The following is a 144,179-nucleotide window of genomic DNA, read 5'->3' as shown; positions in this document are numbered from 1 at the left end:
AAAACCCAAAATAATTCGAGTGATTAAGAATGGGCATTTTATTACTCTATTTCCTAACCTCCCTCCCATCTGTGCCTGGATTATGACATTCCATCATTTAACTCTTACAGTGCCCAGGATTTTACTGTTCTGCACAGGATACGTATGTACCTTTGTGTCATCAATATAACATAGCATCTTTATTGGATTTTCTCCTTTGTCCCAGACCATCCCACTATCAGCACTTAATGGCTAAATGAGACCATGTCTAGTTTTTTGACCTCGTGTTTGAGGGGCATGGTTCATCCTCACTTCAGTTATATTTACTGTTTGGTGTTGAGTTCGTCAGTCACTTTATGTAATCTATCCTACTGTCTTTTTGTCCGCCGTGGTTATATCACGGCGCCTGCAGTGGAGAAGACTGCGCCGCACTGTTGTTGTTACAATTGCTCGCCCTTGTATGAAGACAAGCGAATCCGAGACTAACATAAAGCAATCTAGGTCAGATTCCGGTGCTTGTACCAATTTATTCGGAAGATCCACTGGCAATTCGACCTTTAAAATTCTGAGAACATACCGCTTAGAAATAGGATCGTCCCAGTATCTAATATTGCTTATACATTTTTTCGAAATTCTTGCAGTAGCTACACTGTTTGCTGTTGAAGGGCTCTGGATTAAATAGCTGACACCAAAGTCTTTCTTGCGCAGACCCAGATCAATATTTTGCTGATAGTGCCCACTCAAGTTGAACATAATCCTGGAAACTCTCAGTTGTCTTACTGGCCCAAAGGGCGGCTAGCCCCTGAATAAAACCTGTGATGTACTGAATTCTTTGTTTCTCAGTCATCAAGCTAAGTATTACATTTTTAAAAGCCTTAATTATCACAATAGGTTGTATACGTTTTTATCAGGAATGAATTCTTGAAAGTGCCTATGTTTAAGTAGGATTTCGTCCAGTAGGAAGGATGACAATTGTGACACTGCCCTGTATCATACAACACATGGTCAGTTGACATGTCACTGTGATTCACTTCATTCCCACACTGCGACACAAGTCACAGGACTAATATTTCTGTCTGCTCTAACAATATTGAGTGTTGGACCATTGACACATTGCTTAACCTTTGCCAAGTCTTGCTGAATTTCTTTAACTTGTGATGGGACATTCTTTCGCCACTGTGGAAAACCTTTGTTCATGTAGTAGCACACTTCCACTGTGTACTGTCCATAGGAGCAGTATTTGCACTTATAGGAGGAGTTATTCAACTGTTTTAACTCTCTGTTAACAACTTCTCCTAGACTACTTCCTTGTTGTAATATCTCATTAACAGATTTGTGAACTACCTGCACCAGTTCAGAATGCAAACATTCATTTACAAATTTATCTTTATTATCAAGTCACTCAGAATAGTTTTTGTCAAAGTTAACTACTTGTGCACGTAATTGCGATTTAATGTTTGCTGTCGTTCTGTAATAAAATTTTCTACTTTAAGATCTAACTAACATATAAATTCTGCAATAATTGTGTGCTCATCAGACAAGTGTCTCCTTTTCTTAGGTAAATCTTTGTTTGCATCCTTAAATGCAGCAAGTTCAGTATTTATGATAGCCTGTTGGAATGACAAATTTGTAACATTACTTGTGAGGAAATTACACTGAAACATTAACTTTGATATTTCCATAGTGAGATTCGTTGTTTGAGCACAAATTTCGCTATGAAACTCATAGAGTTTTGCATAAATTTCAGATGATAATTTTGCAAACATTTCATCACTTTTCATTGACAATTGATTTGACAATTCATTATGTTTGGTAGATACTCTAGATGCTAATTTACTTGACAGCTGATTGGACTGTTTTGAGATTTTATTTATTACCTCCACTAAACTGTGAAGCAGTGTAGTTTTTGGATCTTGTACTTAGCTATTGGTTGGATTAGTCATAGTATTAACTATAGGATTTATTGTACGACTAACTACTTCGCTTTCGGCTCCTCATGAATCAGTTTCTGGTGCTGAAGTGTTCATACCATCTACGACAGAGACATCAAATTAGTTCTCATCAGCGCTAAAGCCATTATTATGTTGTGTTGCTAACATCATTGTGCCATGTCTTACTCTCTTTACCATAACAGTACTGTAGGACGGAATTCATTTGTAATTCAAATAAACTCATCATCGAAGTAATTAATTATATTGAGCAAAAATGTTCTTGCAATACAATACGGAAAAACTGAAACAGTGAAACAGCGCTGTGCTATTATGTGTTCCTGCGACATGAATTCGGCAATCTCATGCAGGAAATTGCCTGCGGATTTAGAACTCGTTACTATGAAATTTATTAATTGTACTATGATAAACAGATCTACTGAACGGGTACTGACTGCAGCTGAATCCACTGTACACAGAATCTGTTTTATTAGACTATATCATCCTTACCGGTTTTTGTACATTGAGTGCAGTCAGATATTCTTTTGATATTATCGTTTTTCTTGTTTCTCCAATAAAACATATTTGTCATTATTAATCTTCTGTTCATCTTTATAAGTTGTATCTACTTGTCACCATATTATCAGTTCTTTTCAGTGTTATATTGGTCACTTAGACATGAAATGAAGACAGAAAAATTACAACAATGTAGTACCCTTTAATATACCCATAATAATCGTATAGTAAATACATGATCCTGCCTGAAGGAAACCAGTGTGACATTTCCCCTAAATAGTGCTTGTAGTCAGAATGAGGATGGAATACTACGAGGGCAGTTCAATAAGTAATGCAACACATTTTTTTTCTCGGCAAATTTTGGTTGAAAAAACCGGAAATTTCTTGTGGAATATTTTCAAACGTTCCCGCTTCGTCTCGTATAGTTTTATTGACTTCCGACAGGTGGCAGCGCCGTACGGAGCTGTTAAAATGGCGTCTGTAACGGATGTGCGTTGCAAACAACGGGCAGTGATCGAGTTTCTTTTGGCGGAAAACCAGGGCATCTCAGATATTCATAGGCGCTTGCAGAATGTCTACGGTGATCTGGCAGTGGACAAAAGCACGGTGAGTCGTTGGGCAAAGCGTGTGTCATCATCGCCGCAAGGTCAAGCAAGACTGTCTGATCTCCCGCGTGCGGGCCGGCCGTGCACAGCTGTGACTCCTGCAATGGCGGAGCGTGCGAACACACTCGTTCGAGATGATCGACGGATCACCATCAAACAACTCAGTGCTCAACTTGACATCTCTGTTGGTAGTGCTGTCACAATTGTTCACCAGTTGGGATATTCAAAGGTTTGTTCCCGCTGGGTCCCTCGTTGTCTAACCAAACACCATAAAGAGCAAAGGAGAACCATCTGTGCGGAATTGCTGAGGGTGACAATTTCTTGTCAAAGATTGTTACAGGCGATGAAACATGGGTTCATCACTTCGAACCTGAAACAAAACGGCAATCAATGGAGTGGCGCCACACCCACTCCCCTACCAAGAAAAAGTTTAAAGCCATACCCTCAGCCGGTAAAGTCACGGTTACAGTCTTCTGGGACGCTGAATGGGTTATTCTGTTCGATGTCCTTCCCCATGGTCAAACGATCAACTCTGAAGTGTATTGTGCTACTCTTCAGAAATTGAAGAAACGACTTCAGCGTGTTCGTAGGCACAAAAATCAGAACGAACTTCTCCTTCTTCATGACAATGCAAGACCTCACACAAGTCTTCGCACCCGAGAGGAGCTCACAAAACTTCAGTGGACTGTTCTTCCTCATGCACCCTACAGCCCCGATCTCGCACCGTCGGATTTCCATATGTTTGGCCCAATGAAGGACGCAATCCGTGGGACGCACTACGCGGATGATGAAGAAGTTATTGATGCAGTACGACGTTGGCTCCGACATCGACCAGTGGAATGGTACCGCGCAGGCATACAGGCCCTCATTTCAAGGTGGCGTAAGGCCATAGCATTGAATGGAGATTACGTTGAAAAATAGTGTTGTGTAGCTAAAAGATTGAGGAATAACCTGGTGTATTTCAATGCTGAATAAAACAACCCCTGTTTCAGAAAAAAAATGTGTTGCATTACTTATTGAACTGCCCTCGTACATTGAATACTAATTGTTCTGAGATGGAAAAATCACAAAGCTGCAGCGGTAGTGAAGATGATTTTGTTTAGTTTCCAATTAAGATATGATTTGAACAAACTCCCACTGTAGCTGATTCTTCCTGTTGTGATGAAACAAGCCACAGAGACTGCTGTAGAAGTGATAAGCTGGGTGACTGGCGACTGTGTTAAAATACACTACAGTGTGGTGACATATATCGCAGTGCACAGGACGAGTAATCTGATTTCGTATAATAACCAGTTCAGACTGCAGGTTCTAAGAGAAAGGATGCAAATATGCATATTCAAGCACACTGATCGTGTATAGTCGACACATCACTGAGCTTACGCTTCCCAGCGGAATTAGGTTCCTGAAACATATGAGAAACTTGCACAGATAATACGTAGTGATACTTAAGGTACAAATCAATAAACAGTAAGCCTATTTAACTCAGTACCAAGATTATTATTCATAGTAAACTTAGACATAAATATGGCGTTTTTTATGTATCTAGACACAAGAATGACTGGGAGATAAGTAGTAGTCTAAGGAACTTCCCTTGCTTTATATACAAGAAGGACGAAATTAATCCATCTACTCTAATAAATGCGGGTTCTTAACAAAGGGGGCATTGTTCTTGAACCAGTCAGTTGCCCTAGCCCATGTTTATTTATGACTTAATTAATGGGCAATTACTGTCATGATAATGGCATTTAATGTTCATTAACTGTCAAGATAATTACTGTAATTTATGGGAAAGATGGGACCTTGTATGGGACTTGGGTTCATGTTTACATAGTTGTCCAAATGCTTCTAGCGTAAAGTGATAACTATCAGTTTAATGATGGTAATTTATGACCCAAAAATGGCGTCCCACCACTACTGGAGTGCGCTCATGCCTCTCCCTCCACGCCCCCACTATGCTCCTGTAGGAGTCAGAATGTCCAACTGGTACCCCTACTGTTTTCAGGATGTTTCTGGTAGGTTCTTGGACACATCAGCAGACGCAGTGACATAAAAATCAATTGTAAGACAGGTTTTTTAAGTAATTTTACAATCCAGACAGCGTCATCCGTTGGCAGCTAAGGCCTGGGTGTGGAACCTCACGTCCATCTGCTGTTGTGGTCCTCTGGCTGAAGCTTTGAGAGGATGCAGGAGGGCTCAGTCCCTCCAGTGCCTTCTCTCGCCTGACCACACAGTATTGTGAGGTTGTTGAACGCCGTGAAACCTGACGCTATTTCCCTACTGGACACTGCATGTTGCTGTGTTGTTGGTTGCCGTGATGATCGACGCTACTACACAACAGGTGACTGCACTGTCGCGTCATCATGCTGTTGGGCGAGCCTGACCCGTCCTTCGGCAAGCTCGTGGTGGGTCAGAAGTTGCGACATTAGACCAGCTCATGCCCCAGCTTGGTGTCATGGTCAAAGTCTCCTGAGTGGCTCATAGGCGACAATTAGCGTTCTGGTGTCAAACATAGCTCCTGACATCTCAGTGAGATGCAGTAACCCTCACCCAACAGTGTAGTGGAGATGTACAGAAGAACTGGAACAATCTTGTGCAAACTGTTACCAAATACACTACTGGCCATTAAAATTGCTACACCACGAAGATGACGTGCTACAGACGCGAAATTTAACCGACAGGAAGAAAATGCTGTGATATGCAAATCATTAGCTTTTCAGAGCATTCGCGCAAGGGTGGCGCCGATGGCGACACCTACAACGTGCTGACATGACGATTTCTCATACACAAACAGCAGTTGATCGGCGTTGCCTGGTGAAACGTTGTTGTGATGCCTCGTGTAAGGACGAGAAATGCGTATCATCACGTTTCCAACTTTGATCAAGGTCGGATTGTAGCCTATTGCGATTGTGGTTTATCGTATCGCGACATTGCTGCTCACGTTGGTTGAGATCCAATGACTGTTAGCAGAATATGGGATCGGTGGGTTCAGTAGGGTAATACGGAACGCCGTGTTGGATTCCAACGGCCTCGCAACACTAGCAGTCGAGATTACAGGCATCTTATCCGCATGGCTGTAACGAATCGTGCACCCATGTCTCGATCCCTGAGTCAACAGATGGGGACGTTTGCAAGACAACAACCATCTGCACGAACAATTCGACGACATTTGCAGCAGCATGGACTATCAACTCGGAGACCATGGCTGCGGTTACCCTTGACGCTGCATCACAGACAGCAGTGCCTGCGATGGTGTACTCAACGACGAACCTGGGTGCACGAATGGCAAAACGTCAGTTTTTCGGATGAATCCAGGTTCTGTTTACAGCATCATGATGGTCGCATCCGTGTTTGGCGACATCGCGGCGAACGCACATCGGAAGCGCGTATTCGTCATTGACGGCACTTTGAACAGTGGACGTTACATTTCAGATGTGTTGCGACCCATGGCTCTACCCTTCATTCGATTCCTGAGAAACCATACATTTCAGCAGGATAATGCACGACCGCATGTTGCAAGTCCTGTACGGGCCTTTCTTGATACAGAAAATGTTCGACTGCTGCCCTGGCCAGCACATTCTCCAGAACTCTCACCAATTGAAAACATCTGGTCAATGGTGACCGAGCAACTGACTCGTCACAATACGCCAGTCACTACTCTTGATGAAATGTGGTATTGTGTTGAAGCTGCATGGGCGGTTGTACCTGTACACGCAATCCAAGCTCTATTTGACTCAATGCCCAGGCGTATCAAGGCCGTTATTACGGCCAGAGGTGGTTGTTCTGGGTACTGATTTCTCAGGATCTATGCACCCAAATTTCGTGAAAATGTATTCATATGTCAGTTCTATTATAATATATTTGTCCAATGAATACCCGTTTATCATCTGCATTTCTTCTTGGTGTAGCAATTTTAATGGCCAGTAGTGTAGTAATCAGAGAATCGACTGTAAATGAGGCGAATGCCATCAGTCCTAGTCATAGAGTGACTACTGGCCTATCGACTGTCGTATTTATTATGGATAGGGAACAGGTTTTGCTATGAGATGCAATTCATAATGACCATCCTCCTTTATGCCTAGTTTCAGCAGTCTCTCCTTCCACTACATTTGCTTAATGATTCGTTGTGGTATGTTAGCCCTCTTGAGAAACCTCAGTGAGTGAAACTGTGAAGTGAATCACCCTTCTTGTATAACGTTATGGAGGTGCAACGAGGCTCGACTAGCTCTGCCTCTGTCGAACACCTCCTGCTAAATCACTCACAGTCCCACATTGCCCTGCTGAACTTGCTGTTTCTGCTAGCCTGTTCGCCAAGGATGTTCACTTACGAAACATGCTGCAACTTGACACACTGACCCCGCTCCAGGTGTAATGCTCAGTCAAAGAACTTAGAAATTTTCTGTGTTCCTAAACTGCACTCTTCTACTGTGGAGGACCCTCTTCCTCTTTATAAAATTCTTCCAAAATTCTGTTTATTCCTGTAGTCTATCATAACATCTAATTAAAACAGTAATTCTACTTACTAACCTGTAACTAGTATTTATACTATTTACACAGCTTAATCTTTTTTATGTTAATCCATTATACAGGAATCTCATGAATCGGCCTTTCATTTGCATTCCTGATTCTTGCGTAAATAAATACTACCAACACGGTAATGCTGGTGGTTGATATACCAATCGTTATAGTGTTCCATTTATGTCGTCCACAATACTCCTCTGCATATTGTAACATGCAACTCATTGACACTTGTCCTCTTTCCGATTCGATCAGGTCGTCAATTGATTTTAACAATGTTGAACATAAAGTGCTGTTCACATAGTTTAGATTTCGTGTAGGTACTATGTTGAAAAGTGTTTCTGGGCAGTACAATATTGGTCATATGTCTGTAATTTTAGTGGTTCTGATAATCGTGACATCTTGTACCGTTAATCAGTTGTCCACTCCCCAACAACTCCCAGGTTTGTAGACCTGTAAAAGTTCCATTCACGTAACAATTTATTGCCATTGTTTCAGGTGAAAACACTGAATAGATCCAATTACTCCTTAATCTCTGAAAATGTGACTCATGTATTGATACTACTTTTTTGCACTCTGTTGCTTGAATCTGATCCAAGAACAACTAAATCTCACATCATCACTAAGTACTACTTGTGCTGGACAAACAGTAACTAATTCCGTAATACACTTGCTGAAATCTGATGCTGACTTGACAACATGGGTATCCCTCTTTTCCGAAACAAATTATATATATATATATATATATATATATATATATATATATATATATATATATATATATATATATATACGAGGTGTGGCTAGAAAAAAACCGGACTAGTACTGGTGAAACAATAAAACGAATGCAATAAGGCTGAAAGTCGCGTGGCCTGTCACGTGACTCTCGCTCCGCCTACTGCTCGAGTTTCATCTGCCTCCTGCACTCAGTCTGCCCGTGGCGTCTGTTTTAAGTAGTTGACGTTTTGTCTGTGCGTCGGAAAATGTTGAGTGTACAGAAAGAACAGCGTGTTAACATCAAATTTTGTTTCAAACTAGGAAAATCTGCAAGTGAAACGTTTGTAATGTTACAACAAGTGTACGGCGATGATTGTTTATCGCGAACACAAGTGTTTGAGTGGTTTAAACGATTTAAAGATGGCCGCGAAGACACCAGTGATGACACTCGCACTGGCAGACCATTGTCAGCGAAAACTGATGCAAACATTGAAAAAATCGGTAAACTTGTTCGACAAGATCGCCGTTTAACAATCAGAGCAGTGTCTGAGTTAACAGTTGACAAGGAAAGTGTTAGGCAGATTCTTCATGAAAGTTTCAACATGAACAAAGTGTGTTCAAAAATGGTTCCAAAGTGTCTCACAATTGAACAGAAGGAACGCCGAAGAATGATTTGTTCTGACATCCTGGAAACTCCTGTTAACTCTGTGACTTGGTTGGAACATCTGGAGCCAACCTTACTTGTCAAAATAAGGTAGATGCAAATTCCATAAATTGAAAACTGGAAGAGAATGGGGGGAGGGGGGTACTCTAACATAACAGGGGCACTTGTCCTAAGTATTGTGAGCAAACGTATTACCACCCCCACATATGTTTCAAAGTGACTCCAACGAGAAAATTTCTGCTAATACAACAGTTTTTAGCGAGAGACGTTCAGCAGCAGAAGATCCGTCTTTTGTTTTCTCGATAAATATATTATGGTGGGATAGTAAAGAAAGACAGTATCACAGTGTGCTGAAGATCTATATATTACTGGTTGAAGATTTAATGGAGAAGCTGTTAAAGACAAGGAAATGGGGGAAAAGATTTGTCATCCATGGAGGAGCCCATGTATATTGAGGGTGGTTGATGCCCACATACTATTAAACTGCACCTTGAAAGTGTCGAATAAAAAATAAATGGTTTTTTAATACATCTTCTTTTCATATAAGATGTGCGACATATGTATCACAGCCAGTTTGTAATGAGGGGGCCACCACGTTTTCTCTATTTGCATCTATCACACTGACTGTCCTAAACTGGCAGCGTGTGTGTAGACACTTTAAATTAGAAGCATATCACACAATGAGGGACAGCCTTCCTCCATGAATTTTGTGCATCTACAACTCTATGGACAGACTAAATTTACGTTGCCGACTCGTAGATAAAATCCCGTGAACGAGATTATGGAACTACTCTGCTGATCAAAAATTTTGACTGACACTGTTTCTGCGGGCCGTTCACGAATGATACTATCCGCAGACGAAAAATGGTATATGCTTGACGACTCGTAGGAACGATACTCTATTATCTGATTGCTACGATTATGAAACTTAAAGCGAGGGGAAGTCATCTGTGGAGCGTGACTTCATGTGTAATACATTCATCATCATTTTTTTCGTTAAAAAAAAAAACAGGCACATAACTTTGGAGTAGCAGCGGCCTTGCCGCAGTGGCTACACCGGTTCCCGTCAGATCACCGAAGTTAAGCGCTGTCTGGCGTGGTCGGCACTTGGATGGGTGACCATCCAGGCCGCCATGCGCTGTTGCCATTTTTCGGTGTGCACTCAGCCTCGTGATGCCAATTGAGGAGCTACTCGACCGAATAGTAGCGGCTTCGGTCAAGAATACCATCGTAACGACCGGTAGAGCGGTGTGCTGACCACACGCCCCTCCTATCCGCATCCTCCACTGAAGATGACACGGCGGTCGGATGGTCCCGATGGGCCACTTGTGGCCTGAAGGCGGAGTACATACCTTTGGAAATATATACAAGCTTTGTGTCACGAAGAACTGATGTTGTATTCAGCGTAAATGATACACAAATGCACTGTTAAGATGTTTGTTGTGCACAACTGCAATGACAGTACAGATGACTTAACAAAGCCTGCTGTACATGTCTTGTCAGCATGATGAAACATTCATAAAAGCTCATCTATGGAAAAAGGAGACACGTTACGTAAAAAAATTTCTTAGAGCGTGTGCACGTAATTAAGACTGGCCATGCCGTGCAGCGGCCACGCGTGGGGGCAGAGGCAACCGGAATGTGCTATGGTAGAGGCATGTGCATGCGCTGGACTGGTTGCTGCATGGTGGAAGTGTTCGAGCTTTTTTTTTTCACAAACTAACAGGGACCAGGAGGGACGCAAATTCGTGCATGGCGTCTGCTCCATTACATATGGCTCCTATCGTCATTCGTAATTTTTCTTTTTTTTTCTTTTTTTTAATTGTGATAAGTATAGAGAGGTCTCGGTCATATACACTGATGGGATGGACGCTGCGCTGTCGCCTTCGCTTATCTTCCCGAGGCGCTGGGCGGCTGTGTGGGATGGCGGAAGGAGAGGGGGGGGGGGGGGAGGGGGAGTGGAGAGCCCAGCTGCCAGTCAAAGCTCGAGCTCTGTACTCTTATGCCCGTTTTAAACGATGAACGAACTTGTAACCGACTGACAACCAGTTTGCGTGAATGGCGGCCGTCTATCGTGTGGACGGGCTCACTATTATGTTCCCGTTAGTAGCGACGCGCGATCATTCTAGGCATAAAGGAACAGGGCCAGTTCTGAAATCGGTACTAGTGGCCGCACTCCGCATGTCCGAGCTAGTACCTGTCCCTGTTGTCACGCCTCTGCTGAACGCTGAGTCTGCACCATATTGCTTTCTGCTTACCGTATGTTGAGTTTTGTTTCTGCATATGGTCGTTTCGTTATCACAAGGAACTTTCTGAGCAAGTGAGGATAGTACACCTTTCGTAAATACACTACTGGCCATTAAAACTGCTACACCAAGAAGAAATGCAGATGATAAACGGATATTCATTGGACAAATATATTACACTACAACTGACATGTGATTACATTTTCACGCAATTAGGATGCATAGATCCTGAGAAATCACTACCCAGAACAACCACCTCTGGCCGCAATAACGGCCTTGATACACCTGGCCATTGAGTCAAACAGAGCTTGCATGGCGTGTACAGCTATAGGTGCCCATGCAGCTTCAACACGATGCCACAGTTCATCAAGAGTAGTGACTGGCGTATTGTGACGAGCCAGTTGCTCGGCCACCATTAACCAGACGTTTTCAATTGGAGAGAGATCTGGAGAATGGGCTGGCCAGGGCAACAGTCGAACATTTTCTGTATTCAGAAAGGCCCGTACAGGACCTGCAACATGCGGTCGTGCATTATCCTGCTGAAATGTAGGGTTTCGCAGGCATCGAATGAAGGGTGGAGCCGCGGGTCGTAACACATCTGAAACGTAACGTCCACTGTTCAAAGTGCCGTCAATGCGAACAAGAGGTGACCGAGACGATGTCGCCAAACACGGATGCGACCATCATGATGCTGTAAACAGAACCTGGATTCATCCGAAAAAATGACGTTTTTCTATTAGTGCACCCAGGTTCGTCGTTGAGTACACCATCGCAGGCGCTCCTCTCTGTGATGCAGCGTCAAGGGTAACAGCGGCCATGGTCTCCGAGCTGAGTGTCCGTGAAGCTGCAAGCGTCGTCGAACTGTTCGTGCAGATAGTTGTTGTCTTGCAAACGTCCCCATCTGTTGACTCAGGGATCGAGACATGGGTGCACGATCCGTTACAGCCATGCGGATAAGATGCCTGTAATCTCGACTGCTAGTGTTGCGAGGCCGTTGGGACCCAGCACGGCGTTCCGTATTACCCTCCTGAACCCACCGATTCCATATTCTGCTAACAGTCATTGGATCTCGACCAACGTGAGCAGCAATGTCGCGATACGATAAACCACAATCGCAATAGGCTACAATCCGACCTTTATCAAAGTGGGAAACGTGATGATACGCATTTCTCCTCCTTACACGAGGCATCACAACAACGTTTCACCAGGCAACGCCGGTCAACTGCTGTTTGTGTATGAAAAATCGGTTGGAAACTTTCCTCATGCCAGCACGTTGTAGGTGTCGCCACCGGCGCCAACCTTGTGTGAATGCTCTGAAAAGCTAATAATTTGCATATCACAGCATCTTCTTGCTGTCGGTTAAATTTCGCGTCTGTAGCACGTCATCTTCGTTTTGTTAGCAATTTTAATGGCCAGTAGTGTATTTTCACGGAAACTTTTTTTTTTTTGTTATTTTAAAACCTGTACAAATCAGGTAGGCTGGCAGCGGCACACTACGCCGCCCTTCAGCCATAGCGTTTACAATAGTATAAGAACGGAGAATGATAATGAACAAAGTGACGGGCAAAAGAGAGAGGTCACAGAGGCACAAAAAACACGGAGTCGTTCACACGTGACGATAACAACACGGAAAACACGTTGGCACGGCGCACAGAACACTGATGAATCCGACGGCACAAGTGAACGTAGTAGTGGGACGGCGGACACCAAAAACACTAAACGACGTCACACACACGAGACACAGAAGGCGATGATCTCCGGCGCGCGAATGTTCACTATGCGTGTGCGAGTCCGGGGACCTGCCAAGAGAGGAGGAGGAGGAAGGGGAGTGGGAGAGCGAGAGGGGAGAACAGAGATGCCATGGGCAAAGGAGAGAGAGGGGGAGGGAGGAAGGGGGAGGGGAAGCCCGGGGGAGAGGGGAGGAGGGAGGGGGGAAAGGAAAGAGAAGGGAAGGGAAAGGAGGGAGGGAGGGTGCCTAAAGGAAAGGACACAGGAGGTGGGGGGGGAGGATCAAAGTTGAGAGGAGGGGTAGATAGAGGGGAGGAGGACATCATCAGGGAGGGGGAGCTGGCGGAAGCCACCTTGGGAGAGGGTAAGGAGGGTGGAGAGATGGAGACCAGGTGGGACGTGGGCATACAGGCGCGGCAGCGGGCGGGGGTGGGAGAGGATCGGGGAGACGAGCAGGTGAGGAGGATCGAGTTTACGGGAGGTGTACAGGATCCGTATCCTTTCAAGGAAAAGGAGGAGGTGGGGGAAGGGGAGGAGATCGTACAGGATCCGCGTAGGGGAGGAGAGACGGATGCGATAGGCGAGGCGGAGAGCATGGCGTTCAAGGATTTGGAGGGATTTATAAAAGGAAGGGGGGGGGCGGAGATCCAAGCCGGATGGGCATAACAAAGGATAGGGCGGATGAGGGATTGATAAGTGTGGAGGATGGTGGAGGGGTCCAGACCCCACGTGCGGCCGGAGAGGAGCTTGAGGAGACTGAGTCGGGAGCGTGCCTTGGCTTGGATTGTCCGGAGGTGGGGAGTGTGACGCTAGTAGTGGTACGCTGTGTTTACGTTTATCATTTCAACACGCCGCGACAAGATCTTGTACGAGTTTAAAATTCGGGCCTAGTACGCACTGTCCTGTCCTAGTACGCTTGGAGCGCTTCGGTAGACTATAATATTTCTTGAACACTTCCGTTCATTGTGTAAAAAGGTCTTTCCTGTTCCGTTTATCCACATGCACTAATACTGGCAGCAGGCGGGCCTCGACAAGCACTGCAGTGGCGCGGCTCTTGTTAGTCGTTACGTAGCTGTAGTGTACGGACGGACCGGCAGAGGTCCTGTCGCGTGCTTTTCTCTTGTCGTTTAGAGGATTACGGACAGGACCCTCCAAAATCTAGGTATTTTGACGATGTAACGCGCCAATTGGACAGAATTTGGCTCGATATTTCTCAGCAGGATATCTAGCAACTCTATCAATAAATGCTATGCCGAATAACTGCTTGGACGAGCCAGAGCGGGCTCTAGTCAATAGATTTTCTCAGATTGTGAAGCTCTTTCTGTTGAATAAATTATCCAGCTTTTCTAAAACAAGGGTCATTTGTTTGTCCGTGCATGTACATCCCATTTAGCAATTTCCGTCCTATTCGGATAATTCCTTCATGGAGCATCGTTTTTTTGTCTTCTTCTTCTTAGAGTGTAATACACTGAAGGGCCACAGAAGCTGATACACCTGCCTAATATCGTGTAAGGTTCCTGCGAGCGCGCAGAAATGCCGCAACACGACGTGGCATGGACTTAGCAAATGTCTGAAGTGGCGCTAGAGAGAAATGACACCATGAATCCTGCAGGGCTGTTCATAAATCCGCAAGAGTACGAGGGGTTGGAGATCTCTTCTGAACAGCACGTTGGATGACATCCCAGATATGCTCAATAATGATCATGTCTGAGGAGTTTGGTGGCCAGCGCGACTGTTTAAACTCAGAAGAGCGTTCGTGAAGGAACTCTGTAGCAATTTTGACGTGTGGGGTGTCGCACTGTCCTGCTGGAATTGCACAAGTCCGTCGGAATGCACAACAGACATGAATGGATGCAGGTTATCAGACAGGATGCTTACGTACGTGTCGTACCTAGACGTGAGGTCCCATATCGTTCCAACTGCACACGCCCCACACCATGGTTCAAATGGTTCAAATGGCTCTGAGCACTATGAGACTTAACTTCTGAGGTCATCAGTCCCCTAGAACTTAGAACTACTTAAACCTAACTAACCTAAGGACTTCACACACATCCATGCCCGAGGCAGGATTCGAACCTGCCACCGTAACGGTCGCGCGGTTCCAGACTGTAGCGCCTAGAACCGCTCGGCCACCCCGGCCGGCCAAGATCCATAGTTTCATGAGGTTGTCTCCATAACCACACACGTCCATTCGCTCGATACAACCTAAAAGCAAACTCGTCCGACGAGGTAACATGTTCTAGCCATCAACAGACCAATGTCGATGTTGACTGACACAGGCGAGGCGTAAAGCTTTCTGTTGTGCAGCCATCAACGGCATACGATTGGGCCTTCGAAAGCCCACATCGATGATGTATCGTCGAATTTTTCACACACTGACACTTGTTGATCGCCCAGCTTTGAAACCTGCAGCAATTTTCGGAAGTGTTGCACTTCTGTCTCGATGAACGATTTTCTTCAGTCGTCTTTGGTCCCGTTCTTGCAGGATCTTTTTCCGGCCGCAGCGATGTCGGAGATTTGATGTTTTACCGGTTTTCTCATATTCACGGTACACACGTGACATGGTCTTACGGGAAAATCCCCACTTCGTCGCTACCCTGGAGATGCTGTGCCCCGTCGCTAGTGCGCCCATTGTAATACCACGTTCAAACTCACTTAGATCTTGATAACCAACCATTGTAGCAACAGTAACCGATCTAACAACTGCAGCATACAATTGTTGTCTCGTACAGCCAATGCCGACCGCAGCGCCTCATTACGCCTCTTTACATGTCTCTGTATTTGAATACGTGTGCCTATACAAGTTTCTTTTGCGCTTCAGTGTATGGCCGGCCGCGGTGGTCTCACGGTTCTTTCCACGAACAATACGAGACTGGAATAGAAGAGAGGACCGTTTGTGGTACTCAAAGTACCCTCCGCCACACACCGTCAGGTGACTTGCGGAGTATGGATGTAGATGTACATGTAGATGTAGACATTCAGTAAGTACTGCATCTCTTTCCAGTCAGTACAAACTTTAATTTTATTAATGTATTATATACCTAATATGTTTTAGAACAGTTAGTTTAATTCTGAAGACGACGCTCATAGTAGCGACGAAACCTGGTCAATTTTGACTTAATATTTGTGACCGAGGGCTTATTTGTTTCTAAGACATTCAGGAGCTTAGGTCTTGACTTCCACTGATCCAAACGTGCTGTTTTTCTTCTCCGAATTCTCTGAAGATCAAGTCGGCTGTTCACAAGATATCACTAGGAGAAACGGCAACGCTCAGTGCGAACGTATGACCCCACCCCCACCTCCACCCCCCACCACCCTTCTCTTACCCCATCAAAATTTTCCCCCAAAAATTGATTGACCTTATAGTTCATCTCACTGGCGTGCCAAGATCTCGCCATATTAATCTGCAGGTGGACGTTTGTGCGAATTCAGTCTCTGGTTGCATACCAATAACTTGTATTTACGACTAAGTTCAACTCAGCCAGAAAATTTTCTAAGCCTCCTACGCAGGCCGAAATGGCCGAGCGGTTCTAGGCGCTACAGTCTGGAACCGCGCGACTGCTACGGTCGCAGGTTCGAATCCTGCCTCGGGCATGGATGTGTGTGATGTCCTTAGGTTAGTTAGGTTTAAGTAGTTCTAAGTTCTAGGGGACTGATGACCATAGATGTTAAGTCCCATAGTGCTCAGAGCCATTTGAGCTTCAGTGTATGTATGTGAGTGAAGCGTTATCGGTAAGAGACAACGACTTCACCCAATCCGCTCCTCCTTTTCTACTAGTGTGTAATATCGCTGTGTAACCAGTCACCAAATCTCTAAGTTCTTTTTATTATTTAAGACAGCTTTAAGAGGCTTACGTCCATCATTAGAGGGCATTTCCTGTCTACAGTTCAGTTGCATTTCTGCTAGGAAACCAATGTTGTCGAAATAACTCATCGCATCTTCGTTGTACACTTGCCTCGAGAGCACCGAATTTGGATTTAACACGTTCACTATTAACAAACTTCAGTACCTCTGATCAAGTTTCTAAAGAGTGGACTTGTTTCTGTGTTGCTGCTCCTGGAGCAATGCACGTGAACTTAGCTCCGGAACTGCCAGCTGATAATAAAGCAAAGTCTCCGAAGGTCGTCGTAAATCAAAACCGGCTTTAAATCAAGTGAATGGATGGGACGTGTTTTTATTTATATTTTACACAGATAGCCAGAGTTAACAGCTTACCAAATATGTGTAACGTATGTGTGAAATGCGTAAGACTTTCAGCGTTGCTGTAGAATACAGTTCTCGCTGGCGACCGCTACCGCTCTTGGGGGAAAACGGGACAAAATCAATACGGGAACAGGTTCCAGGGGAGTTGAGGCCCGCCGCCGAAGTTACGCAACGGCAGCTGACGTGAAGTGCCTGCGAGGAGACGGCGGGATTCGGCCACTTCCCCGTTCCGGTTCGGTTGCTTGCACTCGGGACCGGCTCTCTGAGGTTGCACAGCCCGCCCAATGCTATATGACACAACAACACAGTGCCTCGTGATTTTACAGTCAGTTGATTCCGTAATTTTAAAGTAATTTACTCTAAATATACGTATTTTATCAACTAAGACGGTATTCACCATTTAAGTTTGTAAGTTTAGAACATGTTTTTTGCTCGAGTATCATGTCGTTTTTGGAAACCCAGAATCTACTATGTAGGAATCAACATGGATTCCGGAAACAGCGATCGTGTGAGACCCAACTCGCGTTATTTGTTCATGAGACCCAGAAAATATTAGATACAGGCTCCCAGGTAGATGCTATTTTTCTTGACTTCCGGAAGGCGTTCGATACAGTTCCGCACTGTCGCCTGATAAACAAAGTAAGAGCCTACGGAATATCAGACCAGCTGTGTGGCTGGATTGAAGAGTTTTTAGCAAACAGAACACAGCATGTTGTTATCAATGGAGAGACGTCTACAGACGTTAAGGTAACCTCTGGCGTGCCACAGGGGAGTGTTATGGGACCATTGCTTTTCACAATATATATAAATGACCTAGTAGATAGTGTCGGAAGTTCCATGCGGCTTTTCGCGGATGATGCTGTAGTATACAGAGAAGTTGCAGCATTAGAAAATTGTAGCGAAATGCAGGAAGATCTGCAGCGGATAGGCACTTGGTGCAGGGAGTGGCAACTGTCCCTTAACATAGACAAATGTAATGTATTGCGAATACATAGAAAGAAGGATCCTTTATTGTATGATTATATCATAGCGGAACAAACACTGGTAGCAGTTACTTCTGTAAAATATCTGGGAGTATGCGTGCGGAACGATTTGAAGTGGAATGATAATATAAAATTAATTGTTGGTAAGGCGGGTACCAGGTTGAGATTCATTGGGAGAGTGCTTAGAAAATGTAGTCCATCAACAAAGGAGGTGGCTTACAAAACACTCGTTCGACCTATACTTGAGTATTGCTCATCAGTGTGGGATCCGTACCAGATCGGGTTGACGGAGGAGATAAAGAAGATCCAAAGAAGAGCGGCGCGTTTCGTCACAGGGTTATTTGGTAACCGTGATAGCGTTACGGAGATGTTTAATAAACTCAAGTGGCAGACTCTGCAAGAGAGGCGCTCTGCATCGCGGTGTAGCTTGCTCGCCAGGTTTCGAGAGGGTGCGTTTCTGGATGAGGTATCGAGTATGTTGCTTCCCCCTACTTATACCTCCCGAGGAGATCACGAATGTAAAATTAGAGAGATTAGAGCGCGCACGGAGGCTTTCAGACAGTCGTTCTTCCCGCGAACCATACGCGACTGGAACAGGAAAGGGAGGTAATGACAGTGGCACGTAAAGTGCCCTCCGCCACACACCGTTGGGTGGCTTGCGGAGTATGAATGTAGATGTAGAATATGATTATGATAATACTACTGAAAAATACAGGGTGACAATTATTGAGCTACATGAAAAAGAGTAAATTAGTTACAAACTACGGCGCGCACACACTTTATTCAACAACGTCACTACAGATATTCAGATTTAGGTTGTGACATGTTCGATATGTCTACGATAATGTGGCGCAGAGGAATAGTGAAATGCTGCATCACCCGCTGAAGTGCGAGGACATCGATGCTGTCGATGACCTCCTGAATGGCCGTTTTCAGCTTAGCAATGGTTTTGGTGCTATTGCTGTACACCTTGTCTTTAATATAGCCCCATAAAAAGGAATCGCATGTGTTCAGATCCGGAGAATATGGCGGCCCATGCCAGTGGCCTCTGGGTACCCCAGAGCCAGAATGTGGTCCCCAAAGTGCTCTCCTCCAGTCGTGAAACACTGCCCTGGTCCGATGGAGTCGAGCTCCGTCTTGCATGAACCACATCTTGTCGAAATCATGGTCACTTTGGATAATGGGGATGAAATCATCTCCCAAAACCTTCACGTACCGTTCGATATTCTCCGTGCCATCAAGGAATTTCGCACCGATTATTCCGTGACTGGACATTGCACTCAACACAGTCACCCATAGAGAGTGAAGAGACTTCTCGATCGCGAAATGTGGATTCTCAGTCCCCCAAATGCGCCAATTCTGCTTATTGACGAACCCGTCCAAACGAAAGTGAGCTTCGTCGCTAAACCAAACCACTATTATGCCCCACGGCCAACCGTGGAGTTTCAACGTCCTAACGTAAACCGTGCAGAAGTTATGACGATTTTATTTCACATAGTTCAATAGTTGTCACCCTGTAATATTGCAAAAACTTTGAAGTAGAAACGCTGGCTTTATTTAAAAAAATGGAGAAATGGGTAATGTAGACAATTTTAAACCAATTTCTAGGCCATCGGTGTTTCCTAAAGTGTATACAAGGCATTTCAAATCAAAAAATTTGCTGTCAAATGTACATTTTGATTTTAGAAGTGGTTTAACAACTGAAAATGCTATATTCTCTTTTCTCTGTGAGACTATAGGCTGATTAAATAAAACGTTGCGAACGCCAGGCGTCTTCTTTGATTTAATTAAGGCGTTTAATTGTGTCGATCTTTGATTTAATTAAGGCGTCTGATTGTGTCGATCGCAAAATATTGGACCATTATGGAGTAAGGGAAATAGCTCACAGTTGGTTCATCTCTTACTTTAAGAACAGACAGCCGATGCTAATTCTTCGCAATATTGAGAATGGCTACGACGTGCAGTACCACTGGGTCACAGTTAAATTGGGGTACCAAATGAGATACCTTCCAGTACTACAGGTGATTCTAAAATATTTCTGTTTGCTGATGACACCAGCTTGGTAGAGAAGGATGTTGTGTGCAATACTGACAAGGTATCAAATACTGCACTTCAAGACATAGCCTAAGTTCGTGTGCTTAAAATGCCCCACACCTATTCTGAAGGCAATATATACGCTACCTCCAATTCATTCTGACGTAAAAGCGCCAGCAAAGAGCTTCTTATCACCGATACGCAAGACAGTGCTGGAGCTGGAAGTTTTTAGTTTTGATCGTATTTCTGGAGATACGTAAGTGTAATCCAGTCATGTTTCTGTTGATACCACCGGAGAGATCCTTAAATAAAAAATCCAACGACATAATATTTTGCGAAAAAATAAAAAGTTTCTTAAATTAACGTTTTCTTTTTCATCTGAGTTTACGAACTGATCCATGGAATAATTGCCGACCGAAGTGAGCCCAATACTGCCTGTTGGCAATATTACGAGGGTTCATATTGTAGTTCAAATGCTTACTTACACTCACTTTTTCAATTGTTATGATTCGGTTTTAACTGACACTCATCCTTATTAAGTTTAATCGAACAGTAAGGCTTCTAATGTCCAGAAAGATATGGGGAAATGACAGACACAGTCCACTTAAAATCTTCGATGTGTATTTCGTGCTGTTCGGAATGAAGGAACCAGAACGCTCAAAGTTCAGAAAACGTTTGCAATATCCTGACCACCTATTCGGGACTACATGATGAGAAGTAACATTGGAGACAGAAAGTGTTAATTACTAAATCAGGGTCCCGGCGGAGGTTCGAGTCCTCCCTCGGGCATGGGTGTGTGCGTTTGTCCTTAGGATAACTTAGATTAAGTAGTGTGTAAGCTTAGGCACTGCAGTTAAGTCCCATAAGATTCCACACACATTTCAACATTTTTTACTAAATCAGTTAGTTACAAAAATCAGTTTTATGTTATTCGGAATTAGATAAAGCAGATGGCTTCCAACTATGAACGATCTTTCCTGTCAATTCTCTACAAGAAACGACAGTTTCTAGTCCAACGGAACTGTCTTCTTCACTTTTAAAGCAGAATCCAATGTCGCCAGTCACTACTCCTCAGAGAGGTCAGCAACTGGAAGCAGTTAATTCCATAAATTATCTGGGAGTACGCATTAGGAGTGATTTGAAATGGAATGACCATATAAAATTAATCGTCGGTAAAGCATGCCAGACTGAGATTTTTTGGAAGAATCCTAAGGAAATGCAATCCGAAAACAAAGGAAGTAGGTTACAGTACACTTGTTCGCCCACTGCTTGAATATTGCTCACTGGTGTGGGATCCGTACCAGATAGGGTTGATAGAAGAGATAGAAAAGAGCCAACGGAGAGCAGAACGCTTCGTTACAAGATCATTTAGTAATCGCGAAAGCGTTACGGAGATGATAAATAAACTCCAGTGGAAGACTCTGCAAGAGACGCTCAGTAGCTCGGTACGGGCTTTTGTTGAACTTTCGAGGACATACCTTCACCGAGGAGTCATGAAATGGCTCTGAGCACTATGGGACTTAACATCTACGGTCATCAGTCCCCTAGAACTTAGAACTACTTAAAACTAACTAACCTAAGGACATCACACAACACCCAGTCATCACGAGGCAGAGAAAATCCCTGACCCCGCCGGGAATCGAACCCGGGAACCCGGGCGCGGGAAGCGAGAACACTACCGCACGACCACGAGCTGCGGACCCCGAGGAGTGAAGCAGTATATTGCTCCCTCCTACGTATACCTCTCGAAGAGAACATGAGGATAAAATCAGAGAGATTAGAGCCCACACAGAAGCATACCGACAATCTTTATTTCCACGAACAATACGAGACTGGAATAGAAGGGAGGACCGTTTGTGGTACTCAAAGTACCCTCCGCTACACACCGTCAGGTGACTTGCGGAGTATGGATGTAGATGTACATGTAGATGTAGACATTCAGTAAGTACTGCATCTCTTTCCAGTCAGTACAAACTTTAATTTTATTAATGTATTATATACCTAATATGTTTTAGAACAGTTAGTTTAATTCTGAAGACGACGCTCATAGTAGCGACGAAACCTGGTCAATTTTGACTTAATATTTGTGACCGAGGGCTTATTTGTTTCTAAGACATTCAGGAGCTTAGGTCTTGACTTCCACTGATCCAAACGTGCTGTTTTTCTTCTCCGATTTCTCTGAAGATCAAGTCGGCTGTTCACAAGATATCACTAGGAGAAACGGCAACGCTCAGTGCGAACGTATGACCCCACCCCCACCTCCACCCCCCACCACCCTTCTCTTACCCCATCAAAATTTTCCCCAAAAAAATATGAACATAACGAAAGGATCTCCTCTTGGACCCAATGCAAGATTTTACGGACTAGGATGGATCCAGAGGAGTCTGTTCATAAGTGGATGAAGCATTTGGCTTCTCATGTGAGACCTTTGTCGAGGAACTGTAAGAATATGGATCGCGATGTTAACTAGAGGTACTCAAAGCGGCCCTCTTCATCTGACGTAATTAATCGCAACCCTCTAAAATAGTGAATAAGGTAGTCGTTATGTGTTAAATTAATCAAGTATCACAACACAGTTTATTAAAATGCAAGTGTACGATAAATCATCTGACACAGATTGACAAATATAAACTAATACCTTGCTTAGTATGGTAAAGGTTCTGGGGGTCAGCTTGTAATAAACGCGTATCTGTATAAAACAATTCATGAATTCATACCATGATTTCCGAAATGTTAGTATTAAAAGGAAGATAGCATTAAGGAAGCGTATACGTTTGCAACCGTGGCTGTGGTTGTAAGTGTATTGATCGTAAAATCCGCAAGTCAGTCTTCAGAATGAAGCTTGAAATTACTGAAACTGATTAAAAATGATTTGATTGACCTTATAGTTCATCTCACTGTCGTGCCGAGATCTCGCCATATTAATCTGCAGGTGGACGTTTGTGCGAATTCAGTCTCTGGTTGCATACCAATAACTTGTATTTACGACTAAGTTCAACTCAGCCAGAAAATTTTCTAAGCCTCCTACGCAGACCGGAATGGCCGAGCGGTTCTAGGCGCTACAGTCTGGAACCGCGCGACCGCTACGGTCGCAGGTTCGAATCCTGCCTCGGGCATGGATGTGTGTGATGTCCTTAGGTTAGTTAGGTTTAATTAGTTCTAAGTTCTAGGCGACTGACGACGTCAGAAGTTAAGTCCCATAGTGCTCAGAGCCATTTGAACTATTTTTAAGCCCCATACTCATTGGTTCAAAGAGTTGCCTGGCTGCAGAGACGCTCGGCTGATGAAGTGATGTTGTACCTTCTGCTTCCTAAAAGGCAGACTTGTGTTTCCGCGTTTTTCGTTCGTCACATCATTTACACTGAAGAACCAAGAAACTGGTATACCCATGCGTATTCAAATACAGAGATACCTAAAAACGCATAATACGGCGCTACGGTCTGCAACGCCGATAAAAGACAAGTGTCTGGCGCAGTTTGATCGGTTACTGCTGCTTCAATAGCAGGCTATCTGGATACATCATCCATCGACGCTACAGAGCGTCGAAGTTACAGACGCCAGCGCCTGCCTCTAGGACACCCCTCCAGCAGCAAACGTGACTTTGTGCGGTGACGGACAGAAGGCGAAACGTCTCGAAGTGCTGTTTGTTGTTCAGTGGTTGTGACTGATTGCCGCGATAGCCACTGGAGAAGATGGAACCAGCTGCCGCGTAGACAGGCCTTGTCTCCTACAAATGTGATGCTCTGTTGCCTTGGTGGACGACGTTTTTGACGCGGTTTTGCATCTCCAGTTTATTTTTCTCCTGTATACCGAAAAACACTGGAGGTTTAGAGGGCCTCAGGAGAAAAATAAACAGCCGATGGAAACCCGTGTCCAAAATTGTCATCCACCAAGGCAACAGAGCATCGCATTTGTAGGAGACGAGGCCTGCCTACAACGCAACTAGCTCTATCTTCTCCATTGCTGGTCGTGGCAATCAGTCTCAATCAGGAGCGGAAAAGATGGAGCTAGTTGCGTTGTAGGCAGGCCTCGTGTCCTACAAATGTGATGACCTGTTGCCTTGGTGGATAACATTGCGAGACGTCCGCCTTCGGTCCGTCAGTGTACAAAGTCACGTTTGCTGCTGTTGGGGTGGCCTAGTGTCAGGCGCTAGCAACCACAACTTCGACGCTCTGTAGCGTTGTTGGATGACATTTCCGGACGTGGTTTCTTATCCTCGATTTGTTTCTCAGACACGCTCTAGAACCCTTCCAAGTGTCAAAACATTTCTGGTAAACCATGTAGACTACAAGAAAACTTTCAGTTGGGTAGTCGACCTGTTTTATGATTATTTTTGAAAGGCGAGATACTAGATGCACTTAATACAACCAAATAACTTTACAAGAAAAGTGAGGATGATCTTTGTAGTGATCTTCAAGCGATCTCGACGGGTTAAACGCAAACCTACTTTTGAGGGTTTGAGATGTGCAGTAGACGAAAGGGCTGTTCTTGGGTGTAATGGGGACACCTTTCGGGAAGGCATACTGCATCAACCTTTTTTTTTTTTTCTTTTTTTTGCTGGGTGCTGGAACTGCCCATTCTGCAACTCGCTAAGGGCTATTCAAGGAAGTGACAAAGGGGAGACAGGATGCTCTATATTCTGTAATGGGTCACATCTCCCAAGACTGTAAAACGATGCCATAACTGCCGCCACGAAAGGAAAACGGAATAACTTCCCGTGAACGACCTGAAAACCACAAAATCTAGTGTTTACTAAAGCCACGGCGTACCACACAAACTACAGTTGGTAAAGCTACGTCTGCAGTTGAGTAGAATCAGAAAACAGCACTTCTAGAAATAAGCGAGAATTCTGAAATCAATAAAAATTCTACCAGAAATTCCAGGAGGAGGAAAGGTAGGTACGAGTTTACTTTTTCCATAGATCCTCTGAACGATTCTTTTATCGAAGTCATGTTGAACTAATTAGTTTACAGGATACCTATACAAGATTAGTGTTACCATTAACGAACATAATATATTTTAATCCTACTCATGCAACTACACCTAAAAACAGCAATTTTACGGTCTACCAGTTTTTAAATAAAAATTCGTCCCTGGAATAGGAGCTGCCCAGGAGAAATGATTTTATGTTATTTTGGAATTTGATTTCCTACCTGTCAGAGATTTTGTATCAAAAATTTTTTTCCTGTGTGTGGAACTGCTTTCTGAGCCACTGAGAACTTCAGTAATGGGTAATAAATGTCATTTTTCCCTCTAGTGTTGTAGATATGGATATTACTATTCTTCTAAAATTATGATGGATTATTTACGACGAATTTCATTTGCGAATATATGTAGTGTGACGGTGCAGTTAAAATACCTAACTACAGGAAGAGATGCGTATATGACGAACGCGGATGATCATCTGCTCGCTTTTGTACAATCAAGACTGACTTTCTAAGAGACGAGTTAGCCCAGAAAATTATTCCCTAAGGCGTTATTGAGTAGAAATATGGAAAACATACCAGTAGTTGGAGTCGTTTTTTTCCAACACTAGCAGTTAAAACAAGAGTTGTAACTGTAGTAGGCAGAACCACTTCCCTCTACTAGGATTTATTGTGAAACTAGTATCATCTGCAAAAGCACCAGTCTCCTTGATGAATTTTGAGTGACGTGGTTGACATATACAGAGCGGTTGAGCTGCCCCTACCGCTGTCGCTTTATGCAACCAGCAATGTTATAGCTGCCCTCCATAAACCACACGTGAGATTTTCATACTCTGTCGCTCTTTACACGCGAACTATTAGACCAACAGAGAAATGAACAGGATCTTTTTGTAGGAAATTTCAGGTAGTTATATTTTGTTCTGGGGTAGGTTTTCGCTAGAACTCGTAGTTTTCGAGTTATTAAAGAAGAACATGCAAAAGTGACTTTCAAAGGCACCCCCACCCTGCTGGTAAAGATTTCTAGTGTGATGTCCATGGCACTCCCTCCTACCACTGAACAAGTATTTGCGACTGCACGAAATATTTCCCACATTCGAACTTTTTTGGTCTTCATTGACTGGCCTTATTACGCCACCGGCTTAGTCTAGCACTTACAATTGTAAAATTGGCATTTACGTAAATATTAAATAACAGTTTCATTAACGTTAACAACATAAAGTAAACAATTACATCGTTTTATTCGTCAGGCGTCCTGGCTGCGAAACTGCTGTGCTTGTAGGGCTAACTTTGGATCGAAGCAAAATAATAAGTTTCAGCATAAGACAGAATTCGTTTTTTCTTCCATTACTCTCACGTGCATGCTTAAATTAATAATGTTAATGAATTAGCCCAGTCAACAGACACCAAAAAAGATCGAATATCGGGGCTCTCTGGTGTAGTCGGAAATTTTTGTACAGTGGCAGGACGGAGTGCCATTAACAACATACCCGAAATCGTAACTGGTTGGAGATGAGTGTGTGGTGGAAGTGCGCTTAAAGTTAACTTTTGCACGTTTGTCTCGAAAACAGTGGCCTCCACAGGGAACATATCCCAGTACAGAAATTAACTATATTTAATTTCCTAATTGTGAACTGAATTTTTAATCATGTATTGTTCATAGTTAACCCTGTGCATAGTGGGTATCATTGAATAACACCTCCTAACTTGTTAGGAATTGATTGTAGAATTGCATATGGAAATAGGAAGTATCATTCTGGTTGAATGTGAAGTGATGTTACTAGATTGTGCTCATTTTATTCTGTAGGGCGACTAGCTTGTGCGTAGAGAGCAAGAGAATACGGAAATCTCACACGTGGGTTATGAAGGGCTTGTATAACATTGTGGGTTGCATAAAACAACAGTGGTATGGGGAGCTGAATCACCCTGTATATGGAACAAGATTGGACCCAAAATTGAAGCTTGTGGAACGTTTGTGATTTCTTCCCGGTCCTTTGAATTATCCAGAACATATTTCTTGCTTTCTTTTCGTTCAGTATGATTCAAATTAGTTGTGCATAAAGCCATCAATTCAATAAAATTTAAGATTTTTTTTTAAAGAAAAGAGTGCCGGTGGTGATTCGTTGACCACTGGCGCGTTTTCACCTTGCATCTAGCCTACGAACCAGTGTCCCCGCCCCCTCCCCCCCCCCCCCGCCCTTGCTGCCGCCTTTGTTCAGTATACCGCTTTGTCCTAGGTGTACGACGCCTTCTCGGAGACACTGTACAAACTGATAATGATGATGTATGCTAATGGAAGTGGCGAAATAATGTTGGCTGCTACTGGCTGGCCCACCAGGCGAAGCGAAAGGCAGCTGTCGATTTGCACACAGGGCAGCCAGTAGACGCGGGCAGCTGGGCGGAAGGCAGGGGCGCCACCCTGGCGGCGGCGGGCGGCGCCACCGGCTAGCAGGGAGGGGAGTGCGCCCTCGACGCAGGCCGCCGATTGGCTAGGGGGCGTGGCCCGAGGTCGCGGGGATGTCCCCGCGCGCGCCGGCAGCGCGCAGTAGCGAGCGACGCGCAGAGCGGCGCAGTTGACACGGCGGCGACACGGCGGCGGCACTGCGTGCGTGCGTGCGTGCGTGCAAGACAGAGTGCGTGAGCTGCGAGCGGCAGAGCGCGTGCTGCGTGCGTGAGGAGGAGGAGCAGCAGCAGCAGGGGGAGCCGCGAGCGACGCCGACGCGCCGCGCCGCCGGGACCGACGCGTACACACAGCGGGTTCCACCTCAGCTAAGATGGTCATCCTGTGAGTACCGACCGGAGCGCTTTCACTTTCCACTTAACCTGCCCGCCAGTGCCGACGTAAACACTCCGCCCCGATCGGTAGCATTCCTCGCGCCGCGGTTGCCTCAAACCATTACGGTGACTGATGCTTATCAAAAGACGACACCAGTCGAGGGATGTGACGTCATTGGGTGGCGTGTACTGTGCCGTAAACAGAACCCGAACGAGTTCAGAGGTGCAGCGATTATGCCGTCAAAGCCGGGAGTGGACGGGGGCGATAATTGCCTTATCGGTGTTCGAGGAACATGACGCCATCGAAACTAAGCGCTCTCTTCAACTCCTGCAAGGGTAGCGCGTCTATAAAAACATACAGAATGTATCTTAAAGATCAGTTCATTCCAAGTGCGTTCGTAAATTATGCCACTTGTTGCCCTGTCCTGATAACAACACTACAGTGGAAGAAATTATTTCGGAGAAAAGTCACATTTCGTACCATCTTGATGGTGCGCCGGCCATAAGTGCAACAGTATTGCGCAGTTGGAGAAACAGAGAAGAAACTTTGGCCAACTGTCATGTACCATCACAGCTGTATATTTGTTGTGAAATGTTAGTGCAGACTTATACAGTAGAGTTTCGTCTTACAGCACATACACGTTGCCAAGTTTTCGTAGCTGTTTACGGACTTTCCCGTTCAGGACGAGCAAGCGAGCGTTGAAATAGGATCGACTATAGAATATAGATTGTAGACTAACCCGCTTTAAGAAAGTGTAGTTACTTTTACTACGTACTTAACCGTGACTTACCCAACACATCTGCCCCCTACACATTTAGATGTTTCATACTCTTCCTGCGCTACTTGTCAATTTTTGGTCTGATATTTACGTGATCTATACCACTGTGGCGTTCTGTAATTTGTCTGAGGTGCTATTTTCTGTCTATAATGTTGTCTCGACGGGCAAATTCGTCTTCTTTCAAGAAGCATTGTAAGAATTAATACTGCCACCGATAGTGTCGTGCGTTAATCTTTGCCTGCCAGCGAATAGCTTACATTTCAGAGTAAGTCGACGAAATTGGTGCTTTACAAGTTTCTGAGCTAGCAACGGATTTAGTGTTGTCATTTTCCTCCCAAGTGTGATTCCCCCCCAATTTTATTTAATCACATCGGAAAAGATACCAATGTTGCCTCTCTGTATACTCGTAGGTAAGTGGCTGTTAATACTGATAAGGTTTTTTTTTACGATTGCGTCAATTTTTGATTGGTCTTAAATTTTTTGTGAGACTATTTTTTTTATTCTTTGACGGCGTGTGGCGTGTTCCGTTGACGGTTTTGGTTGGAGTCTCGCCACCGATAAAGGCAACTGGGGTAATTGTCCAGATATTGTGCAAGGAAATGACAACACTAGCTCGTGTGTAAACAGTTGGAAATTGTGGTAAAACGTATCAGATTCATATGTCATAACAATGCCCAGTGACCGTGTGTTTCGTAGTTACAGTACTTATGTAAAAATGTTGCAATAGTGAGTGCCCAGCTGCAACATCAAGATGAAGAAACTGAAGACAACGTAATGAAAACGTATGGAAATATTGCATGAAATGTCTTCTTGTGAATCTCTTGTGCATCTTCTTGTGAATCTCACCCACCGTTCGCAACAGGGACCAGCAAAAGGGGAAGTGACAGGTGGTTCACAAAATATCGTCTTGCTGACTGCAGATGCACATGTATTCACTTAATGCGTGGTCGCGACAGACTGCCTACAGGCAGTGAGGTTTTAAGACTTGGTGTTCGTGGCGAACGCTGCACATTGTCGAGCCGCTGGGTTTGGGGGTCGGGCGCAGCGGGTGCAGTGCCTCTGGCGGTCCGTGGCAGTGAAGGGGCGTTGCTGGCTCGCGTTTAAAAGCCCGCAGCCGGCCTCGAGGCGGGCAGACCGGAGTGCCTTGAAGGCGGGCCACGCGGGACTGGGTCGGTCTTCTCCTCTCCTCTCGTCCTATGTGGCGAGCACGGCCTGGTTGGTCCCCCCACAAATATCGCCGTGTGTTTACATCCCGCGTCTCTGGAGAACGCGACTGTCGCAGCAGCTCGGACACGTGCCTTAGCTAGTTACCGGCCGTGCTCCTACCTGACAGTGGTTTTTGGGAGGCTCTTGTAGAAGGTCGTGCATAACAGACCGGTAACATATATTAGCACGCGCAGTTCATTGACAGTGGCGTAAACTTGCCGGTGGCGAGCTATTCACACAGCCGCGACTCCAGCGCAAAAATCCCTGTATTCGATATATATTTTTACTCCAAAATTCTTTGGCAGATCTAAAAACACAAATAGACAAAAAATGTAGCTGAGTCCTCTATCTCCTTCATTAAGGGGATACGGAATCGGATTTTGGGTTAAAAAATCGAATTTTTTTTATTGGCGTATTATATTCTGCCATGTTTCCTCTTTAAAATGACGTATCATACATAGCTCTACTACAATTATAACTATTTTATTTTTATATATTTGTGAGATCGGGTATTGCGCTTTAGTTATACACGTCTCTCGTGGCTGACCATGAACTTTTTGGCAGTACCTTTAAAGTGACATGAATTCAAATATCCCGGTTTCCAGCGACTATTTATACACTAGTTGCCCGAAAATGTTTCTCTCTGGTTTCCTCAAGTTACTCTTTGACTTTGTGGCGGGACTGTTTTGTAAACAGTGTGATATAAGAAAGTAGTTGTTGTTGAGTTATTTCGTATTTAGTGCTTCATTTTTCGCAGTGAAAATGCCTACAGCTAAAGCAAAAGTATTTAAAAAGCGTGTGAACTGGCAAAAGAAAAGAAATAATGATTCATTAGCAAAGCAAAGCAGTTCATCATCATCACAGTTGGAAAATGTGAATCCACTTATTACTGATTTGCCGAACGAACTTACACCAAATGAAAACAGTGCTTCTCATAAAAAACTAAGAGATTTGGAAGAGAAATATAATTTACTTGATAGAGGGAATGAAGTTTTTGAACTCATTGATACGAATATATTGTGTGAAGCTCCTGAAAACAGTTTGTGCTGCAAAAAATGTCATGGAAACGTTTCTCTGAAAGTAGAATCCCATGTTGGCCTGGCTGCCCAGTTTAATTTAATATGCAGTGTTTGTAAATACAGCTGTAAGTTTCCAAGTTCGGTTTCAGTAACTGTAAATAATGGATACAAGAAAACTGAACTTTATAGTGTAAATATTAGGTTAGTTTATGGATTGCGAGCAATTGGTAAGGGCAAAGCAGCTGGTGATATGCTATGTGGTGTTCTAAATCTTCCAAGTGCACCTTCAAAGTTTGAAGCTTACAATTATGTACTAGGATCTGCAGTTGAAGATGTAGCACAGAAGTCAATGCAGGTTGCTGTGGAAGAAGCAGTGGAAGAAAATGACGGCAGTCGTGACCTCACAGTGGCGTTTGATGGCACGTGGCAGAAAAGGGGCCACACCTCCAACAATGGTGTTGTAACAGCAACTAGTGTTGATACTGGCAAGGTTATTGATGTTGCAATAATGTCTAAATACTGTAGGTGCACAGGCAGGCTGAAAAATGAACACAGTGATGACTGTATTGCTAATTATTATGGTAGTAGTGGTGGCATGGAGGTTGCTGGGGTGAAGAAAATTTTTCATCGCTCTTCACAGTGGTATAATGTTCGCTATGTCAAATATCTGGGAGATGGTGACTCTAAAGCATTCAAAGAAGTTTTGGAAAGCAAACCATATGGGAACAGTGTAAATATAAGCAAACTTGAATGTATAGGACATGTGCAGAAGAGAATGGGTGCCAGGCTGAGAAGGTTAAAATCAGTTATGAAAGGGAAAAAACTAGATGATGGGAAAACCTTGGATGGCAGAGGAAGATTGACTGATTCCATAATAGACCACATTCAGAACTGCTATGGCCTTGCAATCAGGCAAAATACAGGCAATCTTGAAGAAATGAGGAGAGCTATATGGGCTTTATATCTCCACACCGCATCCACGGATGAGCATCCACAACATGGTTTGTGCCCGAAAGGTGAAAACAGCTGGTGTAAATACAATAGGGGACTAACAACAGGAGAGAAATACATTCACCACCACAGTCTACCATCAGCCATCATGGCAGAAATAAAGCCCATTTACAGAGATCTGGCTGACAGAAGTCTTCTGATGAAATGTCTTCACGGAAAAACGCAGAACCCCAACGAGTGCTTGAATAGTGTGATATGGCATCGTCTCCCAAAAACAGTGTTTGTCGGAATTAATACACTACATTTTGGTGTGTATGATGCTGTGGCAACCTTCAATCTTGGAAATATAACTAAATGCCAGGTCCTTCAAAAGTTGGGTATGTGTGTTGGTTCCCGTACGGTACGTGCTATGTTCTTTTTAGATCAGCACAGACTAAGGCATGCTGATAATATAATCAAGACATTAGTGAAAAAAGCAAGACAGGTGCAGAGGGGTGCCAAAAGAAGACTTGAAGATGATTATGAAGACTGTGAAGGGGGTATTAGCTACGGACCAGGAATGTTTTAATCTTCTTTCTCCGTTTCCCGTAAGTTTACTTTTTACTTCATCTAGGAACATTATCTCAGGTACTGGTCAACCTAGAAGTCTGAAATTTTTATGACGTAGTGACATAGGTCCCTATTACATACTGAAACAACGATTTTTTAATTACTTGATTTACAAAAGACTTAGGGGTGATAGTCTAGTAAAAAGCGATGGAAAAAATTTTCTTAAAAATAAATGTACAATATCTCTGTAAGAAAATACTTTGACAATAAACTGTTGTTTCAGTATTGTTGTAACATATGAATGCACATACAGTAAAATTTTTACCTCTCTGTCTCCAGTAGTTTGTGAGAAAATGTTCCCTATAGTAGGCATATATTAACATTGCGGGGATAGGTGATTCCGTATCCCCTTAATAAAGTTCTGAAAAGCTGTGGTTACTACAAACGAGTCCAAAGTTATCTGAACAGAAGTCGTCCTTTAACACTTCAAGTGCCGCCCAGGATCAACGAAAAATGTCGATTTGCTTCCCGTTACAAGAAAAACAGTTTTTCATACGGAATTTTACGTGGCTGTTCAAGAGAACGGTCCCACATTAATCTAGCGCGATATCCGGTTTAGATACCTGCTAATCTTTGTTAGACACGTCTTCGTTGCCCTGCCTTGCGTGTGACGCTGGCCGGTGCTGTCTTCTACCGCAATGGAGCAGCACTGCTCTGTCTCTGCTGGAGACCTTGCCTTTTACTATCTTGTTAACAACATATCTCCAAACCGAATATGGCATTAGACTAATCTGGCGTTACTGTATCGGATGCGCACGTAAAATTCCTCTTAAAAATTAGTTTTCTTTGTAAATGGAAATAAACAGACGCTTTTAGTTGACACTGGACGACACATGGAACATGCAATAGGTAGTATTTGTTTGGGCTGACTCCAGCTACACGTTGCAAAAACGAAGCTGCTAATATCTGCCGAAACAACTGAGAAAATACGCATGGCGACTCTCAGGTGGGGGACCCAGAATGTGTGGTGGCCATACACAGATGGGTGTTATGTGACACAGATTTCTAAACCGCACTGTATTTATGAACGAAGTGAGTTCAGCGTTTATAGACACCATCTTGACAGTAAAATGAACATTATTCTGCAGAAAATCCTGAAACTAAATCACTTGTGCCCCTTGTATTTACAATATTTGCATTCTTGTGAAGCAAAGAACCATGGTTTCCTAGCAAATTTGTTTACGCCAGTTGTGCCTGTCACAATATATCTTGAGAGGAATTGCACAAATGTATTTTTCTTATTTTTTTCCTACCAATTTGTTGCATATACATGTAAATCACGCTAAGCGGGGAGCCCAGTTACAAATTATTAACAGTTCTGTATCTGACAGAGACACGCCCCCCCCCCTAAAAAAAACCACATAAATTCTGCGACCGAGTCATAGCGCTATTGAAATGATAACAAACATGAACAGGTAATTCCTTACGCTATCGGAATGAATTACACCATGTTCCATTTTCATTGTTATCTTAAATCGCTTTATCGACTATTGAGATATTATTTTCGACTAGGACATTTCTCAATTCTTTCTCGTCATACTGTCTCAATAGTAACATAGATATCCATACACTAACATAAAACTATTCCATGTGGGCATTTGTAATCCATGCTGAATGACATTTTTAGAGAAAAATCGAACAGTTGATTATGTGGGACCGGCTCGGCATCCTCCTCCGTCATTAAAAATAGTGTAAATGTGTATTCTTATAGTATAGACGCCAGTTCAAATAGCTCTGAGCACTATGGGACTTAACATCTCAGGTCATCAGTCCCCTAGAACTTAGAACTACTTAAACCTAACTAACCTAAGGACATCACACACACCCATGCCCGATAATGGATTCGAACCTGCGACCGTAGCAGCAGCACGTTTCCGGACTGAAGCGCCTAGAACCGCACGGCCACAGTGGCCGGCTATAGACGGCAGTAACCTCGAACTTTTAGCCGATAACACCATCATTTACCACACTGAGCCCTGTCCTATAAACTGTAGTAATATCAGTCAGATCTCGACAAAATACTGAACTGGCCCCAATACTGGCAAATACTTAAAAAAAAAAAAAAGAACGAGCAGCTGTGCGCATCACGAGAAGTAAAAATGTGCTATCCGAACGTACTAGAGGATTTATTAGTTTTCGAATCAGTCATGTCCCAAAAATGTCTGACGAAAACAATATGTGATGGTGTTGAGGGAAATGGTCAAGTCTGTGAGCAAGTATTGGTAGAATGACGGGAAACTTCTGTTTGGTTTCCAACATATGTGCGATCGCTTACAAAATACTTGCGCAATCCTTACTGCAGTATTTCTCAACTGTGTGATTTTCATATCCCTTTGGAGATATTAATGAAACCATATCAAAATCCATGTAGTAGTTCCTTAGAGCGATTTGCCGGCCGGTGTGGCCGAGCGGTTCTAGGCACTACAGTCTGGAACCGCGCGACCGCTACGGTCGCAGGTTCGAATCCTGCCTCGGGCATGGATGTGTGTGATGTCCTTAGGTTAGTTAGGTTTAAGTAGTTCTAAGTTCTAGGGGACTGATGACCTGAGATGGTAAGTCCCATAGTACTCAGAGCCATTTGAACCAAGTTCCTTAGATTTGCCAACAACGTACATACAGAAAAACAGGACAGCGACTTTATTTTATGTGTATATACGTTGTACGCTGAAACGACTTGTGCGTCACCTATTAGAAACATTCAAGGGCGTGGGCACAACAGCTCAGCAAACATCCGTCGTTGTTGGTTGCAAGCTACAGGAGGACATACAAGACAAACAAAGAAACATTCATACAAATATACAGGGTGTTACAATAAGGTAGGGCCAAACTTTTAGGAAACATTCCTCACACACAAAGGAAGAAAGTATGTTATGTGGACACGTGTTCCGAAACGCTTACTTTCCATGTTAGAGTTGATTTTATTACTTCTCTTCAAATCACATTAATCATGGAATGGAAACACACAGCAACAGAACGTACCAGCGTGACTTCAAACACTTTGTTACAGGAAATGTTAAAAATGTCCTCCGTTAGCGAGGACACATGCATCCACCCTCCGTCGCATGGAATCCCTGATGCGCTGATGCAGCCCTGGAGAATGGCGTATTGTATCACAGCCGTCCACAATACGAGCACGAAGAGTCTCTACATTTGGTACCGGGGTTGCGTAGACAAGAGCTTTCAAATGCCCCCATAAATGAAATCAAGAGGGTTGAGGTCAGGAGAACGTGGAGGCCATGGAATTGGTCCGCCTCTACCAATCCATCGGTCACCGAATCTGTTGTTGAGAAGCGTACGAACACTTCGACTGCAATGCGCAGGAGCTCCATCGTGCATGAACCACATGTTGTGTCGTACTTGTAAAGGCACATGTTCTAGCAGCACAGGTAGAGTATCCCGTATGAAATCATGATAACGTGCTCCATTGAGCGTAGGTGGAAGAACATACTGACGAAACTAAAATGAGCTCTAACATGGAAATTAAGCGTTTCCGGACACGTCCACATAACATATTTTCTTTATTTGTGTGTGAGGAATGTTTCCTGAAAGTTTAGCCGTGCGTTTTTGTAACACCCTGTATACAGGGTGTTACAGGTAAAGTGAAGATATTTTTATTGGTGATTGAGGACAGTGTACTGGAAAACATTACATCAGTATTTACTTCATTTTCAGATTAATAATTATAGCTATTAGTAGTAGTACGTTTTCAGGTTGGTTAGTACCTCCAAGTACATGCGGAAAGAGCAGGTCAGGTGTTGAAGTATGGACGCAAAACGGTTAGTCTATACAGACAGGCGTAGTCTACTTCGCGGTGCAGCTACGACCTTGGAAAAAAACATCAGATAGTGAATGATGTGATGTTTTTGCGGGAAGATTGTTAGACACAGAGAAGAAACAATTAACGCACTGCAGGGGGTCCGATGATCACAACGCAGTGTAAGGTCTATATATTAATAAACTTGTACAACTGAAAAAGCACTACGCCAAACATTTAAGTACGAGTTGCAGAGCAATCACGCAGATGTCAGCTAACAGGGGACAGGGAGAGTTTAGAGACAGGGCGAAGCAAAAGGCCGCAGATTTGTATGACTGGCGAAGGAATGTAATGGAAGACCTTGTAGAAACCTGCTTACTAGATACCAAACACCGGGTTTGGGGATGGTGTCTGCGAATATATCTCATCTCCCTACATATCATTTCCATAGAGATAGTGAAGATGTAAAATGGTTCAAATGGCTCTGAGCACTATGGGACTTAACATCTGAGGTCATCAGTCCCCTAGAACTAACTAACCTAAGGACGACACACACACCCATGCCCCAGGCAGGAGTCGAACCTGCGACCGTAGCTGTCGCGCGGTTCCAGACTGAGCGCCTAGAACCGCTCGGCCACTCCGGACTGCCAGTGAAGATGTAGCTAGACTAATAACAGCATACGCGGACCCAATACCACACACTTTGTAGCAAGTACAGACGTAGATACGGAGCTTAGGGCGTTGGGGATTGGTCGCAGCGCTAGTAGCATGGCGACAAGTGTGCGCCCCGCTAGGCTACACACGAGAGCCCCGGGAGTCGCGTGCCGGCCGGGACTGGTTATCCTTGCTGTGAGTCACCGCGTGGACTGCCTGGCGCTACAGACGGACTCGTCCACCCGCCGAGCTTTACGGCGCTGGCGCTTCACCGTCACTGCCGCCGCTCCACTGCTCTGCGGGCAACTGGCCCAGCAGCGCGGGGCTGCTACAAGAGCCTGGCCGTCCACTGGGTAGCTCCCATGTCACAAGGTGTGGGCACCAGCAGCGCCATCCCCCAGGGCTCAGTGCTTGGCCCAGCATTCTCGACAACATATATAAACCATGCAAATATCTGGAAGCTGGTTCAGCATAGTGAGAATTCTCCAAGAGGCAGAACACCATGTCGCAAGGGAAGGGAATAAGCTGTCATGTCCCTTAGAGCACAATGCTTGGCGCATTCTCCGAACCTTCAGCCCCACAAACCAACCAACCAGCGCTCTCCACAACATATGTAAACCGTAAAATATCTGGAATCTGGTCTAGCATAGCGAGGCTACTACAATATAGAGATCATACTTTATGTAGCTCCCATCTCACAAGACGTGGGCATCAGCTTCGGCGCAATGTAGGGCTCGATTCTTAGCCCAGCCTTCTCTCCTCAACACACATAAACTGTATATCTGGAATCTAATTCATCATATCGTGGCATCTTCAAGGGGCAGGCCACCCAGTATGTGGCTCCCATGTGACAATTGGTGGGCATCATCTGCAGTGTTCCTCAGGGCTCAGTATCTCTCCCAGCATGCTCTACAACATACACAAATCATACAGATACAAATCATACACATATCTGGAAGCTGGTCCAGCATAGCGAAGGTGCTCCAAGAGACAGGCCATCCGGTGTGTACCTTCAGCGTCACAAAAGGTAGTCCTCAGCTGTCACGTGCCTCAGGGATCAATAACTGGCCCAGAATGCTACCCAACATACACAAATCATACAAATACCTGGAAACTGCTCCAGGGCCACACACTCAGTGCCCCTTATATTTTTTGTTAAATAAACTAAACCGCTGTTAACACGGTATTACTACACTAAAAAGTACTACTGCTTAAGCACTGACTGATATTTAGTTAAACTTCGAGGTGGCCTCATTGGCAGAGGTAAAAGAACCGATATGTGAGAGAAAAAACTTCCAGCACCGCCTAAGAATCGAGCCCCAGAGCTTTGTGTTTGTCATACCCGAGTCAGAAATCACATATGGGTGATATCTCTAAAATAGAAATCAACTAAGTATTTGTATCATACATAAACAAAATAAAAATTGCCTGAAAAATATTTCATGCACCTTAAGGTAGGCAACACAACGTACATCATCCACAATCTGCAATGCATGATGTAGGTTCGGTTGCCCCCTTAAGGCGCATGAAATATTTTCTGTGTCAGCTTTATTTTACCCACTCTGTAGATGTAAAACTCGAACACAAACGAAATATATTTTCACTGCGAACCAGTGTATCTGTCCAGTCACATGCAACTAACTAGTTACGCTCGCATTTAATGTGTGTCCTTCCTCGTGACAGGACTGCCCTCGATTTTGGAAGGGACACAGTGCTCAGACAAACGTGCACTTTTTACCAAGTACAGGAGACAACAGATAATTCATGTTTACATCTGCACTGCACAAATAACACATTGGTTGGGCCTTCAGATTTTGTTTCCAGTAGACTGGTTCGAAATTTCCTGCGATTTAACCGTATGCGCGGAGTCGTCGTTCTTGTCTGCTGGCGTCTTTTCCCATTGGAAAACCACTGATATGACGACACTTGTGCTTGCTTCTGCCCGTCATGTGCTTCTTTCATATCATATGACTGTCTTTTCCCTTGTCTTGTTCATGAAAGTCAGCATAGCATGGTCAGGAAGTGTATTACTTCAATTCCGCCTAAGCTATTTCACCTTTTGGCTAAACCGTCCGCTGTGCAAAAAGATGTCAATGAGATTCCGTACCAGGGAAAAAAAAAGTATCACATTGCCCTACTTGTTCAGGGAAACTTGGAAACGATTCCTGTTGAAGAAAATAGTCGTCTAGCGTGTCACCCTTCTGTGTAGAAAATCCACTATTCTTGTTTATGAGCTGAGTTGTTCTTTGAAACGCCTGCCCACGCTACTCGGGAACAAACTGTAAGATGCTTCTACAGACGGCTGTTTCGTCGTAGTAGGGAGAAGAGATTGGTCACACCGTTGGTATTCCCACAGGGCGTTGATCTGAGGTCTCCTGCTGCCAAGGGCACGCCGAGAAGTCGAACTCCACCACTCCTGCTGGTGGTAAGCCCATACTTCTCGGGGGAACAGTTGGCCATCTCTCCACTCCACTTTGCGTCACTTTGTCGCAGCAACTCTTTATGGTGCCCCTGGGGCAGCGCAGGGCTCGTAATGCATAAGTTCTGCATTTCTGAGTCAACGTTAACAGAATGATGGTACACGTGTGTTCTAGTAATAAAGTATGGTACACAAATCAAAAAAAGTTTTGCATCACCTCCGTTCCGAGAGTTCCGGACTGTACAACAAATTTATTGGTCATGAAAACGTGTTGTACCACCACACAGCAAGACCTTCAGAGGTGGTGACACAGATTGCTGTACACACCGGTACCACTTACACCCAGTAGCACGTCCTCTTGCATTCATGCATGCCTGTATTCGTCGTGGCATACTATCCACAAGTTCATCAAGGCACTGTTGGTCCAGATTGTCCCACTCCTCAACGGCGATCGGCGTGGGTCTCTCAGAGTGGTTGGTGGGTCACATCGTCCATAAACATCCCTTTTCAGTCTATCACAGCCATGTTCGATAGGGTTCATCTCTGGAGAACATGCTGACCACTCTAGTCGAGCGATGTCGTTATCCTGAAGGAAGTCATTCACAAGATGTGCACGAAGGGGGCGCGAATTGTCATTTATGAAGACGAATGCCTCGCCAATATGCTGCCCATATGGTTGCACTATCGGTCGGAGGATGGCATTCACGTATCGTACAGCCGTTACCTGCGCCTTCCATGACCACCAGCGGCCTACGTCGGCCCCACATAATGCCACCCCAAAACAGCAGGGATCCTCTACCTCGCCGCACTCGCTCGACAATGTGTCTGAGGCGTTCAGTCTCACCAGGTTGCTTCCAAACAGGTCTCCGACGATTGTCTGGTTGAAGGCATATGCGACACTCATCGGTAAAGAGAACGTGATTCCAATCCTGAGCGGTCCAGTCTGCATGTTGTTGGGCCCATCTGTACCGCGCTGCGTGGTGTCGTGGTTACAAAGATGGACCTCACCATGGATGTCGGGAGTGAAGTAGTGCATCATGCAGCCTATTGCGCACGGTTTGAGTCATAACACAACACAGGTAAAAGTAACAAAAACAAGACGCGTAGTTAGCTTATTGACACATTTCCTGCCTCGTTAGCGGTTAATTGCCATAGACGTTGAATTAATGGATTTATTTCTCAATTTATAATCTCTTCGACTGCACTAATTGTCAAATACAGACTAAATTAAAACAAGAGTAACGAAATCTCGTCTACAGCATTTAATGCAACAGAAAAGATACTTCATAAATTTCCAATGTTTGGGCCGTGATTGCTATTTGAAATACATTCTGAGTAGAAGATCTGCCTTGATTCAACCTTATGATTTCTTTATTAGAGAGAAAGCAAGCTGATTAGTGTGCAGTGCGTCTAATGATGAAACCGCATACAGGGAAATCTGTTTTACGTAATAAGCAAAACGCGAGGCTTATCAAGACAGATTTCTCACTCCAAGAATGGTTTCAGCATATGCTTTATTTTTTTTTGGAGCTACCGTAATAAATTATTTTGTATCTCACAACAGACAATACTCTTCTCAATACTTGAACTTACAGTTTTTCGCTTGGTTGCTGTTACATAAAGCAGCTAAGTGATTCATGCTCACTCGTTGACAAATATCATATTCTCCCACTTCCCTTCGTGCATTACTTTTGATGCAATTCGTGAATCCCTACCCGCGCTAGATTACTAGCTGTTATTATCTGTTTACCCTCTTTAAGTATATGCGTCTCTGTTATTCTCTGATAACATCCTTACCGTAGTCGGCTTGACCCAAACACTTTCCCATAGCTAAGAAGTTGGCAGAATGTATGACAGGTCGTACCTGACACAAAATACTCGGGTTTCAGATCTGAATTTTCTCATTTTTCGCACCGTGTTCTCCCCAAATATGATGAGCAATGTTGACGCAGATCACATGAAATGGCGGCCGCGGTGGCCGTGCGGTTCTAGGCGCTCCAGTCCGGAACCGCGCTGCTGCTACGGTCGCAGGTTCGAATCCTGCCTCGGACATGGGTGTGTGTGATGTCCTTAGGTTAGTTAGGTTTAAGTAGTTCTAAGTTTTAGGGGACTGAGGACCACAGCAGTTGATGGTTCTGAGCACTATGGGACTCAACTGCTGAGGTCATTAGTCCCCTAGAACTTAGAACTAGTTAAACCTAACTAACCTAAGACATCACAAACATCCATGCCCGAGGCAGGATTCGAACCTGCGACCGTAGCGGTCTTGCGGTTCCAGACTGCAGCGCCTTTAACCGCACGGCCACTTCGGCCGGCCCACAGCAGTTGAGTCCCATAGTGCTCAGAGCCATTTGAACCATCACATGAAATGTGTTATTCAGCCTACAAGCGACGAGTTTTACAGACGGAAATCGTCAAAGACCTCATTATCATTTTACGTCACGTTGTTCTATTTTTTTTCTCGTGATCCCTACTCATTCTGATGTGTTTCTTTTCCAAAGTTTGTATAAGTTCTTTTTTCACTCATTATTTCTAGAATGGCTGAATCCTGCCCGTTGTAGTCAGTTACCGTGATCTCAAGTGTCCGTTTAAAATCATCCGGTGATAGGGTTCAAATGGTTCAAATGGCTCTGAGCACTATGCGACTTAACTTCTGAGGTTCCAGACTGTAGCGCCTAGAAACGCACGGCCACTCCGGCCGGCCTCCGGTGATAGGGAAAAAAATTTCTCCTCGTACTGTAAGCTCTGTTTTGTAACAGAATTACTTGCTGCTTAACTTTTTACTTTGCTACTTTTTGGTAAACAGAGGTCACAGCCTTCCATCACAGCGTTCCATCTCTATAATAAAGGAGCATACAGGAAGTTACATGTGTTATTTGATGGGATCGATGTTTCCCGCAGCTATTTAGCTAAAATATCTAACTGTCACACTCGACTGGACATTGTCATTTAGGAACTGCCCGAACCTGTCAAAGAAGTTCGGCTCAAAGAGTAAATCTCTTTCATAAAGCAGTCAGAAATAGCTGGAGAGAAAATGCAGGTAAGCTAAGTGATGCTGCAATTTGACTTAAGTATGCAGCACTGAATATTGTGCGGAATAGATGTAGGCTTGAATGAGATCATGAAGACCATTACTGCCACTGTCAGACTGACACCAGTTAAATGATTGCTGTTATATCCAGTGTTGCTGCTCAGGACCATAAAAAGGCGCAGTTTACAAGAATGCAGAGTTCCGTCACAGCTCGCTTCTGAGCAGCGCTTTCTGGAATCCACCAGCAGCACGCCTAAAGTCAGAGAAACACTTTTGGTTGAGCTTCCAATCACAGACATCACGGAGATGTGGAAAGAACGCTCGTATAGACGTACGCCCCATATCGCCTACTTAATTCAAAAACCCGAATGACGAAAGTTCCAGGGTTTGATCTTCCCTCTCGCGAATGGCCGAAACTCAGCCGCATACGAAAGGGAGAAAAAAGTCTTGAAGAAGTGGGGTTATTGTGAAAATGCCGCTTGTGACGATGGTACGGAGGGACAGACAATATTTTGGAGAACTGCCCACTGCGTAATTTTAAAGAAGGTCCGAAGGATTTGATGTCGACATCAGTGGGTGGTATTCGCAGTTCCTGGTTTATGCCACTGTCTCCACACGTCACCACTGGAGTATGGTCCGAAGATGATCAACATCGGGTCGAAATCGGTCACCGCTTGTGGATAAAAGTGTGTTTTTACATATATAATTTTTGCAGCACCGCGGTTCCCAGAACTCCTGAAGATAGACGTTGACTGTGGATATTGTATCACAGACAGTCCCTTTACCATGGATGTCACTAAACCCGCTCAAAGATGTAAACAACCATGCATGAGCAGCGCCTATCAGACGGAGGGGGGGCCAACAGCCGATAAGTTCTAGTCATTCCACCGGGAAGGAGGTACACGGCTCGTGTTGTCTGTAGTTCAACCATGCCTAGACGGGCAATACCGCGGTTCGATCGCGTCCGCATAGTTACTTTGCGCCAGGAAGGTCTCTCAACAAGGGAAGTGTCCAGGTGTCTCGGAGTGAACCAAAGCAATGTTGTTCGGACATGGAGGAGATACAGAGAGACAGGAATCGTCGATGACATGCTTCGTTCAGGCCGCGCAAGGGCTAATACTGCAATGGATGACCGCTACTTACCGATTATGGCTCGGAGGAAAGCGGAAAGCAACGCCATCATGTTGAATAATAATTTCATGCAGCCACACGGTTTCCATAATTTGTTTCGTTCAGCACATATCTTGTGTTTTCCGCTTGTGACAATTTTTTTCTTAAATATGTAGAGATAAAACACTGCGGTTGCAGTAATAATTGCAGTGTTGTGCGTGAGTCTGGTGTCCACCTGGAACAGTTCTTGGTTGTCATAAAACATGTTGTGTCGAGCTCTATTAATAGTTCTGGAGATACTTTCACAGCACAGATGGTACAACAATAAAATGAAGTCAACAGTGAGGAAGGACGAAGCCACTGCTTCAAAGTACGAAGTGAAGAAAACCGACGATCGCTTTAAAGATAAGCATCTCTCTTTTAAGTGTGTTGCGTTCTTTAATGCGCGCTACACAAAAACAAATTACTTACTTAACCACAAGGATAATGCGCGAAAGGCTTTCCCGACGCTCGAAATTACTTGTTTCGATAGTACTAGTTTAATCAGTGTATTGGCGTACAGTTTAATGACGCTGTTCATTCGATAACCACCGTTATTATGTGGCATTAGTCTTCACCTATCCAGCAATTAACACTCTGAATGGTCACGGACATCCCTGGTGTTCGCTTTCGGCATCAAACAAAAAAGATTACTAACTGCCGCTCCGACGAGCCTCAAGTGACGTGTTCATCGTGAGGCGAGAGGCTGGCTGTAGCACAGAGCGGTGGCTCTCCCACTGTGGAAGCGACACAAAATAAAACAGCACGCTATCCGATGATACACAGCGAATAGTGAATGCTTCGAACAGGCCAGTGATGGACCAATTGTGAAGTTAGCCTCAGTACACCGAGACAGTCGAGGTATCGGACTGGAGAAGGAGCAGGGTTCGATTCCCGGGCGACCATTCCGATTTAAATTTCCCGCGGTTGAGCAAATGATTTTTAAGAAAAGGAGGGATTGTTTTCTTCAACACGAACTCCTGTCTTCACCAGTGTTATTCAGTAGATTTCTAGAGTTACGATGTGCGTTACAGAAATGAATTTTTGTTCTTTGTTCGCCCGAACTACGCTAAGTGAGGTGGCCTCGCGTTTGGAGGATTCCAGTTCAAATTCCTCTAGCCCTCCATGTTTAGCTTTCCCGTGGTTTCCGTAAAATGCTGAGATGATTCCCTTAAAAGGGACAGGTCTGCTTTCATTCCCCACACTCACCAATCCGAGCTTGTTCTTCAGCTCTACTTACTTCTAAAATTATAATAATTTTAATAATTTAATATTAATAAACTGGTGGTATCAGAATTAAAAATTATTGTATCAAAGTTTGAATGTATCTAATGACAACGTGAAAAACAGTGCGTACAAAGAACTAACAGCATTGATATTAGCGTTGCTATAGCAGCTGCTCTTGCTGATAGTAATAGCGATAGTAGCAGATGCAAAATGAATTTATACGTGACATTTTCTGACATAATGAGTTCTGAGGCAGAGAAATTTAGGTAGACTTCATCAGCTACGGACTTCGAGAATGAGAAGGGTCTTGGTCGGAAAGAAGGATGATAGTTGTAATGGGGTAGAGTGTACGCACAGAACAAAGACAGAACTCACTGTTCCACGATATGAGAAGGGGCAGCATCAGTCGTAAATTTTTAATCTGTTTATTGCAGATCGATTTCAGCTACTGTGTAGCTATCTTCAGTGCATTATATCCAAGTCACGATGACTTATCGTAAATACAATACCACATTAAAGACAACGGACTTCAATTTCACTCTCCTCGTCCTTAACACTCTCGTCTGGACAACAGAACAGAAACACTCGTTCCCATCCGAGCATAATGCTTTTCTCGTCGCACTCCATAGGCAGTAGTTTAATTGATTTTGGTTATCTGTAATCTCAAGAGGTACCGTATGGTATTATACTTACGATAATACACCGAAGATAGCTTCCCAGTAGCTGAAATAGATCTACAGAAAAGAGATTAAAAATTTATGACCGATGCTGCCATCCCTCCTATCGTGGACCTCATTAATACAGTCGTGGAGCACGCTGTTCCTGATGGAAACAAACATAAACACATTATTGTGTCCGCCAACGGTAGCTGAGTGGAAGGCGGCACGGTAATTCAGCGTGTTCGGTCAGATGTTTTGCTGCCCTGTGTAATAAATAAACTGAGTTAATGGATCCACGACGAGCTTCACCGGGTGTCTTGCGGTGTCCGCAACTAGCAGATAAAACGAACGAAAACGAAAAAAAAATGAGTTTTAAAAAAAAAGTGGTCAGCGTGACAGACTGTCAATCCTAAGGGCCCGGGTTCGATTCCCGGCTGGGTCGGAGATTTTCTCCGCTCAGGGACTGGGTGTTGTGTTGTCCTTATCATCATCATTTCATCCCCATCGACGCGCAAGTTGCCCAAGTGGCGTCAAATCGAAAGACTTGCACCCGGCGAACGGTCTACCCGACGGGAGGCCCTAGTCACACGACATTTACATTATTGTTGTTTTGCTAGATATATCAACAACCGTCTTTGGGAACTGGAGTTGTTACCTGGTTATCTGATATAGGAAGGGGGTTCCTGCTGCTGCTGGTGGTGTATGATAGAACGGTGTTTGCTCTGATGGGAACGACTGTTTCTGCTCTGTTGTCCAGACGAGAGTTTTAAGGTCGAGGAGAGATGCAGGAACGGTGTATGTTAATGACAGAGGAGACAGGGTGTATGGAAATCTCTCTGCTTGGCTGCATCTAGCCGCGGTAGCGGTGCGTGGAAATGTGATCAAAAAGTCAATTATCACAGTGAGGACTTCTGAGAAATACCTAGCAGGATAACATCACTGAAAGCAATAATTTAAAATACAAGCGTTCGTACAATTGACTTTCTTACTTCTAAAGACATCGTCGTCGTTCCTTTCTTCCACCCCTTGGTTATTAAACTATCGAATTACGTTAAGAGTAAATTGTGACTATGTAGCATACCTGTGTTTGGTATCAGCACTTCATTTCCAATATACGCGTGCCCCTGTTAATATTTTTTGTAACCTTTTCCCCGTATATTCTCGTACGAAGACCACAATATTCGTCTTTAGTTAGTGTATGAGAGAACTTTAATATTACTTATAACCTCTGCTTTTTTATTGTTACTGCAATCTTTTGTCCGATGACTGATTTGATGCCGGCCTCGACATGAGTCTATCCCTATCACAGAAACAATAGAAATCATAGAACAAAATCTCTCATCCCACAGCAACCTCACCACAGACGCAATAAAAGAAATAACAGATATGCTCAGACTGACAACTGAACAAAACTACTTTCAGTTTGAGGAAGAGTATTATCTACAAACTGATGGACTGCCCATGGGATCCCCAATATCAGGAACACTAGCAAACATTTTCATCAGTCACCTTGAAAATCAGATATTTGATAAGATAACCACAAATGAACGTTTCAAAATCATATATTGGTACAGATACGTGGATGACATTATTTGTCTGGTAGACGAGCCAAGTGAAAAAATAGATGAACTCCATTCAGAAATAAACAAAGCTCATAAGAACATAAAATTCACACTTGAAAAAGAAAAAGAAAATCAAATAAATTTTCTTGACATTACAATTAAAAAAGAAAATGGAAAACATACATTTAACATATTTAGAAAACCAACAGCCACGGACACAATAATACATTCCACATCCAACCACCCCCAAAGCCAGAAACTTGCAGCGCTAAGACACATGTTACATAGATTAAACAGAATCCCACTCAGCAAGAGAAACTATGAACAAGAAATGAACACGATCATACAAATAGCTAGGAACAACGGATATGACACACATGTGGTACACAGGCTCAATCAAAAAATAAAAACACAAATAAAAAACAAACACAACATTTCCACAATACAAAAGAATTCACAAGCTGAAAACTTACAAACACACTCAACAAACACACACAATGACAACACCACACAGAAAAGAACCAGATGGTACACTGTGGTGTCACCGCTAGACACCACACTTGCTAGGTGGTAACTTAAATCGGCCGCGGTCCTGTAGTACATGTCGGACCCGCGTGTCGCCACTGTGTACTCACAATCCTAGCGCCACCACATGGCAGGTCACAAGACACGGACTTGACCTCGCCCCAGTTGTACGGACGACATAGCTTGCGACAAGACGTATCACGTCTTCCTCTCATTTGCCGAGAGACAGATTAAATAGCCTTCAGCTAGTCCATCGCTACTACCTAGCAAGGCGCCATGTGTATCATTGCTAATTGCTTACTACTATGCAAGAGATGTATTTCAACAAGAACAAGACTACATTAAAGTTAAGTATATTAAAATCTCTCTTCTTTTCTTTATAGTTTTCATCCAGTCTCCTGTTTCAGAATTTACGCCTGTCTGCGTTAGTTTCGCGTGCACCTAGCCACTCATTGTGTCGAGACCTTAGGGAATCGACACAACAATATTTTGGCGACGAGGATGGGATTCGAACCCACGCGTGCAAAGCACATTGGATTAGGTTTGCAGGCGTTTCCTAGCTCCCCTCGGACCGAATGGCCGGGTGCGGGTGGCACAGCCTCGCCTGTTGTTAGGCTCCCCACCTCATCGCATACGTCAACATGGGGTCCTCCCCACGGCGGGCGGAAGCCTTATCTCACGACCGTTCGCCGATTTGCGGGGGAGGAATGTGGTGTCACCGCTAGACACCACACTTGCTAGGTGGTAACTTAAATCGGCCGCGGTCCTGTAGTACATGTCGGACCCGCGTGTCGCCACTGTGTACTCGCAATCCTAGCGCCACCACATGGCAGGTCACAAGACACGGACTTGACCTCGCCCCAGTTGTACGGACGACATAGCTTGCGACAAGACGTATCACGTCTTCCTCTCATTTGCCGAGAGACAGATTAAATAGCCTTCAGCTAGTCCATCGCTACTACCTAGCAAGGCGCCATGTGTATCATTGCTAATTGCTTACTACTATGCAAGAGATGTATTTCAACAAGAACAAGACTACATTAAAGTTAAGTATATTAAAATCTCTCTTCTTTTCTTTATAGTTTTCATCCAGTCTCCTGTTTCAGAATTTACGCCTGTCTGCGTTAGTTTCGCGTGCACCTAGCCACTCATTGTGTCGAGACCTTAGGGAATCGACACAACATACACCATGACCTACACACATAAACTAACACACAGAGTTGCAAACATCCTGAAGAGACAGGGCTTCAAAATAGCATATAAGCCTGGGCAAACCCTTCAATCACACCTAAGCCAGCCAACTACCAAGAGGGACAAATTCCAACAATCAGGAATATATAAACTTGAGTGTCAAAGTTGTGATGCAGTATACATAGGCATGACATGCAGGAATTTTGAAACAAGATACAAAGAACATATCAGATGTTGGAAGTATGAAACAAACCATTCCACATTTGCAGAGCATTTAAAACACTACAACCATCATCCTACAAACATGGAACAAGAAATGAAAATAATGAGAATAAGCAACCATGACAAACATCTTATACAAATGCAAGAAAACTTCCACATCCAGAAAGCCATAGCAGAAAACAAACATGTGATAAATGAACAAACACACATCAACACAGGCTCCCTACTACACTTAATAAAGGAAATGATAACATAATATATATAACACCATAATACACACAAACACACACACACACACACACAGACACACACAGACACGCACACATACACAGCCCCCTCAAAAAAAAAAAAAAAAAAAAATTACATAACACCAAAATACAGACAAGACACACACACAGCACAAAAAAATATATATTACACCAAAACACGCACACACACATACATAGGACAAAAACAAAAATAAATAAATAAATACAATTAAATTAAATTAAATTAAATTAATACGACACCAAAACACACACACACACACACACACACACACACACACACGCACACACAAATGCATACACGAACAGACCACAGATACTTCAACAGTTACACTCATAAGTTTGGCAGTAATATTCGATCTTTGGCAAAAACATTTGACAGTCGGCAACAGAAACCAAAACATTGCATTAAAACAAGTGCTCAGTGCATAGTGCTGTGGAATGCGGAAAAAACAGCAAATTGGCGCTCATAGGAAGAAGAACAACTCCAAAAATGCAACAGGAGCGTAATATGTAAGAAACTGTCTACGCAACCTGTAAGTACACTTCAAAACATTACAACTTAATAGGAAATACCAACCACACAGAACTGTTTATAACCTATAGGCACAGTGACAAAAATGTAAATAAAATAGCTAACATATGTACATATTCCAGGCCACTGATGATGCCTTGCAGAAAATAAAGGCGAAACGCGTATGGCACTAAAATTGTGTTTTATTCAGTTGCTGTCAGACGGTCCATAAGTGAAAATTATCAATATACCGTAGTATCCTGAGAATGTCTGTTCATATCTGTACAATTACCGCAGTCTGCTTACACCTGAACCAGTTAGGTGTAGTCAGGCGTTGATCTCCGTCTACAATTTTTACCTCCCATTCGTCACTCCAGTAGCAAATTAATTGTTCCTCGAGACGTGTGCTATTAACCGATTCCATCTTCTAGTCAGGCCATAAAGCTCTTGTCACCGCGATTCTATTCACTAATTCATTATTTATCCAATACACCTATTAAATCTTCAGCCTTCTTCTGTAGCACCACACGTCACCAGCTTCTACTGTCTTTTTGTCTGTGCTTTCAGAGCCCGCGTTCCACTGCTGTATGAGGAACGTTTCAGACAAATCTTTTAACAAAAAAGCTTCGTAACACTTTAAATTTCATGTCAAAAATTGTATCATTTAGAAAAGCTGCCTTCCCATGCAATTCTGCACTTTCTTTCGACTCTACTTCTACCATCGTGATTTATTTTGTTGTCCAAATAGTAAAACTCATGTACTACCACAAGCGTCTCATTTACTAATCTAATTCCCTCAGCAATGTCCGATTTAATTCCACTGCATTCCATTACCCTTGTTTTACTTTTGTGGACGTGGATCCTGTAATCAATCACTTTTCAACACGCTGTTCATTCTGTTCAGCTGCTCTTCCAAGTCCTTTGTAGTCTTTGACTGAATTACAATGTCATCGCATTTTTTTTTTCCTCTCCAAATTTCTCGTTGGTTTCCTTCACAGTTTGCTCATTGTGTCGAGTGACTAACATCGGGGATGTGCTAGAAACCTGCTCCACTCCATTCTCAACAACAGTTTCCCTTCCCCATCATTGCAGTCTTATAACGGCAGTTTTATTTGTGTACAAGTTGTAAATAAACTTCCGATCCTATAGATATCTTAAAAGTACAATCAACTAATAATAGTACGGACAGGTGCGTATATGAAGTGATTCTTCCCAAGCTGCATTCATGAACTGACCTGAAAAGAACGTATGGTTTTCCTCGAAGGCTAGTGTTCATCAGAGACAAGGCTATAGTCAGCAGTGCCCCAGGAAAGTGTGATAGGATCGCTGTTGTGTTTTGTATACTCGTACATAAATGATCTGGCGGACAGAGAGGGCAGCAATCTGCATTTGTTTGCTGATCATGCTGTGGTGTTCGGAAATGTTTTCAAGTCGATTGACTGTAGAAGGATACAAGATGGTTTATACGAAATTTCTGGTTGATGTGATGAATGGCTAGCTCGAAATGTAGAAAAATGTAAATTAATGATGATGAGCATAAAAAACAAACCAATAACATTCGAGTACAGCATTAGCAGTATCCTGCTTGACACAGTCACGTCGTTTAAATATCTGAGCGTAACATTGCAAAGCGATATGGAATGGAACGAGTATGTCTCCATTAGGGTAGGGTCGACTTCGGCTTTTGGGAGAATTTTGGTTCAGAATGGTTAAAATGGCTCTGGGCACTATGGGACTTAACTGCTGAGGTCATCAGTCCCCTAGAGCTACTTAAACCTAACTAACCTAAGGACATCACACACATCCATGCCCGAGGCAGGATCCGAACCTGCGACCGTAGCGGTCGCGCAGTTCCAGACTGTAACGCCTGGAACCGCTCCGCCACTCCGGCGGGCAGAATTTTGGTGAAGTGTGGTTCATCTGTGAAGGAGACCGCATGTAGGAGGCTAGTGCGACCTATTCTTGAGTACAGCTCGAGTGCTTACGATCCGCACCAGTTCGGATCAAAGGAACACATCGAAGCAATTCTGAAGCTTGCTTTTGTATTTGTTAGCGGTAGGTTCGAACAACACCCAAGTATTAGAGAGATCCTTCGGAAACTAAAATAGGAATTGCTGGAGTGAAGGCGACGTTCTTTTCGCGGAACCCTATCGAGAAAATTTAGAGAACCGGCTTTTGAAGCTGACTGCAGAATAAATTTCACGTAAGGACCACGAAGTTAAGACAAATTAGGTCATATAGACGGTCGCGTTTTCCTCGTTGTATTTGCAAGTGGAACAGGAAGGGAAATGACCGGTAGTGGCACACGGTACCTTCCACCACGAACCGTAGAGTGGCGTTAGAAGTGTGAATATGTCTATGTAGATGCAGAAAACATCCCCCTTGTCACGATGTACTGGTTCGCAGACCCTACAATATAGAATTGTGGTGGAAATAAACGCCAAATATCAGATAACCACTGCAGGTGTGAACGCACGGCGCGGGTGACAATGAGAAGCAGCGTTCTCGCTGTCAGAGTCGTGCGAGGGGTGGAAAGAGTGATAGGGCAGCCATTTCACGCGAAGCGGCTTTCGACACCCGATAGAAGACCGGCGGCTGGAAAAAGCGCCCTGGGGAAACGAAGGGGCCGGCTATCCCTTCCACGCGCTTCCGCTTCAACCCCCTTCCCCGGCGGGCCGCCACCGCGATTGGCTTCGCCGGACCCACCCTTCCGGCGGCGTCGCCCAATAGCGTGCCGCCGAACTCTTGGCCGCGTTTTGCCATTGGCGAGCTCCAGATTCGGCCGCGGAAGTGGCGCGGGCGCGCGCCGCCGCCGCCGCCGCCGTTGCGCTGCGAGGCAGATGCGGGCACGCAGTAACGCACGCGCTAGCGAGCGCACCGGTGACCGCCCGGTCGCCTCGGACTCGTCCCACTCCTGAAGACGCGTTGGCCAGCGGGTGCGGAAACGACGCCGAGAGGAGAGGACAGGAGTGGCCCTTGATGCATGCACCTGCAGCCGCTGGATGCGGACCCCAGGTACGGTTCCCGCAGCCGTCTGCACCGCTGACCATCAGTGCCACACCCCTGCCCCTGTCACGCTGCACAGTGGAATACAGTGAACAACAGTGTATAACTTTTTATACGAAAATACCTAAGGCGAAAAATCGCTTAACACGAGGTTATCCTGGGTCCCGACAAAATACGGCAAGCTTATTGAACGGTTTACGAATTTTTCAGCCCAGATATTGTTGTTGTTGTTGTGGTCTTCAGTCCTGAGACTGGTTTGATGCAGCTCTCCATGCTACCCTATCCTGTGCAAGCTTCTTCATCTCCCAGTACTTACTCCAACCCACATCCTTCTGAATCTGCTTAGTGTAGATATTACTGAAAAGAAAAAAATGCCTGTTATAATTAGGACGAACTATTAACGACACACCCCCAATTCTTTAAATAATCGAATTCGACGTATAAAACGACGTCAAAGAACTTACTACATTCCAAATAAGTTATTGTGTTAAACTTTTGACATTAAACTAGTAAAACCTATATCGTTGATGATGCAAAACCCTAATTATCTTCGTATTATTAGTTTCGGATTATTCACCCACAGACACGCCAAAGCCAAGGATATAGATTGTATTTAATGTCTGTTGCACGTCGCAAGTGCTCTAATTATCAAACGCTGAATGAGTAGAGTCAGTTTTAAGAAAAGCTGGTTTTTCACGCAGCCCAAATTTTATGACACCATATATCCTAAACTACGTGTCTTACAGTACTGTACTTTTGCATGTACATGCTTGTGGCATGTGTAGATACCGTTCGCAAAATGTGTTGCGAATAGAATTAGCAGTAATGCAGTAATAAATTCAAAAATAATGCGTGATGCTGGAGTTTTACTGCATGAACAGAGAAAATAAACGATAAACTTTTTTTTCCTTTCATTATTCATATTCGCCGCCAAATAGTTTCGAAAAGGTTTGAAATTATCTGCAAAATTTTGCTTAAAGTCGCCAAGAGCTCTCTTTCTCAAATATTATATGTATTTGCTCTGGGTAATTTGTGCACCATGAGTTAGGTTGCCTCTTTTTCTAATTTTAATACTTGAGTTTTTTTGATAATCCCTTAACGTACTATAATACAGTGTGGTTATGATTAAACTTTCGCTTCTTGAGCCAGTATACACGGAAAACTATTGACTGTATGTGTACCATACTTTATAGGAACTATGTCCAGATTGTGTGCTGCAGGATTTGCAGTGTGTTAGAGTCGTGACTTTCCGTTAGACGCCGAAACTCGCTATGGCGATGCAGGATTGAAACACAAGCATCAGAGTGCATTACAGTTGCAGACAGTCAACGTAGGTGACCAACACGTTATTCGTAAAGGTGATTTATCAAAATAATAGTAATAGTGCTGGTGCACTTCGCGAATATTGACGCATTAAAGAAAAGCCGAGAGGTCCTCTTTCGGCGCCGGTGTTGAAGAACAGGATTCGAAAAGTAGAACTGACCAGCGATTTGGAAATTGCTCCTGGGAGAAGCCGAGGGTCCACTTCCCCCACAAATTGTTGAGGAGTTACTGTCGCCATGGCTGATAATGCTGGACGCAATGTGTGGTCTTCAAACAGTGCACGAGTTGTGTCACGACAGCTGAACATTTCATTGTCCACCGTTGTTTGGGACAGCAGTAGAGCAATCTCTAGAGCGGTTCCAGTCTGTCGTGGATACAGGTCGTCATCACGTTGATCAATGTTTGTAACCTGAAACGTAAACATGGTACACAATTAACAAACGTCACCCTGCCATTCTGAACTTAAAATGTGCATATCCTTACAAATGTTTCCACAATATTTCCTTGTCGTACGATCACTCGTTTGTCGTGGGGGTCCTTTCAAGTAGCGAAGGTTTAACTGTAACGATCCTGCACCTCTTAATGAGTAGATACGACAGCATTTTAAATTTTTGTTGCCTATGGAAGCCGTCAGAAGGAGGGCTTGTAACTGGGATCGAGTGACGAGGTGACGTTTTAGCACTTTGTAGTACAGGCTAGATATTTTCGTTTAGAATACGCTATTACGCATGTGACTTATGTTTTACAGCTGGAAGACGATGTGGGCGCCAATACCGATCCCTGAAATACTTTTACGTTGTTAATTTCGGGTAAACGTGGGGACTCTACAAATGGTTCAAATCGCTCTGAGCACTATGGGACTTAACAGCTGAGGTCATCAGTCCCCTAGAACTTAGAACTACTTAAACCTAACTAACCTAAGGACATCACACACAAGCATGCCCGAGGCAGGATTCGAACCTGCGACCGTAGCGGTCACGCGGTTCCGGATTGAAGCGCCTAGAACCGCTCGGCCACCGCGGCCGGCGGTGTTTTCCCTTAGTAATTCTTGCTCGGCGTTGATACGAAATGAAAGCACACTAGTAAACACTGCCCGGAGGAAAGCATTGTTCATGATACTTTTCCAGCAGCCGGCAGATCTCAATAACACCGCAGCTCCTAAACTGGGTGATTGTCAATGAATGTTAACCTATACCATGTTGCTTCTTGATACTGAAGCTGCAGACAATTGACATGTGCTACAAAGACGAGAGACTCTACACTTGTAACAGGTCCACGGCCGATTTCTTATGTATATGTGTGTTTAGTCTTTTCCCAACTGATTTAAAGCGGACAGCAAAGAAAATTATTTGACTTTTCTTCCTGAAATGTTTCCCTTAGTAATTCTTGCTCGGCGTTGATACGAAATGAAAGCACACTAGTAAACACTGCCCGGAGGAAAGCATTGTTCATGATACTTTTCCAGCAGCCGGCAGATCTCAATAACACCGCAGCTCCTAAACTGGGTGATTGTCAATGAATGTTAACCTATACCATGTTGCTTCTTGATACTGAAGCTGCAGACAATTGACATGTGCTACAAAGACGAGAGACAAACGCAAACGTGTTGTTCTGAAAATCGGAAAGCGGAAGTTGTGGAAAAATTAGATAAAGGCACATCTCCAGCAAATATTTCCCGGTATTAGGGGATAGCAATACAAACAGTGAGAGACTTAAAAGGAAAATAAAGGAAAACCGCTAAATTTTACAACCAGAGCTGACAGCCAAGACCCGATGATCACGCTAAATTAGATGAAGCACTGCATTTGTGGTTCCGGCAGAAAAGAGGAGAAAGAGTGCCCGTAAGAGGTCACATGTTAATAGAGAAAGAAAGGGAGTTCCGTATAGCTCTGACGACTGAAGGAAACATTTAACGCTTCTTCAGGACGGCTGACTCAATTTAAATATCGATACGGGATTCGTCGTAACAAAGACGCGGATGATGCTTTTTGCAATGAATTCTTTAGTTCCATCGAACAGAGCAATTTTCTCCCAGGACAGATTTACAACGCTGATGAAACTGCCTCATGCTGGAAGGACATGCTCACACGAACTTCAGCCTCTCCGACCGAAGCACATACTAACTTTCCGTTATCAGTCCGGTCTCGCGTCCGCACTAGCCCTTATAATCGGTAGCTTGCTATACTAAGAGAAGTGCGATCAGTAGTGCGCATCGTCTAAGAATGTTCACTTTAAGTTTCTCCATCCCGCATTTGGCGGGAATCTGGAACTGGCTAATCATTGCCGTACAGAGTGTTGTCGTAAACACCAGATATTTGCTGTTGCTCCTCTTTTCTTTCGTGGTATTCAGATAACAAAACATTTGTGTTATACTCAAAATCATTAGCTGTGAAGTCAACATGGTACCGCTTCCGTGTCGACTTCGTAGTAGTCGTCTGTCATGTGGTAAGATCTAACGATGCGTTTGTCAAGTAATGCGGTTTGGGCAGAGGTACTCAGAACTGCGGTGGTTCATTCAGAAGTGCCTACCATCGGATAGCAACGGACAGGGAAGGCATCAAAAGCATTTGCAGTAACGAGAATATGCCCATACATTCCTAATGTTTATTCGGCAGAGGATGTTGCTCCTCCACTTGTAATGGCAGGAGACGGAACTACAGTTCGCATCATCGAGTATAATAACACGACAGGAGCAGATAGTAGCCCAGCGGAGGAAACCCAGCCAGGAACTTCTGCAGGGGTGCTAGCATTAGTACGTGGCAAAGAACGTGGTGAGCACAAAAATACAGTTGCTGTCCATGCACCAGCACGGCTTTAGAAAGCATCGCTCCTGCGAAACGCAACTCGCCCTTTTTTCACATGATTTCTTGCGAACCATGGATGAAGGGTATCAGACGGATGCCATATTTCTTGACTTCCGGAAAGCGTTTGACTCGGTGCCCCACTGCGGACTCCTAACTAAGGTACGAGCATATGGGATTGGTTCCCAAGTATGTGAGTGGCTCGAAGATTTCTTAAGTAATAGAACCCAGTACGTTGTCCTCGATGGTGAGTGTTCATCGGAGGTGAGGGTATCATCTGGAGTGCCCCAGGGAAGTGTGGTAGGTCCGCTGTTGTTTTATATCTACACAAATGATCTTTTGGATAGGGTGGATAGCAATGTGCGGCTATTTGCTGATGATGCTGTGGTGTACGGGAAGGAGTCGTCGTTGAGTGACTGTAGGAGGGTACAAGATGACTTGGACAGGATTTGTGATTGGTGTAAAGAATGGCAGCTAACTCTAAATATAGATAAATGTAAATTAATGCAGATGAATAGGAAAAAGAATCCTGTAATGTTTGAATACTCAATTAGTAGTGTAGCGCGTGACACAGTCACGTCGATTAAATATTAGGGCGTAACATTGCAGAGCGATATGAAGTGGGACAAGCATGTAATGGCAGTTGTGGGGAAGGGGGATAGTCGTCTTCGGTTCATTGGTAGAATTTTGGGAAAATGTGGTTCATCTGTAAAGGAGACTGATTATAAAACACTAATACGACCTATTCTTGAGTACTGCTCGAGCGTTTGGGATCCCTATCAGGTCGGATTGAGGGAGGTCATAGAAGCAATTCAGAGGCGGGCTACTAGATTTGTTGCTGGTAGGTTTGATCATCACGCGAGTGTTACGGAAATGCTTCAGGAACTCGGGTGGGAGTCTCTAGAGGAAAGGAGGCGTTCTTTTCGTGAATCGTTACTGAGGAAATTTAGAGAACCAGCATTTGAGGCTGACTGCAGTACAGTTTTACTGCCGCCAAATTACATTTCGCGGAAAGACCACAAAGATAAGATAAGAGAGATTAGGGCTCGTACAGACGCATATAGGCAGTAATTTTTCCCTCGTTCCGTTTGGGGGTGGAACAGGGAGAGAAGATGCTAGTTGTGGTACGAGGTACCCTCCGCCACGCACCGTATAGTGGATTGCGGAGTATGTATGTAGATGTACAGTGAAAAACATTTAACACCGACGGCACCGAAATATCTTTTCTGGTAAAAGAATTTTATGTTGAAAAAGCATGCTTACAGAGAACTGTATTCTAGATTTGCTCAAATCTTATAACATTACAGTAATTCAAATTCCTGTCAGAATTTACTCTTATAGCTACATACTGTACCGAAGCTTATACACAGAATATTATGGTTTTTAGGGAAAACATGTGTACTGTTTTTATGGTGTCTTTTTTAGCGTCAAATTTCCGACAAATTTTTCGCTATCGTTCACCGTTTCATTTATTTCGCGACTCGAATGTGCACCTAAATGCCACACACTTTTCGTCATGTTCCACATTTATGATTAGTGTGCATGCTAACTGAAATACTGGAAAACTCGTCGTCTACATCGACGCGATCTTTCCAGCTTTCAACGATCTGTAAAACGTCCTCGTCTGCGATAATCGGAGCTGGAAAGACGTAAGCAATTTTTTTAGTGGTACTGTAAGAGAATGTAATAACGAAGAAACTGTCCCGATTTCTCTGACATTTCGCGTAATAAATGAATTTCCAGTTCCTGTATTTAAAAAAATCGAAAATACGAGAACTACTTTGACACAAAATTGATTGACCTAGACACACATTTCACCGATTTCAATATCCATCGCTGAATTCGTAATCCGACTAAAGTATTTCTTGATATTGGAAGTACCCAGAAACGAATGTTTCCATAACAACAGTAACGACCTGTATTTACTTTGTGGGATGTAACGAAAAAACAAATAAATTTGAGTGATATCGCAACTGCAGAAAACGTACATTTTTTTGCCGATGAAGTGAAGTATTTTCGTGTTAGACAAGTATTGTTTCGTGCAAAAAGAGAAAAACTATGTAATTAGGTAAAGGGGTTTCTGGTAAGTGTACGCAGTTAAGGAGAAACTTCTGACATCTACTTAACCTTTTATTGCATTCTAATTATTAATTTAGCAATCTCTCATCTAAGCTCCTACACACTAATCACTATAAAACTGAATCCACTCTTACTCTTTAGACAGACACAATAAGAGCGATAATGCATAAGCGTCAACTGTGTACTTTTACTCTCACTGGCAGATAAGAACACTCGTTCAGTAGGGCAAGAGTTGACACACGGAATCTTTCAGCAGTAGCCCCAGAGACAACGCCGTAGATTTTCATAATCCGTCCAGTCCTGACGTCACCATTCCTTACATTTATCTCACTGTATACAGTCACCATCAAAATCACATACATGCCCTAGGAAAATGCATTTATTTTTCGAATAAGTTTTCTGAGGAGCTAAGAGTAAATTTCCTTTTTGCAGAACGAGGTTTATTCTGTTCTATAACCCACTGGTTTATTTTTCCCTCTTACATTCGCGTATGATTCTCCTCCTTATTCTTTTGTATCTGTTCAGGTATATTCTTCATGATGAGATGATTTACAACTTTTCGGTCTTCCGCTTCCTTCTGTCAACTGTCAGTTTTTGGAAACGGGCATTTCAGAAATGGGCGTGTGCGCTTTCACGCTTGTGAAAGCCATATTTCGCGTCCCTTTCTCTGCTGCGACGAAAGGATTGTATACTGCGTCATGACGTGTGGATCATGGCACATAAGCCGCTCACAATCGAGACTTGCTTTTTGACGATATCGCCGTCAGCCTACGTAGGAACAGTGAGGGTGCTATGGAGACTGTACACAGCACATAAAACTGCCGGGTTGCTTTGGAACTTTCTGATGATGTTCAAAATATGAACGAATTCCGTAATCGACAGTAACATAAAACATTACAGTGAAGGGAATCTCCATCCACAGAGGAAAATTTTGAGCTTGGGGAGAGGTGGAAGTCTTGTGGAGCGAAATCAGTGGAATAAGGCGGGTTTGGTAACAATTCGTATTTTAGTTCAAGCAATTTTTTTAAATTTTTTTTTCATGGCAACGACACATGTGTGAGCGCGCGCGTTGTCTTACTGAAAAATGATTTTCTTCCTTGCCAAACCTGACCATTTTTGTCGTACCTGTAGATGTAATTGGTCCAGGAAGGTAGCGTAGTATTGTCCCGTAGTTGTCTGACTGGTGGGAAAGTAATCCATCTGCAGAATCCCTCTCGCATCCCAGAAAATAGACGCCATGACTTCCCGTGTTTCCCTTGCTTTCTTTGCTAGTGTGGGGATCAACATGTTTCCAGTGATCTGACGGTTGTTTTGCCTCTGAGGTATATCAGTGGAACCAAGTTTCGTCTTAGGTCACAAAGAGGCGCAAAAAATCCTATTGGTTGCTCTGCAAACGGGTGAAACATTGTTCGGACATTTCCAGTCTAAAGCGTTTCTACTCCTACGTTAAGCGCCGCGACACCCGTCTACCAGATACTTTTCTCGTATCCAGTACCACGGTTAAAATATGACACGCCCTTTCCCATGACAACCCTATAGCTTCAACAGTTTCTCGTACTTTCAGAAGGCGATCCTTCACGACCATTTCATGCACTTTTGCAATAATTCCTGAGGTAGTAGTAGCACATCTTGGCCGACCATCAAAGCTGTCCCGATCACATTTAAACTCGTTTGTCCATTTGCAAACACCTGAATATGAGGGAGAGGAGTTGCAGTGCGTTGTTTTCATACCTTTCTCCACAAAGTACTTAATCACTGCTCGAATCTCGATTTTTCTATCTTCATAAATCATTACACGGGAATAACAACAGAGACGCCCGTACCACAGATCTCTACGCAGAGCACTAACAAGTCACGTGTTTACTTATTAAGGACGACGTGTTATCAGACGGGAACCTCATTGTGCTAGTGCTGACATCTGGTGGTCATTCCGTGAACTTTTCAAACTTACTATGTGGAAAAATAGAAGACCGTTCCCGTGAATCGAAGCCGGGACCTAAACGCCAGCCGCCAGAGACGAGCCCTGCATGGTCCAGTCGTTTTACGCTTGAAGGCCTATGACCGTATCCTTGGTAATGCAGCAGCAATTCTTGAGGGTTTTTTTTAAAAAAAAAAAAAAGATCGTTAGTTTCCAATTACGGTTCCCTTCGATCTTGTACGGCACGAGGCTTAATCTAATTTCGCGGCAGATTAGCATATTTCGCAAGCGATCAATTTTTGTGCCTTTCGCTGCTCCACCTGTCCTTGTCGCCGAAAACATGTTTGGAAAGTGATTGTGGTCGGTGGCCAGCGAAGCAAAACGAGCAAAGACAAAACCCTGCCTGCATCTGATCTTAAAATGCCGATCGCATACCGTAGCACTGACATTGCGCCGTTAACACACAAACCGAGAGATTAGCGCGAGTTTTGCTTTAGGGCTTTAGGAGACTCGAAAGCTGGACCGATTAGGAGGAAACCCGTGCAGAGAAAACGCGACCAAGCGGACAGCTTGGAAAGAGTTATTCCGGAATATTATGTCACACGACACTGATGAAGAGAATGTGGAATACGTGCCGGATTATGGGCTATTTTAAAGCTGAAAATCGCAGTGGCAATATGAAGAACTTCAAAAGTTGCCAAGTTTGGTACGATGCCGCCACGCAATAACTCAGAATATACATCGCCGTTCGCACAGTGTCCTGGCTTAGGAGACTGATGTGATCTGATTATTTTACACAAAAATGCAAAAAAAAAAGAAACCGTCAGAGAGACTGGCAGCAAGCAGCAACTGGGTATTGCATTTACTAAGGGAAGTATCCAATCTCTAACAGCTGACAACCGCATAAAAGCGATTTCAAACTACTTAAACTAACGAAACTTAACTCTTTACAGAAGTACAGCTCGCCAAAGAAGCAATACGCAATTACGACCAGCAGATTCACAAAGATCGTAAATGTGTCATTATTTCGCAAAACGCTAAACATTTACTTCAAGCAGTGCTAGCATATGTTGACACACGCAATACCTACAGAATTATATTCCGAAAATAGAACTTGCTTCGTTGTCATACGTACCTCTCTTGTTCCTCGTAGCGGTGCAATAGTGATATTTCTCTGAAGTGATTAAAATACAGCAACAATGGAAAAGCGCGCACACTTGACACGGATGGCACGCGGACATGCTGGATCAGTTGCGCAGCCTCCCCGCCCCAGTAGTTCAGTAACAAAAAAACATAATGATCACATCCTCCAGATCTTTTCCATGAGCTGTTCCATCAGCTTGCGTTATAATCACTTCATTGAAATTCCCCGTTCGATGTCGTGTAAGGGAGGAGCGTACCACAACACAGTAACTTCAATTTCTGGGGACCATGTCTCTGTAAGTACTCTAACTGTTAACATACGCTCACAGTGTTTCAAACGTATGTTTAGCTCTTTGCTAAATAAAGCACTCTGTCTTCAGGCCACAAGTGGTCCATCGGGACCATCCGACCGCCGTGTCAGCCTCAGATGAGGATAGCAGGAGTGTGGGGTCAGCACACCGCTCTCCCAGTAGTTATGATGGTATTCTTGACCGAAGCCGCTACTATTCGGTCGAGTAGCTCCTCAATTAGCATCACGAGGCTGAGTCCCCCACGAGAAATGGCAACAGCACGTGGCGGCCTGGATGGTCACCCATCCAGGTGCCGGCCACGCCCGACAGCTCTTAAGTTCGGTGATCTCACGGGAACCTGTGTATCCACTACGCCGAGGCCGTTGCTCTTTTTTTGCTAAATAGCACATAGTTTATGGCTTTCGTGAATCTGGTGGTCATGATTGTATTGTTTCTTCAACGCCATGTTCTTTGGCAACACTCAGACATAAACTGTACACAAATGCAGAATTTCTCAGGTAAATGACCATGATGTTTGTTATAACAGACAGGTCTCCATACTTAAAAATAATGTTTATTCGGTTTTATCCCTTATAGCTAGAGATGCTTTCCCCGTGAGACTAATTACAAATGAGGGGACGCTATCGACTTTTTTTCGAGGCAAGAGATAGTCCTAGGGAATACCCATAGTAATACCGTCCTGGCAGCATGTCATTCTCAATGGCTAGAAGACTTCAGACGTAAAAGGAAATGTTATACGACCGTTATTTACCCATCTAAGTGCTAGCCCAGCCCGACAGCGCTTAACTTACCTGATCTGACGGGAACCGGTGTTAGCACTGCGGCAAGGCCGTTGACGTATAGAGTAGACAACATCGGAAGTTCCATGCAGCTTTTCGCGGATGATGCTGTAGTATACAGACAAGAGATCAGACAGACCGATTACTGTGTGCAGAACAGTCACTGGAAGCAATTATTTCTATAAAATATCTTGGAGTATGCGTGCGGGGCGATTTAAAGTGCAATTACCACATAAAACTAACCGCAGAAAAGACTAATGCCAGACTGAGATTCACTGGAGGAATCCTCAGAAAATGTAGTCGATCAACAAACGAGGTAGCTTACAAAACCCTCGTTAGACCAGTACTTGGATACTGCTTGGCAGTATGGGACCCGTAGTGGATGGGATAGATAGAGAAGGTCTAGAGAAGAGCAGCGCATTTTGTTACAGGTTCTTTTAGTAAGCACAAAAACGTCACAGAGACGATCAAGCAGTTCCAGTGGCAGATGCTGCAAGAGAGGTGATCTCCATAGAAAACTGGTCTACTGTTACGGTTCCGAGAGCGTACGTTTCTTGATATGTCAACAAACACAATGCTTCCCCCTGCGTGTATCTAGCAGAATGACCACGAAGATAAAATTAGTGACATTCGAATCCACACGAAGACTTACCGCCAATCGTTCTTCCCGCGAGCCAATCGAGACTGAAATAGGAAAGGGGAGAAATATCAGCGGTACACAAAATACCCTCTGCCACGCACCGCAAGGTAGCTTGCGGAGAATAGATGTAAATGTAAACTACAACAACGCGAGGCGATAAATGAGATACGAGTTTTTGTCGAGTACCAGCTGAGTACCTAAATGCTGTGTCTAGGTAAGAAGTTTAAGTGGAATCGCCGTTGCTTCTACTAAACGCGCGTGCGACGCAGTAAAGTAAACAAGAATGTATTTTCGTCGCGTTGAAGATTCAGAGAACGGAATGTCATCTGGTGTGCATTAACAATGTCGATTTCAAGGGCGTGCCTCTTCCTGCCAAAACGCGACGACGGGGGAACAATGGCGTTGCAAAACTCCTCGAAATACGGCCCCGAATCTCTAAGAAGCGGAGCCAGTCGATCCAGCTGCTGATATCCAGAAGGACAGCACGGAGTTTGCTCGCAGGCGCGCGAACCGAACCAATACGACGTAGGCCTACCTGTCGCTCCACTGCCGGCGTCCCATTCCTAGTGCAGTGCAGCCATGAAGCTAATTCTAAGCGAGGGGACAGTTCTACGAGATTCCGAGTAACCGCACGGTACTGATTAATACATTTCGATAAACAAGCGCTAGCTTTCCCGAATGCAATGTTTTATACGACTCGGCAGTTTCCTTATCTCGCTTCTTTGATCTTAGCCACCCGTCTCTATTCCCACCAGTCTATTCCTGACATAGGCGACCCTCGCCGTCGAACATGGAGAGTGCTTGTAACTAGTGCCGCCGGAACGCCACCGTCTTCGTATAATAAAGCTGCCTCCACTCTATTTGCTGCTGAGCTGTATGGTGCTGTTATAGCGTCAACGTGTAGGGGCATGTAGAGGGTCTGTGTAAGGGAGATGAAATTGCAGGCAGTATTATAGAAATGGAAGAGGTCGTAGATGAAGATCAAATGGAAGACATGGTACTGCAAGGACAATTTGGCAGAGCACTGAAAGATTCAAGTCGAAACAAGGCCCAGGAGTAGACGGCATTCCGTCAGACCTGCTGATAGCCTTGGGAGAACCAGCCATGACAAAACCTTCCATCTGGTGCGCAAGATGTATGAGACAGGCGAAATACCTTCAGACTTCAAGATGAATATAATAACTGCAGTTCCCAAGAAAGCTGATGCTGACAGGCGTGGATATTACCGAAATATCATTTTAATGTCATGGCAGCGAAATACTAAATATACTAAAAACATTTACAGAAGAGTGGAAAAATACTAAAAAAATTTACAGAAGAGTGGAAAAACTAGTAGAAGCCGACTTCGGGGAAGATCAGTTTGGATTCAGGAGAAAAGTAGGAACACGTGACCCTACGACTTACCTTAGAAGACAGGTTAAGGAAAGGCAAACCTACGCTTATACCATTTGTAGACTTAGAGAAAGCTTTCGACATTGTCGACTGGAATACTCTCTTTGAAAATCTGAAGGTAGCAGTGATAAAATACAGGGAACAAAAATCAGACCGCAGTTATAAGAGTCGAGGGGCATGAAAAGGAAGCAATAATTGAGAAGGGAGTGACACAGGGTTGTATCCTATCACCAATGTTATTCAATTTGTACATTGAGCAAGCGGCGAAGAAAACAAAAATTCAGAGAAGGAATTAAAAGTCAGAGAGAAGAAATAAAAACAGTGATTTTCCGAAGACGTTTTGATTTTGTCAGAGACAGCAAAGTACTTGGTAGAGCAGACCACCACCTCTGAAGGTCTCGTTGTATTGTGGTACAAGCAATGTGTGCTTTTCATGAGCAACAAAAAGGGTGGAAATGATGTTTATGTTGACCTCTATTCAAATTTTATGTACAGGTTCCGGAACTCTCGGAACCTAGGTGATGCAAAACTTTCCTTGACGTATTTTTATATGTAGGCTTACTGACTTTTAAAAAAAGTGTTCAGCTGGATAATATAACAACAGAGGATTGTAGATCATAGCGTAGATTACATACTGAATTGTACAAGCAGAAACAGCATCAACAAGAAGACGCAGCTGCTAACATTGAAATACATCACTTTAAAGGCAGGGAAACAGCATGTAAAAACTTTTTTTAGCGTTGCGATCTATGGCTCTGTGACGTAAAGGGTAGCTGAAGCAGACCGTAAACGACTACACACTTTTTATCATGGGGTTGGAGAAGAGTCCTAAAGATTTTGTGGACAGAGAGACCGACCAGCAACAACAAGGCAGAAAAAAGATTTTCAAGGAACGGAGGTACCTATGGGTTGGACATCTGTGCATACCTATGCGTTACCCCCTTGAGTTGTGAAATTAATAGAAGGAAAAATTCCTGGAAAGAATGCAAGATGAAGTCCAAGACTTCAGTTCATCAGATAGTGAAAATACTACCTGAAATTGGCAACATATTGGGAGCTGAAAAGAAGTACAGAAGATAGGTAACGGAAACTGCTGACAACCAGCCTACGGATTGAAAACAAAAGAAGAAGAAGAAGACACTTTCTCATACATTCACAGCAGCAATAGTCTACATGCAGCGCTGTCACTACACGATCAGAAGCACACAACACGCCGTGCTACTTTACGCTTCTGGCGGCTGAAATTGCTTTTGTTCGCAGTATGTGATACAGCGGTTTTCACCATGGAAGTGCGCTGGAAGTGATGGTGCTAGGCCCGCAGCTAGAGACACGATTCCGCTGTCAACAGCGCCTGTGGACTTACGTGCGGTCTGACACCAAAACGAGCCGACTGCTCGGTCACCTTGACAGTGGGGACTGGTTTTCAGGAGTAAACCGTATTAAATTAGTTTTTGCTGTGGTGAAGGTATAAAAAATATTGTTGACCGGTGCGGGAGCAGGGGACTGTCTGTAATTACGGATCAGCCTTAACGGTGAGGGCATTTACGTCCCAAACCGGGCGTCCGTGCGCGCAAGGTCTGCTCCGCGGGCGGCCGTGGCTTTGCTGTGCGAATTTCCTCCCGAGCAGCGCACGGCTGAGGAAGACGCGCGGATCGTTACTCTGAGCACACTTTTCCGTGCTAAAGGCCAAACGCGTCACGCGTAAAACTCATTCGTCGCCAAAGTCAGCTGTAATTATTACATTCTGCAAATAATGATGGAACATTACCGCATCACCCGTGTGCGCAGGTCGTTAGAGAAATATGTACAACGTTGGGCGTCCTCCAAAGGATCGTTTTAGAACCACTCATATTCGCAAGGAACTCATTTGGCCTTTCCAAGCGAGCGGCACAGACATGCTATTGGCTGATGCATAGCTACTCGAGAACGTTTGCAAAACGAGCAACTGTGCGCCTCGAATGCATCCAAAGGCGAAATAATGGGTCTTGTTCAAGGCTAAGAAAAACTACAGTTTTTATTTGCAACATAAGCAGTCTGCTCGTGAATTTGGCTGCGCCAATTAGATAAAAAGAAATCGTGCAAGGCGATTCAGAGCGCAATAGATACGTCAAATCCGCAGAAAATGTAACATGTGGCTGTTTATGGAGAGATTTTGATGGATGCTACAGATCAGAAGAAGGCACCTGTCCTGCTAAACGAGTCGCAAGTCAGAAAATAGTGCGACAAGTCGGCCAGCTGCAATATGTTTTAGCGCCTGTACCGTTCCATGTATTTGGTATTTGGCTACCTGGCAATCACTATAATAAAAGCGAGGATGACTTTAACTACTGCTTTAACTACTAACCAGCTACAGAAAAATTTAACATTTACTAGCCTAAATAATACTGAACATATAACATCTCATGATGAGAAAAGGTGTTACCTAAAACCCCAAAATGATCAATTCAGTTCCACAAGAAGCAGGGAAGCCTAAAATGCATAAATTTTCGCTGTTAAGGGACGTATCACAACTCCAAAGATTAACACCAGATGGAAAAAATTTTAAAATGCGGTGATTTATTTGTTCTATCACCAACAACTGCCATTCATCTGTGAAACTCTGCATTTATGTACAACCGATGTTTGAACTTTTACGACTCTAAAGACTTACAGAAACGCATGTCACTCAAGAGATAATTTCGTGTAACAAACAACTATCACGAACAGATCTGTCCGCCCCTGGTACCTGAGTGGTCAGCCTGGGTTCGATTCCCAGGTGGGTGTTGTGTTGTCCTTATCATCATCATTTCATCCCCATCGACACGCAAGTCGCCGAAGTGGCGTCAACTCGAAAGACTTGCCACCAGGCGAACGGTCTTCCCGACGGGAGGCCCTAGCCACACGGCACTTACATTTTACCAAGAGATCTCCAAGTCATAAATGAGGTAATGTTTGACAAAGAGCTAAACATTTGCTTGAAACAATACATATTAACACTTGCCTACAAGAGATATTCCCTACGTTGTATGATCTTCCGTAGTTCCTCGTCGAAGTGTAAAGGAGTATCAGTGATGTCATTAAAACGCAGCGGAATGGGCAAGATCGTGACAAAGGCGATCCCCGTCGTTTTTGGCATTGTCTTAAGGCAGTGCCGATACATCGAAAATGACTTAGCATGTCCAAAAGTAGTGCTTGTAAAGAATGACATTTTCACTCTACAGCGGAGTGTGCGCAGATATGAAACTTCCTGGCAGATTAAAACTGTGTGCCGGACCGAGACTCGAACTCGGGACCTTTGCCTTTCGCGGGCAAGTGCTCTACCAACTGATCTACCCAAGCACGACTCACGCTCCGTCCTCACAGCTTTCATTCCGCCAGTATCAAAATGGTTCAAATGGCTCTGAGCACTATGGGACTTAACATCTGTGGTCATCAGTCCCCTAGAACTTAGAACTACTTAAACCTAACTAACCTAAGGACATCACACACATCCATGCCCGAGGCAGGATTCGAACCTGCGACCGTAGCAGTCGCGCGGTCGCCAGTATCGCAGGAGAGCTTCTATGAAGATTGGAAGGTAGGAGACGAGGTACTGGCCGAATTAAAGCTGTGAGGACGGGGCGTGAGTCGTGCTTGGGTAGATCAGTTGGTAGAGCACTTGCCCGCGAAAGGCAAAGGTCCCGAGTACGAGTCTCGGTCCGGCACACAGTTTTAATCTGCCAGGAAGTTTCAGTCCTTGTAAAGTTTACATACTGTTCCATGCCGCTCTCTCCTTATCACTTCGCGGAAACAGGTAAAACAATTAACAAGCGAAAGCTCCATGTAGGAAAGAACACCACAGTCGAATCAAATTATCGAGTCGCCTGTCCCATAGCAGTGTCAGTAGAAGGAGCAGAAGTGGTGATTGGTACTTGAAGAATCCTCAGGAAGTGTGATTCACTCAAGGAGGAGGTGGTTTAGAAAACCGTTGCGAGACAGATATTCAAGTTGTTTTCTCCCGTCTGGCATTCTCTCCACGTAGTTCTCATAAAGGAAATAAATAAAATCAAAAGACGAGCTGCGCCTTTCCTCACGGACTTATTTAGTAAACTATCACGGAAATGTTCATCCAGCTCCAATGGCAGACGCCACGAGTAGTAGTTCTAAGTTCTAGGGGACTGATGACCTCAGATGTTAAGTCCCATAGTGCTCAGAGCCACTTTTTATAAGGTAGTGTGTAACTCGCGAAAAGACCATGAGCGTTAAAAAAGAAAAGAAAAAAAAATACGCATGCGGAAGCTTATCATTAGTCATTCTTCCAGCACACCGTTCGCGACTGGAACTGGAAAGAGCGGAAGTGGCAGCGATGCAGGAAATTGCCTGCACCACACGTTGTAGGAGGATTTGCAAGTATAAATCGTAAACTTTCGCGCTCAAGCAGAAGTCATTGCGTATGAGAGTACGTGGGAGTATAATGTGTGGCGTGTAATCACCCGAGCGGCGAGAAAAGAAAACAAGCGCCGGCAGAGAGAAGTGTACTGGATGCGCGGGCCAGCAGGCGCAGCGCGGCGTCCTTGGCGACGGAAGGAAAACCGCCGCGGCGCGGCGCGCTGGACTCCAGCCGCTACCGCTTGAAGGAGGAGGAGGAGGGAGAGGAAGAGAGGAGCAGCCAGCGGGAAGTGTGCCAGCCGGCCGCAGCGCGTGCCCGGCGGGCGGCGAGTGGCGCGCGCCGCGTTGCGTAACGCTGCCATAGTAACTGTTCATTCAGCAGCTCCTGGACCGGTTCCAGCCCAGCCGTCAATGGAGGCTGAGCGCCGCGTCTGCAGGCGCCCCTCGAGGCGGGCACCGCGCAGCACGCGCCGCAACGCTTGGTTGCCTGCCGTGCAGGCGCAACAGTTTACAATACACCTTCCCTGGGATACACATCTCGCGACAGGTATCGGATGGACGCTCTCAATCTTACTCCGTCCTCTGCCTCTTCCTCAGTGTTGTTGCGGTCTTCAGTGAAAAGACTGGTTTGATCCAGTTCTCCACGCTAGACTACTTTTAACCGACGATGCACACAGAGGGGTGTTCTAATTTCAACGTTTGTATCCGTGGCAACGTAGCTCCCAAACGAAAGATCACATTTTAATACAGTTCTTTTTTATTTGAAAGCTGGTTTAATCGGGACGGTTATTAGCTGTGTGCCATGAGAGCCTGTTCAGCCATTTAAATTTCACGAATTAAATTATGTAAAAATGTTTTCCGCTGACGCGCTCTCTTGATGTAAACTACGTAATACTTAAGAGCTACCTAGCACTGGACTGTGGAGATCTAATAAAAGTATTAGAGAACATATGTGCATCTCTTACGGTCGAACATCAATGATGATTTTTGGCTTTAGAAGTCGCCTGTTCCAGCACCTTCAAAGCAGAAAAAAAAAAAAATGGCTCTGAGCACTATGGGACTTAACAGCTATGGTCATCAGTCCCCTAGAACTTAGAACTACTTAAACCTAACTAACCTAAGGACAGCACACAACACCCAGCCATCACGAGGCAGAGAAAATCCCTGACCCCGCCGGGAATCGAACCCGGGAACCCGGGCGTGGGAAGCGAGAACGCTACCGCACGACCACGAGATGCGGGCTTCAAAGCAGAAAAAAGGGTGATCGTGACTCAAGTGTAAAAGATAAACATATGCTTTCGCAGACCTCTTCGCAGTTATTTTTGAGGTCTACAATTGACTACTAAATAAAATTATTTTGCCCCAATAGTTAAGCAGCCTATTGCAAGAGAGCCAATAGCAGCCCACTTTCTTCCGACCTGATTTCGAACAATCGCCACTGCTTATTGCTTATGTTGCCTAAATTAGCTAAATATATACTAAAACATAGTCAATGAATATATGTGTGAATTAAAAAAGGAAACACGTAAATCGCATAAGTGAAAAAGATCTTCGTCGCAATCTCGTGTTCCGCCCCGGGAAGTATTTGTGTGGATGTGGGGATAGAGTGTCGATCGTACCATGTCTGCTAGTAAAATATGAAGTTTAAAAGCATCAAATACACTTGAATTAAAATTTGCGCGGGATTAGCCGAGCGGTCTAGGGCGCTGCAGTCATCGACTGTGCGGCTGGTCCCGGTGGAGGTTCGAGTCCTTTCTCGGGCATGGGTGTGTGTGTTTGTCTTTAGGATAATTTAGGTTAAGTAATGTGTAAGCTTAGGGACTGATGACCTAAACAAGTCCCATAAGATTTCACACACATTTGAACAGCTGAACAATTAAAATTTTAGGAAGAACGACACAAAAAAACTCTAGAAAGTAAGAAAATAATACGTATTGCCCCTTGAAGTTTAATATAAAAAAAATGGTTCAAATGGCTCTGAGCACTATGGGACTTAACATCTGAGGTCATGAGTCCCCTAGAACTTAGAACTACTTAAACCTAACTAACCTAAGGACATCACACACATCCATGCCCGAGGCAGGATTCGAACCTGCGACCGTAGCAGTCGCGCGGTTCCGGACTGAAGCGCCTAGAACCGCTCGGCCACCGCGGCCGGCTGTTTAATATAAGCAGTAATTTATTGACCCAAGCGTAGTCGTGTCGGCAGACCGATAAGTAAATAAAACATAAACAAAATACATACAAATAGTAAAAAAGATGAAGTTTAAACACAAGTCAGCTACCTAGGCAATGAACGTAAATATCAAAGCAATAATATCATATTCTTGAGCCCAAGTCTTAATTAATTTGCTCCGAAAAATTCGCATTACAGACATGGCCGTCAACGTCGCCTGCCGTCACACTACTGCACGTTCCGGTCGCCGAATCTGGCCATTTCACGGCCCGCGTGCCGCATACCGCGCACCGCGCGACTCGCGACTCGCGCGTCAGTCAGTACGCTGTCATCAAACCACTGCAGGACGTAGGTGTCGTGAGACAGAATAATGCATTAAGCTAAGTTCGTACGTAATTATGTAAAATATGATACAAAATAAATAGGTAACTCTGTTCTTTGTCAGTGTTAGGTAGATCAAAGGCAGACTGCTTTTCATATTTTTATTTTATAAGTAATTATAACTTCACTAGCTATTTTGAGGCGCCGATGTAGGACGCACAAGCATCGAAGAGATGACGGCAAACAAATGGTTCAAATGGCTCTCAGGTCATCATCCCCTAGACTTAAAACGACTTAAACCTAACTAACCTAAGGACATCACACACATCCATGCCCGAGGCAGGATTCGAACCTGCGACAGAAGCGGTCGCGCGGTTCCAGATGACGGCAAACAGAAGAGACTTATAGCCAGCAATAGTGAAGGTATTCTTTTCTAAGAATGATGCCTGGTGTTAACATATTTTTATTTTTTATTTACTTAGGGCCCCCCTCCCCCCCCCCCACCCCCGCTGCTTATACGAAACTTAAAGGGGCAACACCTTTTTTTTACTTTTTAAAGGCTTTTTGTGTCAGGTGTTTATTTTATTCAATTTTTAATTTATGTTTGTGTACAAGACTCTTCTTCTCTGGATAATTACTACAACCGGGATCCACTAGAACCTGCGGAATTACTTAAAACGCGATACTGCGCCAGTAGACCGACCATGCCGTTACCAAATGGAGATAAGAATTTTTAAGTAACGATCAAGTGTTGATGTCATTAATAGCACAAAAACATCAGCAGAACAAGCTAACAAGACCTCCGAGGGAATAGGAAATTTAGGTGCCAGGAATGTTCTTGTTACTAGTGCCTTCAGACAAGTTAAAAACTAAAAAATTTTGGGCCGTAGAGGAAAAATAGGAATTTCAAACAGGGCTGTCAATTTAACACTTAGACACTCCACACATATGTACGTATGACTCAATTTTAATACCCTGCCTCGTTTTCGAGACTGTATGTGACGACTAAGCTCAGTACCTGTAGAGATTTTGATATGGCGTTCACTGATACATAGACTGATTCAGAAGAAAGCTTTGTGTACAGAACTTTTCAGCGCTGCGCAGCACAAGCCGCCCAGCCGTGGATACATGCTGCTGCCGGTGCAGGTCGCTAGTGTATGAGTCAAAATAAGATTCTCATGACACTTTCGATATCTTCCATACTACCGCGTTCCTACTAACGCTTGACCTCAGGCTATGCTAAGTTCAGTCTGTCACTGCAACTCAAAACATAATTCTCCACACTCGCATCTCCACTATACATACACAGGTCTGGTGAAAAACTTAATCTAACCTACACTCCACAAGGAATACACGACATAATGTTATCCAAATATGCACCCGAAATTTAGAATTAAAACAACCAAACGAAATATCCCAGACGTCACATGCTTACCATATGACGTCACACTTCGAAGAATACACCCATAGCCTGCGCTGTTCATTAGACGTGAATTAGCTTACTGTAGTCCAGCATTGGTCTAGTCCCGCTACTTGTTTTACTCCACACCTCCCCACCATCACGCACACACTTGTGTCGCAGCAACAGATCACTTCTGTTATTCAAGTTGTGCCATAGTTTTATTTTCTTCGTAATTCGATTTGGCATCAGTTATCCAATCTACACGTCCTCAGTATTCCTCTGTGGCACCATATTTCATAAGCTTCTACTCTTTTTCTTGTCCGAACTGTTCGTAGTCCACATTTCTGACCCATACATGTTCAAGACCACACGCCAGGAAAATATCTTCGGAAAAGACTTCCTGACACTTACATTGTTGTTCTATGTTACAGTTTTCTCCAGACACACTTTTCTTGCTATTACCCTCTGAATTTCCTAATCTAATTCCCTCACAATCCAGAGATTTTTTTTCTGTTAATGTCCTCCTCAGTACTTTCGACCAGCAGATGTATGTGTGTACGAATGTATTAAACCGGGGACCTAGAAACGACGGAGAGGCTTCGTCCCGCCGTAGCCCCACAACAGGCCTCAGCAGTCCACCCACCCCACCGCCGCCCCACACCGAACCCAGAGTTATTGTGCGGTTCGGCCCGCAGTGGACCCCCACCCCAGGAACTTCTCATACGAGAAGAGTGTAACGCCAAATGTCTGAGTAGTAGAATAATTACGTTGTACGCATGCATGGAAACGGTCTTTGCGCAGCAATCGCCGACACAGTGTAACTGAGGCGGAATAAGGGGAACCAGCCCGCACTCGCCGGGGTAGATGGAAAACCGCCTTAAAAACCATCCACAGGCTGGCCGGCACACCGGGAACTCTAATCTGCTGGGCGGATTCGTGCCGGGGACCGGCACGCTTTCCCGCCCGGGAAGCAGCGCGTCAGACCGCGCGGCTGGCCGGGCGGGCCGACCAGCAGATCCTCAAACAGGGTCTGTTTCACCTCCGTAATACTTTATCCAAGAGGATGCCACCGTCATTAAATCAATCAGTAGAGCTCCACATCCTCGGGGGTTTCGCCTCGCCTTCAGCCGTTCGCAGTATCAACGTACTCAGGCCTCGTAGGCTAACGTTACAAGGCATATCAGCCATTCATCCAGACTAATGCCCCTGCAGCTACTGAAAAGGCCGATGCTCCTCTTCAGGAACCATATGTTGCTCGGACCTCTCTGCAGATAACCCTCCGATACGGCTGTGTCGTTTTTTTTTTTTTTTTCCACAAAAGTTGGTGTAAAATGTTTCGCTGACCCCTGAGTAGCAGCAAGTGGTTGACTTCGTGGCACGCACATTTGCCATCTGCAGCGCAAAGAAGCTAACCAGCGGCTGAGCGGCGGGCGACAGCTTCCCACCACGGTACGAATAGATGCGCAGCCGAGCGGAACCCGATCCAGAGCGGCCCTCTGGACGCGACGGCGGGTCACGTACTCCCACGCGCTCGTCCTTTGTTTCGCCACATCGCCGCCTGTCGAGGCGTCAGCGCCGAAGGGTGTTGGGTGTCGGGCCGCTACAAAAGATGGCCGGGACACTCGAGAAACCATGTTAGAACACAAAGGGCAGCCTAGAGGAGGGAACAAGCACCCACTTCCTGTATCATGTGAGCGACGTTCTCCTCCAGCGGTTCCCTCGAGACCAGCCCGTTTAACAGATACCAATCAGTTTAAAACTTACCGCGTATTACCGAGAGATGCAGGGTAGAGCTGCTCCCGAGTGGAACCGATACTGCCATGTTCTGTGCTATCCAGGGTGTCCCAGAAGGAGTGGTCAAATTCAAGGATATCGCAGGAACGTTCATTTGAAGCAAAAAGCTTCAAATGGACATATGCCTGTGAAACACGTCTAACGTACATTCTCATTTATTTACTGTATAATCCAATACATTGTCAGATTTACTTACAACAGCTAGTAAACATTACAACATCCCTTTTACAAAGTATGAATTGAAAAATAAGTATTTTTAACACATTCACACTACAGCTTTTATGCGGTTCACAATAAATGTTCGAATATTCCACGGTCAAATTCAGTGCTTTTTTGCACTCTTGGGAGATCATGTTCCTATACGTTCAGATGAAAAACAGGAACTTGGAAGAATACCTGTTTCACGCAACGTGCTGAAAACTTTGGTAAGTGCTCTACGATGGGGGATTCGACATGTCGGAAAGCGCCAACGATATTCTTCAGTAGCAGGAGCACTACCATCGCAGAAGCCCGAAACATATACCTATCCTGCACAATTGTCATTAGTGTAGGTGTATGGCATTTTATCCAGTGCGAGTACAAACGCAGTTAACGAACACTTCTCTCTGATACACTCTCAGTCCCTCACACTATTTGGCTCACAACACACCAAGGACAACTGTGCGTTCAACAGGTTACTTTCGTGGCAGAAAGACGTCCCGAGCGAAGGGGCTGAAAACACGGAAGGTTGGGCAAGAAAAGAACGTCAAAGAGGTTGGTTGGGTAAGGCACATACGTCCGCGCTACTAGCCCGAAAACAAATGTACATTAAATATTTTAAAATGAACTTAAACTGTCTCTATCGCAACGGTTTCGCTCAGTTAAGGACCACCTTCAAACATCATACCATGTTGGTAGGCTTGGTGGTGAACGGAGCAGGTGTTACGAACTCCACGAACGTCAACTGCAGTCCGTAACGCCTGCTCCAGCGACACCGTTGATTTTCGTTTTAAAGTACTGAGAAAATGTTCTCAAAAACTACTTATACATTAAATATGTTCTATCTCGGAAATCATTTGGAATAGGGCACATGTCCATGTGAAGTTTTTTGCTTCAAATGAGCGTTTCTGTCATATATTTTAATATTGATCATTTCTCCTTGGATACCCTGCACATATTCACGCAGAATTAACTGCAATCTACCCTGCACTTGTTCACTCAGAGTTAACTGCAATCAGACGAGAGAATCGACTTGTTACACCAGAAACACGGGTGGCTATTCCCATTCTCGTATGCTTGTTACCAACTTACCTCTTCCTTCATATTGTTAAAAGGAATTAAATATAGTTCTTCAGTAATAGTGGTTATTTCAACTTTTTGAGCAACTTTATGGACCTTAAACAGTCGTACTCTTTCCAACAATCACATTCTCCGTTTAGCCACATAGATCGACTCATTACATAAAAGTTCGAATTATGAAATTTATATATTGCGTTAACTCACAAGAAACTGCGTAGGAGCGGAGATCTTCCTTGATCAGCAGTCACATTTTCGAAAGTTGCTTATTGATGACAGTAAATACTCAGAGGGTCCATATATATAATTTAAATTACACACATTATTACAAAAGTAACATGTATTAATTATTGCAAAATTGACGTGTGCTAGTTACAAAGTCTATAAAACAGCTGTGATACTTCTTCCACATATGAAATAGCTCCCTTAAGTGAATCTAGTTCTTATACAGAAGAAATACCATCCTGAACAGTTTCGGGAACATCTTTCGCACTCCGATGTTATTACTTCAAAAATACGGTTCTGGATGCATTCAACAGCTTCTCTAGGTGATGGAAATCGTTTGGCAAAAGGAAACAAAAATAAGTGGTCGGGATACAAATCAGGTGAATATTGGCAATGAGACGTTAACCCCATGGTTTTCTCCGTCAACTAATCAAGCGTTTGACGAGCTGTATAACAGATGGCATTGTCATCATGAAGAATGTTGCGACGTCGTGTCCTGTTTTTCCTGATGTAATGAATGATTTTGGACAAAGAAATTGTTGTATATCGTTGAGCAATAGCTGTTCTTCGATCTTCTGTTGCAACGATCGCGGCAAGTCCAGCGCACTTTTCGGTTCATCTGGGAACACCCATACTGTTTATTTCTGTTCAGTGTCCGGCTCATTCAAATTTTAAGACGTTGTATACGGATTTTAAGTTTTCTCGGTCGAATTTTTTCTGCATTTCCTTACACTTAGCAAGCTCGTTTCCGAGCTTCGGTCAAGTTGTGAGCAATCTTTGGGGAGCAGACAGATCATTTTCGCAGATGGCTGTTCATGCATTTTCTACAGTGCCGTAGTGTTCTGTAAGCCTAAGGACGACACTCTCACCGTAAGTAAGTCACGTGCTGATCCACTTCAATCACAGCGTGGACGACGTTCTCTCTCTCTCACACACACACTTTTTTTTTTTTAGCAACGATCAATTTTGATTGAATTCCTCTGAGGATTGGGTGCTTGGTGCAGCATTTGACCGTTGACCCGGACCCGGAATGTAAACAGATTTAACCTACTGCGCATTAACAGGCAGAGAGACTCACTTTCGTATGATCACACGATTACAGAACACTCACTGGAAACGGTCGCATCCACAAAATATCTAGAAGTATGAGTTCGGAGCGATGTAAAGTGGAAGTGCCACATAAAATTTATCGCAGGTGAGGCAGATGCTAGAAAGATTCGTCGGAAGAATCTTCAGGAAATGTGGTTCAGTCACAAAGGAGGCAGCTTATAAAGTCCTAGTTCGACCAGCGCTATAGTATTGCTCGTTATATTGGAATTCGTACCATAGAGGATTGATAGAGAAGATCCAAAGAAGAGCAGCACGTTTTGTTACAGGCTCATTCAGTAGGCGGGAAAGTGTCACGGAGATGCTCAACCAACTTCTGTAGCAGACGCTGCAAGAGAGGCGTTCTCCATCACGTTACACCCTGCAGCTAAAATTCAGAGGACGTACGTTCCTAGACGAGTCAACCAATATGTAGCTTCCTCCTAAAGTATATCTAACAAAAAAGACCATCAAACTAATATTAGAGAAATTCTACCCGACAGGGAGGCTTACCAACGACCGTTATTCCCGCGTTCCATTCGCTGATGTATCAGGAAAAAGTGGGAGTGATCCGATACACAAAGTACCCTCCGCTACACATCCAAGGTAGTTTGCGGTTTGTAGATGTAGATGTAGAATTGTTGCTGATGGAAGCATGACCATGACGAAATTCTGTAAACCAATTACAGTGTTTCCTGGAGTTGATTGGTTGCCAGAACTTGGACGAATGTTGGGTTCTCTCTTTTGCAATTCAATTTCCTGGTCTGCTGCATTAACCCAATATGCTATTATCGATTTGCTCGGTAACAGAATGTTTGCCAATATCACAAACGTTCGAAATATTTCTTTAACACCTTACATAAATCAAAGTCAGGGAACCTTAATACTATTGTTGTTAGTGGTTGGTAACTAACTTTCTCGTTTATCGTCGATGTAAATGTATCACAAAATTTTATTCGAATTATACACACCAGTGATATTACTAGATCGAGCGGCAACAATACTTCAGTTGGCAGCGCTCTTGTTCTTAAAATACCACGCCAGCGATTCTCATCTGACTTTATTTTTCAGTACGTAACAATTTTTTAAAATGCAAACCCCTCTACCTCAAAATGCACCTTGACATTTTTTCACAGAACTTGATACGGATATTCAACCGAAAGTTATTCTGCTGTTACAACGCATAGTAAGTTTGGAGGTTCTCTACCAGAGATCAATTTTTACGGATGATATGTTGCATTTAATTAACGTACATTTTATATTTGGAAAATTTAGTTCAGTGTTTTAATACTTAATGTTACAAAGGCTCATATTGAAATTATCTTTTTATTTCATACCAAACTATCAGAGTGAGCTAGAAAGATAACTAACAGTTCACATTGCTTAAAAAATACGGGACAAAAATGTTCATTATTGCCATATGCGGGGCCTTGTAGTTTTCAACATCCGGTCGTTCGCGAAATGGAAACCACAGTGAGAATCAAAAACGTTTTATTTGCAACATTTAGCTATAACTTCCTGCTACTTCTCTTCATAATCGCCGCTTCTACTTAGACATGACGCCTGTGATTTCAGCCAATATTTCCTACGCTGGTCTGCAACTCGTTGTGTACGCCGAAATTTCGTCCTCATAGCCAGTGGTTCATGTGAGCGAAGAGATGGAAATCAGAGGGATTCAAATCTGGACTGTGTGGTGGGTGGTGGAATACTTCCCGTCGAAGACGTTGCAGAAGCATCTTCGTTGCACATGCAGTGTGTTGCCAAGAATTGTCATGGAGAAGGGAACACGTCACAGTTATGCGGGCAGCATGAAATCAGGCGAAACCCCTCAACAGGCACTTCACACTTGCCAGAAGACACTGTTTTACAGGCACCTTTACGTGCTCACTGCGCGCTCGGAACTGAAAAGTGCGCCAAGGACACTACCCAAAACATCTGACAGAAGCTTCAGTGGATTTTCGATGTGGTTTGAACTTTGCAACTGATTGTAAGTTGAAAAAAATACTAATTGTATCTACTAGAAATTCAACTTCTCTGCTTCAAATGAAATGCTTATTTATTACTTGATTCACCCACTGTAGATGTAGATGTAAACAAATGACTAGGCCAATTTCTGAGCTGTCATTGTTTTAAGAATAACAAATGATGAACTGTAAAGCAATAGTAACATCACATCTGAATAACCTCATCTAATGGTCGTTCCGAAAAACTTGAAAAGAGATAGTCGTATTACATGTGTACGCTTTTCCATAGTCGCAATATTTCCACCGCCCAACTCAGCAGCGCATTAAAGTTAATCTCTTCTTCACTTGTAGACTCAGTGATGGAAGATACCGGCTCCGCGACGAGTATAAATCTCTTAACGGACCAAGAACGCCGAGGCAGAATGTTGTTGAGACGCTGTTGCAGTTTCCAACTGGAATACGGCGCAAGTGGCTCTAAGCCGCCGTTTACCTGTTCCGCCAGCCCCTAATTACACGGCTGGTTTCTTGCTGCAGCTCCCGTTACGCCGTTTAAGGCACCCGCCGCTTAGCTCGGCGTTATTTATAACCCGCGCAGCACTCTGTTACTTGTGTTTTCCATCGGTCAGCACAGAAAGAATTGCAAATGTCCGCGGTCAGCACTCCGCGGAGTTGAATTTACTCGGACTCTGCGTGTAATGTGACTCTGATGGCTTGTCCACGACACAGAGGTACACAGAATGCCGCGCCGGGGCAAGTTCTCTTCCAATGACACTCAACATGCCCCGCACGTGGGAGCTCCATTACTGCAGAAACAGCAAAAGGTATCTCCACTGAGCAAATAATGTGCAGTAAACAGTAGTTGCTGTGGACGTCTCCATTTTAACACGAGATACGAGAATACGAAAACTGACACGAATCGACGGTTAAATTACTGGAACATTTAAGCAGCGCGACATTGCTAGCTAATAAATAGAACCAAACACAGCACGTGTGTTGCATCGTAATGTTGAAAGAGCCGGGATACCGAATGGTGAAACACGGTGACTTAAACTGCCACACGACCCACTTACGCCCTCGCGTTTGCACAATAATTTCTTCGCATTCTTACCCGGTTGTTGCTACAGGTGATATAGCCTACCTTCCGTTAACTACTACTTTTCATCCCATTTGGCGTCGCAGCCTACCATCCCCTCTTGAAATAATAAATCCCACGCAATTTGCGTATTCCGGTACCAACTCTCACTAATAAATTTTATCATACAATACAGACGAAATGTATTCTACCTTGCCTAGCTCCTCTTTATTCATATTTTACCCATGCCTATAGCTTTTTACGTCTTTCTCTATCACAGAAATTCTGGCTCTACTACGATTCACACATCCCGTATTACTCCGGCGTCTCTTCTAACTGTCGTTGTTTCGTCTCAGCCTCTGTTTTCATCGTTACGTTACGTATTTGTCCGTAGTTGTCAAATCCTTGAACAGGAGCGAGTGACTGAGGAAAATGTGTACATACTCGTCTCGGAATACCAGATCATTGAAAACTTTGTATCTCATCTCTGTCGATTTCTTTCCTACACATTGGAGAACTGAGTACTGTTTTCGTTCGATTTTTTTTTTTTTCGTTTAAGTCTCGTACTTCTCGTCCTTAGAATCCTAATCTCTTCTCTCTCTTCGATAGGTAACTTTGTTATATTTGCCTACTCTAGACTATCATGAATGTCTTTGAACTAATTCTCTTTAAAATGTCATATTTCAAAACCTTCAAGAGCTGCTGATGAAATGAACATTTATTAACTGCTGGCTTTGATGAATGTATCATACAATTATTTACTTTAGCTTGTCTCGTAACGTTTTACTGTGGCGTCGAAACCAAAAAGAAGGATTTTTTAGCTCCACAGAAACTGTCGTCAGTAACAAAACGCAGTGATATATTTAAACATTGTTCTCACTGTCAAAATCATCCTCTAATGTGGAGCAAACTCTGCACACTCCGTAACATAATTTTATAGCTCTAATGACGATCGTTGGACTGAAGCAGGTAGCTGATCAAGGTTTATTTAGGATTTAAAAAGTAATCAAACTGCTATTTGGTCTACTAATATTCGTTTAGTCGTAAAGGTTTCGGCGTATCGAGTCCAGAGTCAGGAAAGAACTGGTTGGCGTCCGCAGGAAACATTAGTGTACAGGAAACGGAATGCTAGAAACAAAGATACTATCAACACACACAGAATCTTTATTCATGCGATTAGTTGAGAAATGTATAATCTTGCGTCATCACTAGAGTTATGCACCAACGTTGTTAAATCACAGTGTTAAATTACGGTTTACGAGCTGGATTGTGCCAAAGACATTACGTAACGAAAACACACAATATTAAAATATATAAGTTGTAATGAAAAACTAAGTAGGGTGTAATGACGATTCTATAGTGGTACAGATTTGTGGGATGTGTGTGATCATTGGGACTGAATTCTGGGAGCGTATGGTTTGATGGATCAAGTTAACCTTAAGAGTGAAATTGTGATCAGCTGTAACTGATCATTTAGAACCAGGTAGGGATTTGAACTAAGTCGTTGCTCATCTCTAGTGTTTCTAATAGGTTAAATTTTCTTCTGTTTGTTGACTATTTGCAGCACTTCTGTGCTGATGTTGTATCTGTGACCTTCCTCCTGCACATGTTCAACAAAAGTACTGCTCAGCCAGTCTCCTTGCTGTAGGTTATTCCATCAGCAGTTCTCGGTGTATTTGAAATGTGATTATTTTCAAATATTTACTAGCTCTGCGGCACCACCTGCTCAAAACCATGGGTCTCGGTTTTGTCTTTCCGAAAGTCGCTGAGCTGTTGTTTCAATAGCCGCGGTCTGGTTTCTAATAATCTCGATATGAGACGGAGAAAGGCATTTCTCCTTCTGCGCATTGTATCTACTCTTCATTCATTTTATTAGGTATCAATCTCCGTCAACTGAAAATAAAAGCTGCTGTATCCAGCCATGTTTATTATTGCATTGTGTATTGTGTGTATTGAACCGGGGACCTACAAACGACGGAGAGGCTTCGTCCCGACGTAGCCCTCAGTGGCTCGCAACCTCAAAACAGGCCAAGCAGTCCACCCACCCACCCCACCGCCGCCCCACACCGAACCCAGGAGTATTGTGCGGTTCGGCCCCCAGCAATCGCCGACATAGTGTAACTGAGGCGGAATGAGGGGAACAAGCCCGCATTCGCCGAGGCAGATGGAAAACCACCTTAAAAACCATCCACAGGCTGGCCCGTACACCGGACCCCGACACTAATCCGCCGGGCGGACTCGTGCCGGCGACCGGTACGCCTTCCCGCTCGGGAAGCAGCGTGTTAGACTGCACGGCTAGCCAGGCGGTCATGTTTATTATACTCTCCGCTACATTTTTCGATTCGAAGGATGAAACCCAGGTCTGTCTCGCCCCCTCCCTTCCCCTCACACCATCTCAGACATCAGTTGCCTTCCCGCGGACTCATAGTAAGACCTGTAAAAATTTTCACTTGGCGCTCAAGCGGCCACTTGTTTGCTTTTGCCTTGAACCTGTCCCTACTTCACCTCCGTTAGGTGGACTTGTGTCAGTAGCGCATGGCTGTATTGTATGTACGACTTTTGTGTAACCTGTGGTACTGTCTCCTCTTGCAGTCGTGTTTACGTCACATACGCACTCTGCATTCTGAGTTAAACAAAGGTGTTTGCAATGCAGTTTGTGTGTAGTCCAGAGACAGTTTATCCATTTGGCGCATGCCGCAGGCCCCGTGCGCTGGAGAGTTCCGCAGTCCCGCTGTCCAGTTTTGTGCAGTAAAATTAATCTCTAGCAGTTTTGGACTGAAAATAGTAATACTGTTTAGAATTATAAACGCATGCTTGTACAGCACAGGCAATAACAAATCATTGACGCAACATTTTATATATGAGGAGCGGTCAAATGAAAACGAGACATAGGGCAAAAAAGTAAGTTAACAGTTCATTATTTCAAAAGTAATCGCCATTACTGTTAATGAATTTATCCCTTTGTGAGACAAGATGGTCAATGCTTTGATGGGAAAATGTTTGGGGTTCCCTAGTGAACAATGATTCCACCCAGGCGTGCTCCTCTCCGTTCGAAGAAATTCAAAGGAGACGAATGTTTTTCTTCGGGGCTCCAAAATTACGAAAATGTCATGGGGAGAGATTGGGACTGTATGGAGGATTTGTAAGGACTTCCCATCGAAACTTCTGCAGCGTACTCGAGAAACCTTGGCAACTTGTGGCAGGGCGCACATATCCGTGAAGGACTTGTGACCGTCTTGTGTCACAGTGGGACAAATTTATTAACATTTATGGCGATTACTTTTGAAATAACCAACTGTTTACTTACTTTTCTCCCCCTCTGTCTCGACTGCACGTGTCTCGTTTTCATTTCAATGTTCCTTATATTTTCGAACATTTGAGAACTGGCTCAATAGTTCACATAATTTGTGCTGCAATATTTGCTCAAAAAATCATTTTCTGATAATACGGTACCCTCTCCCTGAATGACTTTGGTCGCCAAGCCAAACAGTCGGACAACCAGAATTCGTTTTAATTAAGATTTCAAATTCATAGAACATAGTAGGTACTCCCATGAGTTTCTAACACATCATCTGTTTCTCCCTCTTGGCTTTTATTTCTTCTTATTGTTATTTTATTGCTATTTGGTAGAGTATTTATAATTGTCCCACAGGCTTCGTTAAATTTTATGATCTTGCTACCGATTTCATGCTCGAAATTGCGTCCTGTGTAACAGCTAAGATTCTGAAAGTAGGTTACTCCTTCCAGTATTACATTATTTATTGTAATTATAGATCTCATATGGCATTTTCCTTGGAAAATCCTAATGGAATATCCTAATGGAAAAACTGGTAGAAGCCGACCTCGGGGAACATCAGTTTGGATTCCGTAGAAATGCTGGAACACGTGAGCCAATACTGACCCTACGACTTATCTTAGAAGAAAGATTAAGGAAAGGCGAGCCTACGTTTCTAGCATTTGTAGACTTAGAGAAAGCTTTTGAAAATGTTGACTGGAATACTCTCTTCCAAACTCTGAAGGTGGCAGGGGTGAAATACAGGGAGCGAAAGGCTATTTACAATTTGTACAGAAACCAGATGGCAGTTATAAGAGTCGAGGGACACGAAAGGGAAGCAGTGGTTGGGAAGCGGGTGAGACAGGGCTGTACTGTCTCCCCGGTGCTATTCAATCTGTATATTGAGCAAGCAGTAAAGGAAACAAAAGAAAACTTCGGAGTAGGTATTAAAATCCATCGAGAAGAAATAAAAACTTTGAGGTTCACCGATGACATGGTAATTCTGTCAGAGACACCAAAGGACTTGGAAGAGCAGTTGAATGGAATGGACAGTGTCTTGAAAGGAGGATATAAGATGAACATCAACAAAAGCAAAACGAGGATAATGGAATGTAGTCGAATTAAGTCGGGTGATGCTGCGGGAATTAGATTAGGAGATGAGACTCTTAAAGTAGTAAATGAGTTTTGCTATTTGGGGAGCAAAATAACTAATGATGGTCGAAGTAGAGAGAATATAAAATTTAGACTGGCAATGGCAAGGAAAGCGTTTCTGAAGAATAGAAATTTATTAACATCAAGTATTGATTTAAGTGTCAGGAAGTCATTCCTGAAAGTATTTGTATGGAGTGTAGCCATGTATGGAAGTGAAACATGGACGGTAAATAGTTTGGACAAGAAGAGAATAGAAGCTTTCGAAATGTGGTGCTACAGAAGAATGGTGAAGATTAGATGGGTAGATCACATAACTAATGAGGAGGTATTGAACAGAATTGGGGAGAAGAGGAGTTTGTGGCACAACTTGACTAGAAGAAGGGATCGGTTGGTTGGACATGTTCTGAGGCATCAAGGGATCACCAATTTAGTACTGGAGGGCAGCATGGAGGGTGAAAATCGTAGAGGGAGACCAAGAGATGAATACACTAAGCAACGGACGTAGGCTGCAGTAGGTACTGGGAGATAAAGAGGCTTGCCCAGGATAGAGTAGCATGGGGAGCTGCATCAAACCAGTCTCTGGACTGAAGACCACAACAACAACATACTAATCTTTGTTTTATTAGTGGAAATGTTCGTCTTACAATTAAAAGCCAGTAAACTAAGATGATAAACGGTTCTTTGAAAATTATCTTCATTCTCTTGGATTATTACTTGGTCATCTCCGCATAGTAGAGTATAAAAACATTTCTCTTTGTTGGTATGTATGCTGTAGGTGATAATTTGTCCCCGAGTCCTGACTGAGTCATCTATGTCAATGTTGAAACGAGTTGGAGAAAGGCCACATCCTTATCTAATTCCCTGTGTTACTGTTATTTGTTTTGAGAAGTTTCATCTATCTTCGATAATAGTTTTGTCTCTTTGTAAATAGCTTTTACAGAATTTCTTCGATAATCTGGTACACTAGGTGTCTGTTGACTACTTAACAACACGGTTTTCCTTAATGGGAGTACCGCGACCCTTTTGTAGCCTGTTACGACGTTGTCAGGTGAGCCGCTGTGGTGACCCTGCCCGCCCCTGTGTTGCAGGAGCCGCCGGGCGGGCGGTTCCCCGCCGGCCATGAGCGTGCCCGGCGCCGGGCACTGCCGCCTGACGACGCAGACGTCGACGCCGTCGCGCCATCACGCCGACTGGGACATCAACGACACCAGCATCCCCAGGGTGCGTACCTCGACTCTCCTCTGCTGCTCTGCTCACGCTGTGAGTTACAGGTGCTTCAGATCACACTGCCCGGCCGGCAGACGTTAACCTTTCTGGGTCCACGTTTGGCCTAACAGAGTGAAGTTCGATGAGTCTCTTTTCAATCGGGTCCACAGTTACCTAGCATTTCTAAAATGGCTCCATGCCGCTTACAACAGTTCGATTTTCGTACATTTACGCATTACTGCACAGTTCACGCCTTAGACCGTTTTCAAGCACCATTCGTTAGTTGTTTGGCCATCAAAAATCTCCGATGGCAAATATTGACATAATGGTCAATTGTCCATCCAGTCCATGTTGTACAGGCTGAGCAAAATAAACATGGTCTGGAAAATACTGTACTAGTATTTCCTCCACTGTAATATAGGCTACCCAACTTACATCATCTGCTCCAGTTCCGCAAGATGTAAGTTTGGCTGCCTATCTTGAGGTGCAAGAAATATTGTCTAAGCTAATTTTATTTTGCCCAGCCTGTATATGAAGTGCGCCTCGTAGCCTAATACTTATGAGTGCAGATCCCACACGTATAATTAAAACGCCATTGGTATGTTGACACGTCATGACATTAAAATCATATATAATAGAAAATGCATTATCAGACTCGAGGTACAGGTCGTGGCCCTCGCCTCGCACGGACGGGGCTGAGCTGTTAACGGTACAAAGCTTCCCGCTCTTCAGGTTAATCGTTTTAAAATACGAGTACCGATATAACACGATTAAAAATATGAAACATTTACGCAAGCTTTTAGAATAACTGAAAAACGTCATTTCTGTTTACGATATATTAAATATTGTCTTTTGAAGCGATACTAAAAAGTAAAAATATGTCGCTAGAAGGGGGACGATGCTGAGAAGAAGCGCTATACATCCACTGTGAAGGACTTGGACAGCGGAAGGAGACCTGAGAGAGAATTAGGAGTGAAAAGGGTAGGTATGAGCATAAACAAAGGCGTCCTCCGGGTTGTGAAAGTGGCGATGATGGTAGCTTTGGGTAGTAGTGGGGGGAGGGGGTTATAGATGTAGGAACAGAAGTGGAGTAGGGAACCCTAGCGTCAGGCAGGCTATGCTATGAAGAGGAAAATAAACATGGGAAGCTAGAAAAGGAGGTAGGCGTGATATAGTCTAGGGTAGGAAGGAGATGGATGGATAAAATTACAAGTTTTATTAAAAGAGGGAGTTGATACGGAGCGTGTTGTAGATGCAGGTTTGCAGTATATTTTTTATTCGTTGCAGTTCCTTCACAAGGTAGAGGGGCGTGTCAGCTGATAAAACCGCTCTTCAGTGAAATATTTCACATATCTAAGAGTTTTAGTTATTTAAAAAGATTAATTAATACTGTTGTAAAATATACACTTCTGAAGATATTTATTAATTTTTTTTAAAAAGTTGGATGAATTTACGCAACAGTCAGAACATAATCAAAGATCGGAATGGTGATGTTGCTACGACATAATGACTATGCTGGTGGTGCAAAAAAATGATCATGTTCATGATGGAGATCGAAAGACGAGCACTACAATAGGGCTCTGTAGAATTGCAGCAAGCAACTAACAGCTTTTGAAGGAGAGGGCACGTGGACGAGGGTCAAAACGGAAGGACCGGGTGAGATGGAGGGTTGTTGACAGGGATGCAACGAAGGGTACATCACGGCATAGATTTCATCGTGGGTGGGGGGAGGGACTGAAGTTTTGGAAGGTGAGGATGGAAGATGGGATAAGGTTGTAGAGGCACAGCGGGGTACCTGAATTGGTGGTTAGTGTGGTTAGTGGATAGGACTGTTTGTGTGATAAATATATTTGGTCGGAAGTTGGTCCGAAAAGGGAAGAACGTGTGGGAAACCTACGACTGGGTATACGATTCTGGAAGATTGGTGGGCGCAAAGGGGCGAGGCAGATTACATGTCTTTCTAGGATTTCAAGGGATTCATAGAATTTAGGATAGGTGAAGATCCAAGCATCAAGTTGGGATGTGGCAAGAGGTGTTAGTAAATAGCGATAATGGTAGAAGAAGGTAGATTCGAGGTGCGGCATTTGAGTAGTTTCAGTTGGTTTTAGGTTCGTGTCGAGTGGTAATTACCTGTGACTTCCACAAAAATTTCCTGTCGAGGGTTAGCCCTAAATACCTTACTGTGTCAGTGAGAGGAATGAACTGGTTGAAGATAGACAGGGTTAGCACTATCTAAGGTGACAAAAGTCATGGGATACCTCCTACTGTTGTATCAAAACGTCTGCAGTACCTTGTGGACAGCTTTGATCCATGACTTTGTGGGGTCTGCGCCACACTCGAACCATACCATCAGCTCTTACCAACTGCAATCGGAACTGATCTGACCAGGTCACAGTTTTCCAGTCTTCTAGGATCCAACCGACTTGGTCACGAGCCCAGTAGATGTACTGCAGACGATGAGGTGCTTGCAGGACAGGCACTCGGGTTGGTCGTCTGCTGCCGTAGCCCATTAACGCCGAATTTCGCCGCAGTTTCCTAACAGATACGTTCGTCGTACGTCCCATATGGATTTCTGTTGTTATTTCACGTGGTGTTGCTTGTCTGTTAGCACTGGAAACTTCATGCAAACGCCTTGCTGACGGTCAGTGAGTGAAGACCGTAGCCACGGCGTTGTCCGCGGTGAGACGTAATGCCTGGAAAGTTGTACTCTCGGCACACTCTTGACACTGTGGTTCTCGGAATACTGAATTCCCTAACGATTTCCGAAGTGGAAATGGCGCGTTCAAAGACTCTTAACTCACGTCGTGCGGCCATAATCACGTCGGAAACCTTTTCACATGATCCATCTGAGTACAAATGACAGTCAGCCAATGCACTGCCCTTTTATACGTTCTGTAAGCGATACTACCGCCGTCAGTACATATGCGTATCGCTATCGCATGACTTTTGTCACCTCGCTGTATACCTTTCTTTATGTACACTACTGGCCATTAAAATTGCTACACCACGAATATGACGTGCTACAGACGCGAAATTTAACCGACAGGAAGAAGATGCTGTGATATGCAAAATGATTAGCTTTTCAGGGCATTCACTCAAGGTTGGCGCCGGTGGCGACACCTACAACGAGCTGACATGACGAAAGTTTCCGACCGATTTCTCATACACAAACAACGGTTGACCGGCGTTGCCTGGTGAAACGTTGTTGTGATGCCTCGTGTAAGGAGGAGAAATGCGTACCATCACGTTTCCGACTTCGATAAGGATCGGATTGCAGCCTATCGCGATTGCGGTTTATCGTATCGTGACATTGCTGCTCGCGTTGGTCGAGATCCAATGACTGTTAGCAGAATATGGAATCGGTGGGTTCATGAGGGTAATACGGAATGCCGTGCTGGATCCCAACGGCCTCGTATCACTAGCAGTCGAGATGACAGGCATCTTAACCGCATGGCTGTAACGGATCGTGCAGCCACGTCTCGATCCCTTAGTCAACAGATGGGACGTTTGCAAGACGACAGCCATCTGCACGAACAGTTCGACGACGTTTGTAGCTGCATGGACAATCAGCTCGGAGACCATGGCTGCGGTTACCCTTGACGATGCATCACAGACAGGAGTGCCTGCGATGGTGTACTCAACGACGAACCTGGGTGCACGAATGGCAAAACGTCATTTTTTCGGATGAATCCAGGTTCTGTTTACAGCATCATGATGGTCGTTTCCGTGTTTGGCGACATCGCGGTGAACGCACATTGGAAGCGTGTATTCGTCATCGCCATACTGGCGTATCACCCGGGGTGATGGTATGGGGTGCCATTGGTTACACGTCTCGGTCACTCTTGTTCGCATCGACGGCACTTTGAACAGTAGACGTCACATTTGAAATGTGTTACGACCCGTTGCTCTGCCCTTTATCCGATCCATGCGAAACCTTACATTTCAGCAAGATAATGCACGACCGCATGTTGCAGGTCCTGTACGGGCCTTTCTGGATACAGAAAATGTTCGTCTTCTGCCCTGGCCAGCACATTTTCCAGATCTCTCACCAACTGAAAATGTCTGGTCAATGGTGGCCGAGCAACTGGCTCGTCACAATACGCCAGTCACTACTCTTGATGAACTGTGGTATCGTGTTGAAGCTGCATGGGCAGCTGTACCTGTACACGCCGTCCAAGCTCTGTTTTGACTCAATGCCCAGGCGTATCAAGGCCGTTATTACGGCCAGAGGTGGTTGTTCTGGGTACTGGTCTCTCAGGATCACCCAAATTGCGTGAAAATGTAATCACATGTCAGTTCTAGTATAATGTATTTGTCCAATGAATGCCCGTTTATCATCTGCATTTGTTCTTGGTGTAGCAATTTTAATGGCCGGCAGTGTGTATCATTCGTAGGAATGCAAGGTGGGAAGAGGCAGGGTAGCGTGAACTGCGCTGCCCGGAAAATTGGGATGAAGTGTCGGAATTTGGCGCTCCAGTAGTGAGGCTGGAGTGTGTTGGGTGCCCGGCAGGTGAGCGAGTTCGACCGGTGGCAGGAGTGGGCAGACGGCCACTGCCGGCTGGTGTACCCGGCGTCCAGCGAGGAGGCGAAGCGGCACGCGTCCGGCTGGGCCATGCGCAACACCAACAACCACAACGTGCACATCCTCAAGAAGTCGTGCCTGGGCGTGCTCGTCTGCTCGCTGCGCTGCGTGCTGCCGCACGGCGACAAGGTCCACCTGCGGCCCGCCATCTGCGACAAGGCGCGCAAGAAGCAGCAAGGTAGGCGACAGCGCACACTGGAGGCAGCGGCGACGTGCGCGCAAGTGCTTCTTCTGGAACACCAGTATAGCTCTAGACTAAGGAAATAGGGTTAACATTGCTTAGAAGTTTTACGTACCAACTTCAGTTTTAGTTGAAAATGTTCGTAATTTATTTGTTTATGCAGTCATTTGAACTACCTTCAGGGCCAGAATGGCCCTGGCAGAAGTAAAGCTGTGAGGACGGGGCGTGAGTCGTGCTTGGGTAGCTCAGTTGGTAGAGCACTTGCCCGCGGAAGGCAAAGGTCCCGAGTTCGAGTCTCGGTCGGGCACGCAGTTTTAATCTGCCAGGAAGTTTCATATCAGCGCACACTCCTCTGCAGAGTGAAAATCTCATTCTGGAAACATCCCCCAGGCTGTTGGCTAAGCCTTGTCTCCGCAATATCCTTTCTTTCAGGAGTGCTAGTTCTGCAAGTTTCGCAGGAGAGCTTCTGTAAAGTTTGGAAGGTAGGAGACGAGATACTGGCAGAAGTAAAGATGTGAGCACCGGGCGTGAGTCGTGCTTGGGTAGCTCAGTTGGTAGAGCACTTGCCCGCGAAAGGCAAAGGTCCCGAGTTCGAGTCTCGGTCCGGCACACAGTTTTAATCTGCCAGGAAGTTTCATACCTTCAGGGCCTTTCCTGCATATAACCAGACATCACCTATAGTTCAACTTTATTGTAAGCAGAATACAGGGGGGTGGACAAAGATACGGGAACACCAAAAACACAGCGCATTACCATGCCTAATACGGTGTAGGAAAAGCGTTGACATCCAAAACAGTATCCAGTAGACTCGGAGTGGGTAGATACAGATCCTATACCGTTTTCAAGCGAATCTTATACCATTCATCTTGCAAAATAGTGGCAAGTTCAGCTGACGATGATGGAGGTGGTTTGCGATCGAGCACCCTTCTCTTCAAATTAGACCACAAAAGCTCAATAATACTTAGAAATCCTGATTGTGCTGGCCACGGAAGATCGACAGTTCATCCTAATGCTCACAAAACCAGTCCTTCAATTATTCAAAAACAGTCTTTATCACATTTATTATTATTATACCGCCAACCGGTTTCAACCCGACGTAGGGGTCATCTTCTGGTTGTTTACACCATTGGTCGACTGCTGGTGGTGTCACTCCTGTCTACATGGTGATAGTTTCCTGCCGTTATGTAGACAGGAGTGACACCACCAGCAGTCGACCAATGGTGTAAACGACCAGAAGATGACCCCTACGTCGGGTTGAAACCGGTTGGCGGTATAGTAATAATAAATGCGATTAAGACCCTTTTTGAATAATTGGTTAATCATACCATTCGCTCCTTCATCTCCACAAGCGTGTTGTCCAAAAACCAGTCCTTGGCTATGCGAACTGCGTGAGCAGGGTTCTTGTTGTCTTGGATCACAGTATCACAAACACTGTACTAAGGGATTGACCTCATCAGCCAAAATCGTCACATAATTCTTGGCAGTAATGTGACCTCGCACAGTAACCATAGCTGTCCAAATAATCGCCGCACCCACGTCACATGTCACTCTTGAGACGTAAACTTGGCCAGAAGTTGGAAACAAGACTCATCCGACCAAATGAGAATATATTATTGCTCCAAGTTTCACGTTTTATGACTTTTCCACCACTTTTTCCTATTACGTGTATTTGCACCACTGATGTGCGGTTTTGGAATACAAGCTCGCCCTGCAGTTCCCTGCTTATAGAGCTCCCTCCTGTTGTTTCGGTGCTGACAGAGTTCACGAGTGCGACATTCGGTTTTTTTAGTGACTTTTGCAACTGTTTTCCTCTTATTTTTCGTCACAGTCCTTCTCAATCACGGTCACCCCACACACACTGTCATCCGCGTTGTGACTTACAGGATGATGTCTACCGCCTTCACTATATGAGGTATAAATCTTCCAACAGCTCAGCTACCAGCATCAGCAATATGCTCACTTTCGAAGTCACTGAGCTCCGATATCATGCACTCACAACTACACAGAAAATTGTCTGACCACTACTGACACTTGAATGGCTCTGAGCACTATGGGACTCAACTGCTGAGGTCATTAGTCCCCTAGAACTTAGAACTAGTTAAACCTAACTAACCTAAGGACATCACAAACATCCATGCCCGAGGCAGGATTCGAACCTGCGACCGTAGCGGTCGTGCGGTTCCAGACTGCAGCGCCTTTAACCGCACGGCCACTTCGGCCGGCTACTGACACTTGAAATGGAGACATTGCATAGGGGCTGTTCGTGGTTGGAATACAACACTGCAACCTGAATGCTTGACTAGTATCTACATTTATCTTCAAGCATGAACTTCTCGCACTAATTCCATACTTTTGTCCACCTCCTGTATAATATAATAACAAGAATAACACGTAAGTAATCGTAATAATATGTGTAGTACATGATGAGTATATAATGACAATAGTGCACATGTACAAAATGTACTCTAGTGATTACGACATCTATTGTTATTACTATTATATACTGCAGACATAGATTTAAGGATCTGTGGAAATTTGTCAGTAATATAAAAACTGCATCAACATTCTTATACCTGACACTGGTCAAGTACAAAAGGCCAAAACGTTGAAGAATCTAGGAGAGGTAATGAATTTGAAAAATTTGGTGTAGTTGAAAGGAACACAAAATGGAAAGGGAGTCAAGAATAATAAAAAATATATAAAATAAAGAGTGCATATCAAGAAGTGCCAGAGTAAAGCATAATAATATGACAGTAAAACTAGAATGTCTCTACGCAAGTGAATGCCTACCATTGAATTGTAAATTAGGCAGACTAGAAATATTAGAGAGAACATGTTTGCTCCCATAAGAAGCAAACGAATCTGACAGTTAAAAGGTAGTGATGAGGAATATCATAGTACATATTTTTGACATTTATACAGGATTAATGACAATAAGCTGACGAAACACATCTAAAAGCGTCTGACGGAACAGAAACCAACAATAATATGGATGTGAGAAACTAGAAAAAATTTACATGAACAAAACATAGAAGTAGGAGACATTGCAGAAAGAACCAATAAGAAGGGTCTGAGAAACCAGGAAAAATTAACATGAACAAAACATAAAAGTAGGAGTAACTGGAGAAAGAGAGAGTGTCAGTTGTGAAGAGTCTGCGAGAAGAAAATGAGATGGTCGCGTAGCCGCTAGACGGCCGAAACGGAAGGAATTATTTCGATAATATGTACAGTAATGAAGGAAACAGAATTCCGTAAATTACAGTCTTATTCAAATTGTGTTTAGCGATTTCCTCATTGTATTCTTGTTGAATGTGTATATTAACATCGAACGAAATGTGTGGTAGCAGCATAAAAGGATTCAAATGTAGAGGACTTGACTGGTTAGAGGAGAACGAGAAATAATGAGATAAGGTTAGCAGATGAGATACAGGGAAGACAGCATTGCTTACAGTGCGAAAGGAATACTGGTTCACTGATGGACTGAAGCCAAACGGATGCGATATGCCGAGAGGAAAAATATATATTGATATTAGTTGATAAAATTTCAGTCTCTTTTTGAATGCAGAGTGGTTTTGTGTGGGACACAGATTACTGGTTAGTTGATTCCAGGACCATATCGTTAAAATAGAAAAGGAGCTAAGGAAGACGACACGTTGACGTCCTGTCGACGGGTAGGTCATTAGAGGCACGTATTTGGCACACTTGTGGCATAACCAGTGTGTTCTTAGTTTATTGATATATGTATTACAGTTATTTTTGTCAGGAGAATTAAACAGTACTTTTTGAATTATTTATTTAGCATGGCTATATTCCAAGTAAAGACACACACGCATGAAATATGTTCGTACACTCCATTTATTGACTTTTAAACGCTTTTGGTTGAATTTACATAAAAACTTTGACATATACTTAGTGACACAGTCCAATGGTGTGCCATGACCTGAACTTGCACTGTTTAACTGGTGACATGGTTCGGTTTGGCTGGCGCAGCAGCTGATGTACATATAAGTCGTAACAAAAGAACTAACCACCTATTACTGACAGTAATATTTTAACTAAATTATAATTGCATAAACTGATTACAGAAATACTGAAAGGCGCCATGGCGTAGTCAATGAAACTTAAACTCAGAATTTACAGTCAGTATTGCGTAGTTTACATTCTTCTAGTCTTATACACTCCTGGAAATGGAAAAAAGAACACATTGACACCGGTGTGTCAGACCCACCATACTTGCTCCGGACACTGCGAGAGGGCTGTACAAGCAATGATCACACGCACGGCACAGCGGACACACCAGGAACCGCGGTGTTGGCCGTCGAATGGCGCTAGCTGCGCAGCATTTGTGCACCGCCGCCGTCAGTGTCAGCCAGTTTGCCGTGGCATACGGAGCTCCATCGCAGTCTTTAACACTGGTAGCATGCCGCGACAGCGTGGACGTGAACCGTATGTGCAGTTGACGGACTTTGAGCGAGGGCGTGTAGTGGGCATGCGGGAGGCCGGGTGGACGTACCGCCGAATTGCTCAACACGTGGGGCGTGAGGTCTCCACAGTACATCGATGTTGTCGCCAGTGGTCGGCGGAAGGTGCACGTGCCCGTCGACCTGGGACCGGACCGCAGCGGCGCACGGATGCACGCCAAGACCGTAGGATCCTACGCAGTGCCGTAGGGGACCACACCGCCACTTCCCAGCAAATTAGGGACACTGTTGCTCCTGGGGTATCGGCGAGGACCATTCGCAACCGTCTCCATAAAGCTGGGCTACGGTCCCGCACACCGTTAGGCCGTCTTCCGCTCACGCCCCAACATCGTGCAGCCCGCCTCCAGTGGTGTCGCGACAGGCGTGAATGGAGGGACGAATGGAGACGTGTCGTCTTCAGCGATGAGAGTCGCTTCTGCCTTGGTGCCAATGATGGTCGTATGCGTGTTTGGCGCCGTGCAGGTGAGCGCCACAATCAGGACTGCATACGACCGAGGCACACAGGGCCAACACCCGGCATCATGGTGTGGGGAGCGATCTCCTACACTGGCCGTACACCACTGGTGATCGTCGAGGGGACACTGAATAGTCCACGGTACATCCAAACCGTCATCGAACCCATCGTTCTACCATTCCTAGACCGGCAAGGGAACTTGCTGTTCCAACAGGACAATGCACGTCCGCATGTATCCCGTGCCACCCAACGTGCTCTAGAAGGTGTAAGTCAACTACCCTGGCCAGCAAGATCTCCGGATCTGTCCCCCATTGAGCATGTTTGGGACTGGATGAAGCATCGTCTCACGCGGTCTGCACGTCCAGCACGAACGCTGGTCCAACTGAGGCGCCAGGTGGAAATGGCATGGCAAGCCGTTCCACAGGACTACATCCAGCATCTCTACGATCGTCTCCACGGGAGAATAGCAGCCTGCATTGCTGCGAAAGGTGGATATACACTGTACTAGTGCCGACATTGTGCATGCTCTGTTGCCTGTGTCTATGTGCCTGTGGTTCTGTCAGTGTGATCATGTGATGTATCTGATCCCAGGAATGTGTCAATAAAGTTTCCCCTTCCTGGGACAATGAATTCACGGTGTTCTTATTTCAATTTCCAGGAGTGTATTTACATCGTAAGAAGTTTTAACCATCAAAGATTAGTTTAATGAAATATGTTATTACTTTGCCAGACATGTTACTATTATCTGTGCCAGAACTTTTGATCGTATAGAGTGATGTCGCGTTTTCATTGCTATTTGAAATTACGATAATACTAGGACTATAACAGTGTATAGCGACAAACAAAGATTGGTTCTGTAAAATTAGGTAATAGTCATATTAATTACGCTTGCGTATAACACAGTAAATCAACAGTTACAATGAGTGGAAAATCAAAGTTGAAATGTTAAGCATTAAGGCACGTAATACATGGTCCATCAACTTTTTTACACTGAAGAGCCAAAGAAACTGGTGCACCTGCCTAATATCGTGTAGGACCCCCGCAAGCACGCATAAGTGCCGCAACACGACCTGGCATGGACTAATGTCTGAAGTAGTGCTGGAGGGAATTGACACAATGAATTCTGCAGGGATGTCCATAAATCCGTAAGAGTACTAGGGAGTGGAGATCTCTTCTGAACAGCAGGTTGCAAGGCATCCCAGATATGCGCAATAATGTTCATTTGTGGGGAGTGTGGTGGCCAGCGGAAGTGTTTAAACTCAGGAGAGTCTTCCTGGAGTCATCTGTAGCAATTCTGGACATGTGGGGTGTCGCATTGTCCTGCTGGAATTGCCCAAGTACGACGGAATGCACAATGGACGTGAGTGGAAGCAGGTGATCAGAGAGAATGCTTACGTACGTGTCACCTGTCAAAATCCTATGTAGACTGTCATGGGTCCCTTATCACTCCAGCAGCACACGTCCCACACCATTACAGTGTCTCCACCAGCTTGAACATTCCAATGCTGACATGCAGTGTCCATGGATTAATGAAGTTGTCTCCATACCCGTACATGTCCATTCACTCGATACAATTTGAAACGAGACTCGTCCGACCAGGCAACATGTTTCCAGTCATCAACAGTCTAGTATCGGTGTTGACGGGCCCAGGCAAGGCGTAAAGCTTTGCGTCGCGCAATCAAGGGTACACGAATGGGCCTACAGTTCCGAAAGGCCATATCGATGAAGTTTCGATGAATGATTCGCACGCTGGCACCTGTTGACAGCCCAGCATTGAAATGTGAATGAACCTGTGGAAATGTTGCACTTCTATCACGTTGAACGATTCTCTAAAGTCGTCTTTGGTCCCGTTCTTCCAATATCTTTTTCCGGCCCCAGTGTTGTCGGAGATGTGATGTTTTACCGGATTCCTGCTATTGGGGGCACATTCGTGAAATGGACGAAGCCGGCCGTTGTGGCCGAGCGGTTCTAGGCGCTTCAGTCTGGAACCGTGAGACCGCTATGGTCGCAGTTTCTACATGAACATGGATACTCTGCAAATCACATTTCAGTACCTGGCAGAGGGTTCATCGAACCACCTTCACAATTCTCTATTATTCCAATCTCGTACAGCGCGCGGAAAGAATGAACACGTATATCTTTCCGTACGAGCTCTGATTTCCCTTATTTTATCGTGGTGATCCTTCCGCCCTATGTAGGTCTGTGTCAACAAAATATTTTCTCATTCGGAGGAGAAAGTTGGTGATTGGAATTTCGTGAGAAGATTCCGTCGCAACGAAAAACGCCTTTCTTTTAATGATATCCAGCCCAAATCCTGTATCATTTCTGTGACACTCTCTCCCACATTCCGCGATGATACAAAACGTGCTGCCTTTCTTTGAACTTTTTCGATGTGCTCCATCAGTACTACCTGGTAAGCATCCCACACCGCTCAGAGTATTCTAAAAGAGGATGGAAGAGCGTAGTGTAGGCAGTCTCGAGTCCTGCCTCGGGCATGGATGTGTGTGATGTCCTTAGGTTGGTTCGGTGTAAGTAGTTCTAAGTTCTAGGGGACTGCTGACCTCAGATGTTAAGTCCCATAGTGCTCAGAGCCATTTGAACCAAGTGGTCGATCGCCGCTTCATCACTACCTCCGAGATGCTGTGTCCCATCGCACGTGCGCCGACTATAACGCCACGTTCAAACTCACTCAGATCTCGATAACCTGCCATTGTAGCAGCAGTAACCGATGTAACAATTGCGCCAGACATTTGTTGTCGTCGGATTAGCTGAGCGGTCTAAGGCGCTGCAGTCATGGACTGTGCGGCTGGTCCCGGCGGAGGTTCGAGTCCTCTCTCGGGCATGGGTGTGTGTCTTTGTCCTTAGGATAATTTAGGTTAAGTAGTGTGTAAGCTTAGGAACTGATGACCTTAGCAGTTAAGTGCCATAAGATTTCACACACACTTATTGTCTTATATAGGCCTTGCGGAACGCAGTGACGTATTCTGGCTGTTTACATATATCTGTATTTGAATACACATGTCTATACCAGTTTCTTTGGCGCTTCAATGTTGTAAAAGCGTGTATCGTATTCTACAATTAGTTCGTCTCGCTGTGTTGTATTACAGCAAGCAGGCAGAACGCAATTTGTCTGAGCATCAGAACACCGGAGGACGGTGACGAGACGGACCGTTTTGTTGTGCGCAGGCAAACCGTGCCCGAACCGGCAGTGCTCGGGCCGGCTGGAGATCCTGGCGTGCCGCGGCCACTGCGGCTACCCCGTGACGCACTTCTGGCGCCACACGGAGCACGCCATCTTCTTCCAGGCCAAGGGCGTGCACGACCACCCGCGGCCCGAGGCCAAGTCCGCCTCGGAGGCGCGCCGCAGCCTGGGCGCCGGGCGCCGCGTGCGGGGGCTGGCGGTGCTCCTGGCCAGGGACGCCGCCCTGGGCTCCAAGGTGCGTGCAGCCGCGCTGCCACCTGCTGCCTGCTGTCTGCCGTCGTTGACGTCACTCGTCCGAAGTCTGAGCACTGGTCTCGTGCATCTCTCCACGCTACTCTATCCTGTGAAACCCTCTTCATTTCCGAACTACTACTCTGAATCTGCTTACTGTATTCACATCTTGGTCTCCCACTACGATTTTTACACCCCCCCTCCCACCAAACTATTCTCTTCAATACCAAAGTGGTGATCCTCTGATGTCTCAGAATATGTGCTACCAACCGATCCCTTCTTTTAGCCAGGTTGTGCAATGAATTTCTCCCCCCCCCCCCCCTCCCCAATTCTATTCAGTACCTCCTCATCACTTTTGTAATCTACCCACCTAATTTTCAGTATTCTTCTGTGGCACCATATTTCAAAACCTTCTATTCTCTTTTTATCTAAACTGTTTTTCATCCATATTTTACTTCTATACATAGATACACTCCATATATATATATATATATATATATATATATATATATATATATATATATATATATATAGGGTGAGTCACCTAACATTACCGCTAGATATATTTCGTAAACCACATCAAATACTGACGAATCGATTCCACAGACCTAACGTGAGGAGAGGGGCTAGTGTAATTGGTTAATACAAACCATAAAAAAAAATGCACGGAAGTATGTTTTTTAACACAAACCTACGTTTTTCTAAATGGAACCACGTTAGTTTTGTTAACACATCTGAACATATAAACAAATACGTAATCAGTGCCGTTTGTTGCATTATAAATTGTTAATTACATCCGGAGATGTTGTAGCCTAAACTTGACGCTTGAGTACCACTCCTCCGCTGTTCGATCGTGTGTATCGGAGAGCACCGAATTACCTAGGGATCCAAAGGGAACGCTGATGGACCTTAGGTAAAGAAGAGACTGGAACAGCACATTACGTCCACATACTAACACCGTTTTATTGGTCTTTTTCACTGACGCACATGTACATTACCAGATGGACTGCATCGCGTGCGACATTCATTACGCCAGAGATTGCAATTGTGTGCAGCAAATGATGGCCACCACATTGAATATCTATTGGCCTGACATGTCGGGACACACTCTATTCCACTCCGTAATTGAAAACGGAAACCACGTGTGTACGTGTACCTCACCCCTCATGGTAATGTACGTGTGCGTCAGTGAAAAAGACCAATAAAAAGGTGTTAGCATGTGGACGTAATGTGTTGTTCCAGTCTCTCCTGTACCTAAGGCCCATCACCGTTCCCTTTGGATCCCTACGTAATTCGGTGCTCTCCGATACACACGATCGAACAGCAGAGGAGTGGTACTCAGGCGTCAACTTAAGGTTACAATATCTCCGGATGTAATTAATAATTTACAATGCAACAAACGGCACTGATTACGTATTTGTTTATATGTTCAGATGTCATAACAAAACTAACGTGGTTCCATTTAAAAAAACGTAGGTTTGTATTAAAAAACACACTTCCGTGCATTTTTGTATGGTTTGTATTAAACAATTACACTAGCCCCTCTCCTCACGTTCGGTCTGTGGAATCGGTCCGTCAGTATTTGATGTGGTTTACGAAATATATCCAGCGGTAACGTTAGGTGACTCACCCTGTATATTTATATTTCTTTTTCATCCAGAAATTAAAAAGTAGGACTGCAATGGGTTGGACATGTGGCCACAATGGAAAAAAGCTGTATCACCAAGAAAGCATTTGAAGGAACTCTCCAGGCAACAAGACCATTGGGCCGACCTCGCGCAAGGTGGAAAGATGACATAGAGAAGGACATCGCAGCATTAGGAATTTCCGCAGGGTGGAGAGAGGCTGCGAGAGATAGAAGGCGGTGGAAGCAGGTAGTTGATGCAGCGCGTGGTCTACAGGGCTTGTGATCGCTGAGAATAATAATAAATAATACATATATATATATATTATTCTCAGCGATCACAAGCCCTGTAGACCACGCGCTGCATCAACTACCTGCTTCCACCGCCTTCTATCTCTCGCAGCCTCTCTCCACCCTGTGGAATGTCCTTCTCTATGTCATCTTTCCACCGAGGTCGGCCCAATGGTCTTGTTGCCTGGAGAGTTCCTTCAAATGCTTTCTAGGTGATTCTGTTGTTTTCCATTCTGGTCACATGTCCAGCCCATTGCAGTCTCCTACTTTTTAATTTCTGGATCATAATGGGTTGCTTCATTAACATAAATTTCATTGTTCTTTCTAATTCTTCATGCGCCATTCTCCAACACAGGTCCCCAGATTTTTCTCGTTACTTTTCTTTCGAAAACATTCAGTTTTTCTCTTTCATTCTTTGTAAGCGTCCAGCTTTCTGAACCGTACGGTATATAGGATGATACAACTGTGCAAGGTATGCTCCCAGGCGGCAGTGAATTTCAGAGGATCCTATATACCTTTAGGATTTCTAACACTTAGCCGCGCGGGGTAGCCGCGCAGTCCAAGGTGCCTTGACACAGTTCGCGCGGTTTCCCCCATCGGAAGTTCCAGTCCTCCCTCGGGCATGGGTCTGTGTGTTGTCCTTAGCGAAAGTTAGTTTAAGTTAGATTAAGTAGTGTGTAAGCCTAGGGATCGATGACCTCTGCAGTTTGGTCCCATTGGAACTTACCACAAATTTCCAAGTTTCTATCACTTAAATCGATATTCGATCAATTAAAAAAATGAAAAACGTAACCAATGAGAAGTAGCAGAAATGAGAATGCCAAAAATCTTAACAACAGAACTGGGGATCACAAAATATACAAAGTTAAGGAATTCTGCAACCTGAGCCGTAAAATAAACCTTGCTAGGCAGAGCAAGGACGACATAAATAGTAGACTAGCACTGACAAAAAGGGCATTCCGGCCCAAGAGAAATCTACTAGTATCAAAACCTGGTGCTAAATGGAGGGAGACATTTCTGAGAATGTACGTTTGGATCCGGCCAGAGTGGCCGAGCGGTTCTAGGCGCTACAGTCTGGAACCGCGCGACCGCTGTGGTCGCAGGTTCGCATCCTGCCTCGTGCGTGGATGTGTGTGATGTCTTTAGGTTACTTAGGTTTAAGTACTTCTAAGTTCTAGGGGACTGATGACCTCAGAAGTTAAGTCCCATAGTGCTCAGACCCATTTGAACAGACGTGTGTTAGGTGTACCTGATACTTGTAAATGACTGTGTGAAAACCGGAACAGAAGAGAATCGAAGCACTTGAGATGTGGTGCTGCAGAATTATGTTGAAAAATAGGTGGACTGATAAGATACGAAAAAAAAATGGCTCTGAGCACTATGGGACTTATCATCTATGGTCATCAGTCCAATAGAACTTAGAACTACTTAAACCTAACTAACCTAAGGACATCACACAACACCCAGTCATCACGAGGGAGAGAAAATCCCTGACCCCGCCGGGAATCGAACCCGGGAACCCGGGCGCAGGAAGCGAGAACGCTACCGTACGACCATGAGCTGCGGACGATAAAATACGGAATGAAGAGATACTGCAGAGAATTTGCCAGGAAATGAATATGTGGAATACACTGACAAGAAGAAGGGGCAAGATTATAGGACATGTGTGTTAATACATCAGGGAATTTTTTTCTTCAGAAACCCTTTTCTTGCTATTGCCAGTCTAATTTTATATTCTCCCTACTTCGACAATTCAGTTACTTTGCTTCCCAAATGAAAAAACTCATCTACTAACTCAAGTGCCTGTTTTCGTAATTTTTCCCTCAGCATCATCTGGTTTAATTAGACTCCATTCCATCATCCTTGTTTTGCTTTTGTTCAAATTCAAATGGCTCTAAGCACTATGGGACTTAACATCTGAGGTCATCAGTCCCATAGACTTACAACTACTTAAACCTAACCAACCTAAGGACATCACACACATCCATGCCCGAGGCAGGATTAGAACCTGCGACCGTAGCAGCAGGGCGGTTCCGGACTGAAGCGCCTAGAACCGCTCTTCCACAGTGGTCGGCTTTGCTTTTGTTGTTTGTCGTCTTATACCCACCCACCTTTCATTCCAAATCCATTACTTTCTCTGAGAGAATTATAATGTAATTGGAAAAACCTCAAAATTTTTATTTCTTCTCCTTGACATTTATTTCTTTCTCTAAATTTTTCTTTGGTTTCCGTTACTGCTTGCTCAATGTACAGCTTGAATAACATCGGGAGAGGCTATAACCCTCTCACACTCTCTTCTCAATCACTACTTCCTTTTCATGCCCCTCGGCTCTTACAGTTGCCGTCTGCTTTGCGCACAAGTTGTAAATAACCTTCCGCTCCTTGTAATTTACCCCTCCTACCTTCAGAATTTCAAACTTCAGGATTTCAAACTTTGTCAAAAGCTTTCTCTAAGTCTACAAATGGTATAAACGTAGGTTTGCTCTTCTTAACCTATCTTCTAGGATAAATCGCGTATTCGTACATTTCTCCAGAATCCAAACTGATCTTGCACGAGGTCGACTTCCACCAATTTTTCCTTTCTTTTGTGAGGAATTCGTGTTAATATTTTGCAGCCATGACCCATTAAACTGACAGTTCGATAATACTCACACCTGTCAGCGCCTGCTTTTTTTAAAAATTGGAATTATTACATTCTTCTTAAAGTCTGAGGATATTTCGCCTGTCTCATACATCTTGCAGAGTAGATGGAAGATTTTTGTCATGACAGGCTCTCCTAAGGCTATCAGTAGCTCTGAATGAATGTCGCCAACTGCCTAAATCTTATTTCAATCAATAGTTACAAATACATTTTTATGGTGCTTTACTGGCTTCGACAAATTAATTTGTCAACTTCAGAATGTTACAAAATTACGGATATTGAATTCTTTAAACCTTGGCTATAAATTTGTGTGCAGTATAAAAAGTATATTACAGAAACTTACTTAGTATTGATTTAGCAGATGTCAGTATTTTCTTCATAGAAGCATAACGCCATGGTATGTCCAGAAATGTACATATCGTATGTGTCTATTTTAAACACTCGTTGACAGTTTACAGTAACAGAATCACATCTATGTATCTGCTGTGCTAGCAGCAAGGAATGTACATAAAAGCATATGTAAAAATATAACTAAGGTATATAAACAAGTTATATATAACACCTTTGAGAAAACATGACACTTAGTTCTAACATATAAAACGAATGGGCCAATTTTCACATTTTATAACAGACTATGTACAATCGCAGTAGTGTCTGTTTTTAATGCAAGTTGATCATTCAACAAATCTTTTGAATTTAGGTGGGCATGTTTAGATATTTAAAATTCTTCTAAAACGTTTATTTTGTAGCCCTTGTCAGCTATACGTAAAATTTCCATGTTAAACAAGGGTGGAGGAGGAAGTGTGTGTTTCGTTGTTTTCAGATGTTCGACAAAAGTTGACGTAGATGAAATCTCGCTGTTTTATACGTCACATTACTGTATAGCCAAGGATTTATAATATCCCTGGTTTTGTAAGCTTCTGAAGATGACAAAGCAATTTGTCGAAACTAGTAAAACATAATAAAAATTTATCACCAAGTCATAACGTACTAAATTATTTTCGGTGATCAATAAGTTTGCAAATTAAGGTTATCCAGATCTCTTACATACTCAAACGACATGAATACTAGTGCGGTTTTAGCTTAAAATAAACCGTCTCAGCATTAACGACGTTAGGTTTTGCCCCATCTATGGGGTAAAATGAGATACCCACTTAAATGAATGGAGGAACCTGAAAACAAGAAAAAATTTGATTCTACTGCAAAAAATATATGAAAACATATACGAGGGACGTTCAGTAAGTAATGCAACACATTTTTTTCTGAAAGTAGATTTGTTTTATTCTGGATGCCAATACACCATATTATTCCCTCTTTTGTCTTCAAAACCCTAATTTTCGACGTAATCTCCGTTCAATACGACGGCCTTACACCCCCTTACTTGGAGGTCCTGTATGCCCGCATGGTACCACCCTACAGGTCGACGTCGGAGCCAACGTCTTGCTGCATCAATAGCCTCCCTATCATTCACGAACTGCTTTCCGCGGAGTACATCCTTACTGGGCGAAACAGACGGACGTCGGAAGGTGCGAAGTCCAGGTTGTAGGGTGGATGAGGAAGAACAGTCCAATGAAATTTTGTGAGCTCTTCTTGGAGCGCAGACTTGTATGAGGCCCTGTGTTGTCATGGAGAAGGAGAAGTCCGTTTGCATTTTTGTGGTGACGAACATGCTAAAAGCCGTTTTTCAATGTCCTTGGAATGTGTGGAGCCGGGCGGGACGGCGGAGGTCGGACAGGTTTTGGCGACTTTGTAATGATGAAAGACACCTTGGTCAACGACTCGCCGTGCTTTAGTTTACCCTCAGATCCCCACGGACGTTACGCAGTCGCCTCTGAATATCTGTGATGCATTTTGAAGGCTACGTATACCGGCGCCACCAGTCGGAGCTTAATGAAACTGTAAAGGCTGAAGCAGGAATATTCCATTATGTCCCATAGTAAATTCTGCATTGTTTTCAACATAAAATGGCCCAGAAAAGAAATGTGTTGCCTTATTTACACAATGTTTCTCCTAGAAATCCTTATAAATACCACCAAAACTGTTTTAAATGTATTTTAAGTACCAAAACTGGTTTCTACATAAAACTTCAAGCCGGCCGCGGTGGTCTCGCGGTTCAGGCGCTCAGTCCGGAGCCGCGTGACTGCTACGGTCGCAGGTTCGAATCCTGCCTCGGGCATGGATGTGTGTGATGTCCTTAGGTTAGTTAGGTTTAAGTAGTTCTAAGTTCTAGGGGATTGATGACCACAGATGATAAGTCCCTTAGTGCTCAGAGCCATTTGAACCATTTTTTAAAACTTCAAATTTTCGAAATGTTACACTAATATATACAGTGTTCTCAATAACTGGTCGTAATAAAGAACAAAAACACACTTTATTAAAAACAGAAATCGCAGACGAAGTAGTTGCTTTCTTCCTCAGCATCGGAAGATTGCAGGTTGTGGCAGGTGGAGAAATCGGCCGTGGCAGAGCACGCACTGAATGAGACCGACCACGTAATAAAATTCGCCGACACGGAAGTTCTGGCTGTAGAGAAGCACTATCACACGCGCTTGTTCAGAGAAGCTGTAGAAATCCAAAAACACGCGAACAGTTTCAACAAGAAAGAGGAAAGCCTTAAGGTAAACGGATCCTGGCTTCCCGTACTGCAGCGAACGACCGTCGCAGGTAGCGAGAGGAGAACCGCACCGGAAATGACCGCGGAGAAGCCCTCGGACGTTGGCGCGCCAGGTACATATAGTCTGCGGCCGCGAGCTCGCCTCCAGTTCACCACCGGCAGTGGAGGGTGAAGCTTTGACAATGCCAGCCACTCGTGCTGGCGAAACGTCAGAAAAATCATTAGATGAACGTCGCCCGAAGAACCCGAGACAGAAGCCAATAGGCAGTTTGTCAACAAGTGGCCACGAAAGCCTTAACAATTTTGCATCGGAAGATTGTTCACGAGGCCAGCCACGATGAGATAGACGATGGATCCAACCGTTCTTCGACAGTGCGTCTGCATGTAGCCCTATGCGTTCTTCGACTGCGTCTTCTTCACCTGATGAAGTCAAAGTAACTTTTTTTTTCAATTTTTTTGAGCCGACCCACTGTTTCTAGCTGTCATTTTCTGCTACTTCCACTCCTTTCCGGTTGGCACCTTTTGATTCTTCATCATAAAAAGCTTTCTTTTTAAATTTTTCTTTTCTACTTTCTCTTTCCAGGATTTTTCTTTAGCTTACAGATCATTTATGCTTGAGAAGAAGCCAGTATTACTGTTTTCTCACTTTTCCTATTGGTTAATTTTTTCCACTATCTACCAAGTTAACTTTTTGAGGAGACCTTAGAACCTTTGGTACACAGAAAGGACGATCACGAACTTCCAGCAACTGTTACTAATCTGTCCAATGTCATTTCTGAGGTCCCAGGAACAGCTACCAATTCATCTTGTGGTTCAGGAAAGTTTTCGGTTGTAGAAGATTCAGGAACTTAGAACCGGAGCACATCGGCTTGAGTGGCGTCATCTTGAAATGTTTCAACTGCTGATGCTTCCGCGTCTTGTGGTGCTTTGCATTGTGGTTCTATTTTTCTCTTTTAAATTCGGGAAAACCGGGGTTGGCTCGGTTTTGCCTTACCTCGTCTACCCAGTTATCTAATACTAGTAGACGTCTTTCGGCCAGAAGATCCCTCTTTGCATGTGGCAGTCTGTTTTTGCATCCTCTTTGCTTCGTCCGTCATACATTATTTTGTTACGAAGATAGCATCATTCCTTCAAATCATTGACTTTATAGTCCCCGATTCTCACTGCTCTCATTCCTGCAACTCCTCATCACTTTTGTCTTCTTCCGTTTTACTCTCAGTCCATATTCTGTGCTCAGTAGACTGTTCACTTGCTCCTGTAATTCTTCCTCGCTTCCACTGAGTATAACAATGTCTTTTCTGTCAAGCTGAATTTTAATCCCGCTCCTCAAATATTGGATTCTCTCGGCTTCAGAGTCTTGAATGACGATCTGTTTTAATTGGTAATAACTTCAAAAGCCAAGATCATATAAAATATTTCTTTATTTAAGACAACTTGTTTCCACTGTCTTTGCTGTCACCTTCAGATCTTAAACATTTTTTTGTTGAGAGATATGTAGATGAACTTGGCCTTTTGGACAAGATGTTTCATGTTTTTGAAAATTTTTGCAATGAGAAACGTTTGTAATGGGCTGCGTTTTGTGCACTTGACATCATTTGCTTGAGGTTCAGCGTAAAACGAACATATTTTACAACAAAAATATGTTTAAGACCTGAAGATGACGGCAAAGACTGTTGAAACCGGTTGTCGTAAATAAAAAAATATTTAATGCGATCTTGGCTTTTGAATGGTTTGTAACTCCTCAAATACTCTTTTATTTTCGTCGTTCCTCTTTCGATGTAAAGATTGAAGAGTAGGAGATATGAATTGCACCCCTTTCTTGCACACGTTGTTAATGCGACCACTTTGTGCTTAGTCTTCTTCCCTAATCGTTTCTCCTTTCGTGTTAAGTTACCCTCCTTTGTCTATAACTTAGACCTATCTTCTGAGAATTTCGAACATTCTGCACAATTTTACACCGTCGAACACTTTATGTAGTTACACACATCCTATGAAGGTCTCTTGATTTTTTTTAAGTCTTGCTTTCACTGTTATTAAACGCAGCGCCAAAACTAGCTCTCTGATGCCGTCACCTTTCCTAAAACCAAACTGATGGACTCACGAAAATGTTCAGGTTAAATATCCATTTTTCGCAACACTGTTTCGTTAAAATCTAACTGTAAAAAAATTACTCGGCTAGTTTCTGAGTTCCCATTGTTTTAACAATAACCACTGACACATTTTAAAGCAAAAGAAATGTCATACAACAGTAGCGCCCTCTGTTGGTGTTCTGTGAAGAGATAAAGGGCGAGCCTCGTATCTTCAAGGTCACGCACCTGATAACCGCCGCTTTGTGCATTTCCGTTTATCGCCGGTTCACTGTCTAGCTTGGCAGGAAGTCATCGCGTCATAACCGCTGACGTCACGCTAGTCTGTTCCGAGTAAGATGGCACCTTGCTTATACAGTCACGACATATTCCGTAGGAGCAGTCTTCAAGTCGATCCTAATGCACATTCCCACGGTTTCGCACAGTTTCCTTGTAGCATAGGACGATTCTCCAAACAAGTCCACGACCGGTTTCCTCGCTCTCGTTGTACCGGGTGTTTCCGTAAGAGCGTGCAAAACATGTAACAGAACACAGAGAATGCTCCGCTGAACAATTTGAGTGAGGGAACCTGGGGTCGGAGAAGCCAGCTTAAGGAGATATGGGAGGAAACTTGTCTACCGCCTTGTCTAGCATTACTATTTTGCAGCTTATTTACAACTAACATGTGTACAAGTTTACACGTACTGGCTCAAATGGCTCTGAGCACTATGGGACTTAACATCTTAGGTCATCAGTCCCCTAGAACTTAGAACTACTTAAACCTAACTAACCTAGGGGCATTACACGCATCCATGTCCGAGGCAGGATTCGAACCTGCGACCGTAGCAGTCTCGCGGTTCCGGACTGAAGCGCCTAGAACCTCACGGGCACCGCGGCCGGCTACACGTACTGTGCTGTTTATTTACATGTACATTCTTTGTTTCCTGCAAGGGAACAAGGAGGACGAGCCTGATTACTAGAAAGTGATGATGCAGGTTTTGTTTACTTTACTGGCTCTGTTTTATTGTATTTACATTGTCCCATGACAGAATGTGCTATGATTCAACGACATACCCTTTCATTACTCTGTGCTATTCAGGGATGTACAGTACAATACGATGGATCAGTACCGGTACAGTTTCGCAGAATTCACTGAAATGCACCTTGTGTATGGGGAAGTACGTTGCTATACTGTCGCTGCTGAAAGGCTGTACAGGGAACGATTTCGTAACAGGCTTCATCCGTCACGATGAGTGGTTCATTGGAAAGACGAAGCGAGGGACCTGGCAACATGAGGACCACACCAGGGATATTTGTCAGGGTGCGTCGGGATCTTGTTCGCCGATTCATGTTTGCATTGAGGTTGATGGCTGTCAGTCTCAGCACGTTTTGTAAGATACAGTACTAATATTACGTTAATTGTGTCAATGGTGGTATTTCCACTTAATTGTAAGTAATGCAAATAATAAATACACAGTAATGTGGTTTTTTTCCTGTTATCTCCTCAAGCTGGCTGCTCCGATTCCGGGTTCCCTACATCAAATTGTTCAATGGAGCATCCTCTATCTCCTGTTAAATTTTTGCGCGCTTTTACCGAAACGCCTTGTATAAATGAGCTTGACTCGTTTCATTGTAAAAAATAATATCACTGTAGGAACGTCGTTTTCTAAATCCGCTTTCATCTTCTCGGAAGAATGTGTCAGCTCGAACTGTTATTTGAGATATCGTAGTAAAATTTGTATGCAGCATTCAGCAAGCTGTTGCCTCTGCAGTTTCCGCATTCATACCTATTCCTTTCTTTTGAACAGAGAGATAACTTCCGATGTGTTCCACGAGTTGCAGATCTCGCACCTTTTCCAGCTTATGTTGATCAGGTAACAATGAAATATAAATGAACATACAGCTAGATACACAGGAGACTAAACATGTACGGGTACGACCTTAACTAACCAAAGCTATTAAAAACTGCCGGCCGCGGTGGTCCAGCGGTTCTAGGCGCTCAGTCCGGAACCGCGCGACTGCTACGGTCGCAGGTTCGAATCCTGCCTCGGGCATGGATGTGTGTGATGTCCTTAGGTTAGTTAGGTTTAAGTAGTTCTAAGTTCGAGGGGACTGATGACCACAAATGTTAAGTCCCATAGTGCTCAGAGCCATTTGAACCATTTATTAAAAACTAACGTATTTATTTAGGGTAGTTTACGGTATCCTACGGTAGTTTTACAACTCTATCTGCACTTACTGCGTATGTGCCTGCCTGCCCTGCTGGAAGACGTGCCTTCAGTGGTACTAAATGTGACGTGACTACTGCGTGACGGTTCTGATCTCTTGAGTGTGTAGCTGAAACACTAGTTCAGAGAGATGACTCGCACTTGCTTGGGATTGATCTCAAGTGTGCTTTGAGTCATTGAAACCAACACTGTCAAAGATCTTTTATCTCCAAGTTGACGTACCTCCCTTAGAAGGCACTTCCGGTCGTATGTCCATATGGCCTTATTTCCTCCTTATGCTGTCGTGTCTCAGGTATCGTTTCCTGCAGTTTGTCACAATGTGGCATAATTATCTTATATAAATGACACACAGAAAGAGAGAGACTAAACATTAGCAGCCCGTTTCGGCAGAGTGGTGACCGTGGCTTTCCTTCCGCAGCTGCTGTCCCTGCGTGAGAACAAGAGGCCGGCAGACGGTAGCTGCGACAGCAGCCCACGGAACAGCCTGTGCGCGCTGGAGCCGCCCCCGCCGCTCATCTCGGACACCGACAAAGGTACGTCCGGCCACTGCAACAGCTCGCCACTTCCATTCAGTTTCAGCTCATATTCTTATCTGTACGATGATAATCTTTTAACACTCTGAAAAAATAAAGTTCCTTTAATTACCATTCAAAAACAATCGTAAGTTGCTGAACGTTCTTTCTTAAGAACGACACGTTTCGCCCGGATAGGGCATTATCAGGTTATATCATGCAGACGAGGACAGGCGTAGCAGCGCAGAGCGGGACGTCGCGCGCAAACCGTAAACAGCCGTACACTACATCAACCCCAGAGGCCCGTTCGCGCGGGCGAGGTCCTGTTGTGCGCTGCTATGCCTGTCGTCGCCTCCATGAAATAACCTGATGAAGCCCTATACGGGCGAAACGTGTTCCTCTTAAGTTAATAAAGAATATTCTGCAACGTACGACTGTTTTTTTAAATAGTAGCAATTGAAGTTTTCTGTACTACCAAGCTAAAATGGAATGGAATAATTTTTAAAATGGAATGGTATAATTCTCCTTTAATTAATTTTTGTTTGTTTTCACGCATATTTCTCTTGCACTGAAATCCCCGCGCCACAGTACATCTACATCTACATGACTACTCTGCAGTTCACTCTTAAGCACCTGTCGAAGGGTTCTTCAGACTATTTCTCTACCGATCCACTAACAGCGCGGGTCAAAAATGAACACTTAAATCTCTCTTTACTAGCTCTCATTTCTGTTATGTTATTACGACGATCTTTTCTCATTATGTAGGTTGGCGACAATAAAATATCTTCACAGTCAGAGGAGAAAGATGGTGACTGGAGATTGGTGAAGAGATCCGGCCACAACGAATGAATGCCACCTCAACTCGCTTATCATATCCGTCACACTCCTTCCTCCTATCGCACGATGGAACAAAATGAGCTGTCGTTCTTTGAACACTTTTGATGTATGCCGTCCATCCTATCTGCCAAGGGCCCCACAGCGCACAGGAATACTCTAACAGAGCAGCGAGAAGCGTGAAGCGTGGTGTAGGCGGTCGGTTTGGTGGGTTGTATCTCTTCCAAGTGTTCGCCAAAAAAAAAAAAAAACGGTCTTTTGTTCGCCTCACCCAAAACATTATCTCGTCGTCGTTACAATTTAAGTTGTTCGTAATTGTAATCACTACTTATTTAGTAGTCATGGACCGTTGGGCTGGTTCCGGCGGAGGTTCGAGGCCTCCCTCGGGCATGGGTGTGTGTTTTTGTCCTTAGGATAATTTAGGTTAAGTTCAAAATGGTTCAAATGGCTCTGAGCACTATGGGACTCAACTGCTGTGGTCATTAGTCCCCTAGAACTTAGAACTACTTAAACCTAACTAACCTAAGGACATCACACACATCCATGCCCGGGGCAGGATTCGAACCTGCGACCGTAGCAGTCGCACGGTTCCTGACTGCGCGCCTAGAACCGCGAGACCTAGGTTAAGTAATGTGTAAACTTAGGGACTGATGACCTTACCAGTTAAGTCCCATAAGATTTCACACACATTTGAACATTTGAACTTATTTAGTTGAACTGATTTAACTGACGGCCTTTAGATTTATGTGATTTATCGTGTAACCGAAATTTAACGGCCTTCTTTTAGTACTCATGCGGATGAACTCACACCTTTCCTTGTACAGAAACAATTGACAATTTTCACACCATGCAGATATCGTGTCTAAGTAGTTTTGCAGTTCGTTTTGATCTCCTGATGACTTTACTACACGGCAGATGGCAGCGCCATCTGAAAACAGTCTTTGAGGCCTGCTCAGATGGTCTCCTAAATCGTTTATACAGATTAGGAACAGCAGAGGGCCTATAACATTTACTTGGGGAACGCCAGATATCACTTCTCTTTTACTCGATGATAAACGCTAGATTACTCACGTACTATGAGCTTGATGAAAGGAAAACACGAATCCGGTCACACAACTGAAACGACACTACACAGGCTTGCAATTTGATTAGAAGTTCGCTTGTGAGGAACGGTGTCAAAAGCCTTTTTATTATTCATTTACAAGTGGCAAGGGCCTTATCGACCGTACGCCTGCTCTAAAAGCCTCTTCCACTTTCTTCTGTTGAGTGCGCTCTTTATCCATTCAGTGTTCGTGTTCATCCTGGTTGTGTTCTCCCGGATGTTATCTCTCTACCTACTTATTGGTATCCCTCTTCCTCTCGTTCCCCCTACTATTTCAGGTAGTCTGTTTTCTGTCATTCTTCCTAAGTGGTCTTCCCAGTTCAACCTTCTCTTCTTTACCACAACTACGATGTACAGCTCTCTTAATTCTTCATTTTTCCTTATTCTCCATTCGATGTTATCTTCATCATATACTGGTCCAGAAATTTTTCTCAGTACTTTTCTTTCAAATATTAACAGTTTTTATTCATCTTTCTTTCTAAATATCAGTACTTCACATCCGAATAATGTTACTGGTGTAATGGTCGACTGATACAAACCTAATTTGAAGTTAGTACTAAGTGGTCTTTTCTGTAAGGGCTTGATAAAACTAAGGAGTGTTTTGTTCGCTGTTGCTAGACGGGCATCTACTTCTATCTCCATTCCATTATTGTTACTAAATAGACTCCCTAAGAACTTGAAGCAATCAACTGTTTTGAAAGTGAATCCATCTGCAGGCAAAGGTGCATCACTTTGGTTTTTCTTACTTATGAACAGATATTCTGTATTTTCTTCATTAACATATAATCCCGCTTTCTCAGCAATTTTGTAATAATTTTGCATCATTGTGGTTAATTCTGTTTGGAAACTACTTATTAATGTTACATCATCTGCGTAGGCAAGTCTAGTAATTTTCATCCCCTGCATTTGGATCCCTTTAGTTTTACTAAATTCTCTATCGATCTTCTCTAAGACGAGGTTAAATAAGATAGATGAAATGGCGTCTCTTTCTCTCAGTCCAGTGAACACCTTAACATTTTCTGTTTCTCCTACAGGTGTCTTGATACGACATAAAGTTTCATCTGTACATATTTTAATTAATTTCAAATACCCTCAATATATTTAGTAGTGTCTGTCAGTGTATGCTATCGTAGGCCTTTTTGAAAAGCCTTTTGGAAATCTAAAAATGTGGAATCAATTTGACATCGCCTGTCGGTAGTTATTACTTCGTGCGAATAACGACCTAGTTGTGTTTCACAAGAACGATGTTTTCTGAATTCATGCTGACTTTGTGTCAACCATCGTACTGTATATAGATGTTAGTGGTATGGGTCTGCAATTCAGCGGAGCACATAGCTAAATCAGACAAAACAAAATGACGCGGCCGATCCTCCTTTATTAATGGAATGCGCCACCTTTTTGTGGCCTAAAAAAGTACCACTCCTAATAGCTATGATCATTAGTCTGCAAAGGAGTAAATACTGATGTACTGTTGTACAGAACACTGTTCTCAGTCACCAATAAAAATATCTGCAATTATGCACATCACACCCTGTATGGCCGGCCGCTGGTAGCCGAGTGGTTCTAGGCGCTTCAGTCTGGAACCGCGCGACAGCTACGGTCGCAGGTTCGAATCCTGCCTCGGGCATGGACGTGTGTGATGTCCTCAGTTTAAGTAGTTCTAAGTTCTAGGGGACTGATGACCTGAGATGTTAAGTCCCATAGTGCTCAGAGCCATTTGAACCATTTGAACCCTGTATGCCAGGACTGCCGGCCGCTGTGACCGAGCGGTTCTAAGCGCTTCAGTCCGGAACCGTGCTGCTGCTACGGTCGCAGGTTCGAATGCTACCTCGGGCATAGAGGTGTGCGATGTTCTTAGGTTGGTTAGGTTTAAGCAGTTCTAAGTTCTAGGGGACTGATGACCTCAGATGTTGAGTCCCATAGTGCTCAGAGCCATTTGAACCATTTATAACCTGAAAATAAACAGGACATTAGTTACGTAACTTCGTTTTTCGAGGTGATAATACTGCCCAACAACTATTTTTTTCACTTTGCAACTCAAAGTTTAGTCGTTTTGGATTGATAAAGCGGCTATGACAAAGAAGATGGTTAATTAGCTGCAGTTTCTGTGATATACAATAAGTCTAAGTTCTTTATATCAATGGATTAAGAGAAAACGATACATTTTAATTAGGTATGCCAACAACAATGAAAGTACATTTTATAGTTTATTAATGACGATTTCTGTTGTGTCGGCTACCATGGGAGACATCGCCGACACAAACAAGGAAGGGGAGAAGTTGCGATGGCAGGTGGCAGGAATCCAAAGTGATCTGTATATGATACTTTAAAAAAGTAGAACATTTTATTTCTAAAAGGAAAGAACCATGTTGTTGCTGTGGTCTTCAGTCCTGAGACTGGTTTGATGCAGCTCTCCATGCTACTCTATCCTATGCAAGCTTCTTCATCTCCCAGTACCTACTGCAGCCTACATCCTTCTGAATCTGCTTAGTGTATTCATCTCTTGGTCTCTACGATTTTTACCCTCCACGCTGCCCTCCAGTACTAAATTGGTGATCCCTCGATGTCACAGAACATGTCCTACCAACCGATCCCTTCTTCTAGTCAAGTTGTGCCACAAGCTCCTCTTCTCCCCAATTCTATTCAATACCTCCTCATATATTCCGGAGGTAAAATAGTCCCCCATTCGGATCTCCGGGCGGGGACTACTCAAGAGGATGTCGTTATCAGGAGAAAGAAAACTGGCGTTCTACGGATCGGAGCGTGGAATGTCAGGTCCCTTAATCGGGCAGGTAGGTTAGAAAATTTGAAAAGGGAAATGGATAGGTTAAAGTTAGATATAGTGGGAATTAGTGAAGTTCGGTGGCGGGAGGAACAAGACTTCTGGTCAGGTGACTACAGGGTTATAAACACAAAGTCAAATAGGGGTAATGCAGGAGTAGGTTTAATAATGAATAGGAAAATAGCAACGCGGGTAAGCTACTACAAACAGCTTAGTGAACGCATTATTGTGGCCAAGATAGATACGAAGCCCACACCTACTACAGTAGTACAAGTTTATATGCCAACTAGCTCTGCAGATGACGAAGAAATTGAAGAAATGTATGATGAAATAAAAGAAATTATTCAGATAGTGAAGGGAGACGAAAATTTAATAGTCATGGGTGACTGGAATTCGAGTGTAGGAAAAGGGAGAGAAGGAAACGTAGTAGGTGAATATGGATTGGGGCTAAGAAATGAAAGAGGAAGCCGCCTGGTAGAATTTTGCACAGAGCACAACTTAATCATAGCTAACACTTGGTTTAAGAATCATGATAGAAGGTTGTATACATGGAAGAACCCTGGAGATACTAAAAGGTATCAGATAGATTATATAATGGTAAGACAGAGATTTAGGAACCAGGTTTTAAATTGTAAGACATTTCCAGGGGCAGATGTGGACTCTGACCACAATCTATTGGTTATGACCTGTAGATTAAAACTGAAGAAACTGCAAAAAGGTGGGAATTTAAGGAGATGGGACCTGGATAAACTTAAAGAACCAGAGGTTGTACAGAGTTTCAGGGAGAGCATAAGGGAACAATTGACAGGAATGGGGGAAAGAAATACAGTAGAAGAAGAATGGGTAGCTTTGAGGGATGAAGTAGTGAAGGCAGCAGAGGATAAAGTAGGTAAAAAGACGAGGGCTAGTAAAAATCCTTGGGTAACAGAAGAAATATTGAGTTTAATTGATGAAAGGAGAAAATATAAAAATGCAGTAAATGAAGCAGGCAAAAAGGAATACAAACGTCTCAAAAATGAGATTGACAGGAAGTGCAAAATGGCTAAGCAGGGATGGCTAGAGGACAAATGTAAGGATGTAGAGGCTTATCTCACTAGGGGTAAGATAGATACTGCCTACAGGAAAATTAAAGAGACCTTTGGAGATAAGAGAACCACTTCTATGAACATCAAGAGCTCAGATGGAAACCCAGTTCTAAGCAAAGAAGGGAAAGCAGAAAGGTGGAAGGAGTATATAGAGGGTCTATACAAGGGCGATGTACTTGAGGACAATATTATGGAAATGGAAGAGGATGTAGGTGAAGATCAAATGGGAGATACTATACTGCGTGAAGAGTTTGACAGAGCACTGAAAGACCTGAGTCGAAACAAGGCCCCCGGAGTAGACAACATTCCATTGGAACTACTGACGGCCTTGGGAGAGCCAGTCCTGACAAAACTCTACCATCTGGTGAGCAAGATGTATGAAACAGGCGAAATACCCTCAGACTTCCAGAAGAATATAATAATTCCAATCCCAAAGAAAGCAGGTGTTGACAGATGTGAGAATTACCGAACAATCAGTTTAATAAGCCACAGCTGCAAAATACTAACACGAATTCTTTACAGACGAATGGAAAAACTGGTAGAAGCCGACCTCGGGGAAGATCAGTTTGGATTCCGTAGAAATACTGGAACACGTGAGGCAATACTGACCTTACGACTTATCTTAGAAGAAAGATTAAGGAAAGGCAAACCTACGTTTCTAGCATTTGTAGACTTAGAGAAAGCTTTTGACAATGTTGACTGGAATACTCTCTTTCAAATTCTAAAGGTGGCAGGGGTAAAATACAGGGAGCGAAAGGCTATTTACAATTTGTACAGAAACCAGATGGCAGTTATAAGAGTCGAGGGACACGAAAGGGAAGCAGTGGTTGGGAAGGGAGTAAGACAGGGTTGTAGCCTCTCCCCGATGTTATTCAATCTGTATATTGAGCAAGCAGTGAAGGAAACAAAAGAAAAATTCGGAGTAGGTATTAAAATCCATGGAGAAGAAATAAAAACTTTGAGGTTCGCCGATGACATTGTAATTCTGTCAGAGACAGCAAAGGACTTGGAAGAGCAGTTGAACGGAATGGATGGTGTCTTGAAGGGAGGATATAAGATGAACATCAACAAAAGCAAAACGAGGATAATGGAATGTAGTCGAAGTAAGTCGGGTGATGTTGAGGGTATTAGATTAGGAAATGAGACACTTAAAGAAGTAAAGGAGTTTTGCTATTTGGGGAGCAAAATAACCGATGATGGTCAAAGTAGAGAGGATATAAAATGTAGACTGGCAATGGCAAGGAAAGCGTTTCTGAAGAAGAGAAATTTGTTAACATCGAGTATAGATTTAAGTGTCAGGAAGTCTTTTCTGAAAGTATTTGTATGGAGTGTAGCCATGTATGGAAGTGAAACATGGACGATAAATAGTTTGGACAAGAAGAGAATAGAAGCTTTCGAAATGTGGTGCTACAGAAGAATGCTGAAGATTAGATGGGTAGATCACATAACTAATGAGGAGGTACTGAATCGGATTGGGGAGAAGAGGAGTTTGTGGCACAACTTGACCAGAAGAAGGGATCGGTTGGTAGGACATGTTCTGAGGCATCAAGGGATCACCAATTTAGTATTGGAGGGCAGCGTGGAGGGTAAAAATCGTAGGGGGAGACCAAGAGATGCATACACTAAGCAGATTCAGAAGGATGTAGGTTGCAGTAGGTACTGGGAGATGAAGAAGCTTGCACAGGATAGAGTAGCATGGAGAGCTGCATCAAACCAGTCTCAGGACTGAAGACCACAACAACAACAACAACAACCTCCTCATTAGTTATATGATCTATCCATCTAATCTTCAGCATTCTTCTGTAGCACCACATTTCGAAAGCTTCTATTCTCTTCTTGTCTACACTATTTATCGTCCATGTTTCACTTCCATACATGGCTACACTCCATACAAATACTTTCAGAAACGACTTCCTGACACTTAAATCTACACTCGATGTTAACAAATTTTTCTTCTTCAGAAATGCTTTCCTTGCCATTGCCAGTCTACTTTTTATATCCTCTCTACTTCGACCATCATCAGTTATTTTGCTCCCCAAATAGCAAAACTCCTTTACTACTTTAGTGTCTCATTTCATAATCTAATTCCCTCAGCATCAACCGACTTAATTCGACTACATTCCATTATCCTAGTTTTGCTTTTGTTGATCTTCATCTTATATCCTCCTTTCAAGATACTGTCCATTCCGTTCAACTGCTCTTCCAAGTCCTTTTCTGTCTCTGACAGAATTACAATGTCATCGGCGAACCTCAAAGTTTTTATTTCTTCTCCGTGGATTTTAATACCTACTCCGAATTTTTCTTTTGTTTGCTTTATTGCTTGCTCAATATACAGATTGAATAACATCGGGGATAGGCAACAACCCGGTCTCACTCCCTTCCCAACCACTGCTTCCCTTTCATACCCCTCGACTCTTATAACTGCCATCTGCTTTCTGTACAAATTGTAAATAGCCTTTCGCTCCCTGTATTTTACCCCTGCCACCTTCAGAATTTGTAAGAGAGTATTCCAATCAACATTATCAATAGCTTTCTCTAAGACTACAAATGCTACAAACGTAGGTTTGCCTTTCCTTAATCTTTCTTCTAAGATAAGTCGTAGGGTCAGTATTGCCTCACGTGTTCCAACAATTCTACGGAATCCAAACTGATCTTCCCCAAGGTCGGCTTCTATCAGTTTTTCCATTCGTCTGTAAAGAATTGGCGTTAGTATTTTGCAGCCGTGACTTATTAAACTGATAGTTCTGTAATTTTCACATCTGTCAACACCTTCTTTCATTGGCATTGGAATTATTATATTCTTCTTGAAGTCTGAGGGTATTTCGCCTGTCTCATACATCTTGCTCACCAGATGGTAGAGTTTTGTCAGGACTGGCTCTCCCAAGGTTGTCAATACTTCTAATGGAATGTTGTCTACTCCGGAGGCCTTGTTTCGACTCAGGTCTTTCAGTGCTCTGTCAAACTCTTCACACAGTATCATATCTCCCATTTCATCTTCATCTACATCGTCTTCCATTTCCATAATATTGTCCTCAAGAACATCGCCCTTGTATAGGCCCTCTATATACTCCTTCCACCATTCTGCTTTCCCTTCTTTGCTTAGAACTGGGTTTCCATCTGAGCTCTTGATATTCATACAAGTGGCTCTCTGGTCTCCAAAGGTCTCTTTAATTTTCCTGTAGGCAGTATCTTACCCCCAGTGAGATAAGCCTCTACATCCTTACATTTTTCCTCTAGCCATCCCTGCTTAGCTGTTTTGCACTTCCCGTCGATCTCATTTTTGAGACGTTAGTATTCCTTTTTGCCTGCTTCATTTACTGCATTTTTATACTTTCTCCTTTCATCAATTAAATTCAATATTTCTTCTGTTACCCAAGGGTTTCTACTAGCCCTCGTCTTTTTACCTATTTGGTCCTCTGCTGTCTACACTATTTCATCCCTCAAAGTTACCCAATTCTTCTTCTACCGTATTTCTTTCCCCCACTCCTGTCAGTTGTTCCCTTATGCGCTCCCTGAAACTCTGTACAACCTCTGGTTCTTTCAGTTTATCCAGGTCCCATCTCCTTAAATTCCCACCTTTTCGCAGTTTCTTCAGTTTTAATCTACAGTTCATAACCAATAGATTGTGGTCAGAGTCCACATCTGCCCCTGGAAGTGTCTTAGAATTTAAAACCTGGTTCCTATATCTCTGTCTTACCATTATATAATCTATCTGATACCTTTTAGTATCTCTAGGGTTCTTCCATGTATACAACCTTCTTTCATGATTCTTAAACCAAGTGTTAGCTACGATTAAGTTATGTATGCTCTGTGCAAAATTCTACCAGACGGCTTCCTCTTTCATTTCTTAGCCCCAATCCATATTCACCTACTATGTTTCGTTCTCTCCCTTTTCCTACGCTTGAATTCCAATCACCCATGACTATTAAATTTTCGTCTCCCTTCACTATTTGAATAATTTCTTTTATCTCCTCATACATTTCATCAATTTCTTCATCATCTGCAGAGCTAGTTGGCATATAAACTTGTACTACTGTAGTAGGCGTGGGCTTCGTGTCTATCTTGACCACAATAATGCGTTCGCTATGCTGTTTGTAGTAGCTTACCCGTACTCCTATTTTTTTTTTATTCATTATTAAACCTACTCCTGCATTACCCCTATTTGATTTTGTATTTATAACTCTATATTCACCTGACCTAAAGTCTTGTTCCTCCTACCACCGAACTTCACTAATTCCCACTATATCTAACTTTAACCTATCCATTTCCCTTTTTAAATATTCTAACCTACCTGCCCGATTAAGGGATCTGACATTCCACGCTCCGATCCGTAGAACGCCAGTTTTCTTTCTCCTGATAACAACGTCCTCTTGAGTAGTCCCCGCCCGGAGATCGGAATAGGGGACTATTTTACCTCCGGAATATTTTACCCAAGAGGACGCCATCATCATTTATCCATACAGTAAAGCTGCATGCCCTCAGGAAAAATTACGGCTGTAGTTTCCCCTTGCTTTCAGCCATTCGCAGTACCAGCACAGCAAGGCCGTTTTGGTTAGTGTTACAAGGCCAGATCAGTCAATCATCCAGACTGTTGCCCCTGCAACTACTGAAAAGGCTGCTGCCCCTCTTCAGGAACCACACGTTTGTCTGGCCTCTCAACAGATACCCCTCCGTTGTGGTTGCACCTACGGTACGGCTATCTGTATCGCTGAGGCACGCAAGCCTCCCCACCAACGCCAAGGTCCGTTGTTCATGGGGGGGGGGGGGGGGGGTCCATAACTTCACGTTATGATTGGCGTGATGATCTGCCTGTGTCTCTTACATGCAATTACGTACTCGCAGAACACAGGCTAAGTATCATCTTCCTATTATCACTACTGAACCTCTCAAAGTCTGCGACCGAATTGGGCCCGCCCAGCGATCGGCGGCTGGTTAAGTCAGCGTTGACAGGGGGCGCTGAATTCTGTTTTGCTGGAGGTGTGGCGCTGCCTGCTCTTTCCACTGGCCCGCTGGTCAGCGCCTTGCTGATTTCTCGGTGCTGTGCTGGTCAGTGTGCAGTCGATGCTTGAGGACTGCAGAGTTACATTTTAAGAGTTCTAAACTGATGCAAGAATTCCTGGCAGTGGGTTGGGTCTGAAGTGACAGTAGGGTTGTGAGATTGTTGCCTTTTGGTTTGCCTTGGTCCGAGTGATTTATCATATTCTTCTCCAAAATCAGATTCGTGGCTTGTGGAAGCTTGTCGAGTTCTTCTACTTCCACACTGTTTTCATTTTGTACTTGAAGCTCATAATTTTAGGGTGAAGTAGGAGCCGGTCGATTATCAGACTGTGGAATATGGCGAATAACAGATGGAATTGAACTGTTCCTCTTTTCTTTATTGACAATCGTGCCTTTATAGGTGGAGTTAAGCAGAAATAGCAGCCATCTGTATGATCTGTAGACTCCCACCAAACCAGAGGTACAAAAAAGCCATAGATCTCTTCATTTTTCAGTCATTCCCGTACTAAGTTAACAACAGCTGCACAACTTATGCGGGGCCCATGACTAAATCCTGGTTCCCTAGGTTCATCCCATTATAGTGCTGATAGGCAGTCTTCACAACAGGTATCAGATTGTGTTTCTCTTGTGAAAATGTCATTTCACCACTAATACAATAAAATTATCCACTGAATTTAAACATTTTCGTGGAATATCAGTTCAACAAATGTTACAGTTCAAAAGCGCAAGTAAACCAGAAATTCTGCACTAAGTGCAACTTAGTAATATAAAACTCAGAGTCACAGTAACAGTAAAAATGTTCTTAACCTATGTACAGCTCGTGAACGTGGTGTGACAACTCCAAAACAAAGTCACCCCACACTGACAATGCAGACCAATGACCTGTCGTTGTTTCTCCAAAACAAGAGCTAATCGGTCATTTTATGATGATTTTGTCATCAAGCTGGTGAAAACATGTAAGGATAAGCAGTGTTTGAGCCCACAAGATTTTCATTGTTGGGCAGTGTAATTAAAACTTTCTGTGTATCCCTGGGACTGTAAGAATTAAGAGGTATTTTTACGTAGCAATGTTTTCCTCATGTCCATTGTCGACAAAACAGCAATACATTAACAACACTGTCTCATTGTTCGCAGGTTTTTCCTGTTCCTGTCCTCCGTTCGAGTGCGTCTGCACACGCCAGACAGTGGGCCAGCAGGGCAGCTTCTACACTGACTCCCAGTACCAAGGCACCGTGGCACACACGGACTGGCTGCAGGAGCACCTGCACCAGATGGGAGCTCTGCCAGTGCACGAAGAACCACCCCCGGTGCCACCCTCCTTCTTCGGCCTGCCGGCCGAGGACAGCAGCGGTGCAATCCAGTCGCACCACCACCAGCCTCAGTACGACTTCACTGCCGCCGCCGGGGACCTCTTCCAGCCGGACGAGATCTTCCAGTTGGACCAGCCCTTGCGGACTCCAGACTATGGCGCCCTGTTGCACCACCAGCAGCCACCACCGCACCCCCACCACCAGCACCACAGCCACGAAGACCTGCTGGAGCAGGGCCGGAGTGGCAGCGAGGCAGCACACTCGCCTCCCATGCTGCTGGACCTGGGAAGTGGCGTTGTCAAGTCTGAGCCAGCACCGGAGCCCTACTGGCTGGTGACGCAGCCGCAGCCGGCGCAGCACCACATCACCGCCGCCGATGAGAGTGACAGCTGCTCCAGCAGGTTCGCCGCCTGCTCCCCAGACAGTGGTGCGCCCATCACCACCGGCGTGGACGACTCGGTGGGCAACGACGGCCTCGGCTTCGGCGACCCCTCCTTGCGGATGCAGTGTGCTGAGGGTTTGCAGAGCGTCCCCTGCACCACGCCAGACTTGCAACCGGATTTGGCAGCCTCAAATAAGAACGACGTCGACTGCGTGCCAGTGCTCCCCTATGGTCTCGAAGACGGCAGGGATAAGATGCAGGTGGCGAACGGACAGTCCAGTTCTGTGCACAACGTCCAGGGCATGGTCTACTATGACGCGAGGGACGCTTTCCAGCACCACGATGAGGGCCTACACGAGTTCCATTCCTACAGTTCGAGCAGCGAACACCTGTACAAAGGACGCCCCCAAGACCAGTCTGACCGAGTCACGTGTGAAGCGAGTAATGAGCTCCTCAAGAACTACCGGTATCCCACTGGTGACTCCACGTTCGACCCACGACTGCAGACGAGGGATCTGATTACCCCGGGTTTCGCCACAAACTGTTCCTCTGGTGTAGCCATGGGTGACGAGAACGTCCACTGCCCAATCGTCGATTACCCACTCAACAGTGTTGTCGGGATGTATTGCACAGATGGTGACATTGAAATGCAGGACAGGAGAAACACTGCGAGTGGTGACAGCCTGAGAATGATGTGTGTGAACGCTTCTGATGACCCCATGCACGAGTTCCGAATAAACTGCTCCTTACCCAGTGACGGCTTCCACTCACCCCCACACTTCCACGGCAGTCCTCACTTTCAGCACGTAGCAAACCACTGATGTCCAGAGCGAACGTTTGCACGTGGCGTTCTACTGACTGGCTCACTTTTGTTTTACAAAGTTGCTGTTACAGATTACTTCTGAAGCTTCATGTTTGTACATAGAATAAATGCTATATTAGCAATTCTATTATTGAAAACTTTTTTAACTTTTTTACTTTATATGCACGAAATCCCACAGTGTTATTCTTATGATTGAACATAAACCTGTACCATATTTTACCTTCGTGTATTACGCAATGAACTGCATGAACAACCTGGTGAGTTGGTTTTTCGTAATAGAAGGGCTTGGTTCCAAACAATCCAGTAAATCTGATTGTATTAGTACAGATCGTCTACCAGGTTACTGTTCAGTCAAAAGCGAAATGCCATCTGATTTGTGGAGACCACCAAATTACCCGTATCAATAAGTATACGATTATATGCGACAAATACCATATATTACACTTTCTTCTGCTTCACAAGAGCACTGATAAAAAGATGGTCTGTATTTTATCAACGCCCTTACTTACTGACTCATGTTACCTACAGTTTCACAAATGTTGGTCGTTTCCAAGTAAATCTGACTAAAACTTAAACTAACGTCTGGCTGGTGAAATATTCCAAGCATTTAGAATATGTAATACTTGTAACACAGACACAACAAATAAACCAACAGCCGTACTTTCATCTCTAATTTATTCCACAGGCAACCGGTTTCGGCATTCCATTAAGTCAACATCAGGCCCTGTATGGCAACAAAGTGGCTAAACCTGTACTGTCAGATAAAATATAAAGCAAAAGCGAACCAGTATCCGCACCAGCGTATGTATCACAGCTGCGCACTCGTAAACGATCTGAGCGCTCAGACTGTTTACGACTGTACAGCCATGGTATGGACATTGGTGCGGATAGTGGTTTGCTTTTGCGTGATACTCATATTTTGTCTGACATTACAAGCTCAGCCACCATCATACCATAGAGGGCTTGATCAGGCATGATGGAATGTCGAAAAAGGTTGCCTCTGGAGTAAATCAGAGATGAAAATTCGGCTGTTGGTTTATTTATTGATTGTTATATCCATATATCGTCCTGTTGTCCCTCATAGTAAGGATGGATTAAGTGAAAAACTCATAGACAGCTTAAATTTATGTAGAATGAAGCGTATTCGTAGGAGATGTCCATTAAAAGGGTGGTCAGAAGAAGCACTAGCGACGGGCGGAGAATCAGAAAAGCTGCAGTAACAATATTAACAGTTTGGTTGTGACAGAGTGAATTGGAATTGTTTGGAAGCAGCACCTTGATTTTTGATAGCTGGGAATCTGAGGCTTCAGTTAGTACCACAAACGTCTTGTCAATGGACGCCGTAACTTCCTCTAAATTATAATCAATAATAACGTCAGAACTAGCTAGGTACAGTGGTATAACTAAAGAGATCCAATAACAAGACAGTTGTGACAAAACGCGATGCACAAAAGATGTTACTGCGATAGGAATCTAGTCCAAGACTAGAAATCAAAAAGCAACATCGTTAGTATAATTAGCCTATAATAGCGAAAAGAAATTGAATGTTCTTAACTGCATTCCAACAGCCTGCTGAAAATCATTCGTCAAATTGAGTATCCGGATTTGAAAACCCCCAGTTAGGAGAATTAACGTCAAACCAATGCAACTACAGACAGAACGAGAAACTAAAGTAGACTTACCGAGTATCTAATAAAACAGTTTATGTTCGATGTGTGTGGGAGCAACCTAGTCTGGTATTATCGGCTATGTTTCCTTTTTCACTTAATTTACATACTTTGTGCCAGAACTATTAAATTTTACAATGAATCATTCAAAGAAAAAATATCGCCTTGACGTAATTACGTTCCTTTTGCAGTGTACTGGAAAATTAAAATCGCGAATGTGATCCTTCTTTCAGAAGCATTAATTTTTGTTTGTAGTTTATGATAATATACGTGTAAATATCCAAAGGTGGAATATTTCAAATCTTAGCCCATTGCAAATGTCATATCTTTTCAAGATTATCCCAGCATGCTGGAATAATGGCACATGGCTTTCCGGATGGAAACGTTTAGGAGGGGAGACCTTCCAAAACTATTGTTCGAAGCCAGAAGAATGGAGTTAATTTCCGTTTAGTTTGTTACTGAGATAGGCCCAGACGAAAATATCACGGTAGGTGCAGCCTGCACCACCTAGGCGTATTAATTTTAGAGGTTATACATTTGTGACGAGTCACATCTACCTTTGAGCTATTGTTTCCGCATCGGTTCAGACTGCAGGACGCTCCTGAGTAGAGCTAAGCTATTAATAAAATTCGTATCCAAGATTCGCCATCTACTGTCTATTCAACTGAGACCAAAATAGTGAGACGCGACAGTACTAATAGGAGAGCCAGAAAACATTAAAATGGGTGTTCACAGAACACAAACCGGTAATCTAGAATTACGCCCCGCTCCGTTTATCTGCGGCGGTAACTTTTTTTTATTGTTGTGTCCATCAATCCTTTAGGTACTCCGTAGAACGTGTTTCTTCTATCCTGCGTATTTTGCTTATTTCCCTTCACGGTAGTAGCTCAAATCCGAGCAGGTCTGTGCATTTCAAGCAACAGGCGAAATTTTTTGCCACTGTGTCCATTAAATCTCACACGAAAATCGTGTTTAGTTATGCCATCACCCATCTTTATAAATTAAGTACAGATATTAAATCCAGTAGTTGGTAAAGATTTTCGATTAACCACAATTTTACTACAAAAAGAAAATTCTTATTTTTTAATTTTTATTAACAACCACGTTACATCAAAAAATGTTTTACATGTTGAAACATCATACGTATCGAAAACAGAAATAAAATCGATAATTTTTAGGTCAACTGCTTTTAGCATCTGTGTTACAAAGAAAACAAATTTCGTGTTTTAATCAAGTTCCTTACACTATTATTTTGATTCCACTTCTCTTAGAAACCATATTCATCTGCCAGTACAGTCCTCCGTGAAGATTTTTTTTTTTTTTTAAATACTTGTCAGGGAGATGCGAAAATCACTCTCCAGATTGTAGCGCTCCAAGAATGGTGTTTCCCACTGTTACATTTCCCTCAATTTTCGGCATAGATAACTCCCACACAAGCAAGAGAAAACATCGGAAAATCTGAGACGCAGTCATTTGTTCTGTTCTGATTTCTTTCTGGTTCAATAAGAGTGAGGTTCGGTGGCTAGGTAGGAAAGTGGCAACTATGAATTCAAATGTTTCGGTTTCGATCCCCAGTGACTTCGAGAACTTTCATTTGTCTTTTATCGCTTCTGTCTCATCTGTAAATGTTTATTAATGCAAAAACGCCGATCTGCACCGTAGATCTGAATCCACATTAAACTGTAGGATTCCCCTACAACTGACTGGGTAAGTCAATTCAAAGTTCGGACGAAGACAACGGCATACCACCTCCAACTGGATCAAGACTAGTAAAGCACTCCCGCACTCAAACAAATCTTCGGATTGATGAAAGCTTTACCTTTTGAGAGTACTGCCCCACTGGAATACGTGCATCTCTATAATGTGTAAGAGTGTTGGTTTGTGACCGTAAATTCAATAAACTTCGTCACATACAGGGGTTGTACGTATTATGACAATATACACAATTTCTTGAATGAAACATGAAAGTACACTACTGGCCATTAAAATTGCTACACCAAGAAGAAATGCAGATGATAAACGGGTATTCATTGGACAAATATATTATACTAGAACTGACATGTGCTTATATTTTCACGCAATTTTGGTGCATAGATCCCGAGAAATCATTACCTAGAACAACCACCTCTGGCCGTAATAACGGCCTTGATACGCCTGGGCATTGAGTCAAACAGAGCTTGGATGGAGTGTACAGGTACAGCTGCCCATGCAGCTTCAACACCGTACCACAGTTCATCAAGAGTAGTGACTGGCGTATTGCGACGAGCCAGTTGCTCGGCCACCATTGACAGACGTTTTCAGTTGGTGAGAGATCTGGAGAATGTGCTGCCCAGGGCAGCAGTCGAATACTTTCTGTATCCAGAAAGGCCCGTGCAGGACCTGCAACATGCGGTCGTGCATTATCCTGCTGATATGTAGGGTTTCGCAGGGATCGAATGAAGGGTAGAGCCACGGGTCGTAACAAATCTAAAATGTAACGTACACTGTTCAAAGTGCCGTCAATGCGAGCAAGAGGTGACCGAGACGTGTAACCAATGTCACCGCCGGGTGATAGGCCAGTATGGCGATGACGAATACACGCTTACAATGTGCGTTCACCGCGAGGTCGCCAAACACGGATGCGACCATCATGATGCTGTAAACAGAACCTGGATTCATTCGAAAAACTGACGTTTTGCCATTCGTGCACCCAGGTTCGTCGTTGAGCACACCATCGCAGGCGCTCCTGTCTGTGATGCATCGTCAAGGGTAACCGCAGCCATGGTCTCCGAGCTGATAGTCCATGCTGCTGCAAACGTCGTCGAACTGTTCATGCAGATGGTTGTTGTCTTACAAACGTCCCCATCTGTTGACTCAGGGATCGAGACGTGGCTGCACGATCCGTTGCAGCCATGCGGATAAGATGCCTGTCATCTAGACTGCTAGTGATACGAGGCCGTTGGGATCCAGCACGGCGTTCCGTATTACCCAGCCGAACCCACCGATTCAATATTCTGTTAACAGTCATTGGATCTCGATCAACGCGAGCAGCAATGTCGCGATACGATAAACCGCAATCGCGATAGGCTACAATCCGACCTTTATCAAAGTCGGAAACGTGATGGTACGCATTTCTCCTCCTTACACGAGGCATCACAACAACGTTTCACCAGGCAACCCCGGTCAACTGCTGTTTGTGTATGAGAAATCGGTTGGAAACGTTCCTCGTGTCAGCATGTTGTAGGTGTTGCCACCGACGCCAACTTTGTGTGAATGCTCCGAAAAGCTAATCATTTGCATATCACAGCATCTTCTTCCTGTCGGTTAAATTTCGCGTCTGTAGCACGTCATCTGCGTGGTGTAGCAATTTTAATGGCCAGTAGTGTAGTTATTTCATCTGTTTTAACTTTTGCCGATGGGAACAGAAGGAAATAGGAAAACTAGTTCACTTTTGCAGCGGAGTGTGTGGAAAATAAATCCTTACAGTGATGTGAGCAGGGCCGTTGTTGATGCAGACTCACATCCTTCGCAGACCAGCTTTTCGCAGTTTCATCTTTCTTAAAATTACCATTTCGTACTCGAACATATAAAAGTGCATTCACTTTTCTACTTTGCTCAAGAATTAACGTGGCCGGGTACCTATACTGGAGAAAGAGCACTTCTGCCCGTTTATTTTATTCTCTACATATTTGTTTGGCAGGAACCATCTAAAACGATTCAGGTAGATGAGTTATCTATCCGTGGCAAATTGATACATCCACGTTCCGCCACATTATGATCTTCACCCACCACATGTAAAACTGTTAAGTATTAGTAAGCAGAACTTCAGACTATGAATCACCTGTCCCTGAATTAAATATTGCTCATCCTACTGCAAACTCTTTTGGCTAGAGGAGTCGAGTGTAACGTTTTGGAGATGGCCTCTGATCCAACTCTGAATCATATGGTACCTGCAGACATTCTCCGAACTCGAATCGCCCTTACTTCGTGAAGTGTTTCTGGGCGCCTGGATCTGTTTCATCCAGAAGAAAAGTGTAACACTGTTGCATTCATTACCAAACAGAAGCCTGTGATTCTAAGAACAGTTTCACACGAAGTGCAGGCGTTCCTAGCACTAGCTTTCGCATGCCAAGAGACAACCCGAGAGTAGAAGGAGGCCAAAGTATTCCCTTACTTGAAAGATAACAAGTGTCAGTAGCTTTAATTGTCAGGAATAGGTAACCAGAGAGTGGTACTGTGAAATTACGACCGTATGATTTTCAACTCCAGACAGCAGTCAAATATCTTGGTTTATTCATGGGCAATATGCTCCCGGGAAATTTAAACATTGCACACGCTACCGAAAAGCTCGGAAAAGCACTGAGTTTGTTACGTTTCCTAATGTGATGCAACTGAGGGAACATTCCAGATGGTAGGACAACCATTTTACCATAGTTTTATATAGCCTTATTTTCGTGAAGTCAGGGTGCTGTGGTTTGATTTCTCATTCGTCATTACGTCGTACTGACTTGTTGCAGTCCAAATCATCGATAGACCCCCTTGCCCCCATGATCCGCACCGTGTCCTACTCCTGTTGATGAACGATCACCCATTTAATATAAGACGTCAACATCTCAGTGCGAAATTGTTATTAAAACCGAGAGGACATCGAAAAACAAACTCGTCGCACACACTCATTCTGTAAACCACGTAGTGACCCGTTCCACGACCAAATACCAAGGACCGAGCGAGGTGGCGCAGTGGTTAGCACACTGGACTCGCATTCGGGAGGACGACGGTTCAATCCCGTCTCCGGCCATCCTGATTTAGGTTTTCCGTGATTTCCCTAAATCGTTTCAGGCAAATGCCGGGATGGTTCCTTTGAAAGGGCACGGCCGATTTCCTTCCCAATCCTTCCCTAACCCGAGCTTGCGCTCCGTCTCTAATGACCTCGTTGTCGACGGGACGTTAAACACTAACCACCACCACCACCACCACCACCAAATACCAGGATAAGTCAATTATTATCCGGAAGTTCCATGCGGCTTTTCGCGGATGATGCTGTAGTATACAGAGAAGTTGCAGCATTAGAAAATTGTAGCGAAATGCAGGAAGATCTGCAGCGGATAGGCACTTGGTGCAGGGAGTGGCAACTGTCCCTTAACATAGACAAATGTAATGTATTGCGAATACATAGAAAGAAGGATCCTTTATTGTATGATTATATGATAGCGGATCAAACACTGGTAGCAGTTACTTCTGTAAAATATATGGGAGTATGCGTGCGGAACGATTTGAAGTGGAATGATCATATAAAATTAATTGTTGGTAAGGCGGGTACCAGGTTGAGATTCATTGGGAGAGTGCTTAGAAAATGTAGTCCATCAACAAAGGAGGTGGCTTACAAAACACTCGTTCGACCTATACTTGAGTATTGCTCATCAGTGTGGGATCCGTACCAGATGGGCTTGACGGAGGAGATAGAGAAGATCCAAAGAAGAGCGGCGCGTTTCGTCACAGGGTTATTTGGTAATCGTGATGGCGTTACGGAGATGTTTAATAAACTCAAGTGGCAGACTCTGCAAGAGAGGCGCTCTGCATCGCGGTGTAACTTGCTCGCCAGGTTTCGAGAGGGTGCGTTTCTGGATGAGGTATCTAATATATTGTTTCCCCCTACTTATACCTCCCGAGGAGATCACGAATGTAAAATTAGAGAGATTAGAGCGCGCACGGAGGCTTTCAGACAGTCGTTCTTCCCGCGAACCATACGCGACTGGAACAGGAAATGGAGGTAATGACAGTGGCACGTCAAGTGCCCTCCGCCACACACCGATGGGTGGCTTACGGAGTATAAATGTAGATGTAGATGAAGCAGTTATAAAATTTTATTGTAATCAAATAGGAAACTTACATCATTTTTCGACGTAGTCTCCTTGCGTTTCAACGCACTTGCTCCATCGTTGTACAAGCTTCCTGATGCCCTCATAGAAGAAGGTTCTCTGTTGAGGTGCGAGCCAGGAATGCACCGCTTCTTCCACTGCTTCGTCCGAGGCAAATTGACGGCCCCTTAATGCCTCTCTGAGTGGACCAAACAAGTGATAGTCAGAAGCGGCAAGATCGGGATTATATGGAGGATGATCCACTACTTCAAATTTGAGTTTCTGGAGCGTTTCAGCAGTGTGGGCAGCAATATTCGGATGGGCATTGTCGTGCAACAACACAACACCTTTTGACAGCAATCCTCGGCGTTTGCTTCGAATTGCAGGCTTTAGCCTGGCAGTAAGCACCTTACTATAACGGACTCTGTATTTTGTTGTGTCCGTTTCTCCATAATGTTCCAGTACTGGACCTTGTGCGTCCCAAAAAACCGTAAGCATCAGTTTTCCTGCGAACGGTTGGGTCTTGAACTTTTTTTTTCACGACGAATTTGGATGTTTCCATTCCATACTCCGCCGTTTACTTTCCGGCTCGTAATGATGGATACATGTTTCGTCATCAGTAATGACCCTGTCTAAGAATTTGTCCCCTTCGTTACCAAAGCGATCCAAATGTTTTTTGCAGATGTCCAAAAGCCTTTGTTTATGCAGCAGTGTGAGTTGTTTTGGGACCCATTTTGCACAAACTTTATGAAACGCCAGACTGTTGTGGATGATTTCGTAGGCAGAACCGTGACTAATTTGCAGATGATGTGCCACTTCGTCAGTAGTTAATCGCCTGTCTAACAGAATCATTTCAGGTGAACGCTCAATGGTTTCTTCCTTTGTATCGGGCCGGCCGAGGTGGCCGAGCGGTTCTAGGCGCTGCAGTCTGGAACCGCGCTACCGCTACGGTCGCAGGTTCGAATACTGCCTCGGGCATGGATGTGTGTGATGTCCTTAGGTTAGTTAGGTTTAAGTAGTTCTAAGTTCTAGTGGACTGACGACCTCAGAAGTTAAGTCCGATAGTGCTCAGAGCCATTTTAACCTTTGTGGCGGTAAACCGTCGCCCGGCTCCTTCATCGTGCGTAACACTTGTGCGACCATTTCGGAATTTTTCAATCCATTCGTACACACTCCGTTGTGGCAAAACACTGTTCCCGTACTGTACCGAGTTTTCCGACCACAAAAATCGGATCACTGAACGTTGCTCTTCTTTGCTGCAAATAGGCAGCGGAGCAGCCATGGTTAACGGCACGGCAGCGATGACGAAACTAACCTAGCAGCTTGAAAATTGCAAAGATATAACGACAAATAAACAAAGCATGCGTCATCAATGTAAAACGACAATACTACCCAAATAAACAAAAATATAACTAAATTGAGGGTAATAATTAACTTATCCTCGTAGTTCTGGCTCGCGTGATCGCAGCGAACCTGATAAATAAATAACAATTATCGACGTGAACGTTCTCTTCAACTATAGCCTGGACAGAGACCTCCCCTCACTCGTGGTGGAGTTTACGACTGCATGTCTTTACGCCAACGGAAAATCTGTCAAGGAATTACGCTTCGTTTATGCCAGCCACCAATGTATCTTCTTTCACCCGGAGATCTCGCTAGCCCTGTCTCCGCTGGTTAACACCGACAGCACCTCGTTTGGTGGCAGGGGCATCACTTTGGATTGGGCAGTGTGCGTTTTTGAAGGATCCAAATTTCTCATGCCAGGGAAACGCCGGTATGCGGTCTCCTCTTTGATGTACAGATAGAAACTCCAATTTCACCCTCAAGCACCCTCAAGGAGAGAGCAGTGCAATCCAGCGCCCTCTATTCCTATGGCAAGGAGATTAGTGCCAGCAACCGTCGTCGATAAGCATTTTGGGAAACAGTACCGTTCAGGCAAAAACTGGAGACAGAAGGAGTCCATTCCCTGTGATTGAGACACTGTGAAAAGCATTCTGCCGGCATCACGGGACTTCCGAGCTCTCGTTTCTGGCGAGAAATCGAATACTTGCCACTCTCAGGACAATGTATCGAGCTCACACAGTCAATCATCACAAAGAGAAATGTGACAGCCATGTCACATCATCCCTTCATCCCTCTTCAGAAAGGAATATAATCCCCATCTAATATAATCACATTCGTCCACCACTTGGTTTAGGCATCCAAGAAACAAATTGGCCAATGTAACCAAGCAAAGGTAAATATCAGGACACGTGACGGTCTTCCAAGACAAATATTTGATGTGTGTCAAATTGCCTGCATGCTTTATACAAAAAATGGTTCAAAGCACTACGGGACTTAAAATCTGAGGTCATCAGTCCCCTAGACTTAGACCTACTTAAACCTAACTAACCTAAGGACATCACACACATCCGTGCCCGAGGCAGGCTTCGAACCTGCGACCGTAGCAGTAGCGTGGTTCCGGACTGAACCGCCTAGAAGCGCTCGGCCACAGCGGCCGGCATGCTTTATACAACAAACAATAAATAGAAAAATGTGAGAGTGACTACGGTGGCTCAGATTTCGCTCTTAAGGTAAATAGGTAAGCAACACAAATACATATGTGTGTAGAATATTGGTCCCACATGTAGATTTAAACTGCAGCTGATTAGTCTTGAGCCTGGGTTTTCATTGCAGGCCTGATTTCATAGTTAGATCGTTAATGACTTCAAAATTTTGGTGAAATTTGTGGGAATGAACATATAAAGATCTAGGTATAACATGTAAGCGCTGTGGATCACCTTATAGCAATATGTGTTTGCGTAAGAATAACGAAACGAACATTAAAAACAATTGCTTTTGACAAGAAACATAGTTTGAACACAATAGTTTACCTCACAGTAAAAAGGCTTTACAGTCCTGTCAGTCTATATTAAGTAACAAAATTTATTGTTAAATTAAATGTGTTTGCACAAAAACAAGTCTACTTAATAAATGTGGGGCTTCGTTAATGAAAACTCACACTACGTTGTACCAAAAGACAATAAACAAACTTTATTTCTCAAAGTATGCTCGCTCCTGCTACATGATCAATTGATAAATTAATCATTCATTTACACTACATTCAGCTACCTTATATTTGTGGTCTATTTAAAATTAACTCATGTTTACAAATAATCTCCCACAAACGAGGTATTTCCCATGTATGAAATACAACAAATAGAAACTTCTCCATCTGCGTATGTGCTCAGTATTAACTACGACTTTATTTTTATATTTCGTGCATCTCTAGCCCATTTTTACCCGCATGGTAGCGGACTGGCGCTCACCTCTCCTCTGCAACGGTCAGATATTTTCCAATTAGCATTGTAGGCACAAACATTTTTTCATCACCACTTGGAAATCCTAGGATGTAAATCCGTGGTTGGATATGATTTTTAAAGAAACGTTAAACTGTGTAGCTGTTGAAGCATCTAAAAAATGGCTGTGAACAAAAAAATGGTTCAAATGACTCTGAGCACTATGCGACTTAACTTCTGATGTCATCAGTCGCCTAGAACTTAGAACTAATTAAACCTAACTAACCTAACGATATCACACACATCCATGCCCGAGGCAGGATTCGAACCTGTGATCGTAGCGGTCGCGCGGCTCCAGACTGAAGCGCCTAGAACCGCTCGGCCACAAAGGCCGGCAAGCATCAAAAATAAAGAAAAACTTCAAATGTTTAATCACATAGTCAAATATACTTAAATGACAAGTTCCCACAGAAATATAAGTGTAGGAGATATCCAGTTCTCTCATTCAAATCTACATCGAGTAAAAAGTATTCCCCAAGAAAACTGAACGTTAATTTTCCTGTGCTATTCCATTTTGTTAGTACAAGCCATGAAAATGAGTAAGATACGCACTAAACAGGTAAGTTCATAAAGGGTGACAAAAATTCGCTCAAAACAATATATCCTACCACTCATAGCTACTTGCCGTTCACAAGTGCCACAAAAAAATCAGTAGTCCCTCACACAAATAAGATTAAAGCCGCTCGGCACTCTTCTGGCGAAACTGATGTCTGACAAAGCCATACTCTGCAGTGCGTCCTTTTGCCACTCAGAACCTCATAATCCCGTACACATAATCGTCTCTCATACATCAATAAAACGACCCTCGCCGTTCAAAACTCAATAGAAGTAAGAGAATCTACACCCAGGTGATACAAAGTCATGGGATAGCGATATTCACATATACAGCTGTCATTTCTATCCAGATGAACTAGACACATTAGACATTCAGTTTCGGAAATCGTTAAGGTATTCAATATTCCGAGATCCATAGTGTCTAGAGCCTACCGAGAATAACAAATTTCATGCATTACTTCTCACCACGGCCAACACAAAGGTCGACGGCGATCATTTAACGACCGAGAGCAGCGGTGTTTGTGTAGGGTTGTCAGCACGAATAGACAAGCAAAAATGCGTGAAGTAACCGCAGAAATCAATGTTGGACGTACGACGAACGTATCCATTAGAACAGTGCGGAGAAATTTGGTTTTAATGGGCTGTGGCAGCTTACGACCGATGCTGGTGCCTTTGCTAACAGCACGACATCGCCTGCAGCGCCTCTGCTGGGGCCATGACCACATCGGTTGGACCTTAGAAGACTTGTAAACCGTGGCCTGGTCAAACGAGTCCCGATTTCTGCTGGTAAGAGCTGATGGTAGGATTCGAGTGTGGCGCACACCCCACGAAGCCACGGACCCAAGTTGCCAACGAGACATTGCGAAAGTTGGCGGTGGCTCCATAATGGTGTGGGCTGCGTTGAAATGTAATGCATATTCGTCTGCTTGGAGACCATTTTCAGCCATTCGTGGATGTCATGTTTCCAAACAACAATGGAATTCTCATGGGTGACAGTGCGCCATTTCACTGGGTAAAAATTGTTCGCCATTCGTTTGAAGAACATCCTGGAGAACTCGAGCGAATGGTTTGGCCACCCATATCGCCCGACATGAGTCCCATAGAATATCCATGGGTCATAAACGAGAGGTCAGTTTGTGCACACCACATTTTTTTTTTTTTTTTTTTTTTTTTTTTTTTTTTTTTTGTCATCAGTCTACTGACTGGTTTGATGCGGCCCACCACGAATTCCTTTCCTGTGCCAACCTCTTCATCTCAGAGTAGCACTTGCAACCTACGACCTCAATTATTTGCTTGACGTATTCCAATCTCTGTCTTCCTCTACAGTTTTTGCCCTCTACAGCTCCCTCTAGTACCATGGAAGTCATTCCCTCATGTCTTAGCAGATGTCCTATCATCCTGTCCCTTCTCCTTATCAGTGTTTTCCACATATTCCTTTCCTCTCCGATTCTGCGTATAACCTCCTCATTCCTTACCATATCAGTCCACCTAATTTTCAACATTCGTCTATAGCACCACATCTCAAATGCTTCGATTCTCTTCTGTTCCGGTTTTCCCACAGTCCATGTTTCACTGCCATACAATGCTGTACTCCAGACGTACATCCTCAGAAATTTCTTCCTCAAATTAAGGCCGGTATTTGATATTAGTAGACTTCTCTTGGTCAGAAATGCCTTTTTTGCCATAGCGAGTCTGCTTTTAATGTCCTCCTTGCTCCGTCCGTCATTGGTTATTTTACTGCCTAGGTAGCAGAATTCCTTAACGTCATTGACTTCGTGACCATCAATCCTGATGTTAAGTTTCTCGCTGTTCTCATTTCTACTACTTCTCATTACCTTCGTCTTTCTCCGATTTACTCTCAAACCATACTGTGTACTCATTAGACTGTTCATTCCGTTCAGCAGATCATTTAATTCTTCTTCGCTTTCACTCAGGATAGCAATGTCATCAGCGAATCGTATCATTGATATCCTTTCACCTTGTATTTTAATTCCATTCCTGAACCTTTCTTTTATTTCCATCATTGCTTCCTCGATGTACAGATTGAAGAGTAGGGCCGAAAGGCTACAGCCTTGTCTTACACCCTTCTTAATACGAGCACTTCGTTCTTGATCGTCCACTCTTATTATTCCCTCTTGGTTGTTGTACGTATTGTGTATGACCCGTCTCTCCATATAGCTTACCCCTACTTTTTTCAGAATCTCGAACAGCTTGCACCATTTTATATTGTCGAACGCTTTTTCCAGGTCGACAAATCCTATGAAAGTGTCTTGATTTTTCTTTAGCCTTGCTTCCATTATTAGCCGTAACGTCAGAATTGCCTCTCTCGTCCCTTTACTTTTCCTAAAGCCAAACTGATCGTCACCTAGCAGATTTTCAATTTTCTTTTCCATTCTTCTGTATATTATTCTTGTAAGCAGCTTCGATGCATGAGCTGTTAAGCTGATTGTGCGATAATTCTCGCACTTGTCAGCTCTTGCCGTCTTCGGAATTGTGTGGATGATGCTTTTCCGAAAGTCGGTTGGTATGTCGCCAGACTCATATATTCTCCACACTAACGTGAATAGTCGTTTTGTTGCCACTTCCCCCAATGATTTTAGAAATTCTGATGGAAATACTTTCGGAATGATGGACGACAATAGGGGCAGCGCGGCTCTTTCTTTCTGCATGGGCTCCACGACGAGTTTCTGCACTATGCCGGGAGAAGGGAGGTCCGACAGGATACTAGCTGCTATTCCATGATTTTTGTCGCCTTAGCATAAAGTCTCCACAGAAGAAAACTGACTGTCTTAACAAAAAAGATAAACATAGTGTTCTTGAACACAGCACAGTTGGGATGAGATCTTCCATAGGACAAGTGAAGAGGTACAATACACCACATTTTGTTGCCGTTTATTTCCCGTAAGCAAATATCGACTGAAATCTCTCGCTGACTATATCTACAACATTCCAAAAAGATGTATTACACTTTTTTTCAATCAAATTGCCAAGTCATTCATGTGCAGTGAGAGGTAAAAGCAAGAAAAAAAATACATGGGTTCTCCGGCACTCACGTCACTTTGCTAGTCGCGCCTGAATCCGACGCCCTACGCACAACTTCGCAAACAAAGGAAATTATTATGCTATTTCGCTGATAACTGTAGCAGTATTTAACAGTGGCACAATATTTTCCCGCAAGAGAATCAATACGCGGAACTACACTACTGCCCATTAAAATTGCTACACCAGGAAGAAATGCAGATGATAAACGGGTATTCATTGGACAAATATATTATACTAGAACTGACATGTGATTACATTTTCACGCAATTTGGGTGCATAGATCCTGAGAAATCAGTACCCAGAACAACCACCTCTGGCCGTAATAACGGCCTTGATACGCCTGGGCATTGAGTCAAACAGAGCTTGGATGGCGTGTACAGGCACAGCTGGCCGTGCAGCTTCAACACGATACCACAGTTCATCAAGAGGAGTGACTGGCGTATTGTGAGGAGCCAGTTGCTGGCCAACATTGACCAGACGTTTTCAATTGGTGAGAGATCTGGAGAATGTGCTGGCCAGCGCAGTAGTCAAACATTTTCTGTATCCAGGAAGGCCCGTACAGGACCTGCAACACGCGGTCGTGCATTATCCTGCTGATATGTAGGGTTTCGCAGGGATCGAATGAAGGGTAGAGCCACGGGTCGTAACACATCTGAAATATAACGTCCACTGTTCAAAGTGCCGTCAATGCGAACAAGAGTGACCGAGACGTGTAACCAATGGCAACCCATATCATCACGCCTGGTGATACGCCAGTATGGCGATGACGAATACACGCTCCCAATGTGCGTTCACTGCGATGTCGCCAAACACGGATGCGACCATCATGATGCTGTAAACAGAACCTGGATTCATCCCAAAAACTGACGTTTTGCCATTCGTGCACCCAGGTTCGTCGTTGGGTACACCATCGCAGGCGCTCCTGCCTGTGATGAAGCGTCAAGGGTAACCGCAACCACTGTCTCCGAGCAGATAGTCCATGCTGCATGCTGCTGCAAACGTCGTCGAACTGTTCGTGCAGGTCTTTGTTGTCTTGCAAACGTCCCCATCTGTTGACTAAGAGATCAAGACGTGGCTCCACGATCCGTTGCAGCCATGCGATAAGATGCCTGTCATCTCGACTGCTAGTGATACGAGGCCGTTGGGATCCAGCACGGCGTTCCGTATTACCCTTCTGAAACCACCGATTCCATATTCTGCTAACCGTCATTTGATCTCGACCAACGCGAGCAGCAATGTCGCGATACGATAAACCGCAATCGCGATAGGCTACAATCCGACCTTTATCAAAGTCGGAAACGTGATAGTACGTATTTCTCCTCCTTACACGAGGCATCACAACAACGTTTCACCAGGCAACGCCGGTCAACTGCTGTTTGTATATGAGAAATCGGTTGGAAACTTTCCCCATGTCAGCACGTTGTAGGTATCGCCACCGGCGCCAACCTTGTGTGAATGCTCTGAAAAGCTAATCATTTGCCTATCACAGGATCTTCTTCCTATCGGTTAAATTTCGCGTCTGTAGCACGTCATATTCGTGGTGTAGGAATTTTAATGGCCAGTAATGTATTAACCACAAGTGACAGAGTATATGCGAAATCATATTAAGCCTTATTAGTAACACGGATGCTATGGGAGTCATGCTTATTTCCAGCTTCCTACCCCCACGCTGCATATTAAACGTAGTACACAAATCAATACTTCTGTGTTATGAGCACAAAATGAAAATTATTTACGTCAAACTATCCTGGTTTAAACGCATACAGAAATGAAAGTCAGCTGATTTGGTTAACAGGCGAATATCGAATCTCTGCGATTCCATTCCTCCGTTTTCCTGCTCTCTTTATGGACTTCGTGCAGCGTTTCGCTGACAAAATCTATCGGCATTGTTTCCTCACCCCTGATTGCGCCAGTTTCCTCTATGGTTCCGTGACCTATAACTGTTCCTCCTCCCAAAATTTTCGTTCGCAAGTTCATCCTCAAATGAATTGCCTTGTGGCTGTCTGTCATAAAATTCTCTCTTCTATCCCATCACAAAATTCTCTCTTCAGTCTCCTCTCACGTGTTTGTCCGGATCCGTTAGGATCAATCTGCAAACTTCTAGATCACCCTTCTCTACAGAAAGTAGGGATCTGTTATGTTCTGTGGGCACCATATTGATGAAGAGCTGCCTTAGCCCACCGGTATTAAAGAGGTGACGAAGAAGCTGATTTCATTTTAAAACAAGATTAAATTACGTAGTGTGTGTTTGGAGCTGCGTAGTTCACAGAGGTAGGATCTCATAATGCTATGAGCATTCGATTCTGCTCCACGGTTGACCAATACAGTTTCTTCAATTCTGCCTGAAATATGCAAACGTTCTGCAGTCTACCCCTCTCGGATCAACGAGCGAAAATCATCCTTGTGCAAAAATACATCTGAACAAGATTATTCATTCCTTCACAACACAGTATTCTAGAACTGCGTCAGGAAAGATATTTCCTTGTGTTTTTCTATGTCCTCTTCAGACACAAGCAAAATTTTTCTATTATTTCAAATATTTATTGTTAAGAGCGTGGCATATGGACGTCTTAAATGAGCACTGTAGTGGTAGTTTTTAGTTACTACTCATCCGAATAGAGATTTTCCTATGTCTAGTCGGCCGGACTTCATAATTTACTCTTGGAAATAATTAAGAAGTGACAATGTTAAGTTGCTACAACATAATTTGTGGGTCTATCTACGACAACAATGACGATAAATAATAACAGAAAACTGGGTATGACATTCGTACTTACGTTTCTCTCTGGAAGACAGTGCAGAGAGATCGCCAGCTGTGGCCGCCATGTCGTAGTGGGCCTAACATTTCAGTGTAGCCGGCAGCACAGGAGAAGTATCACTGAGAAAAAATTCTGGAGACAGCTAAAACATCCAGCGTACTGGACGCATGGTTACAGCGCAGAAGAAACTGTTAATTGCTCTTAAAGCAAAATAGAGAAGTAACGTCCAGGCAGCTGGACACGGGGACTGCAGAGGATATATGCAAGAACCACCCTGGAAAATTGATCGGATCGTTCAAAAAAAGTTGATGTTATGACTCAGAAATTTAAAAAATGTTATTGTGACCTGCACAAAATCAAGGAAGTTCACGAAAATGCTGCGTGAAGAATTTTTTAAATGTGTCGTTCTTCCATACGTGTGACAAGAAAAATTTCTTTGAGATACCGATTCGTGCCGAGGACAGACTGATCAGACATTTTACGATCAAATGTTTGTAGATGAAAGAAAGGTATGCATCTACATCATAAAAATTATCCCGCCGTAATACACTTCACTACCCAGGTTAAAATTTTCACGAAGAATATTCAAACTGCTCCCGACTTGCTAAAGATTAACAGAGGAATCGCTTCGAGAGAAGATCCCATAAAAACACATTCTTCAATTTTACATCAAATTAGTGTACCTGCTTTCACAGGAATGATCAAATATTCGTGGATCGCATCGAAGATGATCGTTTCTGAAAAATCCTTGTGCCTTGTGCAAGGCAGTTACAAAATTGGAGGGATGCTGACCCCATTCATATGTGTATATTTTCTGTATGTAGTGTAGTTTTCCCATACACATATTCTGAAGTCCTAAAGGTACTTATAAATTACTCCATATAAAGGTTGATTCAGCTGCTCTTCCTATGGGTTTTATGCAACCCACAACACCTTCAAAACCACATGTGAGATTTGCATATTCTGTTGCTCACTATGTGCAGGCTATTAGTCTGCACAATAACCCCGGGTTCGGTGTGGGGCGGCGGTGGGGTGGGTGGACTGCTGTGGCCTGTTGTGGGGTCGTGAACCGCTGATACCGCCGACAATGCAGTACGCTTCTGTGCTGGTTGCTGTAGGTCTCACGCAAAACACTCCCCTCTGCAAAGGCAACCAGAAAAAGTGAACACACTTTATTTATACACTCTGCGAGTGACGTAATTTTGGTTGCATGATTAATTTTGGGGTAATAACTCAAACTGCATTACACTGAAAACGTTTCGCCTCTGTTTCGCTGATTGGTGTCTCATTATTGTTTCTATGTTTGAAGACGTACCCAAGCGAAAAAGACGTATTAGTAAGAGTGATATGTGAAAAGAGGACGTCGTGGACGATTTTTTTGTGTCTGAAACTGCATGGTGAGAGACCGGCCGAGAGGTTGGGGAGGAGGGCTGGGGAAGGGGGGGGGGGGGGGAGGAGAGAAGGAAGGAATGGTGGTGGCTTGAAAATTTCTCACGCGGTGGTAAAACCCCTCGAGCCCGTCCTGCGTCTACCTGTAATAAACCAATAGCCGAAAGTCTGTAGAAAAAGTAGGTCGGACGTTATGCGTCCTGTGCTGGTATCAGCTGCGCTGTGACGTCACTAATGATCAGCTTCTGCTTCGGGAAAAGCGCTATAACGTGAGAGTCACCTATTTAGCCGTTGTGTTTGTAGTATTTTTAGTTTCTGCTGGTTTTTTAAGTCACGCATGTTTCGAACTGAAATATGCAGAAGAAAGCGTGTTCGAAATGAGCATGCAGTTTTCTAAGTTAATTTTGCGAAACGTTTTAACGGGTAAACAAGATATGTATAACGCTCACTTTTATTCTCTATTCATCACTGTATTCATCAACTAACTGGTAGACGTTTTTGCTCAAGAAATCATACAAGTGTTTTATTTGTAAAGAGCATCTAAATTATACTCCGTACATCATAAGAATAAACCTGATGTAAAGAAACACAAACGCGGTGATTGGTCAAAAGCCGTAGCACACATACACTGATGTTGTTACGCTCTTGGAAGTAGTTCCTAATTATGTAAAATATATGTTATTACTAAGTTACGTTAAATGAAACTTTAAGATATTAAAATATATTAACAGCCATCAACGTTTTACTTAATTACGCTTTGGTTATGTGGTTTTATTTCAAAAATCGTGTATAGTCACAGTCTCCGCACTGATGTGCCCTGATTCTCGCGCTATTAATATGCAGTATGGAAATGGCTCAGGCTGCTTCCCGTTCTGCAGTGAAACACGCGTGTAGAACACGGTTAAAAGTGCAGAGAAACAGGTTGTTCTT

General features: G+C 43.9%; 1 protein-coding gene across 2 annotated transcripts; it reads left to right on the top strand.

Moving 5' to 3' along the window:
• Nucleotides 1–27,602: 27,602 nt before the first annotated feature.
• Nucleotides 27,603–124,799, top strand: LOC126262423 (uncharacterized). 2 transcript variants are annotated; one of them, XM_049959058.1, is made up of 6 exons: nucleotides 27,603–27,826; nucleotides 86,122–86,254; nucleotides 90,750–90,999; nucleotides 99,124–99,374; nucleotides 111,253–111,367; nucleotides 123,282–124,799. In XM_049959058.1, exons 1-6 carry the CDS (start codon nucleotides 27,816–27,818, stop codon nucleotides 124,658–124,660), a joined length of 2,139 nt encoding a protein of 712 aa, XP_049815015.1. In that variant the 5' UTR covers nucleotides 27,603–27,815; the 3' UTR covers nucleotides 124,661–124,799. The 2 variants fall into 2 exon arrangements, with proteins under 2 accessions (XP_049815015.1, XP_049815014.1); XM_049959057.1 differs by lacking the exon at nucleotides 27,603–27,826 and adding an exon at nucleotides 52,438–52,568.
• Nucleotides 124,800–144,179: the final 19,380 nt, after the last annotated feature.

Source organism: Schistocerca nitens, chromosome 6, assembly GCF_023898315.1.
Source record: "Schistocerca nitens isolate TAMUIC-IGC-003100 chromosome 6, iqSchNite1.1, whole genome shotgun sequence".
Taxonomy (NCBI): domain Eukaryota; kingdom Metazoa; phylum Arthropoda; class Insecta; order Orthoptera; family Acrididae; genus Schistocerca; species Schistocerca nitens.
Note: the sequence above shows the minus strand (reverse complement) of the source record. Positions and strands in the feature narration are given on the sequence as shown.

What these genes read in the sequence shown, in the direction of transcription:
- LOC126262423 (XM_049959057.1), top strand. Translation starts at nt 52,537, where the DNA reads ATGCACCTGCAGCCGCTGGATGCGGACCCCAG. An exon ending in CCGCTGGATGCGGACCCCAG is followed by an intron (nt 52,569 to 86,121) that starts GTACGGTTCCCG and finishes CCTGTGTTGCAG; the next exon opens with GAGCCGCCGGGCGGGCGGTT. An exon ending in GGCGCGCAAGAAGCAGCAAG is followed by an intron (nt 91,000 to 99,123) that starts GTAGGCGACAGC and finishes TGTTGTGCGCAG; the next exon opens with GCAAACCGTGCCCGAACCGG.